The 119,930-nt window shown below is 40.5% G+C and overlaps 2 protein-coding genes across 2 annotated transcripts; one reads left to right on the top strand and one right to left on the bottom strand.

The window, feature by feature from the left end:
- The first annotated feature begins 19,170 nt into the window (after positions 1-19,170).
- Positions 19,171-28,931, top strand: LOC130880931 (speedy protein E4-like). Its single transcript, XM_057780113.1, has 8 exons — positions 19,171-19,279; positions 19,456-19,572; positions 20,555-20,671; positions 20,841-21,047; positions 22,451-22,509; positions 22,829-22,914; positions 23,255-23,429; positions 28,872-28,931. Exons 1-8 carry the CDS (start codon positions 19,171-19,173, stop codon positions 28,929-28,931), a joined length of 930 nt encoding a protein of 309 aa, XP_057636096.1.
- Positions 28,932-34,825: 5,894 nt separating this feature from the next.
- Positions 34,826-115,295, bottom strand: Anapc1 (anaphase promoting complex subunit 1). The gene is made up of 48 exons (XM_057780389.1): positions 115,075-115,295; positions 113,603-113,839; positions 112,076-112,237; positions 109,002-109,053; positions 108,713-108,813; positions 107,666-107,748; positions 106,348-106,421; positions 104,099-104,244; positions 103,765-103,976; positions 102,627-102,836; positions 100,170-100,265; positions 98,040-98,130; positions 97,880-97,945; positions 96,408-96,542; positions 94,481-94,624; positions 93,533-93,593; positions 92,223-92,410; positions 87,858-87,932; positions 86,524-86,792; positions 85,596-85,687; positions 84,536-84,684; positions 80,635-80,713; positions 80,246-80,282; positions 80,085-80,155; positions 78,190-78,368; positions 75,812-76,026; positions 72,632-72,750; positions 69,978-70,249; positions 68,827-69,061; positions 67,788-67,879; positions 64,988-65,122; positions 64,743-64,825; positions 63,672-63,750; positions 62,954-63,028; positions 59,864-59,940; positions 59,191-59,281; positions 59,028-59,081; positions 57,553-57,746; positions 56,141-56,227; positions 53,532-53,649; positions 52,244-52,321; positions 51,683-51,750; positions 50,685-50,823; positions 48,310-48,396; positions 46,767-46,862; positions 42,022-42,217; positions 40,210-40,344; positions 34,826-37,860 (listed from the first exon to the last, which is right to left on the bottom strand). The coding sequence occupies exons 2-48, from the start codon at positions 113,813-113,815 to the stop codon at positions 37,745-37,747; spliced, it is 5,826 nt and encodes a 1,941-aa protein (XP_057636372.1). The 5' UTR covers positions 113,816-113,839; positions 115,075-115,295; the 3' UTR covers positions 34,826-37,744.
- Positions 115,296-119,930: the final 4,635 nt, after the last annotated feature.

Genomic DNA, 119,930 nt, shown 5'->3' with positions numbered 1-119,930 from the left:
GGACCTTGGCAATATGAAGTCGGAAACCAGCACAGCCAATGAACCTCAGGCTTCATGCATGGCAGCCTCTAAAGGCCCCTACCTTGAAAATCCTCCATTGGATCCCACAACAGCTTGGAGGGATCCAAGAAAACCATTACGTTCAGTGACTGAGGACTGGGAGCTGCAATGTCACACAAAGATCAGGAGCCCTGGACCAGAGGAAGAAGAACTTGAGAAGCCAGTACAGGCTCTGGGGTGAAGCAGGGGACTGGGAAAGTGACTGACTCAAGTCAGAGGATGAGGTCAGGCCTGCCAGCTGAGCAAGCAACCTCTATGGAAACTGTTGTCCTACACCCTCTCACACAGTCTGCCGGGGTCTCCAATGCCAGCTTATTCACACAAGATATTGGAGAAATCTCACCAAGGGCTTATGGGAAACACTGAGACGCTGAATACAGTTATGTGGAGATCTGAGGCCACTATCAAAATACGATAGGAGAAAGGGGATCCCATGAAATGCAGGGCAACTCCCATGAGTTGCCACAGTGAAACAACCCAGCTTGCAAATGAGGGAGGCAGAAGCAGAAATGGGTGAGGAAGAGGAGGTGAGGGGATGAGGGTCTACAGTCACCCAAACACTGGGAACAAGATGGTGAAAGCCGAGGAACAGGAAAGATGGACCAACAGAGGACAAATAGGGCAGATCCCAGGGTCACAGTGACGCTGACAGACTAGACCACTGCAAGGCAGGTAGGACTGAAAACAAGAAAAAGACCACACCAATTCAGCACACAGCTGACATTATTCAAATTATTTCGGGTACATGGTCTTGGTTACAGTGCTTACATTGTTATTTTTGCTATAATAGATTACAGTATTTTGATTATAATTTGGTTATAATATTTTGTTAAAATGCTTTCAAATTTAAATTTTGATTATATTTCTTTGGTTATAATATTTTGATGTTATACTTTTTGGTAATCTTACTTTAGTTATAACTTGTTTCTTATAATATTTCTACTATATATCTATTATGTTAATTTGATATATTATTTTAGTCATAATGATTTTATTATAATATGATAGTATTTAGTATATATTATTTTGCTTAAATTATTTTTGTTATACAACTTTGGTTATTTTAATTGTTTATATTATTTTGCTAACAATTTTGTTTCTATTATTTTTATTGTAATGCTTTGGTGATGTTACTTTTTAGGTTATTTTGACTATAATATTTTGGTTATATTGTTTAAATTATATTGATACATTACATATTAAATTATATTATATATTACTCATAATATTTTCATTATAAAATTTTATTATCACATATCAGTAATATTGTCTTGGTTATCTTATTTTGTTTGTAATGTTTGGTTCTAACATTATAGGACTTATATTACTTGTGTTACAACATTATTTGCACTAATAAAAATGAATTATTTGCCAGAAAGACTCTGATTGGCTCACAAAGCAAAATTCTTTTCTTGACCATCTGAGAAATACAAAGTGATTCTCGGCATTACAAGCAAGGTTGCAGAAGTGGGACTGGCAGGTGTGCACGCCAAGAGGAATAGGATGCACATCTGGATTGCAAAGGAAAGAACCCGGGTTTGAACTCCACCAGAGACTGTGAAGGACACATGGACAGATGATTCTCTCAATCTCACCTCCTGGGATTCAGGAGGATGGCTAGGCATTAAACCACATTCATCCACACGAATTCATCTAAACTAGTTTGAAAATAAGAACATGAGAGGTGATTACTCTGCCTGATTTCCATCTTCTACTTCAGAGCCATAGCAGTAAAGCACACAGGTCGATGAAACAGATGACCCAAGTGTAAGCATACACTGATGCTTTTCTACTGCCTTAGTTGCTGTACATGAATCTACTGATTTTTTTATTATTATCTATAGCACAATGGTCCCACAGTGAGTACACTGCCAGCTACTCAGACCCCAGCCTGGCAGGTCTACAGGTTTTCAACCTGGCTCTGCAGTGGTTCAATATGTAAGTTTAAATTAAGTCTCTATCATTCTAGTTATCAACAAAGGCTTGGTAGCCAGATGTGCAGTAAAAACCTGCTAGATTGGAGAAGCCAAGAAACAACCAGATGACCTTGCTTTTTGGCTAGAAACACTACAGGAGATTGTTTATTACTTTGTCCTAGAACCAAAAGGAATCGCAAACTCTACTCCCAGCCCTTTCCTTCCTCTATATCTTCTATATCCAAATTTCCGGTTTCTCTATGGCTACTGCTGTCGGATAGTCGCTGGCTCATCCCCCTGTTTCTAGTAAACTTTATTGACTCTGGAATGTCAGGTGCAATCAAAATATCCCACAACACTCTCCACCCACCCCACATTTGTCTAAATAAAGAAGAAAAGGTTTTTAATTCAAACATAGTAAAACTATATACAAAAATACAATTATCGAAGAAGAACTATACTTAAAATATCAAATCCATCTTTATTTGGCAATTTCAAAGAAATTGCTCCATTATCTAAAGTTTTATACGAAACCATTCTCTGCCATAACTTGTATTATCCTAAAAATAACTTAAGCTTTTATGCTTCTCAACCTTATAAAATTTACAACTCTTAGGTAAATCTCTTTTCTGAATTTGGTAACAAGGAAATCTAGTGCTTATCCCTGTCAAAGACCTGAAATGAATATAATATTACCCGAGTAAACAGGAAGTGTCAAGCAAGCAACTTCCAAAACTATAGAAATGACAGAAAACCGGGCGGCCTGGAAGTCACCTCAGGTTCCTCTGAAACACGGAGAATTCATCTTCAGTCTACACACCTACATTATCTGACAGGTGTTTTTGAAAAGCAGAAATTTTGAAGGACTACCTTCCTTGTCTTGGCAAAGTTCAGCAGACACTTTCTTTCGTATTCTGATTGCACAATTTGGTCACCATACTGTCAACAGTGGGGGCAAGGGCAGTTTCTTTGCTTAGTGAATAACTTTGCCACAAGGAAATCAAACTCCATGTGGAACTTTTTCAATACCCATCAACCTCTTTTGAAATAAAATGGTACTACCAGGAGAAGTTGTGTCTCACTGTCATAAAAAGCCTTAGGTCATTAAAAATATCTTAAATGCCATGTGCTGCAGGTCTTTGAAGTGTTTGAAGATCATCTATCCAAAATATATATGTGATTACCATCCCTGACTTCAAACTCTATTACAGAGCTACAGCATTGAAAACAGCTTGGTATTGGCATAATAACAGAGAAGTCGACCAATGGAATTGAATAGAAAACCCAGACTTTAACCCACAAACCTATGAACACCTGATTTTTGATAAAGGAGCTAAAAGTATACAATGGAAGAAAGAGAGCATCTTCAACAAATGGTGCTGGCAGAACTGGTTGTCAATCTGTAGAAGAATGAAAATAGATCCATATCTATCATCACGTACAAAACTCAAGTCCAAATAGATTAAAGACCTCAATATCAGTCTGAACACACTGAAGCTGATAGAAGAGAAAGTGGGAAGTACTCTACAACATATGGGCACAGGAGACCACTTCCTACATATAACCCCAGGAGCACAGACATTAAGGGCAACACTGAATAAATGGGACCTCCTGAAACTGAGAAACTTCTGTAAAGCAAAGGGCACTGTCACTAAGACAAAAAGGCAACCCACTGACTGGGAGAAGATCTTCACCAACCCCACAACAGACAAAGGTCTGATCTCCAAAATATATAAAGAACTCAAGAAACTAGACGTGAAAATGCTAATTAACCCAATTAAAAAATGGGGCACTGAACTGAACAGAGAATTCTCAACAGAAGAAGTTCAAATGGCCAAAAGACACTTAAGGTCATGCTCAACCTCCTTAGCAATCAGGGAAATGCAAATCAAAACAACTTTGAGATACCATCTTAAACCTGTCAGAATGGCTAAAATCAAAAACACCAATGATAGCCTTTGCTGGAGAGGATGTGGTGGGAATGCAAACTTGTGCAACCACTATGGAAAGCAGTGTGGCGGTTTCTCAGGAATTTCGGGATCCACCTACCCCAGGACCCAGCAATACCACTCTTGGGAATATACCCAAGAGATGCCCTATCATACAACAAAAGTATATGCTCAACTATGTTCATAGCAGCATTGTTTGTAATAGCCAGAACCTGGAAACAACCTAGATGCCCTTCAATGGAAGAATGGATGCAGAAAGTATGGAATATATACATATTAGAGTACTACTCAGCAGTAAAAAACAATGACTTCTTGAATTTTGCATGCAAATGGACAGAAATAGAAAACACTATCCTGAGTGAGTAAGTCAGACCCAAAAAGAGGAACATGGGATGTACTCACTCATAATGGGTTTCTAGCCATAAATAAAGGACATTGAGCCTATAATTCGTGATCCTAGAGAAACTAAATAAGAAGGTGAACCCAAAGAAAAACATATAGTTATCCTCCTGGATATTAACCTTCATCAGGCGATGAAAGGAGACATAGACAGAGACTCATATTGGAGCACCGGACTGAAATCCCAAGGCCCAAATGAGGAGCAAAAGGAGAGAGAGCATGAGCAGGGAACTCAGGACCACAAGGGGTGCACCCACACACTGAGACAATGGTGATGTTCTATCAGGAACTCACCAAGGCCAGCTGGACTGGGTCTAAAAAAGCATGGGATAAAACCGGACTCGCTGAACATAGCAGACAATGAGGGCTGCTGAGAAGTCAAAAACAATGGCATTGGGTTTTGATCCTACTACACGTACTGGCTTTGTGGGAGCCTAGGCTGTTTGGATGCTCACCTTACTAGACCTGGAAGGAGGTGGGAGATCCTTGGACTTCCCACAAGACAGGGAACCCTGACTGCTCTTCGGACTGCTGAGGGAGGGGGTGTTGATTGAGGGAGAGAGAGGGAAATGGGAGGCGGTGGCGGGGAGGAGGCAGAAATCTAAAATAAATAAATAAATAAATAAAAAAGAGAAAAACAAACAAAATATATATGTGTTTGACCTAGGAAACCATACTTTTATGACTTCAAGTTTGATTGTTATATATAACTAACCATTAACTACTAATTTCTTAATTATCTTAAACTGATTGCAATAATAGCCTTAAAGGAAGAGCATCTTACATTGCATTTTAAAATGTGCTGCATATGTACAACACACTAAACAAGAGATGAAACACATACACAGTATAACAAAATTAACATCAACCTTGTATCATTATACAAAAGTGCATAATAATGTAAAATATTTGAGAATAATAGCTGCTCTTTAGATAAAAGGTAGATTCCATAATCTACTGTTTCACTCTATCATTTCTATAATGCTGCTTTTTTATCTTTTTAGAAAGAGGTCTCTGAATCTAAGCACCTTTGTTTAGTTTCCTCCCTGACTATGACCAATAACAACTGGCAGGTAACACCTGTAACATGACAAATAACTAGAAACCTGAGACTCGCCCTCTTGGGAATATGGGTGTTGTGTTCTCTAGACTGCTTCCTATTCTCTAGACTGCAACAGCATCTTTAGGGGACATTGAGAACACTGAGATAATAATCAAGTTCTTCCTGGGAAAATGATCAAGTTCTTCTGTACTATTTTTCTTTACTCTCTGTGTGATGGGAAGGTATAGAGCTCTTCTGAAGTCCTGAGTGGAGAGTCTGTGAGGATGGACCATCTCAGCTAGCAGTTTTAAATTTGTTCTGCATGGAACTTCAAAGGAACGGCTAATACCAATACTCCTGAAATTGTTCCACACAACAGAAACAGAAGGAACATTGCCAAATTCTTTTTATGATGCTATAGTTACTCTGATATTCAAACCACACAAAGTCTCAACTAAGAAAGAAAAATACAGACCAATTTCCTTCATGAACATTGATGCAAAAATAATAAAATACTCGGAAATCGAGTCCAACCCATGAAAAAAGATCAGCCTCCATGATAAGTTGGCTTCATCCAAGTGATACAGGTTTGGTTCAACAGACAAAAATATATCTACATAGTCAACTGTATAAATAAACAAAGAAAACACTGTAAGTTCGTTATCTCATTAGATGCTGAAAAAGACTTTGACAAAATCCAACACTGCTTTATGATAAGGGTCTTGGAGGTATCAGGGATACAAGAAACATATCTAAACACAATGAAAGCAACATACAGCAGGCAGAAAGCCAACATCAAAATATATGGAGAGAAACTCAAAGTGATATCACTAAAATCACTAACAAGGTAAGGCTGTCTACTCTATCCATACCAATTCAATATAGTAGTCAAAGTTCTAGCTGTAGCAATAAGGCAACAAGAGGAGATCAAGGAGATACAAGTTGGAAAGGAAGAAGACAAATTTATGTTATTTGTAGATAATAAGACGGTATAAGTGACACCAAAAATTCTTCTAGGGGACTCCTATAGCTGATAAATACATTCATTAATGTGGCAGAATACAAGATTAACTCGAAAGATCAGTAGCCATTCTATATACAAATGAATAAAGGACTGAGAAAGGTATCAGAGAAACATCACCTTTCACAATAGCCACAAACAATATAAATTATCTTGGGGTAATGCTAACCAAAGAAGTGAAAGGTTTATACAACAAGAACTTTAAACCTTTGATGAAAGAAATTGAAGAAGATACCAGAAAATGAAAAGATCTTCCATGTTCTTGCATAAATAGTATAAACATATGTAATAAAATGGCAATCTTACCAGAAGCACTCTACAGATTCAATGGAATCCCCATCAAAATTCCAAAACAGTTCTTCACATACCTCATCCATTTATTTGACTTGGGGAATTAGTTTTGCCTTTCATATTATATCGTTAGGAAAATGGTTTAATAACAGAGCCAAGAATGAGGCACTTTTAGAAATAATAGAGTCTTTTACAGAATGATAATGAACAGCTAGTTGAAAAAATTAATACTATTGAAAAGGTTAACATTAATTTGACAGACAAAATCTATTCATTGTTGTAGGGTACTGAGACATTATCTGAAACAAATTGTGCTATTGCACTTAACAAATAGAATCTGTTGAAAACTAATACTAGGTTAAGAGATAAGGTATCTCTCAGGAAGGCAATATCCAACACCATCAAAATTATGTCTAAGAAGGAGATGTTATCATTACTGGACAAGTTTCATACCTTGAAATCATTAGAACACTAGAACAGAATGCTGAACAGGAAATTAAGACATTACACAGGGCGGGGTAAAACAATTTATAAAGATTGGGGATATTATCAAAACTGATTAGCAGGGAGAAAAGATATAAGGAAAGAATTTAGCCTCATCAGTACATGCCGGAGTCCAAGATGATTTACCCAGAGTTTTAGCTGCCTATCTGATAATATCTTCTGAGAAGCCATTTGGCACAAAGTACTTGAAGGTAGTCAAAGAATATACATGACAACCTATAGGTATGAGTGATGGAAAAGAAATTAAGCAAGCAATAGTATCTTATGGCTTGCATTCACCATTTGCTAGGGAAATGGTGAAAACGTGGGCTTCAAGAAATAAGGCTTCCCCACACAACTGGCTTTAATTAATATCAGCGGTCCTAAGAAAATGGACCACATCTGCTAAAGAAATACTTTTTGTGTGAAGAAGTAATAATTTTAGAACAACAGGGAAAAGCAAAAAGATTTGAGGCTTCCCAAGATCAAATTATTGGCAAGGGACATTGCTCTGATCCTCAGGACCAGGCTCTCTACAACTTGTCCCTATGTAGCACAACAGCTTTAAATATTTGGCACAGGATTCAAACATCAGGAAAGAAAAGTGAATCACATAGCATGGTTAAACAGGGACAGAGACAACCCTTTAGTGACTTTTTACAAAGATTAACTAAGGCTGTACAAGTAGGAGCTACAGATCCAGAAGCTAGATGTGTGCTTATTAGATCTCTGGCTTTTGAAAATGCCTATGTAGAATGCAAAAGAAACTTGGGCCTTTAAAGGTTAGATCAGCACCAATTGATGAATGGATCCTGAATACGATGAACACTGAGACATTTGACTATAATACGGAGGCTTGGGTAGGAGAAGCAATTTCTAAAGGGATGAGGAGACATCATGCCAAATGTTTTCATTGTGGTAGAATAGGACATCTGAAAAGGGATTGTAGACAAAGAATTCCTAGGAACAATGTCTCCTCTGGGAATGGCAAGAATAGGTGGTCTCAGTCTTCTGGAATATGTAGGAGTTGTGGCAAAGGTTGACATAAGTCCAGTGAATGTAAATCAAAAAGGCAGAAAAGGCAACCTGATACCATAGGAAAAATCCTTGGAGGGCAACTCACAGGCCCCAATGTCAAACATGGTCTAGTCATTCCCTATCACTGTGGAGAGCATGTCACACAGGAAAAATTTTAAAAAGTCCAGGGCCTATTGTAAAAACAAACAAACAAAAAAAACACATACTTTTCTGGATGATGGAATACACATGAAGGAGGAATCCAGTAGGAAATAGAAAATATATTATTTGGCAGACTGTTATAAATGATCAAAGATCAAAGCTAAGAGTATATTCCTTGGGTGTGTTTCTTTCATAGACGAGAGAGTAAGTTCTGGTGGAATGGTGTGATGTCATCCGTGTCTTCAGAATGTTTGAGCTCACTTAGCTTCAGCCAGTGCTCTCCTCACAGTTGTGAGACTGAGCTCTGGAAAGCTCTGGGAAAGCCGTAAGAAGCTAGATATTTAGGGAGCTGAGCAGGTGCTCACACGGTGAGTGTCAACCAATGCCAAGCTAGACTGAATGTCAGGGTTCAACTCCATCCGTTCAGAGAGAATGGGAGGTGTGTCCAGATGCCCTGGGAGTCTCCAGAAGGACAACTGGTGATAGGATGGAATGGAAACAGGTTTTAGAGCAGGGAAAACAGAGACATAATGTGAACAAAAGGGAGGATAAAGTGAAAGCAAGGGGAGGGGGAGTCTGGTCTACCAATGACTGTCCTTGATAAAGGAAGATGATGTGGCCACATGGATGTCAAAGCAGGTATGTTGCCCATCTTCCCTGGACACTGAGATCTCTTTATTAAGAGCCAGTTGCAGTTGAGTGACTACTTGTCACTCTGTCCTCAAAAGGAGATCAATTCCTGAGTAATGGTCAGTAAGCGGTCAGGGTTCCCCCTGAGGCCACATCTGTGATTACAGAGATGCTTCTGTCCTCACAGCTACCCAGGAGAGCAGCCTGCAGGCCTCAGGCACAGCCACCTCTAGTGTTTTATAATGTTTTGCTTATACCATGTTTCTTTTAATATTGCTACTACATTCCTATTATGTTAATTTGGATATATTATTTGAGTCATAATGATTTTGTTACATTATTTTTATGATAGAATTTAGAATAAGTTATTTTGTTTATATTATTTTTGTTATAAAACTTTGATTATTATATTTGTTTATATTATTTTGCTAATAATTTTCTTTGTATTTTCATTGTAATGGTTGGTGATCTTATTTGTTTAGGTTATTTTGATTGTAATATATTGGCTATATTATTTAAATTACATTATTACATTACATATTAAATTACATTACATATTACATATATGCTATTTTAATTCTAAAATGTTATGATCACATATCAGTAATACTGTCTTGGTTACATTATTATGCTTACAATATTTGGTTCTAATATTATATGGTTTATATTATTTGTGTTACAACATTATTTATATTAATAAAAGTGAATTATTTATTAGAAGGACTCTGACTGACTCAGAAAGCAAAATTCAGTTCATGACTATTTGAGAGATACAAAGTGATTCCTAAGGGTTAAAAACAATGTTGATAGCCAAGCATGGTGGTACACACCTTTAATCCCAGGACTTGGGAGGCAGAGGCTAGAGGATCTCTGTGAGTTCAAGGCCAATCTGGTCTACAAACCTAGTTTCAGGACAGCCAGGGCTGTTTCACAGAGAAATCTTGTCTCTGAAAAAAAGCAAAAAAAAAAAAAAAAAAAAAAAAGCATGGCAGTTACACACCCCGGAATGAGTAGAATGCACATCTGGATTGCAAAGAAAAGAACCCAGGTTCAGAACTCCACCAGAGACTGTAAAGGACACAGGGAGAGAAGAGTCTCTCCATCTCAGCTCCTGGGAATCAGGAGGGTGGCTAGGCATTAAAGAAGCAACCAGCTGACCTTGCTTTTTGGTGGGAGACACAGAAAGAGAAATGTCTCTTCCTTTGGCACAGGACACAAAAGTTCAAGGTCTAGTTCCTGCCCTTCCTTGCTGGTGCATCTTCTCTATTCAAATTGTTGGCTTCTCTGTGGCTAATATCAGCTATCACTGGTCCCTCCCCCTGATCGAAGTAAACTTTATTAACAGTCTGGACTGTCACAATAATATCAAAATATTGCACAACATTTCCCCCCTTTTGTCTAAATAAAAAGGAAAGGTTTTTGTTTGTTTGTTTGTTTGTTTGCTTTTTTTGTTTTGTTTTTTGTTGTTTTTTTTTTTTTTTGGTTTTTCAAGACAGGGTTTCTCTGTAGCTTTGGAGCCTGTCCTGGAACTCGCTCTGTAGACCAGCCTGGTCTCGAACTCCCAGAGATCCACCTGCCTCTGCCTCCCAAGTGCTGGGATTAAAGGCGTGTGCCACCACCGCCGGGCTTAAAAGGAAAGGTTTTTGAACTATAACAAAGTAAAACTATATACAATAATTACTATTATCAGGGAAGAATTATATTTACAATATCAAGTCTGTTTGTATATGGCAATTTCAGAGAAATGGCTCTATTATCTATCATATGTTTTGAGTCTATAGTTTTACACCTAAACTATATTGTATCATAAAGTGTACTATCATCCTAAATCTATATTTTAGACCTAAACACATCTTTTTAGATAAACAACAAGTTTTTATGTTTTGTAACCTTACATCTCTTCTGTAGGCTTTTTTCTAAATTTTTAACCAGAAAAACTGTAACTATAACTATCTAGTCTTCAACCCCATCAAAGAACTGAGAATGATATATTACCTGAGTAAACAGGAAGTGCAGAGCAAGTAATATCCAAAAACTACAGAAATGACAGAAACGGTTGGCTGTCTGAACACTCACCCTAGGTTCTTCAGTAATACTGGAACATCCATCTTCAGCCTACAAGCCTAGAATATCTGACAGAATTTTTTATAAAACAGAATTTTGAAGGAATGTCCTACCTTGTCTTTGCAAAGTTCAGCAGTCATTTTCTTTTGTATCCTCCTTATCCAATTTGGATACCACAATGTCAGCAGTCGAGGCAATTTGTCCTAATTTGTCACAATGAAACCAAACTCCATATGACGGTTCTTCTATACCCATCATCCTTTCTTGAAGTAAACTGGAGCTGCTAGAATCAGCCATGTCTCACTGTTATGAAAAGCCTTAGGTTATTAAAACATCTTAAACGCCATATTCTGTAAGTCTCTGAAGGGGTTTCAGATCATCTATCCAATATGTGAACATATATATAATCTGTTTGACCTTGAAAACAGAAACCTCAAGTTTGATTTTTCTGACTAACTACTAATTACTAATTTCTTAATTGTTCAAAACACTTTTTAATAATAGCCTTTAAGAAATACCATTTTATACTATATTTTAAAAATGAGTTGCATATGTACAATACCCTAACCAAGAGTAAAATATATACAGCATGTTATTTTTAAAAAAAAAACTTAACTTTGTATCATCAGTCAAAAATCTATGCCAAAATAAAATATTTAAAATTAAGTTTATGATTAAAACTATTTAGTTTAGAAGTATATTAAAGAATCTACTCTTTTATCCTATAATTTCTATATCCCCCTTTTTGATCTTTTTAGAAAAGATCTTTTTAGTTTCCTCCCTGACCATAACCATAAGAACTTGGAAGTAACCCCCCTAAACAATGACAAACATCCATCAAGCGAGTAGAAATCACACAACCCATCTCTTCGGAATGTGCGCTTTGTGTTCTCTAGACTGCTTCCTATTCTTTGGGTCCATAGCATCTCTAGGGGACCCTGAGAAAATTGAGATAATAATCAAGATCTTCCTGACAGATTTAGCTGTATTATTTTTTGTTTAATCTCTGTGTGATGCAAAAGGGTAGAATGTTGCTCTGAATGTAGAATTCTAAGGAAACTGCAACAGAGGCACTCTGAGAGGCTGGATCATATTGGCTAGTTGTCTTCATTGGTGTCTAGACCACTTTTTTTTGATAACACACAAACTTTTAAAGATAACAACATCTGAAGAAAACTGAATCATTAAGGTCTGGTCAAATACTGACTTGTGTCTTCAACATCTATGTACCTTCCAATGTTCCTGTCTCATGCTGTAAAAGTGTGAAAACAAACCTGGGTAGCAGGGATTTCCCTCGCATGTCAGGAGGAATCATTCCTTCTCAGTATTTCTCCCTTCTGTGGTAACCTAACAGTCCCTGTGCATCACTGTAAATTCTGGGTGTCTACACTGATTTGCTCACAAAGAAACCTGACATTGAAGATTTTATATTCTAGATACACTGTTGCACCATGAAGAGTTTACCTGCTGGATGGTAGAGTGAGAGACAAAGAGAGAAAGAGGGAAGAGAATTAGAACAATGAGAAAAGGAAGTCCCAGTCAGAGAGGGGAGGACGTTGCAGTCCCTGCACATGGGGTGGACAGGAATGACCTCACTACAGATGTGGTCCTGACTCAGGCCTACTCACAGCCCTTGTAAGTTGCCCCCCACCAGCACCACTGTGCCTACCACAAGGAAATCTGAGAATGCTCGGTCACATGGGTGTGACCGAGAACTGGGAGCCACAGAAGCACAACTCTTCATGGCAGGACCATTGTACCCCAAGAACCTACTATGGAACAGCTGTCCCTCAGAGTCAACTCCAAGGACAAGAACTAAAAATGCTTTGACCTTCCCTAAAAAGGGAAATAACTGAGCTCCATAAATACACCTGAATAAGAATAAACTACACTTAATAAGGTGCTATACAAAAGCCCAGGTCAGCAAGTTATGTCCAACTAAGACATTATGAATTCCTCTGCAGACACTCTGCCACATATGTTGGTGATATTCACAAAGCTGCTGGGGAGTAGCCAAGCAACTGGCTTGTTTATAGGACACACAGAAAAAATTCCTGCCTATTTAACATGAAAGATGGTAACATTTTTATCACTTTAATATGCCTGCCTAATCACATAGGTGTGCCCTCTGCAGGGGTCTATACTGTCCAGGGATTTCTACTCTGCAACTGGGTGGCAAAGGTCCTCTATTGCTACACTGCCCCAATAGGAGCACTCTGAGTCACTCTGAACATGTCCACAGGCCCCCTGTGGGCCTGACAAGTTCTCATGAACCTTTGCAGGTAACAAATAAGTCAGTCCTCCCATGGACACCAGGGTACCTGGATGAGGAAATGAGATTGTGTTGTGCTAGTACAGGAACCAAGGATTCATAAATTTATATTTAATGCCAACATGGTTTTACAGTTACATCCCAGGACAACAGAACAAGCAGAGCACATTTTTCTTCCTTCCCTTTCTCTTGTCTACAGATCTCTTCTACCTTCCAAAAGAAACATTCATTCTTGGCCTTTCACACAGTTTGATGGTGCAGAAAGAGATGAAGCCTGGTTACAACCTGGCTATGTTCTGCATGCTGGGTCAACATCTAGTCAGCCAGCCAGGCCCATCTATAGAAGAGCACAGTAATGATGATATATTTTAGTCCTTATGGATGCTCATTGAAGGAAGCATCCATTAACTGAAGAATTCTCTGTCCTCACTGCAATCTGCAGAGACATCTCAATTGGTACATGGTCCCTAGAGAGCCACACTCCCATAGCAATGGTCTTACCTCCATGTGCCAATAGTCTCCTCTGCCAATGGTCCTCTTGATATGCCAATGGTCCTATCCATTGTCTTCTCTGTGTCAATGGTACTTACTACATGTGTCAGTGGTCCTTTCTCTGAGTGCCAACAGTCCATCTCCTTCCCTGTGTCAATAGAACTCCTCAGTGTATACAATCAATCCTGCCTGCATAATGAAACAGGTTCACGGCCAAGAAGAAAGACTGGAAAAATCACACAGCTGACAAAGGATTTGTATCTAGATTACAGAAACTGTGCTTAGGGGCTGGGAGATGTATTTGTGGACAAAGTACATGCTCCACGAGCACGAGAAGAAGAGTTTGGCTCTCCAGCACTCATTCAAGAAGCAACGCTCTACTCTCCCTCATATCGACAATAAAAACCTTCCCCTCAACCATAGCTTGGAGAAGCCAAGTTCTCATTTTATACACAGATGAATTAATGATTACTAGAGATGTCAGGAAAATAGAAACCTTTACGAGAGAACCATGTTCAATGCAATGCCCATCAAAATCCCAGCAAAATTCTTCACAGACTGTGGCGGCGTAAATGAATGCAGACAGATTATATAGATATATACAGCTTTAATAAGGAAATAGACTTACAGGACCACAGGTTCCCGCGGAGAACAGGAAAAGCTGAGCAAAAGAAAGGGCTGCTGGGATCACGCCCGGCAGATTTATCCGTAAACATTAGCCTGAGGCGAACACGCCCCCAATGGGTGGGGCTATATCCCTACAACAGACCTCCAAAGAATGGTATCACCATGCACAAAACTCAAGTCCAAATGGATCAAAGACCTCAACAATAAAACCAGTCACACTGAACCTTATAGAAGAGAAAGTGGGAAGTATACTTGAATGCATTGGCACAGGAGACCACTTCCTAAATATAACCCAGCAGCACAGACACTGAGAGAAGCAATTAATAAATGGGACGTCCTGAAACTGAAAAGCTTCTGTGAAGCAAAGGACACAGTCAACAAGACAAAACGACAGCCTACAGAATGGGAAAAATCTTCACTAACGTCACATCAAACAGAGGTCTGATCTCCAAAATATACAAAGAACTCAAGAAATTGGTCACCATAAGAACACATAATCCAATTTAAAAAATGGAGTACAGACCTAAACAGAGAACTCTCAACAGAGAAATCTAAAATGGCTGAAAGACACTCAAGAAAATGTTCAACATCCTTAGTCATCAGAGAAATGCAATTCAAAACAACTCTGAGATTTTATCTTACACCAGTAAGAATGGCCACGATCAAAAACACTTATGACAACTTATGCTGGTGTGGGGAAAAGGGAACACTTCTGCATTGCTGGTGGGAATGCAAGCTGGTACAGTTCCTTTGGATGTCAGTGTGGTGATTTCTCAGAAAATTAGGACACCACCTTCCTCAAGACCCAGTAATACCCTTTTGGGTATATATCCAAAGGATGCTCAATCGTGCAACTATGTGTGTAGTAGCATTGTTTGTCATAAGCAGAACCTGGAAACCCCTCGACCGAAGAATGGATAAGGAAAATGTGGTACATTTACACAATAGAGTACTACACAGCAGAAAAAAATCTTGAATTTTGCAGGAAAATAGATGAAGCTAGAAAACATTATTTTGAGTGAAGTAACCCAGACACAGAAAGACAATTATCACATGTACTCACTCAAAGGTGGGTTTTAAACATAAAGCAAAGAAAACCAGCCTACAATCCATAATCCCACAGAACTTAGACAACAATGAGGACACTAAGAGAGACTTACATAGATCTAATCTACATAGGAAGTAGAAAAAGACAAGATCTCTTGAGTAAATTGGGAACATGGGGACCTTGGAGGAGGATTGAAGGGAAGAGGGGAGAGTCAGGGAGGGAAGAAGAGAAAAAAATGAAGAGCTCAATAAAAATCAATAATAAAAAGAAGAAAGCAAAATTAGGTTTGATCAAGGAAGACCTCCTGGGAAATCTCCAATAGGAGCCCAGATGTCTGAGTTCTACATCCAGAACAGGTTCAAGACTGCTGCCTGAGATGATCAAGCCTCACAGGATACTCCAATCATGATTTGCTAATAATTATAATTTTTAGGTCCCCATAAGATTATCAGTGCGCCCAATCAACAAGAAGTAGCCTCAAAGACTACGCCCACATTCCCCAAAAATAAGACTATGTTTATTTTCCTCTATTTAGAGTGTTGGTTACAAGTTTTTATGGATAATGGTCAAGAGAAAAGCTAAACAAAAGATAATGGATTCAGCATTCTTGTTTTTTTTTTTTTTAAAAAAAAAAAAACAAAAAAGTAGCCGGGTGGTGGTGGCGCACGCCTTTAATCCCAGCACTCAGGAGGCAGAGGCAGGCAGATCTCTGTGAGTTCAAGACCAGCCTGGTCTACAAGAGCTAGTTCCAGGACAGGCTCCAAAACCACAGACAAACCCTGTCTCAAAAAACCAAAAAATAAAAATAAAAAAATAAAAATAAATAAAAATAAAATGCCGATTGGCCAGTAGCCAGACTGGAAGTAGAGGAGGGGCAATGAGAATTCAGGGAAGAGGGAAGTTTAATTCTACAGTCATGATCCAGACTCAGAGGAAGCAAGAACTGACTGCCTTGCCAAATAAAGTACCGAGCTACATGGCTAACATAGACAATAATAATGGGCTAATATAAGAGTTAAGAAGAAGCCTGAGCTAATGGACCAATCAGTTTATAATTACAAAAAGGAGAGAGAGAGAGAGAGAACCATGATGGTTCCTTGTAAAATATTCAACATAGAGTCTTAATATTAATTAGGTTAATAGCTCAGGCTTGTAACTAGCTAACTCTTACATCTAAATTAACCCATATTTCTTATCTGTGCTATGCCTCGTGGATTGGTATCTAGTCTCAGTACACCATGCCCATCTTGCTTCTCTCTGCATCTGCTGGGAACTCCTGACTCCACCCTTCTTCCTCCCAGCAGTCTCAGTTTGGCTCTCCCGCCTAACCTTGTCCTGTTCAGGTATTGGCCAGTCATCTTCATTATTTAACCAATCAGAGTCATACATATTCATGGTGTATAGAAGGATTATTAGAGACAGTGTTTCACCATTATTGTCTAAGGTGGGTTTTAACCTTAACATGGTAAAACTATATATAACAAAAACAGTTATTAAGTAGGAACAACAGTTACAATAGACTATTCATTTACACTTGGCAAAATTAGAGAAAATTATTTATCTTATCTTTGTGACTTTAAACATTTATACCTAATTTAATTTATTACAACTACAGAAAACTTTAACTATGGCTTTTTAGTCTTCAACTCTGCCAAAGACCCCAGAATGGTGAACTCTTGCCTAACACAGGGATATTTGGCAGCATGGACAGTCATCCTATGTTCTTCTGAAAAGTTGAAACATCCAACTTTGGCATACAGGTCTAGCATATCTGACAGATATTTCTGAGAAGGAATAAATTTGAAAGGACTGTCTTACCTTGTCGTGGCAAAGTTTGACAGGTGTCTTGTTTTCCGTCCTACTGGTCCAGTTTGGGAAGTATACTATCGGGAATTGAGGCAAGGAAAATTTCTTTGCCCATGTGCCTAGATTTTGCCATGAAGAAAACAAACTCCATGTGGAATTATTCAATGTCCATCATCATCTCTGAAATAGATTGGTATTGCCAGAAACAGACATGTATCACTGTCACGAAAAGCTGTCAGTTACAAAACATATTAAATACCATATCCTGTAGGTCACTGAAGATCAACTATTTATCTAAATATATCTGTATATGACATTGAAAATATATGTAATATGACTTTAAGTCTGACTATTATAGAAGACTATTAATCTGTATTTTAAGTAAACATTAATTTTAAGTGAGTTACATAGCACAATACACCAAACAACAATAAAAATATACATATACTACAGGAAAAGATAACTTTAAACTTGTATCAATACATCAAAATCTAAGGAAAAGGGAGAAGTCTATAAAGATGATAGCAGTAGGAAAAGAGAAGATCATTTCAGTGTCCAGAGGACACACTAGTCCTATACTCAGGATGTCCATGGACTGTTCCTTGGGTATGTTTCTTTAATAGATCAGAGAATAAGTTCTGGAGGAATGGTGTGATGTCATCAGTGTCTGCAGAACGTTTGAGTTCACTTGGCAACAGCCAGTGCTCTCCTTACAATTGTGAGACTGAGATCTGGGTAAGCTCTGAGAAAGCCTTTAGGGTCAAAAGCTTGAAAGAGTGGAGCAGGTGCTCACACAGGTGAGTGTCACCCAATGCTAAGCTAGACTGAATGTCAGGGCTCAACTACCTTCCTTCAGAGAGTTAAGAGCTGTGTCAGAGATTTCCCTGGGAGTCTCCAGAAGGACAACAAGTGATATGATGAGAATGGAAACAGGTTTTAGATTAAGGGAAACAGAGGACAGGGAGAAATGTAAACAAAGGGAGATGAATTAAAACAGGGAGGATGTTCAAGAAGAATCTTGTCTACCAAAGACTGCTGTTAAGACACAGCCATAAGGAAGATGATGTAGGGCACAGGATCTGCATGTTTAGGGAGATTTAACTGCCTATGAATTTATAGTGGTTCATAAATATATGGAAAGAGGGATGACAAAGGAAACAGGTGTGTGAAGTCATCCATCCTGAGCCTACTGGAACATGACTGATGCTCAGTAGCCATTCTTACCATTGAAAAATCTACAGTGGCAAATCCAGAGCCAATGACACACACTAGGCAAGTCCAGAAATTACCTTCTGATGTATAAGGCAGTCAAGTGAACGTCCTTACCTCACAGATTACAAAGACTAAGTAGGGACTTCTTTATGTACTGATTAAATTCTAATTCCATAAGGAATCAATAATTATGGGTTATAGTTCTATGGTAGAGAACTTCTCCAGCATGTGTGAAACCCTTATGTACAAATCTTATCACCACAAAAGAAAAATCTTCTACCATTAACCATGTAACCATTATTACAACATTTTTTTTATTATTTTGTTTTTTAAAAAAAGGATACACAGAAACAGCCTGGGGTTGGAATCAGGGTGGGCCCCTGTCTTGCTTGGGAAAGCAAAGAAGACAGGATCCCTTTATATCTACAACAGCCGCCTCAGGCACCACACTGAAGCTTCATAACACAATGAAAGGTCAAAAGAGAAAAGGACGTGGGAAAGCGAAAACAGGTGTATATGACCCGTGGTGCTGGAACCCTGGTCCACAGATGAATGATGAATCAGCATGGCCCTGACACCTAGCCCCACCCTCTTCCCCAGCTCCAATTCAAGCTCTACAGGGGCACGACAATGGTGTCCTGGTGAGGAAGAGGTAACTTCTTACTTATTTTTTGTAGCTATGTCAGACAGAAGATCAGAGACGTCAACTCTATCCACAAAGGAGTCCTGCAAACAAAATGACACAGGGAAAGAGGTGCAAGATGATAATATTTGCCTGGCAAAAAAAGGTACATAGGAACTCTTTCTAAGCCACCTTTGTAGATTAGTGCATATGGGAGTTAGGGGACAAATCTCTTAGATCTCTTCAGATGTTACATTCAAATTCCACAATGTGTGTGGGAAGGGAAGAGCCCAACGCTGGCAAAGCAGGCCTGGCTCATGTGCGGGTCTTCTCTTCCTGCAGCTCTACCAGCCAGCAGCATGAGGACTTCCATGGATGGCTCTGCAGGGGATGCCCCTGAGCAGAACTCCAAAAAGAACAATGGACAAAGAAAAAGAAAACTGGAGAATGTCATGACCAGTATGTGCCTACATGCCCCTTAACATTCGTGTCCCAGTATGGGTGAAACAGCTTGCCCTCCATGCAGAATCCCTCCATCTTCCCAAACTGTTCAAAATCAAGTTTTGCAGGGCCATAGCAAAGATATCCTCATTAGTCGGGACATCATTTCCTTGATCACCTTTGTATCTATGGTAGATAGAAAATCAACAAATTCTTCTGTCTCCATAGGGGTTTCCTGTAGACACAATGATATAGAGAAACAGGATCCAGAAAGTAGCTGGTGTTTGGCAAAGAATAGTACATAGTAACTCAATTTCTAGTCTCCATTGTGGATGAGTGAAAGCCATTCCTTGAGACTTCTTTAGATGTCACATGGAATTATGAGAAGAGAAGAACTCTGCCAGGTCCAGGTTGTCCCTCTTGTGGTCACATGAGGTCTCCTCTTCCTGCAGATCCAGAAGACGACATCATCATTATCTCCAGCGATGACTCTCCAGGAGATGGCCCTGAGCAGATATCTAAGAACAACAGTGGACAAAGAAAAAGGAAACTGGAGAACGTCATGACCGGTATGTGTCTGCATACCCGTTGGCATTCATGTCCCCAGTAGGAATGAAACAGCATGGCCACTATGCAGAGTCCCTCCATCTACATAAGCTGTCCTAAATCTGCTCATACAGGGCCATAGCAAGGGGTGTCCTGGTGAGCCTGGACATCATTTCCTTGGTCACCTTTGTAGCTATGGTAGATAAAGATCAACAAATTCTTCTTCTGATAGGGGTTTCTTATAGACAGAATGATCCAGAAAAAGAGGCACCAGAGATCATCTGGGGCTTGGCAAAGAAGAGTACATAGTAACTCAATTTCTAGTCTCCTCTGGATGAGTGAAGGCCATTCCTCTCAGACTTTTTCAATGTCACATGGAATTATGAGAAGGGAAAAACTCTGCCATGTCCAGGTTGTCCCTCTTGTGGTCACATGAGGTCTCATCTTCCTGTAGATCCAGAAGACAACATCATCATTATCTCCAGCGATGACTCTCCAGGGGATGTCCCTGAGCAGCAGGCCAAGAGCAAGAGAGTCCAGAAGACAAAATCACAGGCGGATGTCAAAGCAGGTATGTGCCCATCTTCCCTGGACACTGTGGTCTCTGCTTGAAGAGCCAGTTGCAGCCGAATGACTACTTGTCACTCAGTCATCAAAAAGAGGCCAGTTCCTGAGTAATGGTCAGGAAGTGACCAGGGTTCTCACTGTCCATCCACACTGAGAAGGTTCTGTGCCCACAGCTACCCAGGAAAGCAGATTGCAGGCCTCAGGCATATCCACCTCTGAGGCCACCCCCAGAGCTGCCTCAGAGCTGAAGTTCCCCAGGAGGAAGAAGAGGAGGAGCATATGGACTGTGAACCATTTCGAGGGAACAAAACTCACAGTAAAGAAGAAGAGAAGACCCAGCTACCGGCCTGAGGATCTTGAAGCCTTCTACCGAATTCTGGGTGGGTTCTCTGAACTCAGAATTGGATACTTAGGGCCAATTCTCAAATTGAGAATAGGGAGCTGTACTTAAAACCTCCCCAGAATGCTCATGGGTCTCCATGTAACACAGATGAAGGCCCCCTTGTTTTTTGGAGCTTTCTCCTTTCTCTGACAAGTCCTTCAAGAGAAGAAACCAGGCTCACATAAGGGTACTGAAGTAATGGTGCTTCTCTACTCTTAGACCAAGTCCAACAGTCAAGACGGTAGAGACTGGAGAGGAAATGTCACTCAACCCTGCTTTGGTCATTCACTAGCAGGGAGACATAAAAAACAAAAAAAAAAAAAAAACTAAACATTTACAAAATAAATTTGCTCTTAGCTCTTGGCAGCTTCACAGGAAAGGATCTGAAGGCCATGGCACCTAGAGGTGGGACAGCAAGAAGACAGGAGATCTCTAAGGCACTAGTAGGGCACAGAGGTCTCTCTAGGTGGTATCAGGTCATAGATCTGGGAGCAAGTGTGGCAGATTGTGAACAACACCCAGGTGCTCTACCCAGTACAGCACCTACCAGTCACGGGTAGTTGTTTACTTTGTGTTAAATGGAGTAAACAGACGATCGACATTCAGTTCATCGGTCTCATCAGCTGTGATTCTGTGTTCAGGGCCTACATGTGACTGTGGGCTGCCATATTGGATGGTAGAGGACAGGATGCCTTAACACTTTGAGCACTCTCTCAGACAGCGCCCTCTGGGGCTCAGGGACATTGCAGAGGACCCATGCTGTGCACGCATTATTTGCCTGGCAGCTGGTAAAGCACACACAGGACCTCCAAGGGACACATCTTTGTTAGAAAATGGTGCCTCCAGGAAGGACCTCAAAGACAAATGAATTCCTGCAGAGCAGGGGAATATGGTCCCTACCTCAGAGGGAGAGGAGACCCAGGCTAGAGGGATGTTGGGAGACTGTAAGCATGGAGCTATGAACTCTCCATCTTTGCACAAGGAGTGGGTCATCATACAGAACAGGGGAACTTGGTTCAGTCACAATATGGTAAATGGGAAGATAGTGGGGTAGTGATCTAGACCACACCTAAGGTTTTGAGTGAAGTAAAATTTAACATTGAGAAACATGTAAAATTCCTTCACTAAAGAAAAGTATCAAATGCCATCACTGACCAAGCTCAGGAATCAACAACACTAACATCAACACGTAAAAGCAACATGGATGGGTCAATGACAGGAACAAACTGTGTTCTTGATAGGAAGATTAAGACCTTAAGAGAGGTCTTGCTTCCTCTCGGTATCCATCTCAGGGGGAGAGGTCTGGAGGCCACACATTGCTGACAAAGATCCCCCCACAATCGCACACATGGTCCACCAGATGGGAGATCCAAGTCTCTCTCATGCTTGCTTTCTCTGCAGAGGATCCTGTGGTCCAGAACTTCTTGGCAGCTGACATTTTCTTCAGGGTGACTGACAAGGTATCTGGAACCTCAGATATTCCGCAGTTACTGCCCTCGGGGATACACAGAAAACATAAGACTGTACTAGGCCAGGATAACCCAGGACTGCTCTCCAGGACAGAGGCAACAGAGACATGCTGCCCATCCCTATTATATCCCCCAGCTTCCTTCCTGGTTTTCCAATTAGCTCACATCCACAAAACAAATGTATTCCACTCCCCCTTTCTGCGTATAATTTGGAGTATAATGATCAGCTTCAGAAGGTCCAGGCCCCACTGAGATTTCTTGCCCTCTTGTCTACTGCCTGCCTCCCCTCACCCACTCTCTGTCCACACAGTACCTGCTGTCCATGGTGGTGGAGTACTTTGGCCGACTCGGGCTTCCTGGACATCTCTACAACAGGATCCACTTCTTTCTGGCCCTGTGAGCATCATGAGGGAACCAATTTGTCCTCACCCCCATCAGGACTAAGTGTTGACCCTCAGTCGTAGAGTTGTTGAGTTTCAAGGGACTACGAGGCCAGGGAGGGAAGAGAGGGTCTTGGCATCAGTAAAATATTAAGAATGAGTAAAGAGAAGGTACCTTTTCCTGGACTGAGAAGTGAATGGGTCCTGCAGGCATTGTATCAGGATACCCTGTGATGGTCTTGACCAAGGTCACCCTGCACACACTGCTTCCCCACCCTATCTCTAGAACTTCATGCTCCCCCACCTGGCTTCTGCTGTCACAGTTAGGAATATGCACTTCCCCTTTTCTGTGGCAGCTACATTGCTTGTGACATGGAAGAGGATGACCCCATATCCAAGAGGAGCATCTTTCAATTCCTGCTGGGCACAGACACATGGCAGGACTTATACAAGGACTTCCAAAGGCTGCAGGGGGAGTTCCTCCGAGTCATAGATTACCGAGCCTGGGTCACACGGCAGGAGTGTGAAGAGGTCTGCCAGGGATCAGCCCGGGGAATGGGTAGACAGGGTGCTGCCCAGAGAAGAACAAGGATGGGTTCATCCTTCTAGACTTACCTCTCATTTCCCTTTCAGATCCAAAACCAGAACCCACAGCACTGGGTCTGGAGCCGGGTGCGACAGAGCGCCCCTTAGGTTCCCAGGCTTGGGGACCGTCAGCAGGTTAGTGGAGGTCCTGGCCAGGGGCTCCACACGCAGGGACTAGCCAGGGGTCCTGAAGCTGTGGTCATATGTGGACATGAAAAGGAGTTTTCTCTTAGAGGGTAGCATATGTGCATGTGAGCACTGCTGAGTTGCAGAAAGAGCTTAAATCTCAATTCTCCAACTGGACTGCATCACAGGACCATGCAAGTCATGACATAAGGTTCCAATTTGTGCATCCCTTTTTGTGTGTGTGTGTGTGTGTGTGTATGTGTGTGTGTGTGTATAATTAGCAGAAAACAAAATGAACTCACGTTGTCTAGGAAACAACCCCTGTTTGAGCTCAGGTGATATGTGAAAATATATCTAGATGAGAAACACTGGAGTAATCCACTCTGGAGAAGAGACTCTCACTGTGTGGCTCTTGGGAGAGAAAAGAAATTCCCACCTCTGCTCTTAGGATTTGTATGTTTAGCTCCCACATGAAGGGAGGTTCACTGAGCTGGGCTCATGAAAGACATGATCAGGCCACATTTCCACGGACAAATGAAGTCATGGAATCACTAGTCTCTGTAAACAGTGAGAGTGTTTGGAAGGAAAAGGAGGGAGCGGACAGGGGATTCCAAGAGCAAGTCCTAAACATGCCACAGCAGAAACAACCCCGTCTGGCATCACACGCCAATGCGTACTTCATTTAGTTGAAATTTCTTTCTCTATTTGGATTTACTCCAAGTGGGGAGAGAACTCTAGGGAAATGCTTAAGTGTCTCTTCTTCCAGGCATATGGTTGTGCTCATCTAACCCACTAAATATCCTGCCATGCTACAGCCCCATCTGTCCCTGTGGATCAAGAGCGTCAGTGTAAAGATGAAATCAGGGAACCTGCCTTATAAGATAAACCCAGTTTAGTGAAAGTTTACCTCATCCCCAGCACTTTCCTAGAATGAAAAAACTCACTAATTACATATACAGAAGGGATCTCGGGATTCCAAATCCAGTAGCAGTAGTCACGGCTACTCGGGTTTTGTCACTTGGAGCAGTGAGAAGTGACATGATCTCCTATAGTTTTTTCCACTATGAACTTTTGGTATGATATACAGGGGTTCACCTCTATCCTAACAATAGTTTTTTTTTTCTTTTTTCTCCTTGTAGCTCCTGCTTACCCCTGCCATTTCCTCCCCTCAACAAGACACAAGAGCTCTTGCCTACGATACAAGTACCTGTAAAATCCCACATTCCACTCCAGGTTCTCCTTATACCTTCAGGACGAAGGACCCAGGAAGAGGATGTGCCTCAGCAGTGTGAAGCTGGACACCAACACCACCAGTGAAGCTCAGGCTTCAGGATGGCAGCCTGCAGAAGGCTCTGCCTTGACCATCCTTCCCTGGATCCTATAACCACTTGGAGGGCTCCAAAAACCATTATCTTCAGGGATTGAGGACAGGACGCCACAATATCACACAAAGTTCAGGAGTCCTGGACCAGAGGAGGAAGAACTCAAGCCAGTCCAGGTTCTGAGATGTAGCAGGGGTCCTGGAACAAAGAAATGACTGAAGTCAGAGGATGAGGTCAGGTCTGCCTACTGAGCAAGCCCTGTCCTTGGAAACCATTGTCAGTGACTCTAAAATAGTCTACCAGGCTCTACAACGCCAGCTTATCCCAGAATATGGTGGAAAAATCTGACTAGTTGCTGATGGGAAACACTGAGTATAATGATGTGGAGATCTGAGGCCATTATCCAAGTATGATAGGGATAAGGGCATCCCATGAAATGCAGGCTGTTGCCATAGGGAAACAACCCAGCTTGCAAATGAGGGAGGCAGAAGCAGAAATGGGTGAGGAAGAGGAGGTGAGGGGATGAGGGTCTACAGTCACCCAAACACTGGGAACAAGATGGTGAAAGCTGAGGAACAGGAAAGATGGACCAACAGAGGACAAATAGGGCAGATCCCAGGGTCACAGTGACGCTGACAGACTAGACCACTGCAAGGCAGATAGGACTGAAAACAAGAAAAAGACCACACCAATTCAGCACACAGCTGACATTATTCACATTTCAGTTATCTTGTTTTTATTACACTATTTTCACTTTTCTTTCTGTTATAATTGGTTATAATACTTTGACTATATTTTTGGTTAAAATATTTTGGTTATATTTATTTTATTATAAAATTTTGTTTATATTTGTTTGGTTATAATATTTTGGTTATATTTGGTGTTTTATAATGTTTTGGTAATATTACTTTGGTTCATCATCTTGCTTATAGTATTTCTAGTACATTTCTACTATGTTTTCTATATTATTTGAGTCATATTTTTGTTTATCATTCTTATAGTATTTTAGATATGTTATTTTGCTTTTATTATTTTTGTTATACTCTTTTGGCTATAATTATATTATTTTTCTAATTTTGTTTATATTACTTTGATAGTAATAGTTTGGTTATTTTGATTGTAATATTCCAGCTATATTATTGAAATATCATTAATATATTACATATTAAATTATGTTACATACTAAAGTTATACTATTTTTTTATAAAATTATATTATCACATTTTAGTAATACTGTCTTTATTATATTATTTTGCTTATAATGTTTGGTTCTAGCATTATATGGCTTATACTATTTGTGTTACAATATTATTTGTATTAATAAAAATGAATATTTGCTAGAAGGACTCTGACTGGCTCACAAAGCAAAATTCAGCTCTTGAATATCTGGGAGATACAAAGTGATTCTGAGGGTTAAAAGCAAGGTTGCAGAAGTGGGACTGGCAGGTACACAAACCAAGAAGAGTAGGATGCACATCTGAATTGCAAAGAAAAGATGTCCAGATTCAGTCTCAGTGGAGTTCTCAGAACAAAAGAGACTAACAAATTACAGACAGCTACCTCTCCACAGGCAGACCCATTCATTGCTCCCATTAATCATGGTGTTGAGGGCAGATGGTAAAGGATAAAAAGGTCTCAAGTCTTCACATAAAACCTGTGCCCCCAGAAAACAGCTCAAAAGCAAACAGCTTCTATGCAGAGGAAAACTGTCATCACTTCAGGCAGTGAGATGATACAAGAAAGCAGGGAGGGAAGGATAAATAAAAACTCAGAGAGAAAATTGGGGTTCAACCTGAAGACCTGAAAAGCAAAGTAGCCATCCACTGGCTCTTACCTCGACATCAGTCATAAATGGCGATCTGCCTCCAGGAATCTCAGAATGAGACTGTGTTTGAGAGCTGTCTCCTCCTGTTTTATAATCCTCTCTAGAATTGGGATTAAAAGTGTGCACTGCTGGAATGAAAGTCATGCACTACCCAGTTTCTATGACAGCTAGTGTGGCTACTGGGATTAAAGGTGTGTTACCATTACCTGGTCTGTAAGGCTGACCAGTGGGGCTGTTTTACTCTCAAATCCTCAGGCAAGCTTTAGTTATTAAGATACAACTGAAATGCCCCTATAAGGGATGCTGTGGGCAGTGGGCTATGAACTCTCCATCCCGGCCAGGGTATCTGTACCAGTCATCACGTAGTGCATAGGGAGTCAGTCACAACCACAACATGGCCAACTGACAGACTGGTATCACAGAGATATAAGGACAAAAAAAGAGGTTCTTTTAATTTTGGGGGGGGGCAAGACAAGGTTTCTCTGTGTAGCTTTGGAGTCTGTCCTGGAACATGCTCTGTAGACCAAAATGACATTGAATTCACAGAGATACATCAGCCTCTGCCTCCCAAGGACTGAGATTAAAGGCATGTACCACCATCACCTGGCTAAATCAGGGTTTTGAGTTGAGGAAATTTTGTTAAGCATTGAGAACCATGGATTAACAGCTCAAATCTCACCATTGACCATGTTAAAGAATCAACAGCAACAACATTCAACAGGTTACTTTCCAAAATGCAAGTGTCAATGAGAAAAGCCAAGTGCTGTTTGGGATAGTATAACTGAGAGTCTACTGGAGGAAGGCAGCTGCTTCCCCCAAGAAACAGCTGATAAAGGGGTCTGGATGCCACTCTTACCTTTTGCCAGTCTTGCCAAAGAATCCATGGAGAGGAAAGCCCACATCTGACCTTTAACTTCCCAGGTGGGAGAATACAATCTTTCTCATTCTCCTTCCTTTGTAGAACACTATGTGATCCAGAGCTTCTTGGAAGCTGACATTTTCCTCAAAGTGACCAAAGAAATTTGCAACACCAGCAAGGATGATGCATCTAAGGACTCTCTCCTAGAGATGGGCAGAAAAGGAAATGCTCTGCAATGGATCTGCTCTCAAGTAGAGGAAAGAATGGCACACTGCCCATCTTTACTGCCCCTAAACTCCTTCCCAGGCACAAGGCTTCTAGATCCCTCACCCCTCTAAGTGTGAAATTGTTGACATTGCAAAGGAATAGGGAAGGTCCCAGAGGCCCACTGAGATCTTTTGGCCTGTGTCCACTGTCCATTCTCCACCTCTTATGAGCCTTCTATCTGCCCACAGGACCTGCTGTGTGTATGGGTTGAGTACTTTGAGTTGAACTGGGCTGGCTGAATACAACAGGATCGATCCACTTATTCCTAGCTCTGTGAGCATCTCCTAGGGACCAGCTCTCATTCCATCCAAATCCCAACTCTTACAGCTTCCATCACTCCATCATATCATTTTGTGTTTAACACAGAACCTAGAATTGAAATGTTCAAGCCACCAGGTGGTGAGGAGAGAAAGGACCTGAGATCATGGGAGTGCCTTGAAATCACCACTAGCCTCTTATAGACTGGGCTACTTGAAGGGAGGACTTCTGGAAAGAGAACTTCCCTTTTCCTAGGGGCACCAAGTGAGCACATGGACCTAGTGCTGAGAATGCCCTGGAGTCCCTGTAGATTCAGGTCACTCTGATGGTATGGCTTGCCCATACCTGGTCTCTTAGATCTCTACTTCCACCAGTACAACCTCTTTCAACAGCCCTGCCTTAATCTAGAAGTCACGGTTAGGGACATGCACTTCCCCTTCCCTGTGAAAGCTACATCGCTTGTGACATGGAAGAGGATGACCTCCATATCCAAGAGGAGCATCTTTCAATTCTTGCTGAGCACAGACACATGACACATGGAAAGACTTGTACAGGGACTTCCAAGGTTGTAGAAATTCCTCCAAGTCATAGATTACTGAGTCTTGCTCACTCAGCAAGAGTGTGAAGAGGTCTCCCAGGGATCAGCCCGGGGAGTGGGTAGACAGGGTGCTGCCCAGAGGAGAACAAGGATGGGTCCATCCTCCTGGACTCACCTCTAATTTCCCTTTCAGATCCAGAACCAGAACCCACACCACTGGGTCTGGAGCCAAGTGCGACAGAGCACCCCTTAGGTTCCCAGGCCTGGGAGCCATCAGCAGGGTCGTGGAGTACTGTGAGTGAGCAGGGTGAGTGGAGGTCCTGGCCAGGGGCTCCATATGCACAGGTTAGCTCTGTCCTTGAGTCCCTGGACCTGTACTCAGGGCTGTGCAGACATGGGAAGAAGCTCTGCTGTCTCCTATCTTGGTGTTTCCTCTTGGGTTGGAGCATATAGGCATATGAGCACTGCTGAAGTACAGAAAGTGTTTAAATTCCAATTTTCAAACTAGATTGCATTACAGGACCACACAACCCATGACACAAGGTTTCAATTTGTATGTCTTTTTATTGTGTGTGTGTGTATTCTTTTGTTTTGTTTTTTAACTAGCAGAAGAAACATATTGTCTAGGTAACAGTTCCAATTTGAGCTCAGGTGACATTTCAAAATATATCTAGATGAGAAACACTGAAGTAAGACTCTCACTGTGTGGCTCTCGGGAAAGAAAATCCAAGCCTCTGCTCCTAGGTTTTGTATATTTAGTTCCTACATGAAGGGAGGTTCACTGAGCTGGGTCCCTGAAAGACATGATCAGATCACATTTCCATGGACAAAAGAAGTCATGGATTACTAGTTTCTGCAAACAGTGAGAGTGCTGGGAAGAAAAATGAGGGTGCAGGCAGAGAACTCTGTGAACAAGTCATAACCCTGATATAGCCAGAACAACATTGTATGGTGTCACACTCCAAAGCACATTTTGCTTGGTTGAAATTTCCTTCCCTGTTTGAATTTACTCCAAGTGGGGAGAGAACTCTAGTGAAATGGTTAAGGGTCTCTTCGTCCGGGCATATGGACCCACTAAATGTCCTCCCATCCTGCAGGGTGTGAAGGTCTATTTTGACCCTGGACAATTAAAGAAAAGGGAGAGAGGAAAAGCAGGAACCTTGTCTTCACAAGTTAGCTAGCTGGCCAAAGAAGTTTCTTTGGAGTGTCAAAAACAACCACATAGAGAATGCGTAAATTCCAAATGCTGTAAATCTTTAAATACAAATTCAGAGCCCCACCGGGCGGTGGTGGCTCACGCCTTTAATCCCAGCACTTGGGAGGCAGAGGCAGGAGGATCTCTGTGAGTTCGAGGCCAGCCTGGGCTACAAAGGGAGTTCCAGGACAGGCTTCAAAGCTACAGAGAAACCCTGTCTCGAAAAACCAAAAAAAAAAAAAAAAAAATTCAAATTCAGAGCCCCTAGAGTTTTGTCTTTCATAGACAGATGAGTGACCACTGATCTCCCCACTTCTGTTCTTCCATGTAGCCTCTATACGATGTTTACGAGTTTGCCTTGTGCTTTCTCTTTGTATAGTTCCCAACCCTAGTATCCCCTTCCCTGACCAGACCATTGTCTTATCCCTAGGATCCAGGGATCTGTACAATGGAAGCCACCTACCTCCATCCCATATCAGGATGGAAAACCTAGTGTGAGCAAGTGGCCCTCAGTGAAGGCATCACTGTCCTCTGCCTTCAAATGGGTACCAGCCTACAAAGGTCCCTGACCCCTTAGTATCCAGGGCAAAGGTCCCTCAAGGGAGGCAATCCCTTCAGAGACCAGGTATAGGAAGAGGAAGGTTACAGTGGAGATTTTGGGAGTCCTAGACTACTAAGGAAGAACACGGAGGTAGAAGTCAATTCCACCACTGGGAAGTGGCAAGGAGAACACTAGGAAGAGACAAATGAGATGGGGAGGGGAATGACTCAGGCTGGGGGATGGAGACTTACGTAGGGATGAAAAGACACTTTATAAGTTTCTTGGGGAAGCTGTCTTCTGAGTCTTTCTGTGGTCTACCAGATTATTCAATGAAGGCTTACACCACATGGAGGGCTGTGGAAAAATCTGAGATGAAGCCCTGAGATACTGGCCTTGATACTGTAGAGATGTGAGGCTGAAAACAAAGTAAACAGGAGGGGTGAGCTTATATGCAATCACATGCCCTAATGAATTAACAAGCAGCCATTAGGATCCAGGAGGAAGAGGAGCAAAGAAACAAAAGGTTGGGAGACAAGGAATAGGAAAGAGGGATTGGAGAAGTAGAGCCAGCCTAAGTACAAAGCATCCAACAGGTCTGAAAAAAGCAAAGAAAGCATATCAAATAGAAACTTAAAATAAGAAAGTAAATACCACGCATGTACCACACAGCAGACAAGCACTGTATTATCCAGGTTATATTATTTGAGCTATATTGTTTTGAGCCTGTTGTTTATATTAATAGTAGTTTGGTTATATTTGGTTACATGATTTGTATTAATAAATATTGGGTTTTTAATTATTACTAAAAACGACTCTGATTGACTCACAAAGTAAAATCCAGTTCTTCACTCTTTGAAAGATCATTCCAGGGTAGTGTTTTCTAATTCCATCTATTTATATGCAAAATTCAAGATGTCATTGTTTTTTACTGCTGAGTAATACTCTAATGTGTAAATGTGCCACACTTTCTTTATCCATTCTTCCGTTGAGGGGCATCTAGGTTGTTTCCAGGCTCTGGTTATTACAAATAATGCTGCTATAAACATATTGAACAAATGCTTTTGTAGTATGATTGAGCATATTTTGGGTATATGCCCAAGAGTGGTATTGCTGGATCCTGAGGTAGGTTGATTCCCAATTTTCTGAGAAACCACCATACTGATTTCCAAAGTGGTTGCACAAGTTTACATTCCCACCAGCAATGGATGAGTGTACCCCTTACTCCATATCCCCTCCAGCATAGGCTATCATTAGTGTTTTTGATCTTAGCCATTCTGACAGGTAAAAGATGGTATCTCAGAGTTGTTTTGATTTGCATTTCCCTGATAGCTAAGGAAGTTGAACATTTTTTTTTTTTTTGAAAACATGTTTTCAAATGGCCAAGTATCTTTTGGCCATTTGAAATTCTTCTGTTGAGAATTCTGTTTAGTTCAGCACCCCATTTTTTAATTGGGTTATTTAGAATTTTAATTTTTTTTTGTTTTGTTTTGTTTTGTTTGTTTTTCGAGACAGGGTTTCTCTGTGGCTTTTTTTTTTTTTTTTTTTTTTTTTTGGTTTTTCGAGACAGGGTTTCTCTGTGGTTTTGGAGCCTGTCCTGGAACTAGCTCTTGTAGACCAGGCTGGTCTCGAACTCACAGAGATCCGCCTGCCTCTGCCTCCCAAGTGCTGGGATTAAAGGCGTGCGCCACCACCACCCGGCTCTCTGTGGCTTTTGAGCCTGTCCTGGAACTAGCTCTGTAGACCAGGCTGGTCTCGAACTCACAGAAATCCGCCTGCCTCTGCCTCCTGGTGCTGGGATTAAAGGCGTGCGCCACCATCGCCCGGCTAGAATTTTAATATCTAATTTCTTGAGTTCTTTATATATTTTGGAGATCAGTCCTTTGTCTGATGTGGGGTTGGTGAAGATCTTATCCCATTCAGTAGGCTGCCTTTTTGTCTTATCGACTGTGTCCTTTGCTTGAGTGAGGTAACCCAGACCCAAAAAGATGAATATGGTATGTATTCACTCATAAGTGAATCCTACCTATAAACAAAGGACAATGAACCTATAGTTCATGATCCTAGAGAAGCTAAGTAATAAAGTGAACCCAAAGAAAAACATATATAGACCCACCTGGAAATTGGAAACAGACAAATCGCCTGACAAAACTGGGAGCATGGGAGCAGTGGGGGAGAGGGAGAGAAGGGAGGGTAGAAGGGGAAGAGGAGAACAGGAGGGTTGAGGAGAACTTGAGGGAATCGGATAGTTGAAATGAAGGACAGATATGAGAGCAAGGAAAGGGATATCTTGATTGAGGGAGCCATTATGGGATTAGCAAGAAACCTGGCTCTAGAAAAATTCCCAGGAAACACAAGGATGACCCCAGTTAAGACCCTACGCAATAGAGGAGAGGGGCCTGAACTGGCCTTTCCAGTGATTATCTTAAATATCACCATAGAACCTTCACCCAACAACAGAGGAAACAGAGGCAGAGACCCACATTGGAGCACTGGACTGAGCTCCCAAGGTCTAGTTGAAGAGTGGAAGGAATGAGAATATGAGCAAAGAGATCAAGATCATGAAGGGTTTATCCACTGAAACAGTTTATCTGAGCTAATGGGAGCTCACCAACTCCAATTGGACCGGGAAGGAACAAGCATAGGACTTTTATCTGAGCTAATGGGAGCTCACCAACTCCAATTGGACTGGGAAGGGACAAGCATAGGACCACACTACTTTGAATGTGGCTGACAGTTGTATGGCTGTGGCAGATTGAGGGGCCACTAGCAGTGGCACTGCAATTTATCTCTACTGCATGTACTGGCTTTTTGGGATCCTACTCTCTTTGGATGTATACCTTGCTCAGTCTAGATGTAGTAGGGAGGGCCTTAGACCTTCCACAAAGCAGGCTTAGATGGTGGTGGGGTGGGAGGATATGTGGAGGGAATGGGAGGAGGGGAGTGGGAATTTGGATTAGTATTTTTTTAAAACTCTATTAAAAAAAAACAAAGTAAAAAAAAATAGAAAGAAAGAAAGCTCATTCCAAGTACTAAAAACAACGGTTGGGGAAGGGGAAGCATCCCCAAGATGAGAGTGCCATCTGGACGGCAGAGGAAGAAAGCCAAGGTTCAGAGCATCTAAGGCCTTGGGAACCAGGAGGGAAGCCAGGCACTAAGGGTGCTTCAATAGAGCCAGTAGATTTTAAAAAGCTCTTGTCTTGCAAGCTTGATCCCTAGAGTATGCCACATGGCAGCAACAAGTGAGACCATCCCTCAACAAGGCAGGTGAAGACATATGCTCACAACTTCTCCTCTTGGAGCTGAAGAGATGGCTCAGCTATTATAAGCACTACCTGTTCTTGCAGGGGACCTGGGTTCAATTCCCAGCACTTAACACCCAGGCTCACAACTGCCTGTAAATCTAGTCCCAGGGGATCTGATGCCCTCTTCTGGCTTCTGGGGACACTATAAGCATGTGGTAAATGGACATACATTTAAACAAGAACTTGGATTCATAAACTTAAATCTCAAAATAAAAACCAAGTTACCCCCACCATGGGGTTTCTGTGGCACATGTACACTTTCACACACATGTAATTGTTTAAAAATGTAAATACGACTCAAGAATCAAGTTGGCTGTCTGACTTGGTTTGTCTTCAAGCTCACACGCAGCCCATGAACTGGGTGGACAGAAGACTTTTAAAGAACTAGTACACAGATCAGAGTTTGGAGTGAGATGACACTGAAGACAGCACCCATGGTCTGCTCTTGGGATCTGAATGAACGCATACATGATGTGGAAAGAGGGTTTGAGATTGCTCGTGTCGCTTGGAGGGTCAGGAAGGCTGCAGCTTTACAGGCTACTTACAATGGGTCTGCTCCGAGCCGGGCGGTGGTGGTGCATGCCTTTAATCCCAGCACTCGGGAGGCAGAGGCAGGCGGATCTCTGAGTTCGAGGCCAGCCTGGTCTACAAGAGCTAGTTCCAGGACAGGAACCAAAAAGCTACAGAGAAACCCTGTCTCGAAAATTAAAAAACAAAACAAAACAAAAAAAAAACAAAACAAAACCAATGGGTCTGCTCCGGATTCCTCAGCTTCAGATCTATGTCATCTACCCAGAACATTCCTGTTTAACTTCTAACAGTAGAAAAGGTAATACTGAACGTATTTGTGTGGGGGGCTGGTGGATAGAACCCAGGGCCTAGCATGTGCTTACACTCTATTACTGAGTCATTCACCCAAACCCCAAACATGCTTGGTAGTGGAATATGCACAGAGACACCCAAGCCTGAAAGGTGAGTGAGTGGCACAGCTAGCTTTGTGTGACACTTTTCCTGGGAAGACTCCCCCACTGGACCCCCAGACACACATTCATAAATCAGTTAGGAAATCAAAGACAGACCAAAGAAATGACATTGCCAAAGTCCAGCTTAGCAAATCAATGAGTTTATTGGGACCACTTACAAGAGCAGGGGCAACTCAAAAGCAGCTGTATCACCAAAGCCACCTCAACATGGGCAACAGCTCTTCACAACTTGCAGACTGCTTGACTAGTCAGAGACTCCTCTTCCAGGCAGCTAGGCCTCCTCCTCTAGGCAGCTCTGGTGGTCAGTCAACTTGCCCCTTTCTGTCTTTTTACCATCCTCCACCCCCTACCCCCCACAAACACATAGAGCTCTATTTCTACAACCTTGGGGGAGCACTTTATGACCTTAAGCTTCAACTTTCCAAGACATGTGATGCTTGTTTAGTCTCTTGAGTTTCCCCTACCTCTTCTTCCTGGAGGGATGTTTTAATCTGAAGGAAAATACCATCAACACTGGCTTTCCTACCTTTGTGCTTGCTTTAGGGACCCACCCTCCACCCATGAGGCAACTGTGACATCGAGATCCAACATGTCTTAAGTTTTTAAAGCACACAATCTCACAAGGCAGAGACTTGAGACATCCATTAGCTACACAGAAAAGGCTAACAGTTCAGCTAAGCACTTGAGTATAAAAAGCACAGGAATTAAGGTCTGACAGGTACTTTATAAATCTTAATGAATTTACTATGAAGTTCCTGTTTTAAAATTCTAATATGAATGTTTAAAAGAAAAAAAGTTGAAAAGTACTTTCCAAAGTATCCTAAAGGAAAAAGATTACAGTATTCAAGTTTATCAAAGCTAAAAGACAAAAGCTTAAACAAGATGCTTTATATAATGTGACCGTAGTAATAGACTAAGTCAGTGAGTACAACTCAGAAAAGAGACACAAAGGCCCATGTGAGTCCAAAGATGCTCGCCCATATTTTCAACATGTTCATAAGCTCTGCCAATGCTAAGTCCTTTCAGTTCACATCGAGAAGCTGTTTCTGAGTCTCTTGGACTAGAATCCATGCTGGCAGCAGCAGACCAGAGCGGGGCTGGAGCGCAGTGCGATGGGGAGAGCCCAGCATGGAGAGTGAGGGCTATGTCAGAGCAGAAGCCTAACATTTGACCTCAATTTGCCTTGGCTCCCACTCCCTCGTTAGACCTTGAGGGAGGAGCAGATGTCAGTATCCTTTGGGGAAAGGATCTGAGTGCACTGTTCAGTTGTGTGTCTGTCGCAGACAATACTTGTTCTCACCGCAGCTACACCTTGTCTCCACTCCATGTGCACAGGAGGTGAAACAATAGAACAAGTTCTGGCTAAACAGCCTTCACTTGAAGTCCCAGGTGCTGGTTTGAGACTAGACACTTCACTGCCAGGTTTCTCTAGCTCTTCCCTTGCGATGGCTCCCGGGAGGCTGGCTGCTGTGGATGGTGAGACTGCCTCCCATGGGATGTTTTGGAAACTAGTAAAGATAATGATTATCTGATGATCCTAGCATGCTGACTCTAGAATTTATTCTTTGTGCGCATCCAGCTGACCACAGGCCCGTCAATGCAGGTTCCACTGTATCCAATCCTCTCTTTAAAGCTTACTGTTCACTCTTCTCAACACCGTCACGACTATTTTCCCTCCTGTATGAGTTAATGTGTCCAAAAACTAGTCAGACGTCTCTCAAGTCTTCCTACAGCAACTATCAACAACTGAAAGTGAAAATAACAATTGCCTGAACAGTGGGTTCAATCTTGATGAAACTGAATGCTCATCACCTACCAATTCATAGCAATCTTTAAGATTTTGCTCTCAAAGTCAGCCACAAATTACCTTGATGCAGGCAGATGGACATTACCAAATCCCAATGGAGCCACCTATATTTGCTTTTTTATTAACAAATGGAAAATCGGTAGGTAGAAATTTTGCAGTTCCTACTTATTCATGGTTCTACTCTTCTGAAAGCAAGCTATGAGCACAGGCTGGAGCGAAGTGGAAGGAGCTTTCTTCCTGCCACGTGGGGCTGAAGCTTAGGTCCCTTCAGAGGACTATCTTGCTTCATGGGCTGTCTTGAAACCCAGAACACAAAAATACTCCCCAAATCTTCAGTTCTGATGGACTTTTATATTTAAAAATATTTTCTTAGCATTCCTCTATAGGGGCAATTTTATATTTTAGGTATATTGGGCAGGTATCATACACTAGCCTGCATAGGCTGCTAAAACCCAAATACCAGACACGACGGTTTAAGGATGACAAATTTATTTCTTATACTTCAAGACGCTGAAGTCCAAGACGCTGAAGTCCAAGACGCTGTCTGAGTGGTTCCCCAGGAGGGAATCTTCCTGGCTTCTAAGCAGTTGTGTTGCAAATTCTCACATAATAGTGAAAGAAAAGCACTCCTCCTCCTCCTCTCCTGAGTAGGCCATCGGGTCCATCAAATTAGAACTTACCCTTAAGGTATCCTTTAACCTAGTTACCGCCCAAGAACTGCAGCCCACAGTCACGCTGAGGTCAGGGCACAGTCCCGCACTCCATGCTGGGCAGGCAGTTCTTCACTAGAACTCTGCTTGCAGTGATCACATTGTCTGTCGCATCAGAGAAGACGACTGCGACACAGAAGACAACACAGGACTCTCCAACAGCGGCGGAAAGTCCACTTCTGTGATGTGGTTTTTTCAGTCTGGCACTTCTGAATACAGACCTTTCACCGGAACCACTGAAGTTCAAAGGCTTCAAAAATCAGCCTGTCGCTCTGTTCTGAAGTCCAAAGCAATCACCAATAGTTTTGAAAACAAACCAAAAAAAATCTTTATTTACAAAAGAGCTTTTGAATGGCTCTTACACACTGGCTAATGACATGGACAGCGACAGTGTCTCTGGAGCACTTCTTCCAACACAGCGAGGCACACACCTCCGAGTTCCACACCAAAGAGAAGTGCTGCTGCATCTTCGCTGTCATTATGATTCTGTGCTGTGGTCATCTCAGGGAGGCTGACTACCAGATGTGGTCACATAACCATCGGCTGTGGGTTTCCAAGCAGCAAGGGAGCCAGTCTGAGCAAAGCTCGGACTGGAATCTTCAGCTGTCTAAACCTGAAGAGGAGCTCAGCAAAGTTCGTACTCCCTGAAGAGACAGAGATGCAGGAGGTTACGTCACTGCACAGCCTCAGCTACACAGTCCTCCCAAGGAGCACAACGTACGTGTGAGCCAGGCGTTCTTCCTTCGAGACAAAAGCCCCCAGAGGCAATCCCTGAATTTTTACTTTCCTAAAATACTGAGAATTTAAACTTACCCATTATGTACTTTAGAGATTCAACCCCTGTGGGAACTTTTCTATGCACATTAAATTTAATTAGCCTCAATTACGATAAGTGATTCTGAAAACTGATTCTATACTCAATTTCTGATCTGTGAGTTATATCTTCTACCAAAAATAAAAGAGGCAAACAAACAACAAAAAACCACCACAGACTGAAGACTGAGAGTTGACCTAATGCCTGTGACTTTTGGTCCCATAGAGATCACACATGACTAACTGAGAGTGAGGCCTGGGTATCCAGGGTTTTGAAAGCTACACAGATGATTCTGTTATAGTTCCAAGATCTCAGCCTGATGGAAGTATGGGGCATCACCAAGGAAGTCTTTAAGCTTCATCACCACGCTCCTATAATCCCAACAGTGCAAGTTATATACACTTTTCGATTTCTCTGCTTCTTGGGATTCTTCCCTGCCCCATTTGGTACTGTTTACTTTCTTATCTGTATAAGAACAGGGTGGGGAACAATAAAATAAAACAGGAAGGAAAAAAAGGTAGGGAAGAATCTTGCACAGCCAGAAGCCAAGGAGAGACTTGTGGAAAATACCAGCACCAAAGAGGAATGCAAGGGCAGTTTGAGGCAGCACTAATCTAACTAATTCCTAGCCTAGGGCTGCATTAGCGGGGCAGCTTGAGGGCCTGCCGTCAATGTAGCTGCTATTACTATTGCTATTTTCCTGAGACGGGTCCTGTGGGCCAAGGCCAGCCCTGAACTCACACCACAGCCAAGGATGACCTTGAACTGCTTCCCCTCCAGGAAATTCCCTGCCACCCAAGTGCTTAGGTTGTGGGTGTGGGCCACCAGGCCCAGTCTGGAGACTCTTTTTACTGTACACCACATATTAAATTCCACTAACTTGAGTGCTGGGTACTTCTGTGTTCTTGAGATACTAAGTTTTAATCTGAATACAGTTAAGTTTCAAGAAAACATACATGCAGTTATGATCACAGATCACAACTTGTGTTGATCCTTTGATACCTGTTAGGTGTGACCACATCTCTATTTAATTCAGAGGCAATTTATTTTCTATGACTGAAGCTATACCCTCCCAAATTCTATTAAGAATTAGCTGTGAGACGGGCACCACCAGTCTGGTAAATTGTCTTGTTCATTGGCAAGCTCTTCCCTCCAGGAAATTCCTTTACCTGCAACTTCTTGGCCAGTGACTCTTCTAAAACCCCACCCTCTGGCATTTTCTGTAAGGCTCTCTCCTCTCTGAAGCCCCGCCCTCTGCTCCTCCCCAGCCCTCTCCTCTCTGATGCCCATCTTGCAAACTCTAGCTCCCTAGTCTTCTCTGTATCCTCATCTCCTTCACATAACTCAAGGTCCTTAAGGTTCCCTTTCCCCAACACAGCTGAGAACCTCTCAAACAATCTAGTCATCAAGGATAACACCAAGCCATTACTTTATGTATTTGTCTTTCTGTGTTTGTTTCCATAGAAGAGGCCACAAAATACAAGCAATTCCTCATGGCCATAATTAGAAGTCTGTTTATCGTGTCTGAGGCTTCCTAAATTCCATAAATGAGTACTGGCATTAAGCTAAAAGTGATTAAACACTATCCAAACAACCTTCCCCTTCTCAAAAATATTTTTTCATCCTCAGAATATCAACTTAAGCATGACATGAATAGATCAGACAAACTCAGAGCCTGTTTCCATATTCCAACTCACTTCACTCAACTTTTTATACTTCTTAATGTAAAATTGTAAAGATCTAGAAAATTAAGTACCTGTAGCTTTAAAGTTTTAGGGTAACAGAAACTGTGATTACATACAACTTTTAAAAACTAGGAAACCTTAAAAAGTTCTAAGAAAAATGAAGTAACTTCTGTAAATATAGCTCAGGTTGAGAATTTGACAGCCATGCCCAAGACCCTGAGTTCAATCCATATAACTTAAATACACATACAGATTTCATTCATTATAACAGAATAATATACACATTTAGTTTATAGTCCTACTCTGAAAAACACTTTTTTTTTTTTAGAAATAAAAGTATATGATTTGTTGTTCTATTTTCAGAAAGCATTCTCAACAAACACAAAGCAAGACAAAAGATGAGCGCTGCATTGGAGAATGTAACTCACAGGAGTGTCTCCCTAACTAGAAACTGGTGGGAGCATGTACTGAAAAGAGGGTCAAGGTGGAATTACCTTCCAGTCCCAGAGGCGGCAAGTGTCGTGGTGCTGGCATAGAGTGGTAGACCAGGAAGCAGGCCAGCATGTTTAGCTGAGATTTGTCAACAGGCTGCCCACTGAGGTAGGCATGCACAGCCGCATCACCTCCCGCTGTGAGAGGACACAAGAGGAGTTAAATGGACCAAGAACAGAGATGAGAAAAATGGGAAGGATTATTTTTAGTACTCTTTCAAAAGTGCAGACTTAGCCCCTGGCACAAACCAGGCAGTGCTGCACAGTACAGAGGCTAGAGTGGCCTGATAAAACCACCCAGTTTAGAGTGCTGAGGAGGTGAGACAATACACACAAATACATGAGATTACATGGTGACAAACACCCACTGTCAATTCTTTTCCTTCAGTATAATATTCAAGGAGAATGACTTAAGGTCAGGAGAGACTCTATTTACTCTTGGTTGGAAATGATCAAATTCCAATGCCTATCAGAGAGCTTTTGAAACACAGTCTGACACAGTCTGGAGTTTCTAGTGTGGTAGGTCTGGAGCACAGGTACAAAAACATGTCTGTAACCAAGATGCAGCCATTCAGTGAAGACATTCTCTGCAACAAGGAGGGGTGGATTGAGGAACGGGATGAGATGGTCAATGCCACATTTGCTTCTGGGACAGGAATGACCCTATCTTCATGCCAAGGTTCCTAAAAGCAACTCCTTTCTCTCTCTGAGCATCATGAAAAACTAGAAAGTTGTAATTGCTGGCTGTACAATATGAGGAGATAAAGTGACCACAGAGTGGGTAGCAAATGGAACTTTAGGGGTAAAAGTTGAAGCCCCAGCAATTAAGGAACCTCTTAAACCTGTCTTAGTTGTGTGTTTCTAGTAATACTGGCTTACTGCTAACTTCATTATTTAAATCAAATTCAGTTCAGTCTTCTGCTACAGGCATAAGACAGACATTTGAACCAAAAAGAAAATTTGAGAAAACAAATAAGAGACCTAAAGATCCTTGGAAAATTGAATTCACCAAGTACCCTAAAGAGCAACAAGACCAACCAGGCACTATGCTAAGAATGGGCTGTCACTTTACACTCCTCTGAGAATTTGATAAGCCTTAATGGCATTCTTCCCAATAACAAAGGCTCTCTACATGTGTTGAAATACCAAATTTAATGGAAAGAAAACACTGACACCTATTCTATAGCATTTTCACACACACACAAAAAAAATGGTGAGTCTAATGCCTATCAGAAACATTTCAAAGCTACACAGAAGCATCTGGTAAATGGAAAGGCAGTGCTCACACAGCTGCTTTCTTCATTCACTCCCCACAAGCTGCTTTACAGTCTGTTTGTCAGAAGCTATTTCCCAGCAGGACAGCTTAAATAGTAAAGCACAGTTACTACTAGGTCTAGGGTTTGTATGTACGCAAAGCAGGTCATGGTCAGCTATTTGCTAGGAAGAGCTGAATGAAAAGAAAGGGATATGAAAATCCAGGAACTGGCTGCAGTCAGTCAGCTTTATGTACAAGTAATATATCAACTGCACTCCCACAGTCACATCACTTCTGAGAGTTATGAGTAACTTTACAGTTTCCTTCTTTCTGAAGTTAGCACTTTTCCTGGCTGAGCCATGGCCACAAGATCTCATTGACTCATTCCATAAGCCCATTCCTAAAGCAGGTAAATGTATTTTTAAATGACTTAACCAGGATTTAACTCATCAAACCATAGATTATGCTCAGGTTTACCTTGTTTGCCAATGGGAACTGTTAGAATAGAGAAGCCTCAGTCGAGTGTACCCTAAAAGCACAAGGGCACTGTGTCACCATACCTTGCAGCCACTCATCCAGGGTGGCATCAATAGTGCACTTCACCACAGGCAGGAACTCAGAGTTCATAAAGAGACCTCGCTTAGGGTCCTGCTGCCTCTCCTGGTGGCTTCGGGAACTGAAAAACTCTAAAATCAACTTTATCTGCCAAAGATCAGATGTATCTGACATGTCTCTCTTTTTAAGACTTCTTATAGCCTGTGTGAGGAAACAGAAAGAACAGTTTGTTTAATGAAATGGTATGATGTTGTAATCATGTTATTTTCAGTGTTGCGTTCTAGGGTATGCTTAAAATAATGCTGACAAGATCAGCAAAAGGCTATGGTGAACCACGGGGTGTTAAAATGCAGTTGACCAAAATAATGAGTCTTCCCTGGTGTGGCTCGACTTTCTTCAACACGAAGGCAACTTCCAAGTAAAAGGAACAAAGGTCAAGGTCATTCAGCAGTTCTGAATAAGGAAGATCCACTGGTATATAAATCTCTGGGAAAGAGGTCAAGTACAATGTCAACAGGATCAGACAGGAATCCCAGTGAAGCAGAGGGCTAACTATGGATCTTAAGAATTACCTATAAAGTACCTATACTTCTTAATGTATTTCACAATATAGAAACAGAAGAGTCATTGCCAAATTCCTTTTATGAAGCTACAGTTACCCTGATACCAAAACCACACAAAGACCCAACCAAGAAAGAGAATTACAGGCCTATCTCACTCATAAACATCGACGCAAAAATTCTCAATAAAATACTGGCAAACCGAATCCAAGAACACATTAGAAAAGTTATCCATTATGATCAAGTAGGCTTCATTCCAGAGATGCAGGGCTGGTTCAACATACGCAAATCTATCAATGTAATCAACCATATAAATAAACTGAAAGAAAAAAACCATATGATCATTTCAATAGATGCTGAAAAAGCATTCGACAAAATTCAACACTCCTTTATGATAAAGGTCTTGGAGAGATTAGGGATACAAGGGGCATACCTAAATATAATAAAAGCTATTTACAGCAAGCCGACAGCTAACATTAAATTAAATGGAGAAAAACTCAAAGCCATCCCACTAAAATCAGGAACACGACAAGGATGTCCACTCTCTCCATACCTCTTCAATATAGTGCTTGAAGTTCTAGCAATAGCAATAAGACAACATAAGGGGATCAAGGGGATCCGTATTGGAAAGGAAGAAGTTAAGCTTTCATTATTTGCAGATGATATGATAGTATACATAACCGACCCCAAAAACTCTACCAAAGAACTCCTACAGCTGATAAACACCTTTGGTAATGTGGCAGGATACAAAATCAACTCCAAAAAATCAGTTGCCTTCCTATACACTAAGGATAAGGAAGCAGAGAGGGAAATCAGAGAAGCATCACCTTTCACGATAGCCACAAATAGCATAAAATACCTTGGGGTAACTCTGACCAAGGAAGTAAAAGATCTATTTGGCAAGAACTTTAAGTCTTTGAAGAAAGAAATTGAAGAGGACACCAGAAAATGGAAGGACCTCCCTTGCTCTTGGATTGGGAGGATCAACATAGTAAAAATGGCAATTCTACCAAAAGCAATCTATAGATTCAACGCAATCCCCATCAAAATCCCATCAAAATTCTTCACAGATCTGGAGAAGACAATAATCAACTTTATATGGAAAAACAAAAAACCCAGGATAGCCAAAACAATCTTATACAATAAAGGATTGTCTGGAGGCATTACCATCCCTGACTTCAAACTCTATTACAGAGCTACAGTACTGAAAACGGCTTGGTACTGGCATAAAAACAGAGAAGTCGACCAATGGAATAGAATAGAAGACCCTGACTTTGGCCCACAAACCTATGAACACCTGATTTTCGATAAAGGAGCTAAAAGTATACAATGGAAAAAAGAGAGCATCTTCAACAAATTGTGCTGGCAAAACTGGAAGTCAATCTGTAGAAGAATGAAAATAGATCCATATATATCACCATGCACAAAACTCAAGTCCAAATGGATTAAAGACCTCAATATCAGTCCAAACACACTGAATCTGACAGAAGAGAAAGTGGGAAGTACCCTACAACACATGGGCACAGGAGAACACTTCCTACGTACAACCCCAGCAGCACAAACACTAAGGACATCATTGAATAAATGGGACCTCCTGAGACTGAGAAGCTTCTGTAAAGCAAAGGACACTGTCACTAAGACAGAAAGGCAACCCACTGACTGGGAGAAGATCTTCACCAACCCCGCAACTGACAAAGGTCTGATATCCAAAATATACAAAGAACTCAAGAAATTAGACCGTAAAAGGTTAATCAATCCAATTATAAAATGGGGCACTGAGCTGAACAGACTTTTCAACAGAAGAAGTTCAAATGGCCAAAAGTCACTTAAGATCATGCTCAACTTCCTTAGCAATCAGGGAAATGCAAATCAAGACAACATTAAGATACCATCTTACACCAGTCAGAATGGCTAAAATCAAAAACACCAATGATAGCCTCTGCTGGAGAGGTTGTGGAGAAAGGGGCACTCTCATCCATTGCTGGTGGGAATGCAAACTTGTGCAACCACTTTGGAAAGCAGTGTGGCGGTTTCTCAGGAAAATCGGGTTCAACCTACCTCTTGACCCAGCAATACCACTATTGGGAATATACCCAAGAGATGCCCAAACATACAACAAAAGTATATGCTCAACTATGTTCATAGCAGCATTGTTTGTAATTGCCAGAACCTGGAAACAACCTAGATGTCCTTCAATGGAAGAATGGATGAAGAAAGTATGGAATATATACATATTAGAGTACTACTCAGCAGTAAAAAACAATGACTTCTTGAATTTTGCATACAAATGGACAGAAATTGAAAACACTATCCTGAGTGAGGTAAGCCAGACCCAAAAAGAGGAACATGGGATGTACTCACTCATATTTGGTTTCTAGCCATAAATAAAGGACATTGAGACTATAATTCGTGACTCTAGAGAAGCTAAATAAGAAGATGAACCCAAAGAAAAACATATAAGCATCCCCCTGAATATTAACCTTCATCAGGCGATGAAAGAAGACAGAGACAGAGACCAACATTGGAGCACTGGACTGAAGTCTCACGATCCAAAGGAGGAGCAGAAGGAGAGTGAGCACGAGCAAGGAACTCAGGACGGCGAGGGGTGCACCCACACACTGAGGCAATGGGGATGATCTATCGGGAACTCACCAAGGCCAGCTGGCCGGGGACTGAAAAAGCATGGGACAAAACCGGTCTCGCTGAACATAATGGACAATGAGGACTACTGAGAACTGAAGAACAATGGCAATGGGTTCTTGATCCTATTGCATGTAATGGCTTTGTGGGAGCCCAGGTAGTTTGGATGCTCACCTTAATAGACCTGGATGGAGGTGGGTGGTCCTTGGACCTCCCACAGGGCAGAGAAACCTGCTTGCTCTTTGGGCTGAGGAGGAAGGAAGACTTGATTGGGGGAGGGGGAGGGAATGGGAGGTGGTGGCGGGGAAGAGGCAGAAATCTTTAATAATTAAATTAATTAATTATTAAAAAAAAGAAAAATAAATAAATAAATAAATACATAAATAAAAGGAAAAAAAAAGAAAAAAAAAAAAAGAATTACCTATAAAGGTACCAAGGCTACCACGAGAGGAGACATTCATCCATGGAGACTGCTCTAGGTGGGAGAGGGCGAGAGTTCCTGGAGCTTTAAAAAGGAAGGGAACCAGCAACCAAGAACACAGCTCAGCTACTACACCAAGAAAGGCAGCAAGCAAAGCGCAAGCACAGCAGCACAGTCACTCTCTGCAACCGACAAGAGATGGGCCCACACTGTAGCAGCTTTCTGGGACTGTGCAACACTACTCTACATATGACACCGACCTTCATGCCTGGGGAATTATCTCCTGCCTAAATGCTTTTCTACTCAGATACCCAGCAGATCATTTTGACTATCAAAGACTATTTCTTTGGCATGAGACAGAGTCCCAACTGCTAATATATAAACTCTTCTGAGGACTTTTAAAACTATAGGTTCTGGATGTTACACCACCCTCTCCCACCCTGATTCAACTAAGTAGGTATAGAACAGGATTTGAAGATCTGTATTTTAAGATTCCCCAGATACATTTTAGCCAGGTTAAAAAACTATTGGCTTGGCTTAATTGCAAATTTGGGTCTGAAAAACTATGAGATGTGAGAATGCTGTATCAACAATAACTCTGATGGGAGGCCAATGCTTCAGGAAAGCTCCCAGGCATTATGTTCTACATGCCCCTATTAGGCACTTACAAACCATCTCCCTAAATTACCAATTCCTGGTTCTCAAATTTCCTGCAGCCTTGGCCAAGGAGGTGGATTTCATATTCAAGCAATCACTGGGGCACATATGGCTCACCTACTGTTCATTTGTGGCCTTCCTATAAAGAAGTTTTCCAGAAAGGAGGCAACAGATGGCAGGAACACTAGAGCAAAAGAAGAAATTATCTCTTCCTCCCCACATCAGAAGGAGACAGAAAGGGACATGGAACTCCTAAGAGAAAGGCAGCCTTCCAGAGAGCACTCCTGCTAGCACCAGCCCGGCCTCTGTGCGTTAGCATAGAGTTGTCAACTGGAAATGGTTCCCTGCTAAGACGGCTAAAAGCAAGCAAGAAACTAAAAACGGAATATATAGGAACTTCCCACACTGTTAAGTAGGTCATTTGAAATACAGGATCAATCACATCAGAACACAAACAACTTTGGAACCATACCTGATCCATTGCTATGTAGGCAGGCAACATCTCTGGGGTTTCCTGAGTAACACACTCGTAGAGTACTGAAGAGAAGAGGTCCAGAATCTCCTGTTTCTATGGGGAAAAAGCACTTTTTAGCACATCAAAGCATGTTCCAAAATCAACTCAAGAAACAACTGTGGAGCAGTTACAATGCCTATTCTGCAGCTCCGTGGTAAACAGTGAAAACCAGTTACTCTCTATAAAAAGTCATAGTTCAGGGGCTGGAGAGATGGCTCAGAGGTTAAGAGCTATTGCCTGCTCTTCCGAAGGTCCTGAGTTCAATTCCCAGGACCACATGGTGGCTCACAACCATCTGTAATGGGGTCTGGTGCCCTCTTCTGGCCTGCAGACATACACACAGACAGAGTATTGTATACATAATAAATAAATATTTAAAAAAAAAAAAAAAAAGTCATAGTCCACAGCAGTCAAAACCCAGAAAAGGAAGGCGAGAAAACAGCACGTGATCTCATCATGATCAATCTAGGGTTTGAAAAAATGCTGTGAGAACACAGCAGAGACAAGCCTTCAGTCGGCCGGGAGTAGTGGGATACACATAGGAGCGTGGACCAACAAAGAGGCAAGGATAAACAGCATACAGGTAAGTGTAACAAGGTCTCAGAATCAAATCCAGCAGTGGGGGCTGGAAAGAGGAAGGAGTGGTAGTGGCAAAGGAAGGCACAGGCTTTATCAGAGCTGTCTCCTTGGCCTCAAACGCACACCCTAGTCCTTACTAGCTGTGTGAACCTGGGTGTGTGATGGCTCAAGTAAGCAGTCTCCTCATCTACAAATCCAAATGATGGATATACCTGTGCACTTGGGGGTAGGGGAGATGGGAAAGGGGAGAGCATGGGAGGAGAGGGGAGAGGGGAAACTGGTTGGTATGTAAAATAAATGAAAATAAGTTATTTAAATAAATATTAAAAAAAAACTGTGAGGTGAGGGGAAAGCACTGTGCAGTGAGGATGCAGCTCCTTTGCTCAGCACTCAGTGATGTTGTAAGGCAGCATCTAAACATCTTTCTGGAAGAAGCCACATCTTAGGGAGGCTGGACATTCTTCCCAAGACCACATACAATTTCAGACAACAGGCTTCAACCAGAATCATCCCACTGTTCCCTACACACTCTTCCATATCTAAACAATTTGTTGAACAAAGGTCACTAGACACCTTTGAAATTCTGAAGAGAATAGCTGTGTGAAAAACAGAAAGGGTTAATATACAAAGGAGACAAAACCACTAAAAATTTACAAAACCAAGAATGGTGCTAAAACACTGAGAACAAATTCTTTCAAGAATGGACACAAGAAACATCACCCATCAAAGCTAATACCTTAGAAATTGTAACCTTTTTCTCCTATTTGAGTAGAAAGGTACTAAATTTAATTGTAACATGTAACAACGTGAAGGATATCATCAATCTCAAAGGCAGATATGAATATCACAGGTGTCTTTGGTTGTCTATTGATGAACTAATAAGAGTCTTGCCCTGAGGCCCAGCAAACCATATAATACTTACTTGACCCATGCTCACAGTTGGTTTGCAGAAATATTCAGCAAATGACAGAAGCGCCGGATCAGAAGTGAATGATGAAACTGTTTCTGGCTAAAAAAGAAAACCAAACAGTTAAGGGAGATAACCAACTGCTACTCCCCTTTCTGCTCACTCTTTTCATACAATGCTCCACAGGACAAAAAGCTTCCTCTGTTAGGAAGCTGCTTCAAGAAGCTTTTACATAAGCTAATATGAAGTGATGATCTACCAAAACACCAATAGTAAACATGTCTTCTTTCTTATAAACTGCCCACAAAAGGCTTTCCTCCCTCCCTCCATGTCTAACTAAAGATTGCTTAAAAGTACAAGCACTTAAAGGCTCACAGAGACCGAAGAACAACCAGCTCTGCATATACGGGACAGTTGAGTAGTTTGGCTCTTGTAGGACTCCAAACAGCAGGAGCAGAGGCTGTCTCTGACTCTCTTGCTGGCTTTTCGGAACCCATTTCTCATAATAGGTCGCCTTGTCCAGACTTAATATGAGGAGAGGTGCTTAGTCTTATTGCAACTTGATATGCCATGTTTGTTGACATTCATAAGAGGCCTGCCCTTTCCTGAACAGAAAGGGAGGAGGAATGGATTGAGGGGGACAGGGAGAGAAGGGGTCGAGGGAAGGGACTGGGAGGAGAGGAGGGAGGGGAAACTGTAGCTGGGATGTAAAATAGACAGACAGACAGACAGAGAAAGAGTCCAAGTAGTAGGGAAGAATAAGGAAAGAGGAGTCTCATTGTCTCACTCACCAGAAGCCACCACAAAAGGATAGTTCCTATGATCCTTCACATAAGAGGCCCTTAGAAGAACTACTCACACAGACATAAAGGCCAAAGGGGCTGCTGCCTAGGCTAGCAAAAGAGCTAATGTTGATAGGGATAGCTTAGGTCTGTAAGTTGTAATTCTTCTAATGATGGCTACATGTCAACATTGTATCTGCTATTGTTTAGAAACAGTTCCCATTTAAAAATAGCTAAGGTACTAATTTTATATGTTGTGCACTTTACTACAATAAAATAGTAGGAAAAAACCTCAGTATACCACTTAATATTCAGGACTGAAAATGGAGTATTTCCAATTTAGGTTCATATTTTAAACTCGTAGCAGGCAGGAAACTGAGCTTTCTTTTAATTTCTATATACTTTCAATATTCAAAAGTAAGTTATGATTATCTATTTTCCCTATAAATTGAAATAGCTTTTCATATATGTGTCAAGTTTAAAAAAAAAATAGTGCTCATTTAAGCTAAAAAACAAAACAACAAAACCCAAAAACCAAAAAAACACAGACCAACTCTTCAAAATATTCCAGAGACAATATTTGATTGCTGCCAACAACAACACACCGACATCAAAACTGGGAGACTTTATAACTTTGCAACTGGTAACTATGAGAAAGGCTAAATGTCAACTGACTGCTCTCAGATCAGGTATAAGCTGAACTACAGTAATCCGCTACCTCCTAACTCAGGGACAAGGAGAGCTGTTCTGTGCCTAGTCCTGAACTGCTGAACTTGACACATCCTTGCTATATGAGCCCCAAGTACATCTGCCCATGAAATGCTTAAAAACTAAGATTAAATTAATTCCCAAGTTTAATGTTGGATTATAGAACACATTTCTAATGATGGAAAAGAATTCTAGAACATAAAATATATACTGACCCCTCCACAGTATTGAATTTTAACTCGTACTTTTAACTATTTCTTCATTTTAAATACTACTGTACTGGTAATGAATACTATGAAATAATAAATTAAAAATCAAGATTCATGCTGTATCATTTCATTTTCATCAAGATTAAAGAAACAAATGATGGCTGAAAAATGGACTCCCCTACCCAATGGAATATAGCCAAGCATGGTGGTGTATGCCTATAATCCCAGTACTCAGGAGACTAGGGCAAGGGAATCACAACGTGAGGTCAAGGCTGGGGTTATAGTTCATGGTAAAACATTTAATCTAGCATGTATAAAGCCATGATTCAGCCTCTAGAGATAAAGAGTAAAGGGGAACCAGGGAGAAGTGGTGCCAACCTGGTCAACATACTGAAACACTGCCAAAAGAAAGGAAGAAGGGGGTGTGGGCGGGGAGGGGGGAATAACAAGTGTTAACTAGCAAATTTCTTTCTCTACTTGAGGGACTAGCAAGTAAAATAATTAAACCAAACATTGCTTGTGGTGTGGAAGTTTATTATATGTGGCACTAAATACAAGTCGTACATAGAATATTAGCAGGCTGTCCCTATTTCATTATAGGGGTCACATAAGAAAGCAGTGGAAATCATGGTCGATTAGGTTTTACAATCTACAGCAATAAAAGAAGACACTAAATGAAACGCAACACTACCTTGAAAGTTCGGGCATCCGAGTTCCTGTTAGAAACAGTCTGCGCTAACAAACTCTGCCACCCCATTGGATCTTCTTTATAGGACAGCTGGCCTGCCCTGAGTTTTACATACAAAACTCCATCCTTAGAAAGAATGGACCTGGGGCGGAGAGAGAAAAAGATGACTTTACAGGCAGTATTAATGGTAGTTCTCTGCTGAAGCTAGCTTTTTCCAGTCCACTTTCAAAGGGGAGGACATCTTCTCCATTCTCTGGCAGGATTATTCACTATGTAAGTGAGGCTGCAGCTCCACTGCTCTGTGGGACTGGGATTCATGGGATTTTACCTGCTCAAGACTGAGCTTCTCGGGATCTTAGCTAAAATTGCGGTTCCTGTGTCCCTTGCAATATGCCTGAGACACAGCAAATACTAAAGATGTAGTAACTTCAATAGAAAGAAAATACTAAGTAATCTAAGACCAAACTAATAGAAATTAGCTACTGCAGAATAAGATGGCACAATTGGGACTAAACTATGAAACTTTTACGTGCTTTTCAAAACCTTTATGAATTTAAACAAATTACACATTTCCCAAGGTATAAAATTATTAAAATGCTAAAATAATTACTTGCATATAATTTATTTTCCTTTTGTTAGTTATAACAATAGCTAAAGGGAGCAAGAGAAGACATCTGACGAGCATCAGTAGTTATAAAAAGTCCCCTTTAAACCAAATCGTACTGTACCCACAGAAACCCCGTGTCTAAAGTAAAATAACGTTCTAGTTTTTCAATGAACATATGTGAACATTATAGTTTGACACTCGAATTAACACTTTTACATTCTAAAACAAATCTTGCTTCAAAGATATAGAACACACTGTTCAATATACCCTATATGCTGTCTTGGATGAGATCAAAGAATGACAAACAATTCTCAGACCCTAATCTAGACTTTTACCTCCCTGACGACTTCTATGCACTGCCAGAAAGGCAAAAGTGAGAATTCAGTATACTTACTTCAAGTGCTGTTCTCCCTTGCTTAAATCTATGAGCAGTTCCCAGTATCTTGGCCCTTTAACTTTCATCTGCAAGAACAAATGTAAACATAGTCATTCAAAGCTGGCAAACTGAACATGTTTCTTAAAGGAAATAGTGACTTGGCTGCAATGAGCCACCTTTAGGTTAACAAGATCCAATTGCTTACAAAAAGGATGTGAACCATGTTCTGAAAAGACACAGTCTATTAGTAAAGACCACTAAGATAAGACCTCCTCTATCCTTCATAAAAATTCCTCTTGCTGTTGCTTTCTTTTTTTCTTTTTTCTTTTTGGTTTTTCGAGACAGGGTTTCTCTGTGGCTTTGGAGCCCGTCCTGGAACTAGCTCTTGTAGACCAGGCTGGTCTCGAACTCACAGAGATTCACCTGCCTCTGCCTCCCAAGTGCTGGGATTAAAGGCGTGCGCCACCACCGCCCGGCCCTGTTGCGGCTTTCTTAAATAGAGAGAAGGGGGACACCTTTATTGCTATGCAATTGTTTTAATTTACCCCTAGACAGACCACCTAAGTCACGCCAACTCACCTGCTTTAACAGATGAAGTTCTGGAAGAAGGGTTGGAGCCATCAGTTCTTCTTTGGTCTGTTCATACCACTGAGTGCCCTTTACAAAGATAAAACACAACTAGCATTGGCCAAATGGTCACTCTGTGCCTTCCCCTTGCTCATGGTCTGCACTTTACTAGGAAACAACACAACCTCTCTGTAGTAGTTTGAAAGAAAATAGCCCCCAAAGGGAATGGCACTATTAGGAGGTGTGCCTTGGAGAAAGTATGTCATCATGAGGGTGGGCTTTGAGAGCCTCCTTTGCTCAAGCTATATTCAGTGTGACAAACAGTTCACTTCCTGTTGCCTGCAGATCAAGAACTCTCAGCAGCACCATATCTGCTGCCATGTCCTGCCATGATAACAGACTAATTCTCTGGAACTGCAAGCCACCCCAATTAAAAGTTTCCCTTTATAAGAATTGCAGTGGTCATTGTGTCTTCACAGCAAAAGAAACCCAACACCCTCTGATAGTCTTTTTGCTTGGCAGTGCTACACTAAGTCCATGATGGCCTGATGCATGCCAAGCAAGCATTCTAGGGCTGATCTATAGCTACAGCCTTAATACTCAAATCTTAAAAGACTCAAGCCTAAATTCTATTATGAAGCATTCATCACCATCAACACTTTCACTGGGCAGCAAACCTAAGGGCTGTGCTTCTAAGCCATGGGTTTAAACACATGTTGAGAACAAGTGCCGTTTCTCAGCCTAGTTTCCACTGTGACAATTGCTCCAAACTCTTCAACAGGATAAGAACACTCCAGCATGCCACATACCCCTCCAATTATCACATGTTATCACTGCATCCATGCCCGGCTATTCATTTCCTTCAGGAATATGACTTCATCACCTCACTTTCACATTTCAAAGTGTAGCACATTTTGACAAAAAGAAGTATTTAATAATTTGGTACTGACTACATGGTTTGTAATCTGTGTGTGCATGCCAATGAAAGATCACTGAAATACACAATTTAGGGATTTCAAATGTTCAGCAAAATCAAACTAAGAATCATTCTTACCCAAATGACTCTGCAGAACAATTTAATTAGCCACATAAAGTTAAGAGGAGCATTTCCCGGTGATCAGCTGTAAGGACAAAAGAACAGCTGATGATGCCAAAAACTACACCCAAACATGAGGGTGAGCCTGGCAGTGAACAGCAATTTGGGAAGCTTTGTTTTTTGTGACTGTTCAACTTACTATCATCACCTTTTGCTAAAATGTTTTAAAATAATCTGGCCTACAGAGATGACAGGGACAGTTACCTTGTAAGTAACTTCTATAAGGGCATAGCAGGGTGTGTTTGTATCCACATCCACAGGTACCAGAAGCCTTGGTTCTGCACCTAACACATAGAGGTGCCGGAGGGCCTGGAGATGATACCTGAGCACAGAAAACATAGAGAAGTGACAATCACTGTTGCTGACAGACTAAAAGATGCTGGGATGACAAATACCTTCCTATCAAGAATCTGAAATGAAGATGGAAAACTGAATTAAAAGTACAGAGAAATTCTAGTTTAATTTTTTTTTTAATTACACTTGTGTGTATGCCCATCTGATACCTGTATGCAGAGCTCAGAGGACAACTAAAAGAGTTAGTCTCTCACCATGTGGGTACAGGGAATTAAACGCATCAGGCTTGGTGGCAAGCACCTTTATCTACTGAGCTCTCTTGCAGGCCCCAAAGCGCATAAAGAAATTCTAAGAAACTACTTTTGTAATCTTTAGTCCAAGAATTCTTGGTCTGAGTTCACAGGTGAAAAAAAGTTTAACAAGGAATGTCTTAACTAGAAAATATTTATTAATGGAGCTTGAACTGCCTTAAAACAACAGTTCCATTCAACCATTCCTGGCTTCTCTACACAATCATCCTCGTCACCTATCTCAGGGACATGCTGTAGTTTTTTTATTCAGGGTTGATAGGGAAGGAAGGACACCAGTCAATTCTCAGAGGGCAAAGCTCTCTTGTATACATCCTTGCATACAAACAATCACACAACTCACTAACATACAAAGTAAAACACTGAGGGGTGAGAGTGGCAATGTGTGTGTATATCTGTTTTTGAATTTTCACATTAAAAATTTTAACTTTAGGGCTGGAGAGAGATGGCTCAGCGGTTAAGAGCACTGACTGTTCTTCCAGAGGACCTGAGTTTAATTCCCAGCAACCACACGGTGGCTCACGACCATCTGTAATGAGATCTGGCGCCCTCTGGCCTGCAGGCATACATGGAGGCAGACTGTTGTATACATAATAAATAAATAAAATCTTTAAAAAAAAATTTTAACTTTACAAATTACATTTTAGAATCCAAACACAAACGCTTAATTTTTAGATACCATTATTAAAGAGTAATGAAATGAAATTACAATTTAAAAAAAAGATAAAACGAGGTTGAAGAGATGACTCAGTGGGGTGGTAAAGTGCACATGGCTTAAATATGAAGGCTTGTGTTAGTTCCCCAAAACTAACATCCTGGTGCAGAGGCATACACCTGTGACTCCTCAGTGCCAGGAAAGTGAAGACAAGTGGATCCTGGGATTCTGGGACTTGGTGGCCAGCCAGTCAAGCTCTATAGTCAGTAGGAATCCTATCTCAAAAAGTAAAATGGAGAGTGACAGATGAAGATAATACCCAAGGTTGATCTTTGGCCTCCACATACACAGGACATAGGACACACACAAAACTAGTAACTTAAAAACAGCAACAAAATGACGGGCCGTGGTGGCGCACGCCTTTAATCCCACCACTGGGAGGCAGAGATAAGTTGATCTCTGTGAGTTAGAGGCCAGCCTGGTCTACAAAAGCTACTTCCAGGACAGCCAGGGCTATTACACAGAGAAATCTTGTCTCAAAAAATAAAACAAAACAAAAAAAGAGCTATTTTCTTTCCCAATGCACAAAAGAGGACCCTTTACCTGAACACTTTCCTGGAGAAGGACGTGCTAGTCATTCTTGTGCTTTACATGCTCGCTTGCTCTCTGCACTGCTTGCTTCATAAGACTCCTGGGGCTATTGTTTCCTGTCACTTCTAAATTGTTTTATTTTTTATAGGTCTCGATTTTTGTCTTTTTGATACCATTTACACAAAACTTCTCAGCTATCATATTAAAGAAGGAATTCACATTGCCACTAAAGCAAATTAAGTTTTTTTTCTTAGAATTAAATAATCTTAACAGAAAACATAGTATATATAAATATATGATGTGGGATTCCCCTCTGTATGTTGTGAATACCATTGGTTAATAAAGAAACTGCTTTGAGCCTATAGCAGAGCAGGGCAGAGAGTGGGTAGGGAAAACTAAACTCAATGCTGGGAGAAGAAAGGTGGAGAGGGAGAAACCATGTAGCCCCAACAGAGACAGATGCCAGAACTTTACCCTATGGTAAGCCACAGTCATGTGGCAATATGCAGATTACTAGAAATGGGTTAAATTAAGATATAAGTGTTAGCCAATAAGAAGCTAGAGCTAATGGGCCAAGCAGTGTTTTAAATAATATAGTTTCTGTGTGGTTATTTCAGGGCTGAGCAGCCTGGAATCAACAAGCAGTCTCCTTACAACAAATATATATATATGTGTATATACACATAGTAGCCAACTTCCCTTGGCTACTAAAGTTTGTATGATAAATTTGTACCTAAAGATAACTCAATCTGGCCTACATTTGGGTTCACAACTTTCAAAGATGTAAGAATAATCAGGTATCAGATGTCCAGAATTTTCTTCTAGTCTAATACTTTGAAAGAGATGTTTAATAGATTTAGCCAGGAAGGTAAGTTCAAAATCAAAGCAATTGCCCATGAAAGCAAAACAGACTAACTGCCCTCAGATAACTCAGGAAACAGTGTTAAGCAATGCACAGGACTCACCGGTTGTCAGTGCTGTGGGCTGGGAAATGTGGGTAAAGGGCACAGAGAAGAGCAGCAATGGACGAGTTAGATGTGCTCAAAGAGTACCTGCAGAGCAAATTCAGTGGGGACAGACATTACTAATTTCCATGCTTATATCTTCCAGGCATTCTTGAGCCAGCACAGTGGGGTTTTGTAACAAAGTATACTTGATAAACAAAGTGTATCCTTGGTGTGAATACATCTCTTTACAGTCAATCCCTGCATCATTTCCAGAATGACTACTATTAAAAAAAAAAAGTAACATTTTACAAATGTCACAATGCAACCCAGGGAGTAAGAAGCAAGGTTTATCCTAAAACAACAGAGTAAGGATAATGAGGTACTTTATCATTTTGATAAATCAAAATTCAAAGATGAATATTAAGATATTAACACTAGAAACTTGGAGATTAAACATAACAGTACAGGCTGTTGTAAGTATAAATCTTACAGAAAACATAACAATTTAAAAATAAAACAATCACTAAAAGGCAATGCCAGGGGCTGGAGAGATTTCTCAGCAGTTAAGAGTGTGAGCTGCTCTTCCAAAGGACCCAAGCTTGGCCCTCAGCACCCATGTTGGGCAAATCACAACTGCCTGTAACTCAAGCTCCAGGGGAACTGACACAGGAACCTGAACTCAAGTGTATAAACCCTTCCGTAGACACACATAAACCATAATTAAAAATAAAATATTAAAAAAAATAAAGACAGAAACAGAGATGAAGAAAAGTAATCCAATCTGAAAGAAAAGCAAGTAGCCATATTAAAATAGGACTTATTTGGAACAAAGAAATTTCAAAAACCATAAAATAAAAAGAATTTTGATAGTTAACATCCCTCTACCCATTCTTGTTGGCTCTTTAATTTTTATTGCTGTTGCAACAATTCAGAGATTGGGTCCTGTACAGATAAGCAAGTACTTTATGACTGAGCTGTAGCTCCAGCTTTAAACATTCATAACCCTAAACTACTAGAAAGAAGCAACTGTCACAAAACATAAAAGGAAAATGCACATCTTCCTCATTATCTCTAACTTCCAAATTTTAATTTTTTTATACTTCTAAGAGAGGTGAAAATAAGCCTATATAACTCAGAAATTAGAGCAGTTGACCAAGTCACAGACATCAGATAAGTAAGTAAAGCTACAGATAAAAGAGAAGATGGCAAGAGAAGTCAACCCTCTGCAACTGACGAAGAGTCAATGCAGGTCTAATTAATGTTTTATCAGGTTACTTACTATGAAAAATGGCAAATTCCAACATTTATATGAAAAAGGCCAACAACAGAAAAATGTACTTTTAAAAGTAAAAGAAACAAAAATCACTTTTATAGATCTCTCTCATCAACTCTTTTTATTAAGGAAAAACAAAACAAAACAAATTCATTACCTTCCTCCTCCCAAAAAGAGAAGACCCAGGGCCATGTGATGGGCCAAGTGGAAACCATAGTTCATCTCTCCACCTGTCTTCATATGCAGATAGCGACAGAGCTGCAACACCTTCAGGTTCCCAGAGCCAGCCATCACCATGGCAAGAGACAGCAGGACAACACTCAGACAGGTTTCGAGGTTGTAGGGCCCTGTCTGGTGACACAAAAACATGACTCTGCATTAGCTGTAATTGAGTTTCTTAATTACCAAAATATCTGACATTGGAAGATTACAAATGTTTGTAACTTCAAAACTAAATTTATAAAAATGAATATTCTGATTATGAAATATAAATTCAATGTAAAGAGTTTAAAAATATAGCATCATAAATTAACAATGCACCACCCACTGAGAACTGACATTATCCCTACAGACATCATTCTCTCAGAAAATCTTCCCTAAATAAGTTAAAAAAAAAAAAATGGGCTGGAGAGATGGCTCAGTGGTTAAGAGCACTGACTGTTCTTCCAGAGGTTCTGAGTTCAATTCCCAGGAACCACATGGTGGCTCACAACCATCTGTAATGAGATCTGTCGCCCTCTTTTGGCCTGCAGGCAAACATGCTGTATACCTAATAAACAAATCTTTAAAAACAAGTCTTCCCCATACATACATACATACATACATTTACAGATGAAAAGCAGACACCACCACATATGCTAACCCTCTTAGTGACTTACAAGCAATTTTTATACACAAAAAACTATACAGCAATGGTTCTGCTACATCCAATATGTAAGAACATGAAAATGCCATGACTTAAATACTTCGGGAATTTCTGATATTTCTAATTTTTTCATATTATAAAATCAATTGCGTGGGTCTGTGTTATTAACCAGGAAATAAAATCTTGCAGTCTCTTTGGGGGAGGGGGGGACAATGTCTTGAGAACAACTGTATACTCCCTAGATTGTTTTTTAATTTTTAATTTTAATAACTTTTTTTCATTTATTTTACATACCAACCAGCTTCCCCTCCCCTCCCCTCTCCTTTCCCATCTACCCTCCTCTCCATCTGTTCTCCTCCATCACCATTCAGAAAGGGGCAGGCCTCCTGTGGGCTTGCACAGAGTTCAGTCTTGCTTCCCTAGACTTTTTGGTTTTGTTTTTTTTTTTCATGAAGGAAACTTTAAGTATTCGGTAACATAAAAGAATATGAAGTATGAAAATCCACAAATATTATATCTCTCTTATTTATTCTCTTGTCACAAGAAATAGAAACACATTCATCCTCCCGTGTTATTCAGAGTCTCAAGGGTAACCATATTCTCACCTAATCTAGTATCTTAAAACCAAAACATAAAGATGATAGTGCTTCAAATCTCCTTTATAATTCAAATAGCAAAGGTATTTGACAACCCATGAGTTTCAGGCTTATGAAATTTTCTTTGTTTACTTTATTCCCAAATAGGGGAAAGAAGAAAAAAAGACTTACTACAGAAGCATTGGGTGCCGATAAATAATTCATAAAATCTTTTGCAAATTTATGCTGGAAGAAGAAAAGAAAAATTGAAAGTTAAAAGTGGAATCTTAAGGCTTTAATAGTAAAACAGAAGGAGAGCTCACAGCACAGCAGCACACGCCAAAATATTCCTCACCAAACAGTTAAATGCTGATAAGTTTTCTGAGCCAGCAAATCGAAAACCCAGAGACAAGCAGGCTCCTGCAATTATGTAGACGTGTGCTTGCCTGAAAACAGATTACAGAAAACATAATGTTGCTATTGTCCTTTAAAAATCCATTATCACATATGCTCTTGGAATAAAAATAATAAATATTCATCTTCTCCAAAGCAATTTTCAGCCTTCTAGAGTGCTAAAGAAGGCCCTAACCTATCAGCAGATTTCTGTAGATTTTTGCAGAAGATCATGTGACCTTTACTGATATAGCATGCCTCTTACATGACATTCTTTCATATACTATAAAGAAGAAAAACTTTAAAAGTCTCCCCCTACCATGGAAAGAATGAAAAGGAGAAAGTACAACTAAATTTCCATTTTCTTTCTTTCTTTTTTTTTTGGAAACAGGTTCTCACACGTCCCAGTGTGGCCTTGAACTCACTTATATAGTTGACGATGCCTGATCTCCTGCCTCTACCTCCTGAGTTTTACACACACACACACACACACAAGCAATCTATGAACATCATATAAATAATGATTATAAAAATGATGGATTCAGAATTACTCAAATCAGCCAATGGTTCTCATATGAAAGGAAACTGATCTGACAGGTGCTAACATAGTTAATATTATGTATTACATTACTTACGACAAGGTTTCCAAATTCAAGTCCTCTGAACAAGGCAATTCAATTTCACTCAAAGAGATGCTGTTTTCTCTTATAATCTGTCAAGACAGAAAGCAAGAATGTCTGAACACCACTGTTAAAGCTACGAATATGCCATAAACTAGCTGTCATGGCTGTATTTACAAAAAGTAAACTCCAAAGTGAGTGATTTATACATACATGGATAACCTGATTGTAACAATAATATATACTAGAACTTACCTTTAACTTCATATAAGAACAGGTTATTTCTGTTTTGACAGTAGGCATGTCTAAATTCCTTTGAATTTTTTTAAAAAATTGTTTGTGTATTTATTTCTCTATTTATTGTGTGTGGGCGCACACAAACGAGTCATGGTGCATGTAAAGGTCAGAGAATTTCTTATAACCACAATTCTCTCCTAGCAAACACAGGTTACTGAGATTAAACTCAGGTTACAGGCTTGGCAGCAAGAGCCCTTACCGATTCACTGAGGCATCTCACTGGGCCTCCTTTGGGTCTTTAACAGAATATGTACACTGGAGCTTGGGCTTGGCTTCAAAGCCAACTTTAAGGTCACACACCTGGCAGCTCTGTGACTAATCCATAAATGAACATAATGGAAGTTAATCCACTGACAGCTCTTAGAATTAGCAAGCTGTATACAGAAGTCTTTTGTGTTAGCTAGTTATTATCATACAGTTCCACCAACCATAGTCATAACACCACACTTGATCATCAACTAAAAAAGCATCACTAAGAATATGAGTTGTAAACAACTGCAAAGAAAAGTCCTCTAGAATCTGGTTCCTTTTCCCCATCATCCTATGGTCTCTTTAAATTACAAAATAAAAATAAAAAATAAAAACAGGAGAGATCAGAGAGAGAGAGAGAGACAGAGAGACAGAGAATCACTTGCAAGCAGGTAGAGGTGTACAGCAAATAACAAGAGACTACCAACCCTTAGGTGGAGTGTGGTGTGTGCCTTTGAGTCCAGCACTGAGGAGGCAAAAACAGGTGGATTCCAAGTAGGAGATCAGCCAGGTCCTAACAGCCCTTGCTTCTGGGTTGCCCTTGCCCATCCTATCTTGGTGATTCTGCCCAATGCCCACGTAACCTAATGCACTAAACTTCAGCAGCTATGCACTAATTATTGCAAATCTTCACAGGAGCCTGATCCACAACAGCCAGAATCTGAAGTTGCCCAGGTGCCCAACAAAAGACAACAGAAAAGTAACTGACATGTTCACATGACAGAATAAACCTAAAGGATAGACTATGAACACACTCAGTAACAGCACATACCATACTGAGTGGAAGGCTCACACAAAAGATATGTACTGTAGGTGACACCATTAAAGTCAATTCATCAGTGAGACTAGCACACTGAGTATGGAAGGAGGAGTGTTCAGAGAAGCAGCATACAGGACACAAGCTTGCGTCCACAGGCACACCACTAGTCACATCTCATTAAACAGTACATTTAATTGTGTGTTCCATGATTCAAAAAACTTAACTTAATAGGAAAATAAATACTGATATCTAGATAATGATACATATATTATATGTTTGGGAGAAGTTCATTATTATTTACAACTTGCAAATATATTCAAAATTATATATAAAATAACGGGATGGGTAAGCAAACAGATGCGATTAAACGAGCTTCTACAGTAAAATGTTACCTATAGCATGCATCAGTAACATGGGTGTTCACATAAAGTCCATTCACATTTTAGTTTTGGAAGTGTTCTACCACGCGTATGGCATGGAAACAATGCAGGACACACTGGCAGCAGCTAGTTCTAATAAGGATTCTGAAGTCTTGTTAAAAAGTAGACTGCTGCTTTTAACTAAAATACTCAGCTCATTTAGTATATCCTAAGACTGCAAATTTTATAAACAGAATCTTAGATAAATGTGTAACTAGAATATAAAACATTAAGAGTGCTCCAGTTTAATTTTAAACAATACAACTTTAAAGCCTCTGAGGACTAAAGGCTGAGAGGTTTGTGGTCAATATACGACTTTTTTTTTTTTTTTTACTTCTTTTCATCTGGTATATGGCATGTATACATGCAAGCTTGTAGGTGTGTGTGCGCACGTGCGCCTGCACCTTTATGTACATGGGTACAGATGCCTGAGGTTGAGGCCAGGCATCTCCCTTGACCCTTCTTCTGCCTTATCCATTGAAGAAGGATCTCTTAATCAAACCCAGAGGTCACCAGTATGTCTGGTCTCAGCTGTTCCTTCTCCCACCAGGACTTACATGGGATCTGGGAACCCTAATATCATATCCAGCACATCCATTTCAGAAAGCACCACCACAGGAGCAGAGTACTCAGAGTAAGATCGGTGGGAAGACTCCAGCACCACCCATCCCACCATGCCAGTCTATACCCTCTATCAGATAGCCTGGAGAGGTTCAGAGATAGCCTGGGGAGGTTCAGAGATAACCTGGAGAGGTTCAGAGATAGCCTGAAGAGGTTCAGAGATAGACTGGAGAGGTTCAGAGATAGCCTGGAGAGGTTCAGAGATAGCCTCAAGGTTCCAACAGATCTGGGAACTAAGGGCTCACAGAATGGTGACATCTAGCAGGACCAGGACACCACAGCCTATGACCACCCCTGCAAAGTAGGGCCAGTGTGAAGGAGCAAGAACTGGATGTTTTAACTCTGGACCAATGCAAGCACTTTAGCTGCTATGCCATCTCCTTGGCTCTCAGAATGCACTTTTAAAATGAATATTCCTCTGACTTCAAAAGATAAACCCACAAGGTGAGCTGGAAAGACTACTCAGCAGTTACAAGAATGCACTACTCCATCAGAGGACCTGAATTCAATTCACACAACCCACTATAAGCAGCTCACAACTGCAATGTAACTCCAGCTCCAGGACGATCTGATGCTTTTTCAAGCATCAGCACTTATGTATGTATGTGCACACACTTAAAAATAATAAATAACAATTTTTTTAAAAGAAAAATACCATGATTGTCTTCATGAGAAAAAATACTCTATAGTATGTTGGATATCTTGCAAGAAATCACAATTTATGTTATTAAAGTTACAGTATTTATCATTTGTACCTACCTGAGGAACATTGCTGTCAACCCACTTGGAATTTGGTAAAATATCATCCCACAAAATCAGGCACCGAGCAAGTGTCTTAAAAATGAATTACAGACAAAATTAATTAGGCAAAGTTGACCTATTTCCTAACAATTATAGCCGTAAATAAAGATTAGTTCCCAACTAATGATTACTTTAAAAAACACAGACTATCAGCTAAATATATAAAGATTTAGATCTTAAAGAAAATTAAAAATTCAGTTCATCATCATCAAAGTTTCAATGGTTTGCTGTGAAAAAAAAAATCACAAAGGAAAGAGCCATAGCTCAGTTTATACATCAATGTAAAGGTTCAGACATTAAAGAAATGCAGTACAATTTCAGACGGTACTAAGCTATACTCTCATTACAACCTTAACAGTACTATCGCATCCTTAATAATATGAATAATACTGGTCATGAGCTGCCTTTTAGTAGTTTTTTTTTTTTTAAACAATAATATAAGAAACATCATCCCAAGTATTACCAGGTTGGTCACCTTTCCTAGCCTTCCTAAGCTCTTTTTGAGAAACTTCAAAAGAACATTGCCAATCAGAAAAACATGGCAAATTAAAAGTAAAAGCCTTTCATGGAAAGGCATTTACAATTGTAAGCTAAACTTGAGGATCACAAAAAAAAAAAAAAAAAAAAAAAAAGTCCCCTTCATGTCAAGAAAGATAAAAATGACAAAGCACCACACCCTAAGCAAGAGAAATTCCGGCTTCACAAAGTCCAGCAAATACATGGTATCAGGAGCTCGCAGCCAGTCGGCAATGGATCTGTTGGCAGAGGACATCAATGAAGGTTACTGCTCAAGAAGGCCAGGTAATCAAAACTCAAAAGACATCCAATCATTTTCTCCTCCAGTAAAGGTCTAACTTTTTCATTAATGCTTCACACATGCTGATATAATATTTATTTTTATGTCTCACTATAACATGTCAGTTCCATGAGGATATTTTAGTTTTGTCTTGTTCAATGAAATAGCTCCAGTATCCAGAAGACACTGACATAGCATCTGTTACCACTTTGTTAATTCTGCATAGAACTTTCCTAATTGAAGGAATTTAGAACATTGTAGAGTTTCATGAATCTCAGAACATTTTCCAAATTAAAAGAATTAAGGTGAGTTGGGGACATAACTCAGAACAGACTGAGAAAGCAGAAGGTTTGGTCATTAGAAAAGCTTCTAAACAAAGCATAAACCATTTTTATAAATGATAACCAAATACAGAATAATGCTCAGTATTTCTGGCTTCAACAGTACTCACAAGGATATGCCAAAATACAGAAAGGAACTGGGCAGCTCTTTGGGCTTCCACATCTACTCAAAAGTACCAGGAGGGGGAAAAAAAACCTTACATCTAGATTAAACAGATGGTCTTTTGATTTTTTTTAATCATTATTCTAGAAACAATACAGTATTAACAACCATTTATATGGTATGTATAAGTGTATCTCATATTTTAAGTAATCTATAGATGATTTTAAGTACTAAGATGAAGTACATAGGTTACACACAAATCCCATGCTTTTGTGGGTTCTAATGTCTTTAGGGGTCCTGGGACCAATAACCTAAACATAGTAAGACAAGAGTCCTGACAATTAGCATTACCAAAGAAAACATAATATAAAGTCTACTCAGCTTCTGTTATCTGAGAGAACATACATCAGGCTGCTCTAGCACAGGAGAGATACACATGGGAAGATTATACTGCTGAGGGCAAAAAGGACACCACATGTCATGCAAGGGACAGGTGGGTGCTCATACCTGTTATTGGTTTTTAAGTAGATCATAGCCAAAGCCAGAGTAGCACCTGGACAAGTCACATCCACATTTATAGTATCGCCTTCCTGGTGAAAGAAGGTATTCATGTAATAGCTCTGAATTCACCAGGATGAGTATACATACCATCAGCACACTACTAAGCATTGGTAGGAAAACACTACTTTGAAGCTAGCCTCTTAGCCCTTCCAGCTTGTAGCATTCTGATCTCTAACTCTGATTCGACTTACTTTGATTTGGTAACTTGGAGATTTATGTTTCTCCCTGTGCATTCCAGTTTGAAAACGCCTATGACCTCCAACCATGTACTGATACAGCTGCTCAGGCACATTGAGATCAGACATACCAATCAAGTTGCTGCCGTGCTGAAAAAAATCAAATAACTGAGATGAAAAGAAGTCTTACAGCAGTAAATCAGTAACACACACCCATAAACCAAGGGACACTTCAGAAGAGGGCATTTTAACTTTGATGTTTCTTCCAATTACAATAAACATTTTACACATTAACTAATATCAAGTATTAATTCTCAAAAATTGTTGTTTACATTCAGATCTACATTCTTTGGTTTCATAAAATATATAAAGTCAATGACATAACAACACTAAGAGTAAGGGGAAAGACCAAGTATATGTTCAGAACCTGAACTGTGAACACATAAGTACTGTTATTGCACCTGTGATCTCTAAGGCAAGTACAATAACTTACTAAATGCTTACTCAGTAACATGCTCAATTTTGTTGTATTTAAAATGAATTAACTCAATTCAGCAATCCTGTTTGTCCTAGTTAGTTTTGCTTGTTAACTTGATACACCTGAGAGAAAAGCCTCAACTGAGGAATTGTCTAGATGAGACTGGACTGTCTTGATTATTAATGGATGTAGAAAGCCTCAGCCCAAGGGGAAGGTACGATTCCTAGGCAAGTGGTCCTGGGTTATAAAACAGAGCTAGCTAAGCATGAGCCTATAAGCAAGCCAGAAAGTGAGCAAACAGACTCCTCCATGCTATCTGCTTTGGGTTTCCGACTTGAGTTCCTGCCCAGAATAGAAATGTAAGCAGAAATAAATCCGTCCTCCCCTAAGGAGATTTGGTCAGTTTTTTATCACAGCAACAGAACAAAACAAGGACACTACCGAACAGCTACTAGTGAGAATCCCATTTATAATGAGAAGGAGGTGCAACTGAACCCAGCCCAAGGTTACCTACCTACCTAGCTGATGTGGGATTCCCCTCTGTATGTTATAATTACCACTGATTAATGAGAACTGCGTTGAGTCTATAGTACAGCAGAGCAGAACAGAAGTAGGCAGGGAAAACTAAACTGAATGCTGGGAGAAAGAAGGTGGAGTAAAGGAGAAGCCATGTAGCCCCGCTGGAGACAGACACCAGAACTTTAGCTGGTTAAGATGTAAGAGTAAGCCAATAAGAAGCTAGAGCTAATGGGCCAATCAGTGATTTAAATAATATAGTTTCTGTATGATTATTTTGGGTCTGAGCTGCCAGGGCGGCTGAACGACCAAGTGGACTCCCTACAACACCTAGCTACTAAATGGCAGGACTGAATGTCACATACAGCAGCTCTGCTCAACAGTCATGGGGTTGCTTAACCAACAGACAGTAATGTAGTCAAATAATCACATTCACCATGTCTGAACCAAATTTCCAGGCCCAATTCACAGCTTTTTACATAGTACCACCTGCCTCTTTAGCTCCCACGTCAGATGTGAGGAGAGAACACATGGGCAACAATGACAGATTTTTAGAATACACATAAGAAGCAACATGTTCCACTACAACATTTTGAATATCATTTAGTTTGATTAGAACACGACATTGGTGGGTTTTCAAGGCAATCACATACCAAGTAAAAAACAATAATTACATGGAATGTTTTGGGTAGTTTTGTAGACATCTCTTGGATGGAGTTAGAGATGAATTAACTTGACACTGCAAAGCAAGAGCTGCTATGGCAACTGTAATATACTGATTAACAGAGCAGCAAAAGAAGATTAGGGCTATTGCTAGTGATTATGACAGATTAAGGCTTCTAATCATTAATATTTTCACTATTTTTCTACTCGTGTATGTGTAGAGAGAAAAAGAGTGATCATTATATTTGTGTGAATAAGCATACGTGTCTGAGTGTGGTGCATTTGATTGTGTGTGCAGGTACACATACAAACATGTATGGGTACTTGTGTATAACAATGCACAGGGACCACAGGAGGATGCTGGGTATCCTGCTCTATCATTCTCAGTGTGTTCTGAAATCCAAACTCAAGTTCTCACGCTTATACCAAGCATTCTTATTCACTGAGCTATCTCTCCAGACCTATTTTCTTCCAGAGTGATTTACCATTCTTTATCTTATTAGCTCTTGAACATTTTTCAAGAAATTTCAGGGGTGGAAAGACGGTTCAGTGGTAAAGAGTACTAGCTATTCTTCCAGAGGACCCGGATTCAATACCAAGCACAAACATGGTAGCTATCTGTAATTCTAGTTCCAGGGGGATCCAATGCCATTTTCTGGCCTCTGCAGGCATTGCCCATAAACAGTGAACAGACATATGTACAAGCAAAGCATTCATACACACAAAATAAAAACGAAAGAGAAATATCATAGTTTAACTATAAACACATGTAAGTCAGGGACAAGAAATCTTTTTTTTTTAATATTTATTTATAATGTATACAATAGTCTGTATGTCTGCAGGCCAGAAGAGGGCACCAGACCTCATTACAGATGGTTGTGAGCCACCATGTGGTTGCCAGGAATTGAACTCAGAACCTTTGGAAGAGCAGGCAATGCTCTTAACCACTGAGCCATATCTCCAGCCCAAGAAATCTTAGTCTCACTTCACTATAATTTTTCTCCACTGCAAATTTTGGGAAAATAATCCAGAAAGAAGAAAAGGCTGAATTCTGGGTGGCACGACAGGACAGCAGAGTGGCATTCAGGGCTAAGTGTGAGGCTGTTCCTTTCAGTACACAGACGCACGGGGTAAAAGCAAGGAAGACAGACTACTCACCCCCAAGCAAACCATACCCAGGGCCAGGCCAGCAGCTAAAGAGTAGGACTCTCTGTCAGTGCAATATTCCATTTCCGGACCAGGGGGGCGCCCTATGGAAGGCAGAGAAGCACAGGTCAAGCCAGCCTATTACAAATCCCAACTGTAAAAGTTCTAGAGACCAAATGCTTAAGATAAAGACATTGTCCAAAGGGCATCCAATTTAACAGCTGATCTAAAGTTCCCAAAGGTTCTTAAATTTACCTATCAAAGCTTCTATCAGCAATGATATTCAAATACTGTGAAAACTTGGTTTTTACCAGAAAGTTGCCAAGAAGTAAGAATTATAGTTTTGAAAGAGACAATTGCTTTGGGCAGGCAGAACCTGACAATCTTGAGTGCAATTTCCAGGACACGCATGGTGGGAGAGCAACTCCAGAAAACTGTCTGCTGACCTTCCACACTAGCTTACCCCAACAACACTTTAGAAAGCAATTACTTGGGGCTGGAGAGATGGCTCAGAGGTTAAGAGCACTGCCTGCTCTTCCAAAGGTCCTGAGTTCAATTCCCAGCAACCACATGGTGGCTCACAACCATCTGTAATGGGGTCTGGTGCCCTCTTCTGGCCTGTAGGCATGTACACAGACAGAATATTGTATACATAATAAATAAAAAAAAAAAAAAAAAGAAAGCAATTACTCTAAAAAAAAAAATAAATAAATTAAAACCATTTTAATCTGATTTTTATTATTTTCAAGAGCATTCATCAGATGTGATTTAAAATGTTTAAGTACTAATAATAAATAAAACATGCACTTACTTTATGCTTTTAAGTTAAAAACTATTCCTAGATTTTTATTTGAATTTATGTAATATGTATGTGTGCTTATGATAAAAATTCATACTTTTAAAAGCACTGCATTCTACTAACTCTATGCTTTAGGGCATCAGTTTTCCTTAATTTTCGTAATTTATCATTTTCTATGGGTATATGTTTTCTATGGGTATATGTTTGAGCGGAAATGTACACTGTAAAGATTAAACAATATTGACTGCATACCTATTTCAGCCAACAGGACTTCAGCAGTATGTCTGTGAGCTGTGCCCTGATAAACAAGGCCAATGCCAACCACTGCAGCCACTTGGACATTGTGAGGCACATCAAGCTCTGTGGATGTTGGGGGTAGGAGAGCAGGAACGTGAATGCTAAGAAGCCGGGTAATTGACATGTCCATGGTGCCAAGTTTTGCAGCAGAAACACCAAGCAGCAATCCAATGCTTGTCATTTCATGGCCCTACGAAAGTAAACAAAATAAAGCTCAGACACTACCACAACAAATATGGCTTTCTTAAAATAGTGTGTGTGTGATTAATTTTTCAGAAGCCAGAGATTAACTTTGGATGTTGTTTCGTGGAAGCTGTCCATCTTAGTTTTTGAAGCACAGTCTCTCATCAACACCTAAGACTAACATTCAGGTAGGCTGGTTGCCAGCAAGACCCCGAGGTGCCCTTTTCTTCACCTCCCCAGCACCAGAACTGCAAAATGCTCCACCACAGCTGGCTTTGTTACATGAGTGCTGAGAACCAAACTCAAGTATTCATATTTGCATGGCAAGCACTTTACTAACTAAGCCATCTCCCCAGCCCCACAAAGAGTTTTAGATAAAACAACCCCTGCCTCTTTCAATAAGCACCTTTACATGGCAGGCACTGAGTAGAGTGGCAAACTAAACACATGTGGTACCAGCTCTTATAGTGTTCTAATAAGGGAAAACATGCTAAATTATAAACACAGACAGCCACAACTAAAATTGGTTTACAAATACAGAGTATAGGAGACTACTTAAAGGAGACTAATAATTTTGTATTAGGAGGAGCTAGAGAATTATTAGCTATCTCTAAAGAACCTGAACATATCAGCCAGAAAAGTGGCAGAAAGTGGGACACTCAAAGGAAAAACAATGGAAAAGCAGTACAATGGCTGCAGAAGTGAGCAGGACCACACAGGCCCCAGAAGCAGACAGCAATGGGGGATGAGTAAATGGTTCTGAGCAAGGGTCACACACTGATTTACACTTCAGGAAGACTGCTTCCTGCTAGGAGATGAACATACTTAGAGGTGCAGGAATGAAACAGGGCAAGTTAACAATTAGGAGGTAGGGCAGTAGGTATGTGTTGCACAATGCCAGACATAGAATGACAGGTTCTCACCTTAGTTAAGTAGTCATGGATATTGAGAGTAGCCAGCTTGGTAAGATGCCCATTCAGACCCAGGGCCATGAGAAATCCAGCATACTCATTGGCTAACTCCGCATGCTTTGGCTTGTTGTAAACAATCCAAGCTGAGTCTATCTGGGAGGCAGGGGCTATCTTCAGGCCAGCAGCCACACCATTATGGAAGCTGGCCCAGCTTGTCATATTGGGAGGCACATCAATGTTCCCACTATTAAGATCTACAGTTGTGTTTCGTGGAGGGGCTCGCCCTAAGTAGAGAAAGAAGTGAATTAAGAACATTTACAAAATTAAAACTCAGGTCTTTGAAATAAGGTTGCCTTTATTGCATTCAAAACCCCTATTGGGGGTTGGAGAATTTGCTCTACCGTTAAGAGCCCTTGTTTCTCTTGCAGAGGACCCAGGTTCAGTTCCCAGCACCCACAACCCTCTGTAACTCTGTTCCCTGGAGATCCAATGCCTCTTCTGACTCCTTCTCACACATGGTACACATACATACACCCAGGTACATACACACACATACACATGCATGCATACATACATCGACTGGGCATGATAATATGTAATTACCATGGTCGTATAATCCTAGGACCCCAGAGCAAAGGCAGGTGGAACTCTGAATTGGAACCCAACCTGGTCAACATACATTCCAGGTCAGTCAGTGTTCAGGGTTATATAACTCTGTCTCCAAAACCAACCAACAAACTGTACAGTTTAAAATACTTCAGAGTCCATTTTGCTAACACACAATAAAATAACTGATTATCTGGTCAGGGTTCTCACTGTTCTGCAGTATTTGCAACTGCAGGGAGGCACAATGAAACTACTGGAGAGCCACATCACAGTTTAACTACATGAATAACAAATTCCAACAGATGACTGAGGACACTGGTATTTCAAACATTCACTTCTATACTGTTGTCTAGATATTAAAACAAAGTAAATCTGCCCTAACTGATTCATATGTCTATGCCTCAGCACATAGATATCTGTAAATATCTAACACATGTTAGATATTAAAAATGCCAAATGTGGAGCAGGAAAGATGGTTGCACTGTCAGGACCACTTCCTGTTCTTTAAGAAGACCTAGAGTTTGGTTCCCAGCATCCACATCAGGTGACATACCCACCTGTAACTACAGCTACAGGGGATCTACCACTGTTCTTTCACCTCCACAGGCACCAATACATGCACACACACATACACACATATACAACAGTTTCATTTAAAATGCTAATCCTGACATTTAAGAGGTCAAGGAAGGAGGGTAGAAATCTTGAGGTTAGCCTGAGCTACATAGCAAAACAATGTGTCAAAACAGAAAGTCTCTGTTTACAGAGAAGTACCTAGTGAATTAGAAAGGAACATTCTCTACTGTGATGGTCCGCAAGATATATAAATTAAATGTTTGTGATGTTATATGTTCAGTCTGGATTTTTCTAATTCCTTTGAGTTTTGATACATATTGTGTACACAGACATGACCATACCTTTATATTATGAATGGTTTATGTTAGCTCAATTCATCAATGGACATTTTGAGACTGATGTGATGTCCACTGTGCCAAGATGACAACATGATAGACATTCAAAATAAATACTGATTATTGTACAAAGCTACCAAAATCCTTAGAGCTTTGAAAACACCATTTTAAAGATGTCTAAAACATCACTGAAAACAAATTCTGAGTAGATGAACTGTGGCTGATTTGTATCCTCTAGCCACACAGGAGAATGGATGTCTCAAGACAACCTAAAGATTGTACAGATTAGACTTAAAGATTATTTAAAATTCAAGCCTCACATTTAAAAACAAAATAAAACAAACAGGATCTTACTGTGTAACCAGGCTGGTCTGGAACTCTACCTCCTAAGTGCTGGGATTAAAGGCACGCACCACTACACCCAGTCCTAAATTGTTTTGCTTTTATCAACAATAACTCTCTGAACTTTTTATTTTTTAAAATAATCACAATAAAACACAAAATTAGTAATAGGCGATATTCCATCTACTTTTTGGCTTCCAGCTGGTGGCACTATTCCAAGAAGATGGTGGTATTTGGCGAGGTGTGGGAAGTATTGAAGGAAATGAGCCACTGAAAGCTGGTCTTGAGGTTTACAGCCCCTACTGTGTGTTTCCTAATTGTTTGAATTTGAGGAAGCTCCAGTCCATAGCTGTTCCTGTCCTCATGTTTTCCTTGCAATCATGGACTATATTCCTATAAACCATGAGCCAAAGAGACTCTTCCCCTAAGTTGCTTGACATAGTATTTTGTCATAGCCAAGAGAAAAGTAAATAATACAATTTGCTATATGAGCATCAATAACCACTATAGTGATATTAATGCTTAAAATCAATGAGAGCATAGAAGCACTGCTTTGGTTTTAACAAAAATAATACAAAAGAACCCCACTCGTCAGCAGGCAGTGGTGGCGCACGCCTTTAATCCCAGCACTTGGGAAACAGGCAGGCGGATCTCTGTGAGTTTGAGACCAACCTGGTCTACAAGAGCTAGTTCCAGTACAGGCTCCAAAGCTAGAGAAACCCTGTCTCAAAAAAAAAAAAAAAAAAAAAAGGCCCCCACCCATGTATGACCTTGGTCCTTTGTTGATGAGTCCAGAATTTAGCATACCTGTCAAATTTAATTTAGGAATAGGCAATGGCTCTGTTGGAACAGGATGATATGAAAACAAGGTAAACATTCCTCGTCCTACTGGAAGGGCCATAGTTCGCTGACACAACTGGAGCAGTCTATAATAAAACACAAAACAACACACAAACTGTTAAGAGAGTTCATAGTTGGACTCTAACAGGAGGTAATTATTCAGGAGGGACTAAAATACACAATTGGGCCCTCATAAAGCACCTCCGCTCCAGACATGGGAGGATCAGCAATTCCTCTCACAACTCTTACATCTTCAGGATGGTGAAGCAGACACACATTGCTTTATTTTCTTTGAATGAGACCCAATCTCCTGAGGTAGAAAACACAACTAAGTACATTCTACTCTGACTGATGCTAACCTGGTCTAAAGAAAGTACATTATTTGGGTGGTTCCTCTTAGTGTTCCTTTCAGTTGAGCTGCATCAGTACACACAGATCCTCCTCATTCTTTATACCAACACTGCCTCAAAAACACCACTACCTCTGTGTGTTGTACACAAAGAGAGGAAGTAAACAGTCACCAGATCTACACACAAGGTATGCTCAATTAAAATGGCTTCTGTTGCTCACACTGGAAACTAAATTCATGCTTGTTTCTGCATTGAATTTACTCTATATAGGCCCCTGGGACAAGAACAGAAAATCTGGAAGTAAGCATTCCTACTTAAGAAAAGTTTTTAAACATTGCATTTGAGATTAAAGAAAGGCCCTTCAGAGGCTAACACAGGGCTGACTTTCTGCAGACAAAAATATTCACTAGGTGGTTCCCCCTAATTACATAAATGCACTGCTTCTCTAGCTCATTGCAGCGGATTCTAACATTCCAATGTCCTAACATTCCTTGGAACAGTAACAGTACAATAACTAGGGATGCAGGAAATTGAAATCCATGAAGCTGGATCCCACACAATGTTTAGTAAAAGCTTTATACATAATCCAATTCCACTTGAAAAAGTCATAAAAATAAAGCAATAGCGCCAATGCTGTAGCCCCTGGATGCATGACGCCACTAACAGGATGCTTAACAATCCCATCAAGCACCAAGAAAAGGCCTCCAATTAGACTAGCATCGACTGACCAAAAGATACATCCTGATTTCAGATATAATAAAAACAAGTGGTTTTCAACCTGTGGGTAATAACCCCTTTCACAGGGCTCACCTGCAACCCGCTACATATCAAATATTTATATTACAACTCATAACAGTAGCAAAATTAGTTATGAAGTAGCAACAAAAGTAACTATGGTTGGGAGTCACTACAACATGAAGAATTGTATTAAAGGATTGCAGCATTAGGAAAGTTAAAAACCACTATACTAAAAGACTAAAGAGAAAAAAGAATCAACACACTGTTAATAATGGCTGACTACAGTGAGCTTTCCTATGCACTATGAAATATTTTAAGTGTTATGTAAAAGAACTGACCTGATGCCAGCAATTGATGAGGTGTAACTTTACACTTGTGTCTATTATAGCTGAGGCAACTCAAAAAATAACAAGTAATTTATCCAAGTTCATCCAGGAATGGTGTTAAGCCTTACTACAAGATCCCCCATTCCTAACTATGTGCTCTATCCTCAATTTCAAGTCCTAATATGAGTTCATGTGGTGAGGAAATAGAGAGAAATTAGGATTTTTGGTAGACTGTAGCAAAGCATGAGTGATGACTGCCCTTGAAACCGTGTAAGAAAGAGAAGCTCGGCTGGTTCACACACCTGTAATTCCAGCTCCTCAAATCAGGAGCCCCAATACAAGCTCTGCCTGTGCTAGAGTGAAATCAAGGCCAGATAAGCAACTAAGTAAGTTTGACGCCAGGGGAGGACGGGAATAAAGGAAAGCAGAAGGAGAGCAGAGTCAGTCACCTAACACTCCTGTCTCCACAGATGGAGCCAGTACAGCACCTGCCTCACACCTCCTGAAACTATGCTCCTAAGTTATGTCAAAGAGTTCTTCACAGCAACAAAAAAGTAACGAGTACAACTGGTGTGAGTTTAAACCACACTAAAAATTAGCAAACAAGTACCTCAAAATCTCCTCCTCAAAGCCGGGCGGTGGTGGCGCACGCCTTTAATCCCAGCACTCGGGAGGGCAGAGGCAGGCGGATCTCTGTGAGTTCGAGGCCAGCATGGTCTACAAGAGCTAGTTCCAGGACAGGAACCAAAAGCTACGGAGAAACCCTGTCTCAAAAAATCCAAAAAAAAAAAAAAAATCTCCTCCTCAATTACGACACAGGTCCAGTGTATGCTTCACTGACAAATTCTCTGACTGTTTTAGATTGGCCTTTTCTGAAGTATGCTGTTATAGTTCATGAGGAGGAGGCTATAATTATATCCTCTAAAACCAAAAATATTTTTAAAACATATATGGCTTACTGAAGTTGGATGTAAAATTAAAATAAAAGGTAGATTTTTTTTTATTCAATTAAGTTGCTTTGCTTTAGCTTTTAAGTATCTTAAATGCAAAAACAAATAACAACAAAAATTTGGTAAGTATTATAATTTCATTTCTATGGCTGTGATAAACGACCTTGACCAAAAGCAATCTTTGACAGGAAAGAGTTTATTTGGCTTAAAACCCCAGGTTACAGTTCATTATAGAAAAGGAAGTCACAGTGCAGAGTCTGATCCACTTTATAGCCATAAGCAAGAGCAGAAGAGAAAATACACCCATGCTGTTCAGTGGTCAGCCTCTTGCTCAGGTAGTTCTCTTCATTCCTAGACAGTCCAGGGCTTAGCCGATGAAACTGTGCTGCCCAGTCAAGGTTGGTCCTCCTAGCAAGACAGTCCCCCACAGACCAACCTGATCTAAGTCATTTCTCAAATTAAATTCTCTTCCCAGGTAATTCTAGATTATAGCAAGTTAACATTTAAAACTAACCACCAAGCTGGTAAGATGGCTTAGTGAGAAAAGGCACTTGCCACTGAGCCAAATGGTCTGAGCTGGATTCTCCTGAAGCCTCGTAGAAAGAAAGAACCAACTCCTCTGACCTCCACATACTCACTGCAGTGCATACACACCACACAAATACAAGTAAGTGTTTAAAAAAGAAAAGGTAAAATATTAAAGGAAAACAAATAAACAAATAAACAAATAAACAAACAAACTAGTCTCAAGTGTAACACTGGACAGGAGATGAACCATTTTACCTGTTTTCTTTCTCTTCAATGAACTCATGGTCACTGAGTTCTGGGTACTGCACCACATTGACACGGACAGGCTGTGCACTCTGAAGCAGTCTTCGCACATCCTGCACCCGTAGATCTTCACTCCATATTAATGACATAACCTCATGATTCAGGTCATTCATGCCATCGTCTTCCTCCTCAGCCTCGGTTCCTGAAGACACATCTGATGAGAGCACCTGCATAACAGACTTTATGGTAGTGATTTGAAAGGCAGTTGTGTATCTAGACTGAGAGGGCAAACAGGTTAATGGAACACAACTCTACACTAGAGGTAAGCATAACTGGTAGGCTTCCTGAAGTCACTCAACACTGTCATACAAGCTCAGCTCTTCGGCACTGGGAGAGCACTATGTCACCCAAGCTGGTCACACCCTCCTGATCCCACTATCACCCTGAGCCTACCTAAGTATGTAGTTCCTACAAATCTTCTTAGAGTACTGCACTGGAGTCATTCTTTATTAAACTGAAGAAATGAGTTTATATTTAGAGTTATAATCAGGAAGTTGAATCTACTAAAACAACCCATTTGCTAATTTTTTTTTTCTTCAGGGAAGCCAGTTACTCCAAATAGAAGATGAGGAACTCACTATTAGTGCAGGACTGATCCTACTTCAACATTAACGGAAGCAGAGGAATAAAACCTGGAAGGACACAGCAGCAAAGGCTGACGGAAGCAGTAAAAGGCTTGGATTGTGACTGGTTTTCACTTTCCATTTCTACACACCTTTAGAAAGGAAACCTATCCTCGAAACTCACCTGTGCTCTCACGCAGGGCTTGCCAGCCCCGTGCTTCAGTCTGACCACAACACAATGTTCTACAATGTTCTACTCTCAAGCAAAGTTCTACACTCCAATAAAAGATTAGATCCTAAGTAAAATGCTAGAGTTTTCTTATTAGTGTGGAGGAAACAAAGCTATCCTGGGAAAAAATATATAACCAGATAAAAACTCACTTTGATTCCTATGGAATAACTATCAAAAACAAACTATAACCATGCTCTACACAGCACTTCCTCCAAGAGCCCACACACATGACAGTGCTTCCCTAAGATAGGATCTATGCCTAGTGACCCAGCTACAAACACTACATCAGAATTGCCTAAGGACACATTTCTCATTAGACAATATAGAACTTATTCTAATGGATAACTTAGCTAGAGAACATAAACCCAAACAGCAGAATCAAGTTAAAATTTAGCCTCAAATAACTGAAGAAACAAAATTTAGACAAACTTGCCTAGGCTGCTGTTTAAATAATTTATAGATTAATATTTATAGTATTTATGAGCTGAATGGCTCCCAGCAGCAAAAGAAATGTAAATGCCAAAGATCTTTGTGTGCACGTGTGTGTTGTTTTGGCACAAGGACTCACTATGTAGTTCAGGTTACTTTTGAACTCATGGTGACTCTCCTGGCTTAGTCTTCCAAGTTCTGATTACAAGCAATGTATTCCCACACCTGGATTTTCTTGGTCAAGAAAATAAGAATGGATTTATATTTAAAACAGGGCAAATACAAAGTTAACTAAAGCTGCGATTTATACACAAATTTGAGATTAGACTCCTGTGGGAACTGACTCTAGCTTAAGTCCGAGGCAGGCAACTGTTGGGTTAGGAGAGCCACTGTGACTCACGCACTGTTACAGCACACAGACGCTGATGTGCTGGCTCACAGGCTAGCAGAACAAGCCTGGTTCCCAAGGTTTGCTCAGAGATGTCACACAGATCTCTGTGAGCCCTATGCCTGTCAGCATGGTCTACAGAGAGATCTTGTCTCAAGAACAAACAAACAAAAAATGTTGCTCATTTCTGGGCTTCTTAGAACCCACTCTGAAATGGGTGTAAAGAAGGAGAGTCTTTAAGGCACCTAAATAACTAACCCTAGCGGAGAACATATTCTTCTTCAGGCTTCAATCTTCCTGCTACTCAGGGAATGTGCAAATATATTTATACCTATTTAAAAGGCTAAATTTGAGAAATCCAATCTCTTAAAAAACATATGAATGAGAACACAATTATTATTACAGTCAGCAAAATTGAGGGTATAGAGGCTCTCGGTTTTCCTATGTAGTTAACTGCTGCTTCTACAGATACAAGTAGCTGAACAGGCACGGCCAGTAGCTTGCTGACTCTGTACCTGTCCTGACTCTGGGCAGAGAAAGGTACAGGCAGCACAGGGCAGTCACTAAGTCCACAGCTCCCGTGTTCAATTTTAAATCTGACTTACAAAAGGCAAACTGTGAGCACAGTTACCATAATGTAAAGGTACAAAGGGAAAAGAAGGCAGTTCCACTCTGACGTTATCTGAGGCTAAACTGAACTTGCTGTGTTGATACTCACAGATTTGCCTCTGGGTAAGTTTCCTTCACAAGCCTGCTTGGAAAGGTCCTGCCGTCCAATCAAGAGGCAGACAGCTTCCGACCAGTCTGAATCAGGCTGCTCCCGACAGTGATAGATTGCATCTCTGATGGGAAGAGCAATCCCAAAGGGAAGAGTCTCCAAATCTCTTAAAGTGAAACCTTGGAGGAAAACAAAGGAAGAGACGCTTTTCAGTTAGATCTACCACTTCCCTAATCATCTCAAACTAGTGAGTCAACAAACACTGAAGTCCACCAGTACTAAGAGCGGACGAGGACAGGAAACAGCAGTAATTCTCACCATAACTAACAGTGCTGTAAACTGGTACCATTACTCTAGGAGTTGGCAAGAAAAGATATCTCCACTCCTCTGGTCACAAAGAACACTGTGCACATGGGCACCAAGATATAAGAATATCAAGTAGGAACTTTATTTCATTATGGTGACTAGAAAGGGGAGGAAGGCAAGTCCCATTGTCTATCTTCAATAAATGACTTAAAACTGTATGAATCAGCTCAGGTGAACGTGGTACTTGTATGTACATACACAAAACACTCAAACATACATTCTTAAGAAAAATATAAAGATGACTAATAAAGAAAAGCAAGGCAAAGGTGATATATAGGTAGGTGAGTGGCAGCAGCCAGGTAAGTACTAGCTGCACTTGCACTGGTCACATTCTGTTTAAAGGCAGATGACCAAAAACCAAATTTATTTTATTATTACCCTCTATATTCACATTTCACACACTCTTTTGTATGAATATATTCATACAATATTCAATATATTTTTATTTAAAATACTTGTACTGCTCAGACCATTCAAATTTCTATTCTATTTCTTTTCTAGAAACATTCTAAACTTCACAATATTATCCATTATTCATGATATAAAAGTTGATCAATTATTGAAGCAAAAATATTTCCTTATATAGGAATAACTTTTACTAAATTTTATATAATGGACAGAATTCATCTAATATTTTTCATTTACTCATCCTATATGGACACTGTAAGACAACTATTGTTATTTTCTAACAAGTCACACAGAAAGAACTGAAAACCTTCATTGAGAATATACTCTGGATAAAATAACAAACACCTGGACATCACTGAAGTGCTATTTAAGATACTAAATTTGGAGAGGTCTCAATTTTTGTCATATACTCATTTCAGTAACTTTTTCCCCCAGCAAGGAACAGAATCCTAGTTAGCCTGGAATTCACTCTGTAGGCAAGGCTGGCCTCAAGCTCAGAAAGATCTGCCTGCCTCTGCCTCCTGATTGCTGTGATTAAAGGCGTGTGCCACCACTTCTGGCATGGGTAACTTTGCTTTTTGTTGTTGTTGTTTTTTTTTCTCAGTTTTTTTAAAAAAAAAAAAAAAACAAATAATTTTACTACATTTTTAAACCTAGGAGCAAAGGTTTAAAAGGTTTGGAGCAAGAAAAAAAGAATTAATTTTCCTCTCTTCTTGTTAGCTGAGCATTCACTCATCACGGTGCATTTGAGAGCACTCTCTGAAGCGCTTACACGATTGACCTTAAATGATGCCAAAGTGTCCATTTCTGATATCTAAATGTAAGTCTCAGAATGGCTTCACATTTAGATGTACATTAACTAAAGTTTGCCATTCTGAGACCAATTTACAAAGCTAGAGCTACTGCCTCAACCGATCCACAGGGAATGAAAATAAAGATTTCTAATTCCTTAAGATATAAAAGGCTGATGTCCCATCTACTCTTCTACAGAAAGTTGTGGACGCTCAATCTTTAGCCTTTACAGACAACCAGAGCCTCGCCTCTCTCCTCATGCTTCCCCAGCCCAGGGAGAGCAGGGAAGTCTTGACAACACAGTCCCAAGATGACAAAGCAGCTCTTACCTACATCGGTCATCCAGACAACCAATCTTTCTGCTAGACTGGAAACTGAAGCAGAATGCCGGAAAGTAAACCTACCGAGAATAAAATAAAATAACATTAAACACAAACATCTAACATTGCTACCAATTTTAAATATAAAAGCACAATCTCAAACAAATTACCTGTTTTCTTCCTGTTCTGCTTGTGACTTTTGGGGGGCTGAAAGGCAACAGATGGAAACTTTATTTTGATAGACATTCTGGCAAATAACATACAGAAGATATCTATAGATAAAAATTCATTAACCAAAAACTCCTTCAAAATAAAAAAAAAATCAAGTAGTACTGTGGCAAGCTGCAACGGACAGCCGTTTCCTTTAGACTAGCATAGTCCTATATAGCCACACTGAGAATAGCAGCCAAGTGTGTCAGGTTTTAAGTAACCTGGAATCTGAAATTCAGTTGTGGTTGTAGACTGAACAGTATTATAAAGAATAAGATGGGTCTCTAAGCAAGCACTAATGAACATTGTAACATTCTACTTGGGATACCCAAACATTGTAACAACTTACTTAAGGTTACTTTGGATAAATACTGCGAGGCTTCATCAGAAACACAACTCTCATCACCAAGGATGTAGAGTGCAACACTCTGAAGAGGAAAAAAAGGAATCTGTTACTTGTTTTTGTTATTGCTTTACTCTTAATTCAGTTGTTTTGGTTATTTTTGTTTATGAAACAGGCTGTCATGTAGCCCAGAGTGACATCAAATGCCCCAAAGATCTGAGGCTGGCCTTGAACTACTGAGCCTCCGGCCTTTGACTCCCTAGTGCTGGGATTACAAGAAATGTGACCCCACACCCAGATGAACCTGTTCTTACTAACTGAAGTGAAGGAAGAAAGGAAAGCACAAAGGAAACTCATGCATCTAGGTGTCCAACACTACAAGGCTGGGCAACATTACATAACCTCGTGACTACTATTGCTCTCAATACAGAAAAGCCGCATCGTGCCTCACACACCCCTTGTGTTCTGTCAGCAACCCTTCTCCACAAACGTCAGAAATAACTCGCCTGCTCTCCTGCCCCCAGCCCATCTGTTCTACAAGATGCATATGGGATGGCACAGTAGAGTCTTTCCAGTTCTACTGTACAACATAGCACAGGCATGAGATTTATCTTCTTTATGCCACAACCACTAGCTTGTTCTTCTTCACTGCTGAGTAGTATCTATTACAGAGATGTCAACATCTACTCGGGAACTGATGAACATGGGCTGAAGAGATGGCTCAGTGATTAAGATCGCTGGTTGCTCTTCCAGGGGACCCAGGTTTAATTCCCAGCACCTACATGATGCCTCTCAAATATCTGTCCTATCTGTAAATCCAGTTCCTGGGCTTCTAGCCTCCATGGGCACTGCATTGCACATGGTACACAGTAAGTATACTTGCAAGAAAAACACCCACACAAGCTAAATAAAATTAATGATTTCAAAAAAGCCTTTTTAAATTAAAGGACACACAGGTTATTCCCAGCATGCATAGGTTATAAGAAAACTGATTCATGCCTTTACATGCAGGTCTTTGTGTAGCCAATATATTTCATACCAGAGAATAAACTTGCTTTGAGTTATGGTAAATATATGTTAAAATTTTTAAAATTTTGGAGCATTCTTTTATTACCATAAGCAAAGTCAAAGTTTCATCTGCTCAATACTCAACCATGTTTTTAGTTATCCTTACAGATACCTAGTCATATCCTAACAGTATCTAACAGTAGTAGCTATTCAAAAATCTCATTTAGCCTTCAGTTTGTTTAGAAACAAATTAACTCAAAAACAATACCAAAAAAAAAAAATAATAAAAACCATTTCAAATGAATTAAGATCACACACACAAAAAATTATTTCTGTACAGTGTATGTTGGTGTATGTATGCATGCATATTCCTGTTGAGTGCTCGTATGTGAGTATGGACATGTGCATGGCACAGGACACATATAAACGCCAGAGGACAAACTCATATGCTGGCTTTTGTCATCCACTTTGTTTGTGGCAGGGGTCTTTTAGTGATGGGTCCTCTAGAAGAGCAGCCAAAAGATCTTAATCACTGGGCCATGTCTTCAGCCTCCCAAGCAGGGGCTATTAGTCACTGTTGTGTAAATCAGGGCCTGCAAGCTTCTGAGGAATCCTGCCATCTCTGCCTCCCATTTCCCTGAAGGCCCTCTGAGATTACAGATATATATCATAGCATCAAACATTACATCAATTCTGAGGATCCAAACTAACCATACTTACAGGGCAATCACTTCACCCACTGAGGCAACAAATATCCTTATTTATAAGTATCTCCATAAATTACTCAAAACCCCAAAGACCTATAGCAGTATTCCAATAAGAGATACATAAATTTGGCAAATTCACAGAATAGAAGTTACCAGGGCTAAAAGGGAAGAGGAATAGGAAATTACTGTTGAATAGTGCACGGTCCATGACTGTGTAACAGACAACTAAACACCTAGGAGGCAAACCTTTTGGGCATACTTGTAATTGTCGAGATTAAGGTTATCCTCTGAGAATGCCTGAGGAATTACCTTGATTATGTTAACTGATGTAATTTATGGTGGAACCACTTCCTAGGCAGAGGATCCCAGACCATATAAAATGAGAGCACAAACTAAGGACTTGGGCATGAATTCACTGGCTTCTGCTCTTGACTGTGGATATGATGTGACTGACTAGCTGCTGCAATTTCCTGCCACTTGATCTCTGCTCAGTGATGGACTAAAGCTGGACTTGTGAGAAATAAGCCCTTCCTCCCCTAAGTTGCTTTTCTCAGGTGTTTGATCACAGCAACAGGAAACTAAACTAAGATGGGGTAATGAAAAAATTTTGGAGAAAAGATAGTGGTGATGATTACATATGTGAATTAAGGGGGAAAAAAAAACACAGAACTGACTACCTAGAGCCATGGAAGACTGAGAAAGCCCTGTTCAACACGAAGAAGAACAGAACAGAACAGAGAAGGGCAAGAAGAAAGAATGTTTACAGATTTCTAACTTTGATAAGAGGGGATAAAAGCAGTAGGAATCTCTTGTATTTCTGGAAAGATCCCTAACAGGCCTATACATACACTGCCTCAGCATCAAGAAACAGAAGCATATATGCCAAGGAACTCAACTTTACTAATGCCCTCTGCTTCTACACACAAGTTTGAGGTTTGTATTAACTATTCAAGATGAACAACATTCTAAAAATATATTTCTTTGAAAAATATTTCAGCAGGATTTTCAATAACCATAGGCCAACTGATTATTAAGTAGGCAAAGGTTATAAAACTGTTAAGACAACTTCTAAAGAGAATAATAATGGAAAGAAGAGTACCACAAACCAATTTTAAGGTTTACTATGAAACTACCACAAACAAGACAAAGTGGAGAACACATAGATCAATGAACCAGGTTTCCCCAAAGTCCAAACCTGGAAAAGAAGTGGTCAACAGACTTGACAAAAGCACAAATGCAAAAAAGGGATGGTCGTGTCAACAATCAGTGTTCAAAGAGCTAGCCAGCCAAAGAGTAAAATATTCTCACGGCATGGTTAGTCAGGGGTGTAGTGTTGTCCTAGGACCATAGCAGTTGGGATGCTGAGGCAAGATCACCAGTTCAAGACCACCTTGAACTGGTCGACAAGGTAAGATGCTACGTGAAAAAAACAAGAGAGAAAGGCTTTCTTGGCAGAACAACGACACAAAGTCAAAGGAGGAGACAGCAGCAGCAAACCACATTTTGACAAAAACTACTCAGCAGAAACCTCTAAACGAAATCATAGTCGCTAGGAAATGTAATTAAAAAGCACAGTAAGACAGACTACAGAGCAACCACATTGACAAAAACCAAGAAGGAAAGACAAGTATCAAATAACTGACAAGAATTCTAGGCAACCTCTCTTAACACTGCTGGAGGCAATATGGAACAAACAGATACTCGGGAAAGCAGCTGGCGATTTCTGTAAAGACAGGTATATACTTAGCATATAGCCATCAATCCCAATCCTCTGTTCTCACCCTATGGAAATGAAAACTTATGTTGATATTAAAGTCTGTGTGTGATCTTTAGAGTATCTCTATTTATAATTGCTAAAACCTGGAACCAAACCAGCTATCACATAAGCCAACTACAGGGGCAGCAATGCAGTGGACTGTCAGCAACAGACGCCAGGATCTGGTAGCACAAATGACAACTTGGATAAATCTCAAAAAAGTAATTTTGGAGAGAGGTGCTACAAACGTTCAGTATTCTAATTAAAATGGTAATCATGAAACTATTCATCTGCTGAAATTTATAGAACAGTATGGGGGGGAGAGAAACACTGTAATTTTACTTTATGTGTGTACATGTGCATGCTGTTTGTTCTATATATGACAATTTAAAGAAAAATAAAACTAAGTAAGATAGTCAATAATCCAGATACATACCAAGACCACGAGCCTGCTCCTTTCGCAGACCCCAGGGAGGTAAGGATAGGGTGGCATTCCTTCGCCCTTCAGACAAGAACTCACCCACTGATAAATACTTGGCGGCTCAGACGTAAAAAATGAGGGATGATGCAGAAATCCCGATTGACCTTTAGAATACATAAATGTTTAGAAAGACACACAAATATATAAGACAAAAACAGGGTCACAGTACTTGTCCTTTCAAATTATAAGAATTATATTTTCAATTATTATCCAAAATGAATATTTTTGTCACAGTAGATAGCTGATTATTTATAAATTTAAATTATTTCTATTTTACTCCATTATAAATAGAAATTCAGCAATATCATTTACAAACCATATACCAAGAGTTGGACAGATGGCTCAGTAAAAGGCACCTGCCATCAAGCCTGATAACCTGAGTTCGATCCCTGGGTCCTACATGGTGGAAGGAGAGAACTGACTCCAAAGAGTTGTTCTCCACATTCCACATATATGTAATGGCACATGCACACCATACTCATCATGTATGTACCGCCACACACACAAAATACAGATAAAAGTACATTTTAAAAAATAGTTTTTAAAGAATCTAACTTTCTTTTTTTGCCTAGTTCTATAAAGGTGAGAAAACAAAGGGACACGAAAGACTAAGCTCTGCTCTTTGAGTCTCTTCAAGCCTAGACTAGAGCAGTGGAGAGAGAGATAAGTGGTAACTACTAGCCCTGTACGGCTACTGGGTACCTTAAATGTGGCTAGTGCACTGAGGAACTAAACTTTTACAGTAATTAAAGTTAAGTAAATATATAGCCATTGGCCTCTACTGAACAGCACAGGCCAAGGATATAGCATTTATGACACCAGAGGCTGTTTAAGCTTTAGAATAGGTAGTGTTTTAACTACACACTAAATAACTTACAGCTTACTTCAACTCAGTGGTCAAATGCTACCAATTTAAAACCGCCTGGCTAAAAAGACATCTCTCCTCTGCTCTTCCCCGAGACACAACAAACACCTATGCACTACTCAGAAGATCTGCAGGGGTGTCAACACTCACCTTGATCAATCGTACACACTTGTCCAGTAGTTCTGACTAGAGTTGGGTAATCTCTGTAGTAGTGATCCATGTAAGCCTCTAATTTTAAGTCCCTACAACAGTAAGAGCATACACAAAGGTGTTACAGCAGCCCCCGTCAGTTAACTTTTCAAATTAAAAAGCATGTTCATGAGAAAGCTTTCAGATCTGGAGTATTTTCATGTGTATCTGGTGTCACATGCAAGCGTCTGTCTAGACAAACTTCATTAAGGTCAAACTAGAGAAATAGCATGATCCTGCTCCTTCCTGTTGTTTACTGGCTGTGTGATCTGCAGCAAGTAATCTCTACAGACCACAGTATTTTCTTCCAGAAAACAGAGACATATCTAAGTCACTCTGAGGCGTCTTAATTTTTTGTGCTGTTTTGCTCCCCCACCCCAGATAGAATAGTTTCTCTCAGACACAATATTTCCACCAGTCTTCCAAGCACTAGGATTACAGGCATATGCCACTATTCCTGGCTACTACAAGTTTTGAAGAATAAATAACATATGTATGGAAAATATAGGACACGGTGGCACACATCTGGAAATCCTAAAATTTGAAAAGATGAGGCAGGAGCATCTAAAGTTTTAAGTCAGTAATAGCTATAGGGGCAGGTGCTATGTATTTTCTGAAAGCCATAAATTAATTAAATACAAAAAGGCATTTGTGATGACAATGACCTGTCATGAGGGGATGAATCAGCAAATAAACATGCCAAGTTTCAAAAGTATTTCAGAATCCTCAGGATCACAGAAGTCAGAGAACGTGCTATCATCTTAATCAAGAGGCTGAAATACCAACTTGAACTGAGAAGGGGAGACTGGAGTTTTTCTAACGAGGCTACTGACATATCACAGAAAGCAAGCCCTCTGAGGACCTAAAGCAGTGTCCTGACAACATCTACCTTGCTAACTGAACAAGCAGGTCAACAAGGGAACAAATCCCTTCTCCCATTAGAGTATTCAACTTGAGCTCTTCATAGACAAGGTGAAGGACAAAGAAAATCGCAGGGATATGAGGAAAGAGAAGAGTTGAAGAATCCAGACTAAGGTTCTGTGAAAAACCTTCTTCTTTCACCCTTGAACTTTCCAAAGCAGTCAAACATAAAGATTTGTTCAGAAGATGAGACTCAACGTTGTGATGGTAGTCTGAATTCAGTAAGTATTCCCAGTCCTAAGAAGAATAAAATGGACAATAATTACTTACACAGTGCTGGTTGGAAATGTCATTTTAAAATAACTGCAAGGGGCTGCAGATGTTCAGCAACTAAGAGTACATACTACTTTGGCAAAGGACCTGAGTTTGGTTCCCAGCACCCACAGTTCACAACCACTTGTAACTTCAACTACAGGGGATCTGGTATCTCTGAACTCCATAGGCACCTTCATTAAAACACAAAAGAAAACACCTGGAAACAGTCTACTGTCCTACAGGAGAGCAAAGCAAACTACAATATAGTCATAACTCTTGGTAATAAAAAGAACACACAACTGATAGTTCCATCACCTGGATCATCTTCATTATGCTGAATGACAGAAACCTTATGTACAGAATACAGACTGTGCTATTTCATCTACGACAGACACAACTAACGAAAGGTCAAAGAATTCAAGTCAGTGCTTGATTAAAGATAAGGGGGAAAGGGTTGATTACAGATGACACAAAGAGACAATATGGAACGGTTCTGTGCTCTGGACCACTTTAGAATATACCATGGAATCTGAGGTATTTAAGTGTAAAGCAGAGAAATGCTACATAAAAGGGTAAATGCTGCTGGGCAATGATGGCACAGCCTTTAATCCCAGCACTCAAGAGGGAGAGGCAGGAGGACCTCTGAGTTTAAGGCCAGCCTTAAACTCCATCTACAGAACAAGTTCCAGGACAGCCAGGAATACACAGAGAAACTCTGTCTTGAAAAAGCAAAAATATAAAACAAAAAAAAAAAAGGGTAAATGCTGGCAAATAGTTGATCAATTACCAATAAATATCCACAAGTCTACACTGAAATTATGTAAAAACATATACATTTACACTAATTTTTGTATGATGATCAAAGACAAAATTAAATAAATGACAGAAAATGTAGCAGATTTTATCCTTCAAAATAATATACTTAGAAGTAAAATAAAAAAAGCAAAAGATACTGGAAAAACTGACAAATAATAGGAATATCAGACATGTGACATCTGTACAAGTCTCCACAAATCAGTAACATTAGCAAGAAATAACAATGCTTACATCGTCAGATCCAGTATCAGAAGGCCTTGCTTTTTTGGGTGCAATGACTGGGGAAAGTGATCCTTCAAAGTCGGACTGAAAAACAACCACAAAGCAGACGACAAAATCATGACATTATTATTGTTACTTAGCTAGTTTAAGAATTCAGGTGTCAGTTCTGCTAATTAGAGAAACGGAATAAAGTCACTAACACTCTTCTCTTCACCAGCACATGTGGTGCGAATCTCTTCTTAGTCACCACGGAGCGAAATTGTGTGTGTAAAGCATTCAGTACAGTGCCTGGGCACATAGGTACAGTAATGGTCATTTATTTTTCTCCCCTACTTTCCTAATGACACAAATTATATCCAAACAAAAGAACACGAAAAATCACATAAGTCATAAGAGAGAGTCAGTAGCACTCTCTGCCATGTTATGAAAATGGAAATAGAAAATAAAATCTGGACAAAGAGAAAATAAGCACCATGAACCCTGCTGGCTAATGAGGACCATTTTGTCCCAAGTTTTGATCTAAAAAACGTGACCTAAGTTTAATGTGTCAAAGTAACATGGCCTTGAGAACTGACTTTCAAGTTAGATGGAACTGCAAACGTACAGTTTTAGTTACTAAAGAGACTGTGGCAAGAGTTGCTGAGTATAGTTCAGCACCAGCTTTTGTTTGTTTGTTTTAAAGGGATTTTCTTCTCAATTACAGCTATTTGCAACATGGAAGACAGTGAACCACAACTTTCTTTACAAAAGGGTGGGCGTTAATCCTTCCTACCACATGAAAAATGTGGGCTGAGCTAGTTCACTAACTACTCTGCGAGACAGCGGTACACAACTCTTGATCAACAAGCACTACAGTTAATTACACACAAAACAAAATAAAACCTACAAAAAGTCAAAGGGTACTTAGTCAGAATTTTAAAATCCTCTCACCCTCTATGTGATAAAGTACAGAAAGACAGGAGGAGGTAACAGCTGTACTACAAACACTTAGACTAAAAGTCAGCTCTGCTCTCACTGGAAGACTGTTCTCAACTAAACTACAGAGGGCAATTCCTTCACACACTAAATGACATAAACTCAGTATCGAGGACATTCACTCAGTAACTGGCCACTGAGCGTTCGTCTGAGCCATGCACCACAGGACAGGGTAGTGAACAAGACTGCTGAACTCCCTGCCTCACTAGAATTTATATTCCAGTGGACGGAGGGAGGACAGACAGGTAAGTAAAGATACTTAACAGATGTGCTAACAGGTGAATAAGGAAGGAACCAACTGTGCACAGGACAGGCGGGCAAGCTGTACTGGAATGACAAGTGAACAGTGGCCCAAGCACGCCTTATCAGAAAGGAAACAGCAGGTGCACAAGTCTGAGGATGGGACATACTTGCAGAGCTTGGGGAATAGAATAGAGAGGTCAAGGTGGCTGGCAGAGATGACAAAGAGAGCAGAAAGATACAAAAGGATGAGGTGACAAGGCACAGTACAAATCCATGCCTTATCATGAACAAGAAAAATGTCTCTGGAGAGTCTACACCAGAGAAGTGACTAACATGACCTGACTTTATCGGGTTGCAAAACGAAACAAACGCAAGCAAACGGCTGCAAACAGCTAGTCAAAACCTCAAGAGTTATACTAATGGACCAATAAGAGCCAGAAAAAAGAAAGTCATTCCCATATGCATAGAAATAAGAAACAATTGCTCCAGGAGACCACTTCCTAAATATAAATCCAGTAGCACAGACACTGAGAGAAACAATTAATAAATGAGACGTCCTGAAACTGAAAAGCTTCTGTACAGCAAAGGACATGGTCAACAAGACAAAGCGACAGCCTACAGAATGGGAAAAGATCTTCACTAACTCCACATCAGACAGAGATCTGATCTCCAAAATATACAAAGAACTCAAGAAACTGGTCATCAAGAGAACAAATAATCCAATAAAAAAAAAAATTGGGTACAGACCTAAACAGAGAACTCTCAACAGAGGAATCTCAAATGGCTGAAAGACACTTAAGGAAATGTTCAACAACCTTAGCCTTCAGAGAAATGCAAACCAAAACAGCTCTGACACCTGTAAGAACGGCCAAGATCAAAAACAGTGATGACAACTTACGCTGGAGAGGATGTGGAGTAAAGGTACAGCCTCTTTGGAAATCAGTATGGCGATTTCTCAGAAAATTAGTAAACCACCTACCTCAAGACCCAAAAATACCACTCTTGGGTATATATCCAAAGGATGCTCAAAGGATAGTAATAAGGACATATGCTCAACTATGTTCATAGCAGCATTGTTTGTCATAGCCAGAACCTGGAAACAATTTAAATGCCCTTCAACCAAAGAATGAATAAAGAAGATGTGGTACATTTACACAATGGAGTACTACACAGTGGAAAAAACTAATGGCATCTTGAAATTTGTGGGCAAATGGATGGATCTAGAAAACATCATACTGAGTGAGGTAACCCAGACCCAGAAAGACAAGTATCATACGTACTCACTCATAAGTGACTTTTAGACATAAAGCAAAGAAAAAATAGCCTACAAGTCACAATCCCAGAGAACCAAGACAATAAAGAGGACCCTAAAAGAGACATACACGGATCTAATCTACATGGAAAGTAGAAAAAGACAAGATCTCCTGAGTAAATAAATATTGGAACGTGGGGATCATGGGAAAGTGCAGAAGGGGGGGGGTAGCGGAGAAAAATATATAGCTCAATAAAAACAATTAAAAAAAAAAGAGCAAAGGGGTCAAGACCATTAATCATCTGACCCGAGCTAGTGGAAGATCACAGACTCCAGACTAAAACTGGGGAACCTGCAGAGAACTGAACTTAGCTCCCTGAATACAGGTGACAAAGGTGTGGCCTGGGCAGTACATAGGACCACGGGCAGTGGGACCAGGATCTAACTCTAGTGCATGAACTGACTTTGTGGGGCCCATTCTCTATGGAGAGATAGCTTGCTCAGCCTAGATGGGTTGGGGAGATTCCCTCCCTCAATGAGGTGACGGGACACTCAGGTGACTTCCCAGGGAAAGCCTTACCCTGAGAAGCAGATGGGAGTGGGGTAGGGTAAGGAGGGGGGAGAGGAAGGAGAGGAGGGAGAGGAAACTGGGATTGGTATGTAAAAAATAAATTAATTTATTAAAAAAGAAACAGTTGCTCTAATCTAGCAAAGTGTTACTACATCAAAAATAATCAATGCAGTAACAGATAGTTAAACAACACTAGCAAGAATTTTGATTGGATATCACTTCTAAATGTTATCTGGCCCTATCTCTTAAAAGATTTATTTCTTGAGAAATAACTACATATGTGATTAGTAATTTATGTAAAAAAATTGGTACATTACTCAAAATCAGAAAACTTTTCTAGTCCATCACCTTCACCACTTAGTCACAACTACGTAAGAAAACTTTTTAAATAAAGCCCAAATATTAGCTATTTGCTTAAATATGATAAAAATAAAAAGGTTCTATGAAACAATTTTAAGGACATACAAAATCTATATCAGTATCATGTTTATGTAAAAGGCACCATTAAAAGTGTCTACAACAGCTATTCTTGGGAATGGGGGACAACTGCTTGCTCCTTCCTCCGTTTTCCAAATCCTCCTCAGTGAGAAAACATACTTTCATAATGAAGAGGAAAAAGGGTTTCTGGTTTTTTTTTATTTTTTTTTCTAATGGAGTTACTAGCATGAGGCCAAAACACATAGGTAAGTACATCTGAGTTTTGGGGACAAAGGCTAAGTATATTCTGTAGTGACTGCTTCACAGTCCCAAACATGGCTGTCTGTAGAGTGCTCTCCAAAGGAATGACCACACCCACACTAAAGGCATCACCTATGAAGGTCCTGCAGAAAAATGACTCGGAGGCCTGAGAGGCACACAGCTTTACATTGCTAACAGTGTTCTCAAACTGAAGAACTTTAAATGAGCAAAGCACAGGTCTATGAGCTCTCTGACTCACCATCTACAAGACCAAGAGTGCTATTTGTACTCATTTTACAAAGATGAACTGAAAAACAGTCCAAACTCAGGCATTAGTAACACATGACTGCAATCCCAGCATTTGGGAGGCAAAGTCAGGAATATGGTGAATTAAAGCCCAGCCTGGGCTACATACACAATAAGACCTTAATTTAAAAAAAAGAAAAGAAAGTAAAATGTGCTTTAACACATTATAAAGACTCAAAACATATTGAGTATTTGAATTATGATCTATAAATACAATACGCCACAGTACTATTCCAACATCATAAATACGACATACCTGTTACTGTGTGTGTCAGTCTCTCGTGTTACGTAGTTATGCAAGCACTACATTTACAAAGGATAAACGAAGAGAGCAACTGTATTTACTTACACTTCGGGTCCATGCTAAGCGATCTGTGTTATAACCCATCATGTTCAAGAGACAGATGACAAATAAACTCCATTCTGAGTGGTAACTGGGGCCTCCCGGAGCACTGTGGACATTGTACCACTTGACGAGCATCTGAACTGCTATTTCTTTTGGCAGGATGAACTTAATTGCTTGCAGACATGTTTGTACTATTAAAAGCAAACACTGATTTCAGTACGTTTCCTATGCATATATTCTTTCCTCCTTTCAAATGCAAAGGTTTGAATGACTACTATGTCAAGGCCAGCCACCAGGAAAAGACTGCCATTAAGGAGCCAATCGAGCACAAACATTACCTCATCAATGTCAATCACTTTAAACCAGCTCTACAGCTGTCAGATCCCTAATTCTGCATTAGAAATAGGTGTGCATATATCCCAGTTCACCCGAGATAATCTTGATTTACAACCACTGCTCCAATAACTATTCATTTTTCATTTTCAAATTGTCTGAGCTTGAATAATAAAGTTTCCTCAGTGAAAAATATCTAACTTCTCCATCAATAAATTTACACAAGCCACTGATTAAAGCCTTCAGATACAACATCCACACAGGCGCCTACATATCGGAATGCTTAAGGGGCACTCAAGATGCTCTGAACAAGTGAACATTCCTGTCAAACAAAACTGCAACTTTTAGTTTCTAAAGTGGCTTCTCTCACCAACTACAATTGAGAGGGCCAAGGGTACTGCCTGCTATAAACGGCAAGGATCTGCTATCGGAAATAAATGGTTCCAGATAGTAGCAGTTTTCATTCTCATTCCCTCCCCTCCATCACTGCCACTGCCTCCATCTTTTGCAGCACAACCTTTTCCTCACCAATCTGCTTTATGAACACAAACACTGCAAAGACTAGAAGCAAATGGTAACGAATCATAGAAAAATCAAAGAGGCAAGTATGTCGTAGCTGAAAACAAAATAAGAATTCTTAATAAATTAAGAGAAAGAGGAACCACTACAAGCAGAAACTGGGCTGGAGAGATAACTTAGCAGTGAAGAACATCAGCTTCTCTTGTAGAGAACCTGGGTTCAATTTCTAGCACTCATATAGCAACTCACAATCACCCACCACTCTAGTTAAAGGCAATCTAATGCCCTCTGCTGGCCTCCATGGGCACTGCACTCATGTGCTGCACAGACATACATGAGGGCACATACATAAATAACTCCTTGAAAAAAAAAAACAAAAAAAAAACCCAGAAAACTGTCTCCACCAACTGTGTGATACATCTAACTGGGAACACACAGAGTATAGTCTGACTCACACATACCTAATTCCGAAGTAGCCACTTCAGGGATAGTGATCCTAACCATGGAGCCATTACTCAGTTCCTAGTGAAAGAATGGAAACAAGGGGAAAAAAAAAAAAAAAAAAAGTTTATTGTTTAAAAAAACACACACACACATATATAGTAATTTATACCATCATCTGCCTGTTGAAGCAAAATCCAATAAAATAAAAAAAAAACATTTTTCAATCAGAAATGAATGTTTCTAAACAAATATGCATTTTTGCAAAAACACTTTCAAAATCTTTGTTTTAATTAAAGTATCCACTTCCTCCCAAATGCTGGGACTAAAAGTATGTGCCACCATGCCTAGCCAAGTGTCCACTTTTTATACAAACACTACGAGACACCATTATCAAAAGGTAACTTTCACCAAAAAGATAAAAGCATGGCAATGTGCAATTAATGGATTAAACATGCTTGTTTTAAATAAAATCATTAAATAGTTTTATTAATTACTTGAGAATTTCAGATGATGTGCTTTTAACATAGTCACTTCCCTACCCCCAAACCCCAGAAACTATTGACTTCCCACAGCAATTCAGTGAGGGGTGGACTTCAGTAAATGTTTAGTAAAGAAATCTCAGAAAATAGAAGCAGAATTAAACAGTACAAAATGATAATATATTTTAAAAATTATGAGATAAAGAAAGGCAAAGCAGCTCAGCAGGTAAAAAGCAATTATCTTGGAAGCCTGGTAGCTTGCATTCAACCCACGTGAAGGTGGAAGGAGAGAGCCAGCTTCACAAAGTTGTCCTCTGACTACAACGTGTACGCGCACCCCACATACACACATCATATACACAACAATGAATGCTTTAAAATCACTAGAAATGTTCATTTTCATACATAATTTTACACCCTGCCCAATGTGAAGTGTTCAGACAAACAGCCGTCGGCCAGTTCGCCCACCTCTGCAGAAGGACTTACTAGAGTGACTCTGTTATGAACAGGGTCTCGCACAGAATGAATGAAAGTTCCAAGTTGCTGGAAAGTGCAATCCTCATTGTAGAGAGAATCACTAAGTTTTGTTGAAGAATCCCTCAGTTCTGGAACTGGAGACAACAGAACCACCTACAAAAAGTCACAACACAGATGAAGGACTATTTGAGAATTAAAGATAAGGAACTATACTTTTGCATATGCTTTGATGATTCCAATCATTCTGCTCCAGGAACAATGAACCTGCAATAGGCCAAACTCTTCACAGAAAACTACAAAAAGCAACTAACCGACAACATACATACATACATAGTAGCTACATTATGACACCCCTCAAATGCAGACTACTTGTCTCCAGGCTCTCTTTCCAGCCTGGTCGGCACCAGTACCAGCCTAAGTTGCTCACAGAACTCAGTCTCATTTCCCAGTGGCACCCAACAGCCTCCAAGAGCACACACTGCTGGCCGACACACTGTCACTGACACCTCTTCAGAACTGGTACATCACCCTCTTCCTTTGCAGCATACACCACACTCAGACCCTCTTTCTCTCTCCTATATTGACACAGGCTGCACTTGGCCTTCCTATCTTGAACCTGAAGGAAAACATACTTGGAACAAACCCTGATATGAGAAACTTCTTCTCACAAACTTACAAAGAAGCCAGGAGAACTGCACTCAGAACACTGTCATGTCACCCATCTTCCTTCAAAAACACACTGATAGGAGTGGCAATTCCAGTGTTATCACTTACTAGCTTCTAACTTTGGACAACTAAGCTCCATGTACCGCTGTGTATCCAACTATAAAGCGAGGACCAAGTATCTTCCAATTAGTAAAGTTGTTATAAAACCTTAAATAGGAAAATACTGATAAAGCAGACAGTGCCTAGCATGCAAAAATGTTAACATAAGAATAATAATTATTGTTGTCGTTGTTATTCTATTATCCCACTCTCTGCTATGCCTCACCCAACACATTTCTTACTCATTTCATAAATTGGTTGAGACTTTAGTTCGTGTTAGGAGACAGAGCTACATGGACTAAAAAGATCTTCTAGCTGGCTGGGCGATGGTGAACACCTTTTTCCCAGCACTTTGGAGGCAGAAGCAGCCAGATATCCACGAGTTCGAAGTTAGCCTGGTCTACACATAGGAGTTCCCAGCCAGCCAGAGCTGTTACACAGAGAAACCGGGGGTGGGGTGTCTTCTAGTTCGATATGGTAGTGCATATCTATATAAGTCCCAACACTGAGAAGGAGAAGCAGGAGCTCAAGGTTATCTGAGCTTTCACAGCAAGTTTGAGGTCAGCCTCAGGAAGTCGTTTGCACTCTCTTCTTCTGTGTTCATGCCCTTACCCTGAATACCCCCTTCTATTTACCCTTTTTACCCTCAAAGTTCAGGCCAGGAATGACATGCCTCCCAGCAATGTGTACCCCCTTCAGTGGATGAAATATTAGCAGTTTCTATTCCTCACTTACAACTCTTGACAGACTACCTTAAATTATGATTTCTTATGCAGACCACACATCTACTACATCCGGGTAAATTGTGAGAGCTCTAGATAGAAAGGCGCACGCCTTTAATCCCAGCACTCGGGAGGCAGAGGCAGGCGGATCTCTGTGAAATCGAGGCCAGCCTGGTCTACAAGAGCTAGTGCCAGGACAGGAACCAAAAGCTACGGAGAAACCCTGTCTCGAAAAAATCCAAAAAAAAAAAAAAAGAACCATTTTCACTTCTCCAAATCTTCAAAGAGCACTTCTCACAGCAAAAAGAATGTAATAACCATCACTTGTGCTTGGAAATGCCTATCTGTGAATACTAACTAAAATTAAGTTAAACATGGAAAGAACTAAAACTTGACCAAACTTCTTTAAAACATTATTAACAGTTGACAAGATCTAATCTACTTCTTACCTCATCCATTGATCCAAGTAGTTTACCAAGAGGCTTGGGAGTAGTTACACCATCTAGGGGTGTACTAGGCCGAGGCATCATGTTGGACATTGTCAAGGAAGGAGCCGGAAGTCCAGGAATAAAAACTTTCCCCACCTTTGAGCAATATGGAGGAGGGGAGAATAGTGAATAGATCATATCCTTAAGTTAAATGCTTAGTCACATGAACAAATAGTCTTTATATATACTGAAGCTCATGACCATTAAACACAACACATATTTAACAACTTCTCAAATTAGAACAGCCAACTATGAATACCTCAGTATAAATTCTTTTGTTTGATTCAGGAAACGTTTTTTACAGAAAAGCTCGAAAGGGATGTTAATACAGTCAAGATAGTATATAACATTCCATAACATACATCTCAAGAGTCGTATTTATATAAAATACAACTTTTTATAAAAACTCCAAAACAAGGAAAGATAGACAAACTGCTCTTCAATGACACACACATAAGTGCAAAGCTAACAAAATCAAGAGGCGTTTACAGGAAAGCCAGGGTAGTGTGTTGGGGAAGCAGGTGGCGACTGCATTCAGAGAACAGAATAAAGCTACTGGCAGGCCAGGTATAAGGGGATTAAGGCAGGAGGTTCCCAAGACCTATGCTATTTATTGAGACTCTGCCTCAAAAATAATAATAAAAAAAAGTTACTGGCAATACATTTTCTTCATTATTCCTCAAACTAAGTATATAATACTTATAAACATATAATATATAATACTTATATTGTAGGGTTTTTTATTTATTTGTTTTTTGAGACAGGGTCTCACTATGTAGCCCTGGCTGTCCTGGAACTCACTATGTAGACCAGTCTGGCCTTGAATCCAGAAATCCACCTGCCTCTGCCTTCCAAGTGCTGGGATTAAAGGCGTGCGCCACCACGTCCAGCTTAAGTATATATTTTTTTTAATTTATTTATTATGTATACAATATTCTGTGTGTTTGCCGACCAGAAGAGGGCAGCAGACCTCGTTACAGATGGTTGTGAGCCACCATGTGGTTGCCGGGAATTGAACTCATGATCTTTGGAAAAGCAGGCAATGCTCTTAACCACTGAGCCATCTCTCCAGCCCCTTAAGTATATATTTTTAAACTTGACAAAAGTTACAAAAGGAAGCTACAACCAACATATATAACATTTAACATAATAAAATGTTACAATGTTGGTGCTTCCCAAAGCTGCTCATCTTTCATTCCAAAACTGGGTTTTAAGGCTCTACCTACTCTCAATAAAGGTTCCCATTTGGTGGAGACAGGTGCATAGTATCAATGCATTTAACAGGGAGCCCTCATCCAAATTAGGACTGGCCTCCACAATTGGCTTCATTTCCCACTTAACAAGAATCTTCTGCCAAACTGCATAGAAGAATCAGAGCCAACTGTAAATGCAGGCAGTTCTACCAAAAGCACAAAGCACTGCTTTTGACGTACCCGAACCACTCCTGTGTACAGCACCAAGTTCCCATTGCCTTCTAGTACCAACATGGTGTCTATCTTCTGAAAACAAAAAACAAAATCTCTTGTAGTGTGAGTAAATTAATTAAATTTTCAGAAAAATCTAGTAAAACATAATGATTCGATGTGCATTTACCTCCACTGGGGCTGCATCTTTTGCATGGACATTGGTGACAGAGCCAAAGATGAGCTGGGTCTTGTCATTACTCTCTTGAAACTTTACACAACTAAATATGAAAGTAAAAACAGAAAGAAACAAGTCTTAAGGGTGTCATCTGGGCCAGGCAGTGGTGGTGCACGCCTTTATTTTCAGCACTCAGAGACGGAGTCAGGTGGATTTCTGGAAGTTCGAGGCCAGCCTGGTCTACAGAGCAAGGTCCAGGACAGCAAGGGCTACATAGAGACTCTGTCTCAAAAAATAAATGCGGAAATAGGTCTGTGTTCACTACAGGCAGGGAGCAAGAGGACAGAGAGCATGGGATGGATACAGAAGAGTAGCAAATGGAAAATCTTCAGGGAGGCAAAAGTTATTTTCTATCTTTAACTGTTACAACGATTACACCAATCTACAGATAGAAGACGCATGAATCCATATAAATATACACACACGAATGAATACATGTAAAACCAAAGAAAGATGTGTAGGTCATACTGATACCAGTTTCCTGACTTTAAAAACATGCTGCCGTTACATAAGATGTTACCACTGAGAGAACAAAAAAAACCACATGGGGCCAGAGAGCTAGAAGGCTCAGCAGGTAAAGCCCGACAGCCTGGGTGTAATCCCTAGGACCGTACAATGAAGAAGAGAAGAGAGATACCCTCAACGTGCCCTTAGACCTCCACTTGAATGTCATAGGACAAACAGAGACACACACACAATGCATACAATGCGATGATAAAAAAAAAGGCTTAAATTAAAAAAGACTTCATGATATAGAAGGACCTCACTACAATTTTGCAACTTGCTGTAAGCTATAGTTGTTTTCAAATGAAAAGGTAAATGAGTAGACAAAACATGTGAACAGGCATTTCTCCCATGAAGTAAGTGTGTGCCAGTAGCCACATGAGAAAATGATCAATATCAAAAGCATCAGGAAGGGGTTGGAGAGATGGCTAGAGGTTAAGAGCACTGACTGTTCTTCCAGACAACCACACTTGATTCCCAATACCAACACACCAGCTCACAACAATCAGTAACTCCAGTGTCAGGGATCTGATGTGTTCTTCTGCCAAGAACCTTTGTGGGCACCAAGCATGCACACACACAGTACACAGATATACATGCAGACAAAACATACATACACAGAAAATAATTCTTTTAAAAAAAAAGCATCAGGAAAATATAAATAGAAACCACTTGACACTTCATTAGGGTGGCTATAATCAAAGATGCTGACATCCAAAACGGTTCAGGATAGAGACACGAACCTTCACACATCGGAGGAAGAAATGCAAAACTGCACAGCCTATTTGGAAATCAACTGGCCAATTTCTTGAAATATTCAACATGATTTACCAGTCATTCCAACAATTCCACTGCTGGGTATGTACCCAGGAAAAGCAAAATTATATATGCCCATACAAAGATATTTGCCCACAGGTTCCTAATTCACAGTGGTCAAAAGTGAACAGTAGGCATGGTACCGCATGCCTTTTATCCCAGAGGGAGGCAGAGGCAGGTGGATCTCTATGTGTTCAAAGTCAGCTTGGTCTACATCAGAGTTTCAGGACATCCAGGGCTACATGAGATAAACTATCCATCAACTGGTAAGCAGGCAAATGTGACTTATCTATAAAATGAGTACCTTACAACAACGCTGAGGAAATTCTCATACATGTCCTAACAGAGTGGATCCTAAAAGTCACTATGAAAAGTGACAAAGTAGATCACCAGAAGAAAAGAAAAAAGAAAAATGAAACTGAAACCACCACCACCAAAACCACTTTTATAGGACAGGATGTAGACAAATGCCTTTAATTCCAGAACTTGGGAGGCAGAGGCAAGCAGATCTCTAAATTTCAAGCTAGCAGGGCCCTAGAATGACTGCCTGAGGCTGGGAGCAAGGAAAGACTACCTGCAAATGGCAGAGGGTCCCTCCTTAGTGATGGAAATGTTTAAGTCTGGACTGTGGGCCTTGGTGGCTACACACCTCTACAAATTTACTAAAAATCATTTAATTGTACACTTACTACAAGCAAAATAGAAAGGGAGAGTAGGAATCAGTGCTGATCTTCAGAGATAATGGGAAATAGAAATACTTACCGTAACTGAAGCTGAGCCTCCACTAAAAAGCACAAGAACTTCTGTCCACACAGGTCAGTTGTTATAAATACCTTGGTGGCATGAGCGTTTTTCTCTCTAAAGTAGACACATTAATAAACTGTCAGTATTAGTTCAAAGATCTACTTCAGTAAATTAATCTTTGGAAACATTTTACAAAAAAGTAGACTACTTCCTGGATCAAGCAATAACCATGACACAAAAACTCCATGTGGATGTAGATGTGTTCAACCATCACTTCTAAAACTACTCTGCTCGCAGACTCCCTCTTTATCCACCACTTCCTTTCTCTATAGGTGCAAAGCTCTCTTTACTTGAGTACAGCCCTACTCAAGTACCCTCATGTTAGAAGGCGAACTGTGACCTAAAAGGGATGATCTAAAGGGTTAAGTAGAGGCCTAGGAAGGTGGTAGAACTTGAAAGCACTTGTCACAAAACATGAGGACTGGGGTGTGAATTTCCAGACTAATTTCCAGACCCAACTAAATAGCAGTCCTAGTATAAACCCAGCACTCAGAAAGCAGAGACAAGGGGTCTCAGGAACCGGACGGCAAGGAGGACTAGTCATCAGTAAACTCTGGACTCAATTGAGAGACCTTGCCTCAGTGAATAAGGTATGGAAGACAGAAGAACCAAGACTCCTAATGTCAAGTCCAGACCTTCACATGTATATTTCAGGTAACTGTACACACACACACACACACACACACACACACACACACCACAAGGGGAGGGAAAACAAGGAGGAGGAGTTCTTCGGTCAGAAGTAAAAGTGTTGTGTGGCTAGGTAAAAAACCCACTCTTTTAGTTAAAGCAACAAACTTGGATGAAATTCACAAGACTACTTCTCATTACATAGTTGAGCGAAGGCAAACATCCCTAGGCAGCTAGCTACTGAAAACCTTCAATAAAGCTATTCTTGCTTCCTCACCTCCTATTTACCTTTTGTTCCATGCTTCCCTACCATCCCTCAAGCCTAAGGTGAGTGACCATTGTGGATATACCTTCCTCTGAGGTAACAGTCAGGGCCAAACAGCACCTGGAAATACTAACACTATTCTCTTCTCGAAATGTCTGCTCCTCCACCTGACTTCACTTCCTCTCTCTCTGTAGAGAGCTCTCGTCACCCACCTCCCAAACCCTGAGTCCCCAGCCTTCTACACCACTCAGTTTTTACTTGTTAGGAGGTGACAGACTAATGTGAACATTGAATGAATGTTCAAAACACCTGCCCGGGAAAAGGCCTACACACTACACATACCCACCACCACTTAACAATTCCAGAATTAACAGAATCCCTGTGAATTTACCCACAGGCCCTCCAGGGACCCCAGGAGCCTGATACACTCTTTAAATCCTAGTCCACCCCTCTTGCCTCAGTCACACCTGCAACTTGTTCTGCTGTTTCTGTTTACTATGCACACATAAGCAGGCCTAAAAAGCAATCACTCAAACCTCTTCATTCCCAGCCTGTCAAAGCAAAGTAGTCTTTGGATCAGAGCTGCCTGCTGTGCCCATCTTCCCCAAGGCCTACCTGCAGAACAGCAAGCGCTCCAGTGTCACTACCTTTGGCTATATGTGCGACAATCACTAAACAGCCATGTTAATTAGCACACACACTGGCACGTGGCTGGATTAATTAACAAATTATCAATGAGATTATAAAAAGATTAGGGTCATTTATTTCTCAAAAAGTAGAGCTAACACCTGACACAAAGATAACATTCCCTCAAAACCGCAGCTACATTTGGTGTTTAAATGAGATTGGCTCCCACAGGCTCAAACTTATATGCTTAACCCCCAGTTGATAGTTGATAAACTGTCAGGGGAGAATTAGGAGGTATGGCCATGTAGAAGGAGGTATGTCACTGGGGTGAGCTTTAAGGTTTCAAAAGCCCACTCCAGACCCAGTGTCTCACTCTTGCTCTGCCTGATACCTGTGGATCAAGATGTACAGCTCTCAGCTTCTGTTCCAACGACATGCCTGTCTGCTTCCAATCAACATGATGATGGACTACCATCTGAAACTATGAGCTCAGCCCCAAGGTAAATGCTTTCCTTTATAAGTGCTGCCTTAGTCTTGGGTGTCTTTTCACAGCAATAGAACCCTGATTACGATTACAGAACTAGGGATTTTGTCCTAAAACTTCAAACACCTCAAATCTCAAAGATTACTATATTAAAGAAATATTCAATGGAAAAGCATTTTTATGATCACTTTAGTATCAATAATTTCTTCTAAAATTAAGGTAGTATAAATATGTATCTCTATATAGTTTGTGTGTTGATACCATAACTAATGTCAAAGGACATATTAAAACATTTCACACATATTTGGCAAATACTCTACCATTTAGTTATACCACCAGGCATAACACCAAACATTTTCCAAAATGTTAGCAATATTTTTCTTTGAATATAAAATTATATCCACCAAACCTTGTATTAGGAAGTGTTTCAGTCCACAAGTGGTCAATGCACAGCTCAGGAATAATAGGCTCCGTTTCTGGTGCCAAAAATGAGTCATTAAAACTGCCACTTGGAGAATGAGAAACGCTGTGTCTCTTTGGCGACTGATTATGGCTTGAAAGGTTGAATCTTTGCACCCCTGAGAAAGAGTGCACCCCTAAGGCAGGGGAATGAGCACGGCTGCAAAATAACCAGAGAGAGGGCATCACCAGGAGCAACTTGGATTCCTAACACATGCCAATAATTCGTCCTAAATCCTACACATGAGAAACACTCATGGTACAATCCTAGTTACATAGACACTTTCAGAAATGAACAACTACTTAAAAGATTTGTCCTGATGTGCTTTATGAGAGCCTAAATCTTTATTTACAACTCATGTTAAAATGTACTCAAGACAGACATAGAGGATCACACCTTTAATCCCAGCACTTAGGGGGCAGACAGGCAGATCTCTGTGAGTTTGAGGCCAGCCTGATCTACATACTTAGTTCAAGGACAGCCAAGGCTACACAGAGAGACTCTGTCTTAAAAAAAAAAAAAAAATTCACTTAGAACTGAAAACGAATCTATTTTCTCCTTCAAAAAATAAATAGCATACATTATTCAAAGTATGCTGCTGTACTTTCAGACGTCTACAAACTAGTCAGACAGTGGTAGCACGCGCCTTTGTTCCCAGCACACGGGAAGCAGAGTTCAAGGCTGATCTCTTAGAGTTCAAGGCCAGAATGGTCTACAGAGTAAGTTCCAGGCACAAAGAAACCCTGTCTTGAAAACCAAAATAAATAAATAAGGTTAAAAAAAAAAAAAAAAACTAGCAAAGTATTTGTAGAATTAAATGTCATCTAAGTGCTGCCTCATCATGGGAGAAACAATGCAATTTTATAGCATTCCATCATAGGCAGCTTCTAAACACAACTCAAACACAAACTACTGGGGCATCGTAGATGCGGAAGTCGTAAAAAGACCATAATTAGGTTTATGCCTAGTGCCCCTAAAAACTACCCAAGTCATCAACAGAAGCCATAAATTCTTCAAAACATAAGAGAACTAAAACAGCAGGTATCCAGTGCTTGGAATATTTGTTTAGAACAAGGAAAGGCCCCACCTGAGAGCCGCCATGTTGGAGATGGAAGGCGAGCGGGAGTGCAGGCTCGGAGACGAGGCAGAGCGACTCTGGCTGTGAATGGAGGAGTAATTCTGGAAAGGGGAAGGCACGGGGGATTCGCCTTTGGAGAGGCTTCGGAGATGTGCTGTGAGGGAGCTGCTAGTGGCTGCATTCCCTGCCTGCTCAGGGAACTTTAAAACAGCATTCTCCTCCTTAAGTCAAAGTGAATGGGAAAAATAAACAATTAGGATACAGAGTGAATGGGAACTCAAAAATGTTCACATGCTCAGGACTCACTCTCCCTCACAGAGGAAGCAGCGTCAGTCACGCTCACCTCTGGCTTTACTCTCCGCAGAGTCCACACGGAATGCACATTCTGAACAGCATCATAGGTCATTACAATGGAGGGGTCGATGCTGAGGAACACAATCTTCACTGCAGGATCTACAACATACTGCACCCGTGATGAGCCAAAAAGACCTGAAAATCAAAATGGAAATGACCAGGTATAGAACAGTAGCTTTACCTTTTTAAAAGAATTCTTTATGAAGAAAGTTCTCATTGTTCCTAAAAGGAAAGGGAACCAAGCCAATTAAAGCACAAAATCCATTCAATGTTACATACTGACAATGGATTTTAAATTTCCTGCATGTCAAAATGCATTAAACATAACACAATGACTAGTTGGTCTTGGACACACATATAACTCAAAAGTTGAAGATTCGTCCTGATTCATCATTAAACTCATCAGCCAGAGGCAAAGGGTCCAGGACTCCTTCAACAACCAACCTCTTATTCATCTTTTTTTGGGAGGGCAGGGGAGTTGTTTGTTTGAGACAGGGTTTCATTATGAGGCTCTGGCTGTCCTGCCTGGAACTTACTAGCCAGGCTGGCCTCAAACTCAGAGATCCACCTGCCTCTGCTTCCCAAGTGCTGGGATTAAAGGCCCACACCACCATGTCCAACCAATCATCAATTTCTTTCAAGATTACAATCATTAGAAAAGTCTGATTGACTGGCTGGCTGACTGGCTCTATTCTGCCCTCCAATAATTAACCCAGAAGGAGTGAATGATGTGTTTTACTTATTAAAAAAGAAAAGTTTTCCCTGCAGTTATTTTTCTATAGCACTACAGACCACTTTCCATATCCTTAACAATTTCCTTCTCAGTAAAATACTGGGAAATGGAAAAAACATGATTATTCTGCAGAAATAGAAATTATTTTATAAAGAAATAATAAAACTAGCCAGGCATGGTGACATACACCTTTAATCCCAGCATTTGGGAGGCAGTGGCACACAGATCTCTGTGAATCTGAGGCTAGCCGGATCTACACAGAGAGTCCAGCACAGACAGGTCTACACAGTGGGATCCTGTCTCTAAAAAAAAAGAAAAAGAAAAAAAAGAAAATAAAAAAACAAAAGAAATAATAAAAAACTATTTCAGACTGCCACCATTCCACTAAAATAAGAGGGCTTTTGTTTTTAGTAGAGGGAAGAATGGTGCTGGAGATGGCTCAGCCATTAAGAATGCTTGCTGCTCTTGCAGAAGATCCAAGTTCATTTTCTAATACCCATGTCAGGCAGCTCACAACCACCTGTAACTCCAGCTCCAAGGATTCGATTCTATCTTCTGGTCTCTATGGGTAGCTGAACACACAGGCACAAACCCACACATGGATATACACATACACATAATTAAAATTAACAATAATAAAATCTTTTAAGAGCGAGAAATAGACAGTAGCTTCACTGTGTTGCCCACGCTGCCCCCAAAGTGCTTGTCTCAAGTAATCTTCCTGCCTCAGAAGTTGCTGGGATGATAGGTACTTATCATCACCACCCACTTCTATCAAATCAGAATCCTGCTGTGTTTACAGTCTTACATATTATTCGTAACATCCTACATGATCAACAATCTTTTTTGTCATTTGCTACAACCTTTAAAAAGACAGCTGGTATGTTTTACAGAAACAGGACAGAGGTTTGATTTAGCCATGGCTATCCTACTCATGATGCAGGAGATAAAACCTCAGCGGCATTTTGAATGCACCAGTAACATAACCAAAGACTACAAATGTCCTCCCAGTCCTCCACCTTTACTATTTGTAGGTGTCGATTCATGCTTGGTAAAGCCTAAATTTAAAGTCAAGCATACAGGAATACTTTAGATACATTCAAAGTGGGGATCGTCAGTAAACTTGAACAAAAAAAGTGAAACACTAAAATGTGCCCAGTAATCAGGACCTATGTTTTTATTCTCAAAAAAAAACCACAAAAAACAACAAAAAAAAACACTTTAGTTCATCCAAGTATCATTCGTTTTCTTAATTTTAAAGGGCAGTTACCTAAGGCAAGTTAACTAACATCAGTGTCCCTACTGACTTACGTCTTTAGTTTTACTGAGACAACTGTTGTTTTCGCTTTCAATGAATTGCTTTCATAATAAAAGTTACTTTTATAACACGCTTAAATTATCTTCTGATAAAACAAGTCACTCTTTAAATAAAATTCATTTTTATTTTTCTCCCTCCCTTGATATTAAAACAGAGCTTATATAAAAGAGTACGAAAGTATACTTACTTCCAGATTTACAAACAAGTGGAGTTATTTCATCCAGTGGGTGCAGCATGCTGAACATAGTAGGCAAAGGTTCTCTAGCAATAAACAAAGCATAGTCACCAACAAGATAACTATGTGCACCTTGGTGCTGAGCAAGCAACTAGAAATCTACTGTTACCACTTGAACATGAGAGCCTTCATAGGCTCGTGTTTGAACACATGGTCCCCAACTTGTAGCACTGCTATGGGGGGCTACTGGAGCCTTTGGGAAAATAGGATCTGAAAGTTAATGCCCAGCCCTGTTTCCAATCCCTCATTTCACTTCCTGATAGGCCAAGATCCACAGAGCTTCTGCTGCACAGCCCTTCTACCACGAACTGTGCCCTGCCTTCCCCGAAGGAAGGGCTGGAAACATGAGCAAAATAAATCCTTCCTCCCGCAAGGGCTTGCAAGCACCCTATTGCAGCTATCTCAAAAAGGAACCTTCTAAATTCTTCAAATACCATCTATTATAGCATCCTGTTTTAGATATATCTAAACATATCTTCTTGTAATAACTCTATACGTTCACACATAGAAAAAAATGACTGTTAGGGGGAAATCTACAAATAGCAGCCATCACATGACAGAACCCAAAGAATAGCAACAGGCTTAGGACAGTCATTCACTTATCCCACTTAGGGGTAGTGTGACTATAGTAGTTAAGAAATTTAATTTCCTACCCTGTTCATAAAGGGTACATTTTTAAATAGAAGAAAAAAGTACTTTAAGTAATGACATGCAATTTTCAGGAAGGTGGAGGGCAAGTGCTGGCGTTCTATCAAAGCAGAGATTCAAATCTGCGAACAGCTGACACAAGGAGCACCTGCTTTTGCACACCCTTTGTTTGTTCTGTACACTCCTCCTCTAAGTTCACAGTTTACAGGGAGGCAAGGAGTGCACCATCAGCAGGTATCTATCATGACTGAGCACTTAACAGACACTGAACCGTCTCTGAGAGTCTGCACAGATGCCAAAAGGTAGAGTACCACTTCCGGAACAAATAAGGAGAATGGCAATATGTCCAGTTGTACAGTGAAGACATGGAAGAGCTAGTAACCGAACCCTGTCACTACACCACAGTTTAAGGTTAGTATGAAGATCACAGGGCAATAAAGTGTTGGATGAGTAGTCACAGCTGAGCTCAAACTGGCATGAAAATGTTTTAATTCTTATGCTGTATGTTAGTATGTGAGTATGGACATCATCACCACCCCAAACATTTAGGTTAACAAGTTTACTTCAGAATCAACACTAAAAAGCCCAAGAGGTAACATTCTGAAGAGAATAAATTGAATACCTAGGTAGACTTGGAGGCACCTCATGTGAAGAACTGCTTCGTTCAAACAGCAAACCATATTTAGTGGCCCAAACATTTGCCACCTATTAACATGAGGGTGTGGAAACAGAAGAGAAAAAGTTTAAGAAAAGGTTTCAGTAAACATGATTAACATTCAATTTTCATGGAATTTACTGAGAGCTTTCAAAGTAACATGATCACAAACTACAGTACTTCAAAATCTATGATTTTTAACAAGTAGCTCTAGGACAAAAATCAAACCCACAGAAGAGGTGCTCAGTTAAAATTTTATTGAATTTATTTATGTGAAATTTATTATTGAGAATATAATAAAACTTTAATATCACTGATATCATTATTAAATGATGTGTTGCAATAAAAAAGGCCAATATTATTCATATACCTACTATAATAAAGCCAAAATGGTTTCTTAAAAATCATTAAACTGACGAACATCTCAAACTATAATTTGCTTCACTAAAACACTATTTCTGTGAAAAGGACAGACATGGTGAACTGAAAATACTAAGTACAAACTAACACCCTCAACACATAGAGATCTTTGTAAAACCCTGCTACACATGATTGATCTCTGACAAAACACACGTAAAAGGTTTTGCTGTTGTTGTTGTTTTGGTTTTTTTGATTTTTCAAGACAGGGTTTCTCTGTTTAACAGTCCTGGCTGTCCTGGAACTCACTCTGTAGCCCAAGGTGGCCTCGAACTCACAGAGATCCACCTGCTTCTGTCTCCCAAGTGTTGGGATTAAAGGCATGTGCCACCACCACCCAGATTCTTTAAAAAAAAAAAAAAAAAAAGAGGTAGGGGTTTTTAAATTTATTTTATGTGCACTGGTGTTTTTGCCTGCATGTATATGTGAGGGTGTCAGATTTTGGAGTTACAGACAGTTGTGAACTGCCACATGGGTGCTAGGAATTGAACCCAGGTTCTCTGAATGTGCAGCTGGTGCTCTTAACCCCTGAGCCATCTCTCCAGCCCAACCCCTTTTCTTGAATACACAGAAAAACTTAAAAACACTCAAGTTTACCTGAAATGGTAAGGAAGCTATATAATCCTTCCCATCTACGCTGTGCATGTTCATACATGAGCTCTGTAATATACATATGCATTTCTCTACTTCATGGCTCTCTGAAAGTGTACAAGATTTATGGGTTATTTTCCTGCTAAACAGTTCAATCCAAACAGCAAAAGTCCATTAATGCATAATGCAAAACTTTTCATTTAAATCACTATGACTAAGAGTTGCTTATAAATATATCATACAGTGAGATAAATATTTGAAAATATGGGAAATAAGGTATCATAAAGACACTTACTGTGGACCTTTTCAGACTTATCCTGTGATGTAATGAAGTCACACCACAATGCCTAAAACAGAAAGAAAATGCTTGTCTAAGAAAATTACATCTAAATAATTATCTACCAGCTAATAACATCAGTAACAATGATATTTACATAATATATTTCCTCAGCTCAATATAGATGTAATTTTATACATGCATGCACTCATACAGTCATACTTACATACCATGGAAACAAACAAGAGTAACAAAAAAAATAAGATTAGAATACTTAATGCCACATATTCTAAGATGACTTATGATAATTAAATCTTAAGAGAAAGGAAAATAAAACAGTAAGACTCAGTTGACACAAGTCTTGCAATTAAAGCTCAAACATCAGCTCAGCCTGTGTAAACCCTGCATCCTATAACAGCAAGAACTGAGAGTTTAAAAGTGACTCAATACTCTATGCTCATATTTTAAAAATGTTTAGAAAACATCTCTCTCTATTAATTCACTAAATTGAACACTTAAATATGGTTTAAAATATAAAAACATAAAACATATAGTCTGCCACAATACTAAAATAATAAAATGCTACTAAATAATTTTAATTTAAAAAAATTTAAATTAAATGCTACTAAATAAATCTAATTTAATAAAGATGTTCTCTTTTTGTTTGTTTGCTTCTGAGACAGGGTCTCACTATGTAGCCCTGCTTAGCCTGAACTCACTATGTAGACCAGGTTGGTCTGCCTCTCAAGTACTAAAATTAAAAATAATACTCTAATATCATTAACAGTAAATCCTTATTTTAACTTTTCCAACTCCCCACCCCCCCAAAAAAAGGAAAAAAAATCTTTTACCTAGTTTCTTTTTTTTTTTTTTTTTTTTTTTTTTTTTTTTTTTAATATTTATTTATTTATTTATTATGTATACAATATTCTGTCTGTGTGTATGCCTGCAGGCCAGAGAAGGCACCAGACCCCATTACAGATGGTTGTGAGCCACCATGTGGTTGCTGGGAATTGAACTCAGGACCTTTGGAAGAGCAGGCAATGCTCTCAACCTCTGAGCCATCTCTCCAGCCCCCTACCTAGTTTCTTGAAAAATTCATTCAAAAAGTTTTAAAAATATTGCATTTGGCCTAGCACTGGCTGCCCCTACCTGTAAACACAGCACTAGAGAGGCGGAGGAAGGGGGATTGCTCATTTGAGCACAGCCTGAGCTCTACACAGTAAAGCCCTGTTCAAGAAAAAAAGGAATCTGAGGAAGTCATTTGAGTGTCTACCATTCAGTGTTTTCCTCCCTGATTCACTTTTTTAAAGAGACCAGAATGTAAACATTTCCAAATTCTGGATTCATCTAGTTACTAATTTCCTATTTTTTCTTTTAAACTTTTTATTATGGAAATTTTCAAATATATACACAAAGTACACAAAATGTATCCCATTCCCATCCACCAACTTTCATAATTATCAGTCATCAGCCATTCTTTTTTATTTTTATTTTTTGAAACAAGGTTTCTCTACAGAGCCCTGGCTGTCCTGGAAATTACTATGTAGCCCAGGCTGGTCTCAGATTCACAGAGATCTGCCAGCCTCTTCCTCCTGAATGCTGTGATTAGGGATGTACAGCACCACACCCAACCTTTGTTCTTTTTCATTAGTAGTACATTTATTATTGATTCTGTGTGCACCACAGCACACCCGTGGCAGTCACAGGACCTGCAAGAGCCAGTGCTCTCTTTCTATCATGTGGGTCCTGTAGATTCAACTCAGATTGTTGGGCTTAGCAAAAAGTGCCTTTATCAGCCTAGCAATCTTTCTGGCCACAGCTAGCGCCAAGTAACCTCCAACCTATTCTTCATCTCATGCTATTAGTAATTCTGCATCTCATATTACTTTGTAATTTCATCCCCCTAGGCCTCAAGAACCGGAAGCTAGTTCTAAACAAACACACATTAAATATTTCTCAAAAGAAAATATAGTAGACGTATTTTTTTTCTGTATTACAGCTAGCTGGAAGTACATATCCTTTACCCCACTGTAAGCTGCCCTGAACTCAATCATTTGGCTGAGCCAGACACCAAAAACAACCTCAAAGAAAAGTTATATTTGTTTACTTACATTTAGCAAGTAAAACCTTAATAACACGGTATTATCCTTTTCTGCAATGGTGTTAATAACCACTATAACCTTGCCTGAACTGATTAGCACACTAGAAAGCTACAAATTGATTTCTACTTCTACCATTTATTTTACATTTATGGGTTGGTATTCTTCAAAAAGTTAAAAGATAAATTGCCTATCTTCCTAAAATAGTAAGTGCTTAATTTCTTATGTTAATTTTTAGAAACTGGTTCTAACAACCACTACAATAGTAGCAAATTAGGCTGAATTTCCTTTCACTATAAATCCAGTAACTTTAATGTACTCAACATCTGCAAATGAATTATAAAACCATGTACTTTAAAGTATTTTCTATGTTTTTTTTGTTTTGTTTTTTTTTTGGTTTTTCGAGACAGGGTTTCTCTGTGTAGTTTTGGTGCCTGTCCTGTAAGTAGCTCTATTGTCTGTAGACCAGCCTGGCCTCAAACTCACAGAGATCCGTCTGCCTCTGCTTCCTGAGTGCTGGGATTAAGGTATGCGCCATCACCGCCCGGCATAAGGTCACATAGCTTTTTGCTGGCAATAACAGACCTCGAGGTCCACATCTACTGTTAACATACTTTATCTCAGTGCTGTGTGTGTGTGTGAAGTGTTTGCCTAGCCTATGGAAGGCCCTAAATTCAATCCTCAGTATTACAAAAACAACAGCAATATAAATAAAGATGAGCCAAGTGTGGTGTGCACACCTGTCATCCCAGCACTCAGGAGGCTGGGCAGGAGGATCTCAAGTGCCAGGGCAGCCTGGGCTACAGAGACGCAGTCATGATGGATAAAGTGAGAATCTCACTTTCCTGCCCGTTTCTTCACTTCATGACATAATGGACACTGCTGGCAATGTTACACTGCTGTTGTCATTAGTTACACATTTAAAACACAAGCTTTCTTCTAAAACACTTATACTACAGTTAATCAACTGTACAAACTCAGTGAGCTCACCTGCTGGACAGTGCTGTCCACTGTGAAAGCTTTGTACACGGCCAGTGCCTGGCTTTTACTCCCTTTGCTCCAGATAACCATGTTCCCGGCCACATAGAGCTCTTCATCGTAGTCGGCTGCATCTCCAATCTCACTCACACCTTTTCTTAACTGCCAGCTTTCCTAAAAAATTAACACACAGGACATGCTCAAGCATTTCCTCCTTTCTTTTCAATAGACTGCAGTCTATTGCCTATGGATTAAGACTCAACACTAAGTCCTAAAAACACTGTGGTACATGGGTGAACAAAATGGGTGAATTAGCAAAGTGGTACACTGTATCAGGAGATTCCTCAGATTACCTAGAGGTGGGAGAAATGGTTCAGTGGTTAAAAGCACTGACTGCTCCTCCAGAGAACCCAGGTTTGATTCCCAGCTCCTAACAAGGTGTCTTACTACTGTCTCTAACTCCAGTTCCAAGAGCTCTGATGCCCTCTTCAGGTCTCTGTGGGCACTGAACACATATGGTGCATAGACTCACAAGCAGGTAAAATACCCACAGACATAATTTTTAAAGTTGACTCAAAAATTCCCTGTGTTAAGTGTTTTCTTTTATATTTCTATGTCCCCTGTATTATTATGTCAAAAACACAGGTAAGCAAAAAGTGTATATTACATAAAGATGATAAAATAAAATCCATGCTTGGAGACTGAAAGTGTGTATTAAATATAATGTAGGGAGTAGAAGAGACAGCGGGTGCACGTGTGGCTCGATGGGGACTTGATGCAGTGGAGACGTCCCTGCTGCACAGCTTCTTCCCCTTGTCCCACCCACAACACGAATGGAAGACACAAAGTTTCTGGTTTCCAACCATATACATTCCAAGAGCTTTGATTTCAAAGGCACTGAAGATTAAGCAGCAGAGATGTACAGCTCAGTGGCAGAGTGTTTACCTACCAAGACCATGACCTTGGCTTGGCCCCCAGAACTACCAACACAAAGAAGAAGGAGAAGCTGGGGGACACACAGAAACTATTCCGTTTGTTGTTTTGAGGCTGCTGTTTTCTGGCATACTTTTATATCTCATCTCCATAAGAACCACTATTTTGCCAACCACTGTGGCACACACCTCTAATGCCAGTAGTCAGAAGACTGAGACAGAAGGAACAAAAGTTCAGAGTCAGTCTGAGCTACTTAGAGAAGCCTATCTAATTAAAAAAAATATATATATATATATATATACCACTGCTCTAATACTCTTATGTGACGACATAAAAATGTGTTGCAGGTAGCATTTCTAATCTCTAACATTTAGTCATATGAAGTGAAAACAAACTTTAAAATGAGCCATGACAGCGGTACTCAAGCCTCATCACAAGTTATGTAGTACGCCCAAGGAACAGCACAGACTGAAATTATCGCACGTTAGCCTTTAAAGTCCAAGTGCCAACATACACTTATTTCTCACATGCATCTACATAGTTTCAAATTACAAGTAGACTTATTCATGCTATGTTTCAAAAGTATGATGAGAATCGTTATAAAACCTTCTGTTTCTCATGGATTGTAACCTCCTGAAGAGATCCCACCAAGCCAGCTGCACCATCAGAAGACCATAACTCAGAGGCTGGCTGCAGCTGACGAAGTTGAAGGTTCAGAGCATTAGGGTGGTGCTTGCAGTGGTCGCGACCGAAAGGAACGAATTCCTGCAAATCCCCGGCTGCAATCATCGTTGCCCTTTCTTCAGAGAAGTTCGACATGGGTTCCAAATATCAACATTATTTCTGTGTGAATCCAAACACATGCTCGTCAGCCTTCTAGTCAAAACCAGTTTGTGACTACAAAGACCTGCACGGGGCTATGGCGGAAACATGCCAGAGCACCGCACAAACATTTCCATGCATCCTTAAGCAGGGCTAGCTAACCTCCTGACGGTCTGTGTGGCATTAGTATGTAAGGTTAGTGAGGGTATAGCATATCAGTTAAATTACAATGCTCAAAGCAAGCATTAGATAGGAGTACTATAGCCAACTATTAGTGTTTAAAATCACACTCAAGATTAGCAACATCTAACTAAATATGACTTGAAGTTTTTATCTGAAGTCTTTATAGCATCGGTCTTTTGTTTTTTCCTTACAAAGACCTCCAAGTCTCTAGTTTCTATGCAGCCCTCTACAGTCACAAGGTCTTTTGCGCTGTGAATTAAATGTTATTCCTGAGATGATTACGTCTTTTCCGCCTCCTAAAAATACAGCAGTATTGAGAAGAGCTCAATTTGAAGAACCATAAATGCCCTATATAAAACGTCTAAAAAGCCGGGCAGTGGTGGCGCACGCCTTTAATCCCAGCACTCGGGAGGCAGAGGCAGGTGGATCTCTGTGAGTTCGAGGCCAGCCTGGTCTACAAGAGCTAGTTCCAGGACAGGAACCAAAAGCTACGGAGAAACCCTGTCTCGAAAAAAAAGAAAAAAAAAAGTCTAAAAAAATACAAAACGTGGCTGGATTTTCCAAATTCTACGCAACAAAGACATTAAAGAACTGGCAGGTTTATCCGACTTATTCTTGTGCAACCATGTTAATCACTCTCTTATAGCTTAAAACAAACGTACAGAATTATCAATTACAGCATCATTTTCAGAGTTCGATGTCTTTTAGCCCAAAAGCATCATAGTCGATGCTCTCACAGTTCTCCCAAAATTATTAACCGTGTTATTCATTACGGGCCACATAGCTGACATGATATAAATAAAAAACTGTCATTACTGGTTACTAGAAACATGCAAACAGCGGGACCGAGTTGTGTCTCTACAAAAAGAGGCTTTTTGAGTAAGCCGTACTGAGAGATAGCGGCCCGAGAATCCCGCGCAGGGCGCACCACGGAAAGCCTATCTGAGACTAGGGTCCCCCTCACCCCAGCACGCTCTCAGGGCCCGCCCCGGGCCGCTCAGCCCTCGGGTCACCGGGTGCAATGCAGCCCCGACATCAAGTCGCAGCGATGCGCAAGCCAGCCCGGCCCGCACCTGAGTGACTCGGGACGCGTCAGGCGCTTGCGAGCCCCGGCTGCTGCCCAGAGGCGCAGGGGCCGCGGAGGCCCGAGAGCAGCGGCAGGTCGGTCAGGATGTCGCCTCAGCCGCCACAGCTTCTCATCCCTTGTCCCTCACTGACCCCGGAGGAAGAACGGGCCGCAGCGTGGAAACGAAGACGGATGGGCAGGACTCAAACAGAAGAGTCCATCTTGGGTTTCCCGTCCTGCCTCGCGCGCGGGCAGGGCGCCACGGGGACGCGCGGCAGCGGGGCGGGCCTAGCGCCTGCGCAGCTCACGAAGGCTCCTGAGCGAGCGCCCACAGTCGCATGACGTCACCTCCTTGCTAGATCCAGACCTTCTCGCTCAATTGTGTTACGCTGGGTAATTTTTCTGGCTGGTTGTTTTCCTCCTCATCTCAAAAAGAGATGTTTGCCTACCGACTGAAGAATGGGAGCACAAGGGAGGCCGCTGGTCTTCTCAGGAATGCTAGCGAAGTACAGGAAATCTCACACTCCCATCAAAAATGGGTTCTAATCCGGTAATTGCTTGATATCTCTGAGTTTAAAAAAATAAAGATAAAGATGGCGGATCCTCACAGTGCCTAAGAATAAAGTTCCAGTCCCAGTCCTCTTCTTTGCCCGGAAATGCATTTATCTGGAATTTTATGCCTTTGCATATTTGTCTATTGTGACACAGACCTTGATATTGTGCTTCATTCTCACTCCTTTACTTGGAATGTCATCTTCAGAGCTTGAGGCTGCACTCCAACAGGAAGGAGTCTTTCTTAGAACTAGGTGAGAGGAATGACTGTTTAGCAGAGTATTCAAAATAGGCTCTCCCAGCATCACAAGTATTCCTTCATGGGGGCAGGGCAGGCTCCTCTCAACACTACACACACACACACACACCCCAACACCATCACCCTAAGCCTCTCCAGCTCCTGAGCTTCATTTCACTTCCCCTTGCCTGGGTATTCAAAAACAGTCAAATTAACAATTATATTCAGCATGCTCAACTCCAATCTTTTATTCCTTCCCTCAAACCTCATCATCCTACAAAGTTCTTTCTATCCCCAACAGGGCTTTCTGGAAGAACCAATAGAAGAGCACGTTAAGTTGCCTCTCGGAGTCTCATCGCTTCCATTCTCCATCTCCTCTACCTCTTGCCCCCCCACCTCCGTCTACCAGCCCTATCAACCCTAAAAGTAGTCACTTGGAGTAGAAGGGTACCCTGTTCTTCATGATGCTCTGTGCAACCAGGCCATTGTCATACTCCTTGAGACTGTGGTGCCTTCCACCACTGCCAGACCTGGATGAAGAGTCCCCCTGAGGGATATGGGATTCGGCTTCTAAAGAGCCCATACATAGAAACTCAAAATGGTAGCAGACTAGTCAATGAATAAAAATGAGGACATAACTGCTGCTAGGTATGGTTGAGGAGAAGGTTTTCATTGAAGAGACGAGAGAGAATACATCCAGGGACGATTGGAAGAGTCTAGACTGAACATGGCCAACAGAATAGACCTGACCATGAGAAGAGGAGTGGGGGCAAGAGACGAAGAGAAGAGAGAAGGGCAAGAAGACCAGGAGAGAACCAAGAGAATGAGGATCAATAGAGAAGCCAAGGACCAAAAGAGCTCATGGCCAAAATGGCTGGGTTATATAGGAAAGTGGAGGAGCAGGAGGAAAAAGAAGAAGCAGAGGGGGAGGAGGAAGCAGCAGCAATTGGGGGCAGGGAAGCCAAGCTCTGCAGCTGGAGAGATTTAGGATAGAGTGGGGGAGAGGCGGTGCTAAGAGGAGCCGGGACCCTGTAAGGAGTACTTGTGTGATGCTCAGAGAGCCTAGCGGACAGTGTCGGCTTTAATACGTTAGTAGGCACCTCAGTTAGCCTTTTGTTTAGAGTTTCTTTGGGACCTAACAGTCAATATGAACAAGACAGGAAGGAGACAGACTTATAAATTACTGTTATTCTCCTTCCCGTGGAATGGCCTAAGGATTTTTTTTCTTTTTTTTTCTTTGCCTACGCATCCTGTGTAGTGGACATAGCCATCAGTCTGGCGAGTTCGTGGCATCTGGCTGTAAAGCAGCAGCCAGTGCAACATTTGTTGTGCCATCCTTCCCTGCCCTCGTCCTCTTTCCTTCGTCCTCTCTCTAGGGCTAAACTCTAGTGCTCTTCATCCTCACTTCCTAGTCTTAACAAGCTCAGAGTCTGAGAAGCTACCCCAAAGGCTTTTATTTTAAAAAAAAAAAAAAATGATATATAAAGGAGAGAAAGACAAAACAAGCTAGTCCTTTTTCCATTGTTTTTATTGACCTATACATTTTTCTCCGCTCCTCTCTCCTCTTCTCCCCTTTCCCATGACCCCCACGCCCCCAATTTACTCAGGAGATCCTGTCTTTTTCTTCTTCCTATGTAGATCCATGTATGTCTCTCTTAGGGTCATCTAGGTTCTCTGGGGGTGTGAACTGTAGGCTGGCTTTTCTTTGCTTTATGTCTAAAAGCCTTTTGTGAGTGAGTACATATGGTATTTGTCTTTCTGGGTCTGGGTTACCTCACTCAATATGTTTTCTAGATCCATCTATTTGCCTGCAAATTTTAAGATGTCATTAATTTTTTCTGCTGTGTAAATGTGCTGTGTCATTAATTTTTTTCTCCATTGTGTAAATGTACCACATTTTCTTTATCCATTCTTCAATTGAGGGGTATCTAGATTGTTTCCATGTTCTGGCTATTACAAATAATGCTGCTATGAGCATAGTTGTGCACATGTCCTTGTGGTATGATTGAACATCCTTTGGATATATACCCAAAAGTAATATTGCTGGGTCTTGAGGTAGATTGTTTCCCAATTTTCTGAGAAATCTCCATGCTGATTTCCAAAGTGGTTGTACAAGTTTTCATTCCCACCATTAATGGAGGAGTGTTCCCCTTATCCCACATCCTCTCCAGCAGAAGCTATCATCAGTGTTTTTGATCTTGGCCATTCTGATAGGTGTAACATGGAATCTCAAAGTTGTTATGATTTGAGTTTCTCAAAATAGGCTAGTTTTTAAATACTTGTTCATTCTTACCTTCTGTGTATTATGTACCTCTTTGACTGTATATGCACCAGAGGCATGCAGGGGCCCATGGAGGCGACTGTGAGGGGCTCAACATGGGTGCTGGGAACTGACCTCCCAGGCTGTTTTTTACATACCTGAAATTAGATTATACTTGATTTTTTTATATAATTGAAGAAAAAGGACCAAGAGGTCAGAGGGTAGAGGAAGGAAAAGAATAAAATAAATAATTTACTAGGCATCTATTTGCATGATAAGTTGCTAACTAAAGGTGCAATTAATGAACTGTAATTATTTTTATAGGCTTAATGTTTTCCAGTGTATGCATTACAACTCATTTATAAGGGTTAAGATCTGTATTTGAACTAGAATGCCCAACCGTGCCAGTTTCGCCCAAGTGGAGTTTTGATGGATATGAGATATTCAGCTTTAAGGTGAAATGACCCAGACGAATTGGGATAATTAGAATAGTGGCTCTAATTTGGACTAATAAGGCATATGTTTTCTACCCATGTAAACAAACTTGCCTTTCTGGGTTCTTGAACATTAGGGAATTTAACAGAAACAAATAATAATACTAATAATGATAATAGCAGGTTATGGTAGCACATGATCGGTTCCTAGCATCCATGTTTGGCAGTTCACTATTGCCTCCATGGGCACCTGCATGCCTGAAATTCCAGCACTCAGGAAGTGAGGCAGAAGGTTCAGGAGCTCATGGCCATCCTCAGCTACATAGAAAGTTCTAGACCGGCCTGTCCTGTATAAGACCCTGTCTCAAACACAATAACAACAGCAAATCCATTTAAGGAAAAACAGAAAACAAGGTGGAAGCAAAGGGTTTCGGGAATGACATCTTTGAAGAGATGAAGCTGACAATATTCTTGAACTGCCTATCTTGACTAGAAAGTTAATATAGCGAGGAACTAGAGCCTGACTTTGCAAGAAGTCCGAGAAGACACACAAATAAACCACAGCATAGATTGTAACTGTTAATAACTCTGCAAGGGAAGAGAAACGGACAAATCTGGAGCACTCAGATCAACAGATTACAAGAGGTAGTTCATGTTAACTCGGGACAACTACATGAGTGACTTGCAGGGGGAAAAGCAGACACAGATTCTGGAGCAGGTTGAACTGAGAACTGAATATAAATATAATATAAAGGGTAATAGGGTCTCCCTATACAGCTCAGGCTAGCCGCAAACTCACAATCTTCTGGCCTCAGCCTCGATGTGCTGGGGTTACAGGCTATTCCACCATTCAGTGTTTATCTCCACAGTCACTTTTGATTTCTCAGAAGGATCCAAGTCTTAGATATCAAAAACCATGATGCCTCAAGCAAAATTTCTCCCAAACCAGTTTCCACAATATCAGTTAAAATATCCTCGTCCTCCTCCTTCTTTCAATACTCACTGAGTTCACTTAGTGCTGGTTGCGTGTAAATGGATGTGGGACAGTCTACTAGTTCACAGAGAGCCTCTCAAGGGTTGCATCCCTGAAGAAAACTGACTTTGGAGGGAAAGGTATTGAGGGATATGAGAGAACTTGGAGGGGAGATATGGGGGTGGGATTGATCAAAACACATTATATGTATGTATAAATATAAATAAATCATTTTAAATAAATAAAAATGCTTTCTTCTGGGCTGGGAAGATGGCTCAATCTTTTCTATTATTTATTTATTTAATATTTTTGTGTGGTGTGTGTGATGTGTATGTGAGTGTGTGTGAGTGGGGGGGGGGACATAGGATGGCACACGTGTAGAAGTCCAAGTTCTGTCATGGGTGCT

The sequence above is a fragment of the Chionomys nivalis genome, chromosome 9 (assembly GCF_950005125.1).
Source record: "Chionomys nivalis chromosome 9, mChiNiv1.1, whole genome shotgun sequence".
In the NCBI taxonomy this organism is placed as follows: domain Eukaryota; kingdom Metazoa; phylum Chordata; class Mammalia; order Rodentia; family Cricetidae; genus Chionomys; species Chionomys nivalis.
Note: the sequence above shows the minus strand (reverse complement) of the source record. Positions and strands in the feature narration are given on the sequence as shown.

Coding starts and splice junctions, on each gene's coding strand:
- LOC130880931 (XM_057780113.1), top strand. CDS start 19,171: ATGTCAGACAGAAGATCAGAGACGTCAACTCTATCCACAAAGGAGTCC. Junction 19,280..19,455: donor TATTTGCCTGGCAAAAAAAG/GTACATAGGAAC, acceptor CTCTTCCTGCAG/CTCTACCAGCCAGCAGCATG. Junction 22,510..22,828: donor TCTTCAGGGTGACTGACAAG/GTATCTGGAACC, acceptor CTGTCCACACAG/TACCTGCTGTCCATGGTGGT.
- Anapc1 (XM_057780389.1), bottom strand. CDS start 113,815: ATGTCGAACTTCTCTGAAGAAAGGGCAACGATGATTGCAGCCGGGGAT. Junction 92,411..93,532: donor AGTGGCTACTTCGGAATTAG/GTATGTGTGAGT, acceptor TGCTTTTAATAG/TACAAACATGTCTGCAAGCA. Junction 67,880..68,826: donor AGTCCTGTTGGCTGAAATAG/GTATGCAGTCAA, acceptor TGCCTTCCATAG/GGCGCCCCCCTGGTCCGGAA.